This window comes from Haliotis rufescens, unplaced genomic scaffold (assembly GCF_023055435.1).
Source record: "Haliotis rufescens isolate VD_foot unplaced genomic scaffold, xgHalRufe1.0.p SCAF_9, whole genome shotgun sequence".
NCBI lineage: Eukaryota > Metazoa > Mollusca > Gastropoda > Lepetellida > Haliotidae > Haliotis > Haliotis rufescens.
This window is the reverse complement of record NW_025964383.1, coordinates 27,255,420-27,399,598: the sequence shown is the minus strand read 5'-3', so window position 1 is coordinate 27,399,598 and position 144,179 is coordinate 27,255,420. Positions and strand designations below refer to the sequence as shown.

General features: G+C 40.7%; 7 protein-coding genes across 8 annotated transcripts; all 7 read left to right on the top strand.

Moving 5' to 3' along the window:
* The first annotated feature begins 13,944 nt into the window (after positions 1 to 13,944).
* On the top strand, positions 13,945 to 16,553 carry LOC124130027 (ankyrin-3-like). The gene has a single exon (XM_046493362.2). The coding sequence runs from the start codon at positions 14,049 to 14,051 to the stop codon at positions 16,038 to 16,040; it is 1,992 nt and encodes a 663-aa protein (XP_046349318.2). The 5' UTR covers positions 13,945 to 14,048; the 3' UTR covers positions 16,041 to 16,553.
* A 3,556-nt stretch (positions 16,554 to 20,109) lies between these two features.
* Positions 20,110 to 31,241, top strand: LOC125377567 (ankyrin-2-like). Its single transcript, XM_048391469.1, has 3 exons — positions 20,110 to 20,224; positions 24,180 to 24,206; positions 24,939 to 31,241. The coding sequence occupies exons 1-3, from the start codon at positions 20,125 to 20,127 to the stop codon at positions 29,015 to 29,017; spliced, it is 4,206 nt and encodes a 1,401-aa protein (XP_048247426.1). The 5' UTR covers positions 20,110 to 20,124; the 3' UTR covers positions 29,018 to 31,241.
* Positions 31,242 to 42,452: 11,211 nt separating this feature from the next.
* LOC124130013 (monocarboxylate transporter 12-like) lies at positions 42,453 to 56,404 on the top strand. 2 transcript variants are annotated; one of them, XM_046493348.2, is made up of 6 exons: positions 42,453 to 42,603; positions 49,758 to 49,953; positions 51,253 to 51,396; positions 53,957 to 54,823; positions 55,311 to 55,361; positions 55,993 to 56,404. In XM_046493348.2, the coding sequence occupies exons 1-6, from the start codon at positions 42,544 to 42,546 to the stop codon at positions 56,064 to 56,066; spliced, it is 1,392 nt and encodes a 463-aa protein (XP_046349304.2). In that variant the 5' UTR covers positions 42,453 to 42,543; the 3' UTR covers positions 56,067 to 56,404. The 2 variants fall into 2 exon arrangements, with proteins under 2 accessions (XP_046349304.2, XP_046349308.2); XM_046493352.2 differs by lacking the exon at positions 42,453 to 42,603 and adding an exon at positions 42,752 to 42,831.
* Positions 56,405 to 62,578: 6,174 nt separating this feature from the next.
* Positions 62,579 to 78,674, top strand: LOC124130002 (monocarboxylate transporter 5-like). The gene is made up of 6 exons (XM_046493340.2): positions 62,579 to 62,710; positions 69,650 to 69,851; positions 70,500 to 70,643; positions 71,312 to 72,280; positions 72,858 to 72,908; positions 78,014 to 78,674. The coding sequence occupies exons 2-6, from the start codon at positions 69,653 to 69,655 to the stop codon at positions 78,082 to 78,084; spliced, it is 1,434 nt and encodes a 477-aa protein (XP_046349296.2). The 5' UTR covers positions 62,579 to 62,710; positions 69,650 to 69,652; the 3' UTR covers positions 78,085 to 78,674.
* An 11,421-nt stretch (positions 78,675 to 90,095) lies between these two features.
* Positions 90,096 to 97,190, top strand: LOC124129986 (monocarboxylate transporter 14-like). Its single transcript, XM_046493336.2, has 6 exons — positions 90,096 to 90,150; positions 93,057 to 93,260; positions 93,906 to 94,049; positions 94,548 to 95,528; positions 96,616 to 96,666; positions 96,841 to 97,190. Exons 2-6 carry the CDS (start codon positions 93,062 to 93,064, stop codon positions 96,900 to 96,902), a joined length of 1,437 nt encoding a protein of 478 aa, XP_046349292.1. The 5' UTR covers positions 90,096 to 90,150; positions 93,057 to 93,061; the 3' UTR covers positions 96,903 to 97,190.
* Positions 97,191 to 104,577: 7,387 nt separating this feature from the next.
* LOC124130955 (monocarboxylate transporter 12-like) lies at positions 104,578 to 115,808 on the top strand. The gene is made up of 5 exons (XM_046494009.2): positions 104,578 to 105,227; positions 112,005 to 112,148; positions 112,585 to 113,508; positions 113,899 to 113,949; positions 115,097 to 115,808. The coding sequence occupies exons 1-5, from the start codon at positions 105,032 to 105,034 to the stop codon at positions 115,186 to 115,188; spliced, it is 1,407 nt and encodes a 468-aa protein (XP_046349965.2). The 5' UTR covers positions 104,578 to 105,031; the 3' UTR covers positions 115,189 to 115,808.
* Positions 115,809 to 134,887: 19,079 nt separating this feature from the next.
* LOC124130954 (monocarboxylate transporter 12-like) lies at positions 134,888 to 140,293 on the top strand. Its single transcript, XM_048390385.1, has 4 exons — positions 134,888 to 134,900; positions 134,991 to 135,953; positions 136,556 to 136,606; positions 139,528 to 140,293. Exons 1-4 carry the CDS (start codon positions 134,888 to 134,890, stop codon positions 139,587 to 139,589), a joined length of 1,089 nt encoding a protein of 362 aa, XP_048246342.1. The 3' UTR covers positions 139,590 to 140,293.
* The last annotated feature ends 3,886 nt before the right edge of the window (positions 140,294 to 144,179 follow it).

Here is a 144,179-nt window from a genome sequence, read left to right as displayed (position 1 = left end):
ACTTTGGAGGTACAATGGATCGTTCCCTTTCTTCGCGCCAAAAAGCTGTTTGATCAGGGTTACAACATTCAAGGTGTCATTAAAGCTTTCACAATGTTTTTTGGTAGATATAAAGACACACTTGACGCATCAGTGACAACGATGCTGTACTATGCAAATCCCTATTTGGCTTCTGCCATGTGTTCCTGTGGGGTTTGTTTTCAGGTAAACACTTAACTTGCCTTTTCATGTGTTCCTTTTCTTGAATGCCTGGTGTCATCACTATTCAAAAGTGATTTATAAACACATGCTCAGGATATACTCGGAATCCTACAAACGACCGCTTTTAGCAGAGGCTTCTTATCATAATAGAAAGGGCTTTGTCGCTTTTATTTACATGTGCCATTAGGAGAGTTCACAGGATTTTCGGAGCTGATAGCTCCTGTACATCCCTCGACCTACATTCCTTACGCATTACTTATGTCACGGAGAACTCATGTAGAGTGAGTCATTGTTTCAATGAGTCATTGTGTCAGTCTGTCCAGATCTTTTTAGTCTCCTGTCAGAAGCTGGATTCATCACCTTACATCCCAGCTTCCATAATGACTCGCCTGCATACATGGATTGTATATAAAACAATGACACGCGTTTTTACCTTTCGTGTTATATCATGTTAATGTTACATATCTTACGTAAATGTAAACCGATCAGAAGAACAGCAATTGAAGAGAGTAGCTTGAGTGTGGAGGATCCTCCAGTTCTTCCTCGGTCTTGTATTCCAGCCAGGCAGATTTCTGCCAGGGTTTGGTGTACTGGCTTTCCTGACACTATCATACTGAAGATTTCCCATGTCCACTGAGTGTCTTGTTTAATTATGAGACAAACATTATTACATGTTCAAACGTAATAATATATTCACTTGTCTAGAATATTCTGACACAATATTGTCAAATCAGGGAAATATTAGTGGTCCTTCCTTTGTTACTATCAGACAATGCTATAGGTTGTGGACTCGCACGGTTTCAAATCGCTCAGATATTTTAGTTCCACTCCTGCATATGCGAGTGAGTAAACTCAAACCCTTACAAAAGCTAAGTTTGATTTATAAATAATTTGACCGGAGGTAAAGACGTGAATATGAATAATCTCTCTCAAGGTACTTCTTACACTATTACATGAATCTATGAACATTAGTTCTCCTGCTAGGATCTCGAAAACATGTATCAACAACCCAACGTCAACTCATGACATCATACTTTACGTTATTTCTGAATTACCCATTTCTGTACATTTTATTTAAACGATCAAGTAATAACATAACTTAACGAGCTGTAATATTACATGAAGGTATACCATATGCTATCCCAAACACGTCTTGCTTCTATAAAACCAGTTCTGACCCTACCTTACCCTCCAAGTCATTTCGACCCGTTATATGAAAGTGTAAAATGGTAAAATATTCAATGAAAATCATGCATGACATAGCCTTACATGACTTGCAATACACAATGTCATAATGAGCCGGCAATAGTTAAGCCACGTCATGGGGGACTGCTGGGGAGCAACGTGGAACAATGGGTACACAATGACCTGAATCAACCTTGCATAATTTCCTTCAATGCTCTTCGCACAAAATACGAAACAACATCTTGGCAGAGTGTTTACCTGCCTGTTTTGAGACCTGGAAGAGGTTACTGTGGCTAATTCAATCACAGTGATTCATGGTGAATATTGTCAAAACACGATTGCTGAAAAATATCGATTTTCAGTAGTGTTGTTCCATGATTCAGCCCTCAACATATCTACATGTATGTCTTCGAGTATATACCCTTAGGGCTCTAAGCAGAAAGCGGGGCAACTAAAGTACTCACGGAAATAAAAAAAATCCTGGTTTTTCGATCTCAGATTTTAAATAAATGCAGTTAATATACAAAATATATAAATATTCAAACAACTCAATTTATACTAATTGGGGCTTGGCACAAATACAGCGTAACAAAGGTTTTTATGTCTTTTTACACGTAAAAGTGTGTACAAGTATTAACAAAACAGACTATTGTGAAACTGAGCATAACCAGGTGTTAGTAGATCAAGGTGAATTTCCATGACTTATGACACCTTGATGACAGGTGAAAACAAGTGCTTGAAACCCAAGTGCTTGACCTGAATGAAGATTGCACAAATAATAGTTCAACAGTTCCTGGGATTGAAAGATAATTTTCACTTATCCGGTCCATTCCAAACAATCACTTCTCTGAAACGTATCTTCTAGCGTGTGGTTTAATTAAGAGATTTAACGTATACCTCAGATAAATGTTTGTTCTCACAGTTTCGCTGTCTCGGCTTCGTGTATAGGAGGCAAGGGCCCTGAGCTGATGATGAGCCTTACCAGCCTGACTATGCCAGGATCACCCAAACCCTCTTTGCTGCATATATTTATTTTAATCTGTAAAAATATAATAATGATATTGTGGTGTAAGCCATAGAGAAATATACTATAAGTGTGAAATACAACCAGTTCATGACAAAATCTGAACACACAATGCTGTCACGTATATCAAATATGCTAAAGTAATCACGCCATGAAAATTAACGTATTTTCATGGTTGTCATTTTCCGAGAAATGTTTGGCTCGGTTACTGGTATGAAAGAAGTACTGTGACATTACTCAGCATCAGCTCACTAACACACTCACTCTAAACTACAGTACTTCCGAGGAACAGATGCGTGCGAGAAAATATATCAATGTTTGGAAAGACGCCTTTGTTATCTGACCGGAAACGTTTAGTTCCTTGTTTAGTTTAGTTCCTTGTTTAGTTTAGTTCCTTGTCCTACTTACTTCATACACTCAGTCACTTCTGGGCTGCACTGTGAACGACACGAGTTACGGTTTCTTCTTCGTGTCGGTCATTCTATCCGAGGATCCTTTTCTACATGGCGGGTAAGCGTAAACCACATGATGTTGTTCTTCTTTGAAAAGCCAAACGGAAGATAAGGTTTAATTAAATCAAAATGTGAAAGTTCAGTTTAAATCGTTATTTGAACCTGAATTGTCTTTAAATGTTATGACATGCAGACTTCACATATTCACGATTACATCTCGAATTATCTGACATAATGGTTAACATTGCACGACAGCGTTCTACACCGAAACTACTGAGATTGTGTCCTTTCTGTCAAACCTGGGCAGGGGATACATCCCATTTACTGTTTGTTTGTACTGTTTATACTGATTTAATGAAAACATAGATCCAACAGAAATACCTGCGTTTACCAAATTTGTATTCATGTAAATCTCTGTTGAACTCTAGGATGGTAAAACAATTCTTAGATGAGCACTATTTGTTCACTATGCACTGTGTAGGCAAATAGGTTTTTAGTATAGTGATTGGTATTGGTAATCTGCCATGCCATAGAAATGTGAAAATCGGGTGGTCTTTAACTTCTTTTCAGGAGTGAATATAAAAACATTATGTCACCACGAATCGGGCGTCCTCCAGTACAATTGTTACAAATATACATCCCGTGAAGATTCCGGGGTAGAATAGGTCTTCAGCAACCCATGCTTACCGTAAAAGGCGACTAACGGGATCGAGTGGTCAGGCTTGCTGACTTGGTTCATGCATGCCATTGATCCCAATTGCGTGGATCGATGCTCATGATACCAATCACTGGATTGTCTGGTCCAGACTCGATTATTTTACAGACCGCCGTCATATAGCTGGAATATTGCTGAGTGCGGCGTAAAACAACAAACCAACCAACCAACCAACAAATATACATCCCATAACGTGACAACCCGGAAATACCGTCCGCCTGTCTCGATGATTATAATGAGGTTTTGACATACAGGAGGAAATCTGCGGATGATTGATAGTGGTGGTGGGTGGGACATTTGTGTATGTGATGCAAAATGCATTGGTCACACAGCAAAACAAGTCAAAGAATATGACATTAGAAATCATTTGCACACTACCTTACTTACAAAAGAATAGCCAAGTGAGCGTATGTTGTAGCGCGTTGTCTGTCCTTTGTCCAGTTGTCGATGTGTCATTAACTTTAGGTCATCAGCAACCCATGCTGGTTGGAAGAGTGAGTGAGTAAGGTTTTATGCCGCTTTTGGCAATATTCCAGCAATATCACGGCGGGGGACACCAGAAATGGGCTTCACACATTGTACCCATGTCGGGAATCGAACCCGGGTCTTTGGCGCGACGAGCGACCGCTTTAACCACTAGGCTACCCGACCGCCCACCTTGTTGGAAGAGGCGACTATAAGGATCGGGTGGTCAGGCTCACTGACTTGGTTGATGCGTGTCATCGTATCACAAACTAACTAACTAAAAGTTGCTCACAAAATTCCATAACGGTTTTAAACTTACATTAACCCTATGGATGAACATATATTTTTAACTCATATTGAAAATGTATGGCCACTTCACAGCTGTTGTTGCGTTTATCATAATGACATTTGTCAAGCAGCAAAACATTTTGGTCATCTTAACTAGTTTTTCAGTTACCCCTTGGCGTATTAAAAGCAGCCATTGTTTCGTCCGGCGAGGCGAGGGGCTCATAATACTTCGCTGAGGGGCCCCGTTGGGGCCCCGAGGTCGTTAAGAATGTGTCCCCAGCACCCCACTGCTGGTCGTAAAAGGCGACCGAATTGGGCAACCTGTTTCCCGAGGACGGGATTCTGGTGGTTGAGGTCACCTGAACCAGGAACAGTGTTCCATTTTCCTAACCCGCCACTTTGACCCTTACTTCACCTGGACGGGTGCTAGAATGGGCCGGTTCTATCAATCGGCTGGTCATGCCCTACCCTGAGCATGGTCAACTTTGATTTTGAATATATCTACTTATATTCCACAAAGTAATTCTGGAAATCATCAAATTTTGTATGTGTTAATAATCTGCCTGTAGTCCGATGCCTGAAGGCGGTGGCTCATGGGCTAATCTGGCATTATTGACATCCGGGTTCTATTTGTCTTCAGAAAACTGCCAAGGGCGGAACCAGCCTAACTTCATTCTGTTTGACTCTCTTCGCTACCCTCGTCACGATATGGCTGAAATATTGCCGATGTGTCGTAAAGCATTAACTCACTCACTCACTCTTCGCTACCCGTGTCTGTATTGCTCGAGTATAGCATACCTGTAACCCTGGTGTTTGGAGGCGTCCACTGCAGCACCGTCCTTATAGACACTCCATGGTGGGGAGCAGGGGTGTCGAATATCCTTTTTTCATTATGGCTACCCTGCAGATCACTGGTTCTCGACAAAAAAATAACATAAGGCATATTGATACAGATCCTGCAATATCTTCTGATGAGGATTCTGTCCAAAATATTGGCCACGATTTCTGGTTGTTGAGGGGATTGATGGTGACAACATCATCAAAACCAATATGTACCTTTATACGTTTAACCTCACTAAACTTCCTTCCTCAACCAAAGCCGGATATTTCAACATCGGAGTGTATGAGTATATACCAAATCCACTCCGTTGTTAAATGTCAATAATTTGGAAATGGAACACGATCCTGTCATCCCGCCCAAATTTGCTCCCCCTGTCGTAAGACCAATGATAACACTGACTGCACGGATACCATCAAATGTGCAAGCTGCAGCGTTGATCACATGTCCACTTCAAAATCATGCCCATCTTTTGTAACACAACCCAACATCCAGTAAACTACGGTTATAACAAACTCAAAGTGACCACTTATTTTAGTTCGTAATAACCGTAGTTCGTATAAGCATATATACAGCATATATACAACAAATGGCCTTGACTAAACAATAAGTTTGTTATATTGGAAAGTTCGTTATAAGTGTGTTCGTCATAAACGTAGTGCACTGTACACCAATGATATTTCATTTAGAGACGCAAAGAAACTGGTAACAAGGGAATCAACCACGTCCACATTTTCACTGATCTTCTCTGCTGCAATCTCCTCTTCTCTCATCAAGGCTGATAATGGTTGTCAAACAAATCTTAGCTGGTGTGAAAATGTTGTATCAAACTGATGCTGATGACACCAGCACTTGATCTTCATCAGGTTAACAAACTAAACCGCTGCCGGAAACTGTAACGTTGACAGAACCTTCCATTCAACCAGACACTTTTGTACTGTACCGGACTTGAGAACCAATGGAGAAGCAAGGACCCTTAAACATGTTGAGGAGCCTTTGTCATCGAATGTTCCTCTGGAGGTTCATATACCATTTGAACCTCTGGCGATGGAGGTCACACCATCGCTACCATTACAGCGTAGAGGACCTCCCCCTGCTCACTATCTCCAATTGAGCCTCCATGAGTTGATCTCCTAATTTAATACAATGGAATTTTAGAGGACTTCGGAACAATGTTAATGATCTTCAGCTATAGATTCAAGATTTCAAACCATCAGCATTTTGTCTTCAAGAAACCTTCCTCAAAACCACAGATAATTTTGATTTGAGACAGTACGACTCCTACCACTGCTTTGCTCCTATGAGTGATAAAGCAGCTGGAGATTCTTCTGTTATTGTGAGGCAGGGCGTCCTTCACAGTCCTGCTCCTCTCAATACCCCTCTTCAGGCTGCCACAGTACGTGTAACATTGAATAGTGTTTTTACTGTATGTTCTTTGTATGTACCACCATCCTATTCACTTACATAGTCTGATCTTCAGGCACTATATGACCAACTCCCTAAACCACGTGTCACTCATGGGAGATCTGAATGATCATAACCCACTTTGGGGTAGCAATGACACCAATAACAGAGGAAAATTACTTGAGTTTTTTTTCTAAATGAATGATTTGTGCACCCTTAATGATGGTTCTCCCACGTATCTACATCCTGCAACTGGAACTTACTCTTGTCTAGACTTGTCAGTTGTAGATTCTAAGTTACTTAATGAATTTGAATGGTCAGTCCATGATGACCTCTGTGGAAATGACCCTTTCCATACTAATTTAAAATCAACAGGTTGTTATATGAAATCCTTTGTAATAAAAAAACTAAAACCTGAGTTTTTTGTAGATGTTCCCGACCCTATACATCTTTTTCAGACGAACGTACTAAAATAGCTGATGGATGTATTCCGAGTCCTCCTCAAATCCTCTAGGGGCGGTCGGGTAGCCTAGTGGTTAAAGCGTTCGCTCGTCACGCTGAAGACCCGGGTTCGATTCCCGACATGGGTACAATGTGTGAAGCCCATTTCTGGTGTCCCCCGCCGTGATATTGCTGGAATATTGCTAAAAGCGGCGTAAAACCAAACTCACTCACTCACTCACTCCTCAAATCCTCACATACGTATACCAAGGTTTAACAATGATTGCAAACAAGCTAGGACGGCAAGGAAAAAGGCTGAACAATATTTCCGATGCCATCCAATGGTCCATAACCTCAATAAATCCAAAATTGTACATGCTAAAACCAGGCGTAAAATTGTGCATCAAAAATAAATTCACGTACGTCGATGTCCAAGGGATGGAACATGATTCAGAAAATTAAAGGTAAGGGTAATGAATCAAGCATACACCATCTTCAAAATGGTGATCAATTGTTAACTGATCAATCGGATATTGCAAATAGTGAAACCCTACCTAACCATTCCTCCTCGTATAACTATGTACCTAAATTTCAAAGATACCAAAAGCAACATGGCGTGATGCCATTGTTGTTCCCATACTGAAACCAGGATGGGCTCACACTGATCCATCACAGATTAACATGACATGTAGAACCTAATAATTTAATCACAAATATTCAATGTGGATTTCGTAGAAATCGCAGTACCACTGACCATTCGTTAAGATTTGTAAACAAACAACATGCAGTGTCTGTCTTTTTCGATCTAGAAAAAGCATATGCCACTACATGGAAGCACGGTATTTTAAAAGATTTACATGACCGTTATGTTTGCGAGGCCGTTTGCCTCAATTTGTATCCAGGTTTTTTTACTGACAGGCAATTTCAAGTCCGCACGGGTTCTATGTCTGATCGTTATAATCAGGAACAGGGTGTCTCACAGGGCATTATCTTGTCTGTCATCACATTTTTCAGTATTAAGCTTAACAGTTTATGAACAGTTTTAAATTATTCTATTGATGGGTCGCTTTTTGTGGATTTTAATATATCCTGAAAATTCATAAATGGTCATTAGAAAATAAAATGGCTTTAAAATCTATATAAAACTGTATTCATTTTTGTAGTAAATTCAAACCTCACCCAGACACGGAATTAATTTTAGATGACACCTATTAAAGTTGCAAAAAGAAGCTAGTTCGTTTAGGTATAATTTTCAATCATCATTTGATCTTTTTACCCCACATGCCTGAAGGCAATGGACTCATTGAAAGTAGTTTCAAACTCAAAGTGGGGAGGCGATCAGAAAACCCTCCTCCAACTATACAGAACACTTATCCGCTCTCAACTTGATCACGGCTCCATCATTTATGGTGGGGCTTGTACAAGTATTTTGAAATTATCAGATACTACATATCATCTAGGCTTGAGGCTTTGCCTTGGGGCCTTCAGAACTTCACCTCTTCATAGTTTGTGTGTAGCAGCTGATGTGTCATCCCTAATACACCGTCGCATTGGAGTATCTTTACAGTATATATCTAAATTACATTCTAATAACTCGAATCCGGTACATGACTGTGTGTTTAATCCCCTTTACGAAAATCTCTACAATAAAAAATCTATCTGTTCTCCCTCCACTTGGAAAAAGGGATAGATCTGATATTTCTGCTGCTAAAATAAATCTTGATAATATAGGCCCCCCACTCAGCTGTTATCTTCTCTATCATTTGATCTAGGACTATCTCCTCCAGGCTACCAGATAATAGTTCGTGAAAGTGGTAAACGTCTGAGACCTGCATCACTTCGGGCTTTCCTCCCACATTAAGCTGACACGCCGCGATATAACTGGAAAACTGTTAAAAGCGGCGTTAAATCCAACTCACTCACTCACAGCAGAGGACAATGCCATCTTAACAGCTTTACAATATAACAGCAAACAGGCAAATCATATCATATTTTCCGATTCTCCTTCATGACAACATCCATTTTTTTTATCGAAATTATTGAATTATTTAATGAACCTGCTCCTGACCATTACGACTTCGTCTTTTTTTTTTTTTGGGGGGGGGGGGGGGGTGTAAAGGAAATAGAGTTGTTTGACAAGTTTTTATTGTTTTGTATTTTATGATTGGTAGATTAGCAACTGAGATTGTTAGTGTCTGTATCCTCGAAGGGGGTTAGAGTACTGTAGAATTATTGTCCCCCTGAGAGGGTACGTTAGTTCCACAACTTTCAAAGTATATTTAGAACTACCATGTTTATAACCGCAGCATATGTGTCATTTTAATATGTTAGGCTAACTTTGCCAATACTCGCCAACACTTGCATTGAAGGGACGGTGTAAATCCTGCTGGGGTCCATGCAGGTAGCAAATATACTCTTAGTCCCCATGGGCCCCAGTATGGTGATCTCCCTTCAGTGGCTGGCGATCTGAAGCCCGTTTTTATTATGTTACGGTTATGCATGGTGCTACCCGTTTTATGATTCAATACTTTTCAATTATACAATTCAATTATTTTACTGTCCTTCGTTGGCAGTTTTTTAAATATGCGTTTCATTGTATTTATTATGTTTAACCCTTGAGAGTCAACGATATGGCTGAAATATTGCCGATGTGACTTAAAATGTTAATTCACTCACTTGCTCGCTGAGGGGTTTTATTTGGTGACTACAAAAAATTCATATGATTTTGTGTTCCCTCGTAACCGATATTCTGTCCTTTGCATTTGACATTTACGCTTTTACCTTAACTACATCTCCTCTGAAACTGATTTGAGTGAGTGAGTGAGTTAATATTTAACATCGGCAATATCAACCATACATATTTTAGGTCTAAATGAAAATCTGTCATCGATTGACAGTAAAATAACTAGAATATCACTGATTAATATTTAAAACTAGCATGCAGTCATGAAAAAGATATCACTGTATGAAATAATACAATATAAAAAAGGGCTATAGTTCGCCAACAACTGAAGGTAGATCACCATACAATACCTTTTTTTCTACCTGTATTGCTCCAGCAGGATTTACACCATCTCGTCAGTGGCTGGCGATTGTTCGCAATGTTAGTCACAATTAAAATTACAAATAGTCTACTTTAAAAAGAGTAGTAGGCAGAAATATTCCTTGAAAGACATAGGCTTACGATATACTCTCAGGGGGACAATAATTTTACACTACTTCAACCCCTTCTTCTTTTGAAGAAACAATATGATTTTCTATTCTTCTAATTATTAAGGGGCGGTCGGGTAGCCTAGTGGTTAAAGCGTTCGCTCGTCACGCCGAAGACCCGGGTTCGAATCCCGACATGGGTACAATGTGTGAAGCCCATTTCCGGTGTCCCCCGCCGTGATATTGCTGGAATATTGCTAAAAGCGGCGTAAAACCATACTCACTCACTCACTCACTCTAATTATTAAAAAAACTAATTTTACAAAACGTTCAGGAATCATTCTGAGAAGGAACAGGGCACCGGGTTTGACGTAAACCTTGAGCAATTGCTAATGACTGAAAGACGACCCATGCATACATTATCAGCGTATAATGTTCTAGAATCCTTGGCATTACTTAAGGCATTATGTATGCGTCATTGTGTCATCCAGTTATTACCGTGAACAATAAGGTGTGCACAAGGGCCTTGTAATTGCATGCATATTTATATACATAGAAAGTATTTCACAACATCTGGTTGGCGACACTTCTCAGGTTAATGACACAGTTTTATATTACTAATGCAGGGTGGCCCAGTCGTCTGAGGCGCCGCGATTCGCTATGCAGAGTTGCATCCCTTGCGCTCGCCAGAAATCTATGATTGTTGGTTCGAATACCGGTTCGCCCCGATTATGTTTCGAGGTTTGTCAGCACCATACCCGTTCTCGTGGGTTTCACCGAAGTGGTAAACGTCTGAGACCTGCATCACGTCGGACTTTCCTCCCACATTAAGCTGACACGACGCCGTTAAAAGCGGCGGTAAACCCAACTTACTCACTCACTAACAAATTACTACATTTAAGAGTATTCAGACCAATCATTGTGTGTCAATATTCTTCTTCTATTTCAGGTCATACAGTATTTGAAAATATCACCGGTGAGTAATGCCTGGTTAAGAATAAAATAAAGCCAATGCCAAAGAATCGCCAGCCTTGCATATCCAACGAAATTGATTCCATTGGGCGTAAAAGGCGGCGGTACAACATTACCAAACACGTGTTTGTATGACAGTGGATTTCACAATTGTTAGTTATTCTATAAATCAGTCGGTTCAAGAATGATATGTATGAGTGTTTATTTTATGCATTACGTCACATGTAGAGATTCCTATATTTGCACATGTAGCAAGTTAGAGGGATATATAGAAACGGTTCTCTTACAGTGAAACCTCGTTCGTCCTGACCACTTTGATATGAAAATTCCGCTTTTCTAACAATGACTGCCATGTTAGTCTTCATATAGACAAAGGACAGCGTTCCAATGATTCGCTAATCCTGGTAATTGTTAATGCAGTCGGTTTCAGTTGCTTTATTTTGAAATAGAGTGGTGATATATACACAAATAAATGTTAAAAACACTTTTATGTCTGGATATTGGAACCGTTTGCTTTATACTTAAGTCAATATTTTTTTTATATCAGACGCCACAAGAACATTGATACAGTATGAAGATGCAAGGAAGCATGTGTCCACGTTTTATGAAAGATCAGCCCTAAGAATGCTAAGGAAAACTGGGTCTATATTCATTAAGGGCAAATCAGGCTCTGGTAAGTCCAGCCTTGGTCTCAGGTTACTGGCACATATGGAATCAGAAACTAAAAGGACACCTGTTGTAATCACATCTGCCTCTCAGTGGAATATCATTCCTAAGTCTGGAAAGGAAAAGTATATTGTCATGTTGGATGACATATTTGGTTCCAGCAGTATGGTGCAAACACATGTTGATAGATGGCTCGCAAAGTTCAATACGATGTGGCCACTTATAGAAACAGGACATTTATTCATAGTCTTAACATCGAGACCAGAAATTTATGACCAGTGTGCAAAACAAGTAAATACAAATATCCTTATGAAAAGCATTAAATGTATAACTCTCGACAAAGATGAGTTTACGCTGAGAGTGAGTGAGAAGAAAAGATTTTTGAAACTGTATTGTGGGAATTCTAATTTCACCAAGGACGATTTACAGGAGATAGTAGAGAAAAGTGACCCACCACTTGGGTTTCCACAGTGCTGCAGTTTTTTTGCCAGCAGCAGACGAGCACGATTAAATGGTAAACACTTTTTCTTAAAACCTTACGAGTTCATCGCCCAAGAAATAGACATATTGGAAGAGAGCGACCTTTTTGGATACTTTGTATTGCTACTGGTGATGATGCATAATGGTCGACTAGGTTTATGTGAGCTAGACTCCATACGAGCATCAGAGGGTTTTCGTAATGCAGTTCATACTTTGCAAAACATTTGTAAAACATCAGACATGCCGTCACGTATCAACATTAAACAGAAGGCTGAATCACTGTGTGAGGTCTATCTCATTCATTCAAACAAACATTTCCAGTTTTGTCATCAATCCATATTTGATGTTTTATTTCTGAAAATGAGTCAAACAGATCATTCAGTTTGTATGAAGATTTGCCCAGCTCATTTGTTGGTTGAACGCGTGAGGACACAAAACCAACAAAACCTTTCTTCAAACAGTGGTATTTTAGCGATCCCATCCGAGAGCTTTGGTGTTCTAGCTGACAGAATTACTGCACTACTGTTGTCAGACGACTGTGTACATGTTTTTGATCACCCGTCCTTGCGAGAAACATGTTTTGTCCAGTTTTTGTTTCATAAATGGTGTGAAGCTGATGTCATTTCTAAATTGTTCAAAACAACTCTGAATCACGTTATAAAGGTGGAAGTGCTCAATCCATGCAGAGAAGGTCAAACTATTTCATTGTTTGACTGTGATAATCTGCTCTCTTGCATGACGTTGAAAGGAAATACTGAACTTGTGAGTTTATTTCTACCTGTTTCTGAAACGTATTTGAATCCCTCTATGCTCCAACAGGTACTTGCATGTGCAATCTATGGATGCAATCATCGGCTATATGAGATATTGATAGCAATGGGAGTACAAGCCAATGACGATTGTTTTCGGGCAATGTGTGCCATCCATAAGAATGAAGATATGGATATGGTCCAAACTGTTGTATTTTCACCAAATGTGCAATATTTTAAGATGTCAGACTTTACCGACTTGTTCACACTAGCCGTACTGAATCAAAATCAGCAGATGGCAAAATCTCTCTTGCATCCAAACCCAATGCACTTACCAATTTACAGTGAATGTGTGGAAATGCTGTTTGGTGTTTTGGCACAGGGTTATGATTCGCAGAGCAGCACATATGAACTAAATGACAATAGCGAAGAGGCATACACTTCTGTCGTTGAGGAGCTATTGAGAACGAGATGCAAGATCGACCCAGAGTCTCTCTTATATTGTGCAGCAAGTCATGCAACAGCAGCTGCCATGAGGTGTATCTTCAAGGAATACCCCCTTGTCAACGTGAACAAAATGCATCTGGAATACACTCCACTTCAACAGGCACTACTTTTTGGTGGAGTTGAATGTTTGTCTTTGCTTCTAGACCATGGTGCGGAAATATCTGTGACAGAAATGAATTCATATAATACTACAGTATTTCACATGGCAGCAAAAGCAAAACGAAATAGTAAGCAGAAACTTAAGATATTGTTTGCAAGAATTGCCTCAGATCAGAGAACTGAAGGCCTTCACAAAGAATCACACACTGTTCTACAGCAAACGACCAAACGCGAAAACGGCAAAGAACATGCGGAAGATATCCAAACCCACATGCAATTAGCACATTTAGTAAATAGAATGGACATAACCAAAGAGACACCCCTTCATAAGGCAGCATACACTGGCAATGCAGAATCAGTAAAATGCTTGATCAATGCTGGAGCTAGGATAAATGCACAAGACGAATTTGATATGACCCCACTTCACTTGGCCGTGATGAAGGATCATACGGATTGCATCATGTACCTTCTAGAAGCAAATGCCTCTTTGGGGATTACGGAAATGTACGACTCTCTTCCCTTAGCAATGTCTTATGGGAGCAGCATCAGCTCCCTGAAGGCAATTGTTTCAACTGTAAGTAAAAGCTTCAAAGACAATAGGCAACTTAGTGGATTCTTGTTCACAGCTGTTCAAAATAACGAACTGGACAAAGTGAAGCTGCTATGTGATAATGGAGCTGATGTGAATTCAAACTTTGCTGATGGAACTCTATTGCATGAAGCAGTTGAGAAGAGTGATATCGACATGGTGATGTGCTTGTGTGAGAAAGGAGCAAGGGTTGATGCCATTGATTTTGAGGGGTATTCTGTTGTTCACAGGGCAATTAAGTCAGAAATTGAACCCGTTGAAAAGGTGATGTACCTACTTGATGAGAGACATGCACCTGTAAATGTTCAAGAAGGAAGCCATAAACGAACTGCCTTGTTTTCAGCAGTGTTAGCAGGAAATGACGAAATTGTGGAGATTTTGGTAGAACGACAATTCAACCATATGCATACAGACTTCCATGGCCATTCAGTTCTCCACACACTTTGTTTTCAAGAGAATTACAATGGATCTGTTTTCAAAGTGTTGTCAAAATTTGATAATCAGTTTCTAAATATTCAGAATGATAACGGTGAGACTGCACTGCACATACTTGCACGAAACAACGATGCATATGGTATGAAGCTGTTACTTGAGAGAGGTGCTGACCACTCCATTCAAAACAATGAAGGTATGACTCCACTTCATGTTGCTGCATTGGAAAGTGTTGATTGTCTACAGCTCCTGCTCCATTTTAAGGCAGACCGTCACACCAAGGACTCCAAACGCCGTACCGTCCTCCACCACTCTGCGAAAGCAAGGAACACGAGTACCCTTACACTCCTTCTTAAATCAAAATCAGATTTAGATTTAGTAGATGAAGACGGATGGACAGCAGTTCATTGGGCAGCGGAATATGGACGCAAAGACAACATCAAACTTCTGTTAGAAAATGGGGCTGATCTGTATACTCAAGACAATCACGGGAGAACAGCCCTCCATGTCGGATGTGAAGGAATAAATAGCCAAACGGTGGAGTTAGTACTCCAAAAAATGTCAAACGCAAATATACTTGATGAAAGAATGAGATCGCCACTTCATTTTGCTGCAAGAAGGGGATGTGGCGACAATGTAAAATTATTGCTCGACAAAGGGGCAAACCCTTTTGCAAAAGACTTGAAAGGTAGAATTCCACTTCACCTTGCTGTAAAAACCAAGGATAGTATATGTGTAAAGTTGCTGCTCTTTGCAAACTCGGATGTGTGTGCAGTTGATAATAATGGTGACACCCCTCTTCATCTTGTAACAAAAAGGAGTTCCAGTTCCAGTATTGAACTGCTGCTGGAGAACGGTGCCAATTCAAACATTCAGAATAAGAACGGAAATACGGCCCTTCATCTTGCAGCATATAGGGGCATTAACAAATGTGTAAATCTGCTTCTAGAAAACGGTTCAGATTCAAGTGTACAAAACTTCCAAGGCCAAACACCATTACACCTTGTTTCTGAAAAAGGAAATCGTGAGTGTCTTCAACTGTTGTTACATCATGGAAAGTCTGATGTGTGTGCAGTTGATAATAATGGTGACACCCCTCTTCATCTTGTAACAAAAAGGAGTTCCAGTTCCAGTATTGAACTGCTGCTGGAGAACGGTGCCAATTCAAACATTCAGAATAAGGACGGAAGTACGGCCCTTCATCTTGCAGTATACAGGGGTTTTATCAAATGTGTAAAGCTGCTTCTGGAAAACGGTTCAAATCCAAGTGTACCAAACTACCTTGGACAAAGACCATTACAAATTGCTACCAAAATGGGAAAGCGTAAGATCGTTAATCTCTTGTTACAGCATGGCGCCAATGCATCTCCGTGTGATACTTAATGAGAAGTTAATCAAAAGTTAATTTATATTCAAGACGAGAAACATGCACCTGTAAACGCAGTTGACAACCATAGATGAACCGTTTCCAGCTGTTTTGTCAAGAGATTTGGGATCAGTTATTAGAACGACATTACAATGACATTTGAATCATACAGTTGAATATGACACTGTAAACTCTGTATTCCATTTGTTATTGTAGGAGCATTTCTCTTTGAGATGTAATTGCAAGGTAGTTGGGCAGTGATCAGTCGTCAGGAAGTAACTTCATCACACTGGATGAGCTTCCAAGTGAGGATCGCTCATCATCCCTGATTCCCTGCCTAGCCCATCGCGGAAGCTTGTCCACTGTCTCCCATTGGTGAATACATATTATTTTCAATGACCTTTGCCATCACTACTGTATTTTGTGCATCTGGTACTGTCCACTGCCATCATATTATATATTGCCATTGAATATTGTACTACCACTCTATTGTGTACTGCCATTGTAATTTCTGTGCAGCATTTTGTATTGATTTGTAAACCTAATTAATTTTGTAATACAATTGTTAATTGTATACCTTTTGTTGGTTATTAATTCTTTTCACACTTAGTTCTTTTACGTTCAGAATTCTGGGTTAACATTTATAGTTCTGGGTTAACATTTATTGCTTTAATTTGGGAATCGACACGTAACACTTTACCATAAAAAGGTACATAAAGGGGAAATCCCTTACCATTTGAACAGTTATGCCAAGTAGTATAATTAATCGTGTTTAACCTTCAAAGCATTTTAAAAACATATTAATAAAACGTCACTCATAAAACCTCATACACTTTCTATGTTAGTATGCAACTCCTTTAACTAATGAATAAAAACGTGCGCAAATTTGTATTCCCCCTTAATCCTTGTGTGCAGCGACATTCCCTTGATAACACCATATGGTGCTGTGATGTCACGAAAGATGGATACACTGTAGTGATGGTATAGGTTACAGAACGTTGCGACGCTACACCCATTCACTTCTGTCGTAAGTAATACGCGACATGACGTAGACTGGGACCTAATTCACCTTTTCCATGGTATATTACGTCATATGTTTGACGATTTGAATTTTAGTTCATGATTCTCCACTTAACCACTTAAGGCGACAGATTGATGTCAAATATGCCGTTAAAGGACTTCTGATATACAACAAGTGAAAACATGACCATACCAGTAACCGGCCATGACGTTATATGGAACATACTACGTTTCATCACTACAGCCTAATCTGAGAGGAAAGCCGAATTGACGTTTTCAATAGAGCTTGGTGAAACACACTGGGACGGGTTTGGTAGCAACAAACCAATGGTGAATCACAAAGTCGAACTCATAAGTAACAACTCATCGTGTCGTCTAAGGCCAAGGAGCACCAATCCATCGTTTAGTCAACAGAGCAATGTGACGACGCGGTTACAGCAGCGCTAGTGACTGAATTAAACAGTTTAACCACTCGTCGCTTGGGACTCAGGCCGATTTGTCAAAAATGGTGACGTTGCAATCAACTTGCAAGCAGGCACGCAGTCTTTGAGTCAGCTTAGCTCTTTGGGAGGCATTTAGAAGTGGGAGTACGAAGTATGAATAAGCAATATTGTTGAACAACTTATTTATTAAATTACAATTTGGAGCGACGTCTCGGTGTAGGTTCTAACACCGTTATCAAACAAGTGATCACTAACGGTGTTAGAACCTATACTGAAACGTCGCTCCAAATTGTATTCAAGAAGTGTTCATCCATATATTTTATCCTTACGCAGCATAGCTTATTGGCCGAACACTTGAAAACATAAAATAACCAAAAAGCTTGAGGGAAGTTCAGTAATTACGTTTAGACTCACGCGACCCACAGCAAACGGGGCGGTCGGGTAGCCTAGTGGTTTAAGCGTTCGCTCGTCACGCCGAAGACCCGGGTTCGATTCCCGACATGGGTACGTTGTACGAAGCCCATTTCTTGTGTCCCCCGCCGTGATATTGCTGGAATATTGCTAAAAGCGGCGTAAAACCATACTCACTCACTCAGAGCAAACATTCTGAGTATCTGTGTACTCAAGCTTCACAGGAATATATCACATTTGTTTTTGCATCCATTGTTTTTCTTTGCAGAGGAAACCATGAATAGTGGCTCGTCCTTCATCAAAGTTGTCAGGATGCATCGCCAACACTCGCCGTCTTTATTTCTGTATTTTGCAGTGACTATGCACTGTATGGACGTGGATTCTCACATTTCTATTTCTTGTAGTAACTTGTCAACTGTTACGTCTAGGGGCATCATGCGTGAATGATTGACAACAAGCCGACTAGTCCTTGTTTTAGCCCATTAATGCCGAGGATGTGTGCGGTTGGACTTCATACACTGTACCTTGTGAGGATTCATAATAATGTACCAAGTCCTTTTCACATCTAGTCTAAACGCAACAATTATTTGCTGCCATTCTGCATTTAAAAATGAGCCAGAATTATTGAATCCCCACATCAAGAAAAAATTATAGTGTAAATTTAATTTAATAAGAATAGGGGCACAATGAACCTCTTTTCTATCCTAGTTCTGACAATGGTACGAACTACTACTACTACTACTACTACTACTACTACTACTACTACTACTAGTAGTACTACTACTACTACTACTACTACAATATAGTCAAAACCTCAAATACTTATGCTGTACCCGTCCTTTCATATTCTTTTGGTGTTCAGGGTATTGAAAACCCTCACATTTTCAGACAATAGTTCCCCGCACCCTCGCTCTTCCATCAATCGCTTATATTTACCAATCATAATGGGAGGGCGTGGTTTGATTAACGTGGTTGCTCTTTGAGAATTGTATTGTGCACTTTTGCACACATTTATTTTGTCTGATGATCCTCTTGTGAAGCATGTCAAGACACTTGATGAAAACAAGAGATTCCACAGTTTTCTTAAACGAGCCAAGTATGTGAGACATAATCTCAATGTCAGTGTTTATTTTGACATTGGGAGATTTTAGTGCCAGGAATACAGCTTTTCAGACAGTCTGGGAAATGCATAAGGCTGCAGTGTTGGTTAGTGTTTGCATTCTCCGAAGAGTTCTTGGTGGGGTCGACAAGGCAGCGCGTCGTTGGAAAAGTCCCATTCGCTGTCCGGGCTGCGTGTAAAGGTGGCACACTCCATGTGACTCTCATACGCGCCATCTCGATATTTTCTTATTTGATCCGTCTGTCGTCACCAAAATTACATGTTCTGCAGTCATTTAATTTAAGTAGCAGTTGGATATGTTCCTTTTGAGAGGTGGGATATAGTAGCCAACTGGTTAAAATGTTCGCTCAATCTGTGAAGCCCATATTCTGGTCTCCCCTGCTGTGATATTGCTAAAAGCGAAATTCCTCACTCACGTATATGCTCATGTGATCAATGTGGACCGACATAGACATAGCAACGTCACAGTAAACAGAAGAGTTCATATCAAGTACATGACAAGTGTATCAACATCTACAGTGTAATGTCAATTAGCATAAATGCCGGATGTACTTGTGACAGTGTGAAAGGAAGGAAGTATGTACTTCAACCATACCCATGTCCTCATTACTCTTGCCGTGGGAGGAATTTCGAAGCATGATAAAATCTAAAGACTGTCACGTATATCAACCAACTATCCCAAAGGAGATACGTTATGAAAATCGAGGCGACTAACGAGATCGGGTGGGTCAGGCTCGCTGACTTGGTTAATGTATGTCATGTCAAATGCGTGGATCGATGCTCATGATGTCAATCACTTGATTGTCTGGTCAATACTCGAACATTTACAGACCACCGTCATATACTTGGAATATTGTTTAGTCTTGGCGTTAAACGACAAACAAAACACAATCACACATCAACCCAAACCACGACAGATCTAAATATGAATAAGGATGTAAATATCAAACCAAAAAACAGGAACGCACTCACTCTAGATTACAGAACTTCCACGTCAGATATGTATGCGATGATATAGGCCTTTCTCGGGAAGATAGCTTCGCGTCATTGTCATCTGACAGGAAACGCCTTTGAGATTTATGTCCTGTTGACCATTTGACTTCACACATGGTGAACACACTCGGTCACCTGCGTGCTGCACTCTCGACGAGTACAATATCTTCTGGTTGTTGGCCATTCTACTCCAGGATACCTTTCTACATGGCGGGTAAGATTTGTATAGTTAAACATTGGCTGTTGAAGAAAACAAACGACTAATGTGTGTAGAATCGTATTATCACAAGTCTATTACATGCTGTTATTTTACTATAATTTGAGCTTACAATATACTCCGACGCAGATTTAAATGTAGAATGCTCATGATTCGGGAAATGAATTACGTTGTGACAAAGTGATTTAAAACATCATTAATCCATAGCACACGCTTGCTGCAACATAGATATACAGATGTGCAGATATACATAAAAGGATATGTTATCAGGAATCGGGCGTTCTACGCTACATTAGTTACAGATATACTTCTCATAAAGTGAAAACCGGACATACTGGTCTCATGTCATAGTGATGATAACGAAGTTTTGATCAACAGGGGGAACTCTGCGGATGTAGAGGCTTGTGGTGGGTTTAACATTTGTTCATGTGGTGGAAAATCACACAATATACAGTGATGGTCGAATTAGGGATCATCATTATTAGGACACTCAATAATCTGTGTTTCACATTATTATTATTATTATCTTTGCATAATTATTAACACATTAATGTGTCTAGTATCATTTAATATTAACAGGATATGTAACAGTTTATATGATACACCGCGAAATACGTCAACCGGGAGAGAACTTCAAATGGAAAATATAATACTTTGTCCCCTTCAGTTTTCTTTTCTTCAAATGTCATAATCGGCGTTTCATGTAAAACAATAACGTATTTCATATAATTCAATTAATATGTAATTGCCAAGTTTCGGAAATTACTTTTGGCAGATTTCGAACATATACACTTTTAAATGAGAAAGTAAATGTGTTGTTTTCCAGACAACTGACTATTAAATTATATATTTACTTTTTGTAGTAGTAGTAGTAGGAGGAGGAGGAGGAGGAGTTGTGGGAGTAGTAGTAGTAGCAGAAGAAAGTGTAGCAGTTGTAGCAAAAGTAGCAATAGTAACTGGAGTAAGAGTAGCATAAATAGTAGTAGTAGTAGCAGCAGCAGTAGCAATAGCAACAGGAGGAGTACCAGAAGTAAAGGTAGCAGTAGTACCAGTAGTACTTAACATTTGTAGAAGAAACAGTGGAGTACAAGTAGCCGTTACAACATCAGTATCAGCAGTAATATTAGCAGGGGTAGTAGAAGTTGTAGTAGTAGTAGTAGCAGCAGAAGCAGCAGCAGCAGCATTAGAAGTAGTAGTAGTAGTAGTAGTAGTAGTAGAAATAGTAGTAGTACGAGGAACATTAGTAGAGGATATTTAAATTTCAAACCTTCTACTCACCCATCCCACCACTCGAACATCCCCAACCCCCCCACACACACAAGTTTTTTCTGATTTGTTTTCAATTCTATTTAATATATCAGTTGCACAACTATTATACTACTATCTGTTACAATGTATTGATAGATGTGAGTGAGTGAGTGAGTTGAAATTTATAGTCACGTCGGCAGTTTTTCAGCCATATCGAGTTGTACAGGAATAATATATAAATATGGACTATAAAATCTGTCAACAAAGGACAGTCAAATCGCTAGACTATCACAGATATAGATTTAAAACTAGCATGTTACCATAAAAAGTGACAGTTCGGAACAATACATTATAAAATTGGTCTAGAGATCACCAGCAACCAAAGTTAGGCCACCATACTAGGGACCATGGGGACTTACGGTACATCTGCTTCCTGCTTGGTACCCAAGCAGGATTTACACCATCCCTATGGCTACTGGTGATTGTTAGATATTTTAAGCCAAAGTATTTAAAAACAACAAATATTCTACGATTTAAATCCAGGAAAATTAAACATACTTTGAAGAAAGTGGGACTTACGCACCCTCTCAGGGGGACAATTAATTTACGATACTTCAACCCCCTTTGAGGGTACAGCCACTAACAATCACAGTTATAGAATCATTCTACCAAATTAAAAACACATGCTTTTTACAATACATATAATCAAAATTTATCTATAAACTCAAAATCCAAGAATTAAATGAGAACTTTAAAAAGATCCTTCATAGATGAAACCTGGAAATAATTAGCCCTCGTGATGGAAAAATCAATACAGTCAAGCAGGACATGCTTGACTGTGATTCTCTCATCACAAGGGACAGAGAATGGAGGATCTTCACCTTGCAATAAATACTCATACTCATGTGTATGACGCGAATGGCCAATACGACATCGTCGAATCAAATCTGGACTGACAACCCAAGTAAGTGTAACCGATAGTTGGTTTTATTGCATGTAATTTATTAGTACCTACTTGGTTGTCCCACTTCTTCTGCATAAGGTCTTTGATATAGCATCTAATTAAAGGTTTGTAGTCGCTGTATGGTATAAGAAGTGGTGTCACAGATTTGTTGAGAGCTGCCTTTGCTGCAGCATCAGCCATAGTGTTACCCGTGATTCCAACATGACTGGACAACTAGCAAAAGACGATGTTGTATTGGCCAGTAGCAAGGTCATTGTACAATTCTAAAATATCTAAAATGAATGGATGACTTGAAGAGCTCGATATGATTGCCTGTAGACAAGAAAGTGAATCTGAAAAGATGATGAACCGTTTACTGCTAGAATGTTTTTGAATATATTCCAAAGCCGTTAAATGGGCTTTGGCTTCGGCTGTGAAAATTGAGCTGTGGTCAGGTAATCGGGATGATATGGTTTTTGATCCAATGAGAGCAGCACTGGAGACTGTGCTGCCATCCTTGGATCCATCTGTAAAAATGGAACGGTGGGATTCATATTTATGGATTAGAATGTAATTTAGTAATGTATTGTAGTGATAATTTGATACGGCGTTGCTTCAATGACGGTTCATCAGCTTCTGCATATAGGCTGTCAACAGGAGATGTTCGAAAAGCACTCAGACAGAGTCGTAGGCCCTGATGGTTAATCGAATCTAACTTTTGTAAATTGCTCTTACAGGCTCCACCATAAACGATGGAGCCATAATCTAATTTAAAGCGGATCAGAGACCTATACAAGTGGAGGAGGGTTGTCTGATCACCTCCCCACTTTGTATTTGCAACAACTTTCAACAAATCTAAAGCTTTCAGGCATTTAGGTTTAAGATAATTAATATGTGGCTTAAAAGTCAAATGGTGATCGACAATGAGACCCAGGAACTTGGCCTCTTCTACAACCTTAATAGGAGTGCCATGTAAAAATAGCTCTGGATCTTTATGATGCTTGTATTTCCTACAGAAATGAATACAATTGGTCTTAGCTTTGGAAAACTTAAAACCATTTTCGAGACACCATTTTTGGATTTTGTTGAGACAAAGCTGCAACTGTCTCTCGATGGTATGAATATTTTTGCAACGACATGAAATATTAAAATCGTCCACAAAAAGTGAACCATCACTGGAATCATTTAAAACCTTTGACAGACTATCAATCTTTATGCTAAACAGAGTTACAGACAAAATACTGCCTTATGGGACTCCCTCATCCTGATTATTGTATGACACAGCATGCAGTTCTTCCCACTGTATCATATATGCAACATGTTGCAAAATACACATGACACTATGCATGAATGAATGGGTGGGGATGGGGGTTGGAATGGGCGTGCTGGTTGGGGTGTGTGGGATGGGTCTGAAAAGGTCCAAGCAGGCTCACTGTGTCCACGGGCAGCATTACAGCCTTATCAATTAAACCATACATTTTATTAAGACTAATGCGTCCTTTAGGCCCCAAAGAAAGGCTCAGAATCACAGATTCGCCAAAGTGTTTAGCTTAATTAGCACCCTACCCATGTTCATATGTTTCACCACATTGGTTAACGTCTATGACCTGTATCACTCAGGGCTTTTCCTCCCATATCAAGCCGACATGCTGTGATGTGACAGAAATCACATTCAAGGCATCGTCTAACCAAACTCACTCCTACACTAATATTCCTAGATTCAAACGTATTCAGAAAAATAATTTTCTTCTCCTATTTCAGGTAAACCTGTATTTGAAAATATCATTGGTGAGTACGGCATGATTAAGAAAACATCTGTTTGTATGACACCAGATTTGAGTGATGCAGTTCATTTTGTAAATTCAGGCAGCAATTATATGTTAGTATTCAACATTTCAGCATATGTAGAGATTGCTGTGTTTGCACAAGCATTAAGTTAGAGGTATATAGAAACATTTCACAGTGAAAACGCGTTAGTCTGGACCTCATTGATATTAAAACTCCGCTTTTCTAACGATGACTGCCATGAAAGTCTCCATATAGACAAAGGACGCTACTTGATTCGTAAATGCTAACAGTTGATAACGTGGTCGAATCTATTCATTTTACTCGCTTATAAATTGTGGGTTTAATTCGCGGTTCACCCCGATTATGTTTCGAGGTTAGTCAGCACCATACCCGTGCACGTGGGTTTCATCGAATTGGTAAACGTCTGAGGCCTGCATCACTTCAGGCTTTCCTCCCACATTAAGCTGACACGCCTCGACATAACTGGAATACTGTTAAAAGCGGCGTCACTCGCTCGTTAATGCTAACATTTGATAACGTGTTGGAATCTATTCATTTTACTCTCTTATAAATTGTAAAGTAAGTGGTTAAGTATGATTAAACTTGAACGAACATATTAACAGCATCAACACTCATCAGAATCTTGTTTTTCTGTTTAAAGAATGTCTGGATATTGCACCCATTTGAAGGAAGTCCTGTGATTAATATCTCAATGTATGATCTTGCCCTCAGATGCAACAAGGACATTGATACAGTATGAAGATGCAAGGAAACATGTGTCCACGTTTTGTGAAAGATCAGCTCTAAGAATGCTAAAGCAAAAAGGATCTATATTCATTAAGGGCAAATCAGGCTCTGGTAAGTCCAGCCTCGGTCTCAGGTTACTGGCACATATGGAATCAGAAACTAAAAGGACACCTGTTGTAATCACATCTGCCACTCAGTGGAATATCATTCCTAAGTCTGGAAAGGAAAAGTATATTGTCATGTTGGATGACATATTTGGTTCCAGCAGTATGGTGCAAACACATGTTGATAGATGGCTGGCAAAGTTCAATACGATGTGGCCACTTATAGAAACAGGACATTTATTCATAGTCTTAACATCGAGACCAGAAATTTATGACCAGTGTGCAAAACAAGTAAATAAAAATATCCTTATGAAAAGCATCACAAGTATTACTCTCGACAAAGATGAGTTTACGCTGAGAGTGAGTGAGAAGATAAGATTTTTGAAGTTGTATTGTGGGAATTCTAATTTCACCAAGGACGATTTACAGGAGATAGTAGAGAAAAGTGACCCACCACTTGGGTTTCCACAGTGCTGCAGTTTTTTTGCCAGCAGCAGACGAGCACGATCAAATGGTAAACACTTTTTCTTAAAACCTTACGAGTTCATCGCCCAAGAAATAGACATCCTGGAAGAGAGCGACCCTTTTGGGTACTTTGTATTGATACTGGTGATGATGCACAATGGTCGACTAGGTTTATACGAGCTAGACTCCATACGAGAATCAGAGGACTTTTGTAATGCAGTTCATACTTTGCAAAACATTTGTAAGCCATCAGACATGCCGTCACGTATCAACATCAGACAGAAGGCTGAATCACTTTGTGAGGTCTATCTCATTCATTCCAACAAACATTTCCAGTTTTGTCATCAATCCATATTCGATGTTTTATTTCTGAAAATGAGTCAAACAGATCATTCAATTTGTATGAAGATTTGCCCAGCTCATTTGTTGGTTGAACGCGTGAGGACACAAAACCAACAAAACCTTTCTTCAACCAATGGTATTTTAGAGATCCCATCCGGGAGCTTTGGTGTACTAGCTGACAGAATTACTGCACTGCTGTTGTCCGACGACTGTGTACATGTTCTTGATCACCCGTCCTTGCGAGAAACATGTTTTGTCCAGTTTTTGTTTCACAAATGGTGTGAAGCTGATGTCATTTCTAAATTGTTCAAGACAACTCTGAATCACGTTATAAAGGTGGAAGTGCTCAATCCATGCAGAGAAGGTCAAACTATTTCATTGTTTGAATGTGATAATCTGCTCTCTTGCATGACGTTGAAAGGAAATACTGAACTTGTGAGTTTACTTCTACCTGTTTCTGAAACGTATTTGAATCCCTCTATGCTCCAACAGGTACTTGCATGTGCCATCTATGGATGCAATCATCAGCTATATGAGCTATTGATAGCAATGGGAGTACAAGCCCATGACGATTGTTTTCGGGCAATGTGTGCCATCCATAAGAATGAAGATATGGATATGGTCCAAACTGTTGTATTTTCACCAAATGTGCAATATTTTAAGATGTCAGACTTTACCGACTTGTTCACACTAGCCGTACTGAATCAAAATCAGCAGATGGCAAAATCTCTCTTGCATCCAAACCCAATGCACTTACCAATTTACAGTGAATGTGTGGAAATGCTGTTTATTGTTTTGGCACAGGGCTATGATTCGCAGAGCAGTAGACATGAACTAAATGACAATAGCGAAGAAGCATACACTTCTGTCGTTGAGGAACTATTGAGAACGGGATGCAAGATCGACCCAGAGTCTCTCTTATATTGTGCAGCAAGTCATGCAACAGCAGCTGCCATGAGGTGTATCTTCAAGGTATACCCCCTTGTCAACGTGAACAAAATGCATCTGGAATACACTCCACTTCAAAAGGCACTACTTTTTGGTGGAGTTGAATGTTTGTCTTTGCTTCTAGACCATGGTGCGGAAATATCTGTGACAGAAATGAATTCATATAATACTACAGTATTTCACATGGCAGCAAAAGCAAAACGACATAGTAAGCAGAAACTTGAGATAATGTTTGCAAAAATTGGCTCAGATCAAAGAACTGAAGGCCTTCACAAAGAAGCACATACTGTTCTACAGCAAACGACCAAACGCGAAAACGGCAAAGAACATACAAAAGATATCCAACCCCATATGAGATTAGCACACTTAGTAAATAGAATGGACATAACCAAAGAGACACCCCTTCATAAGGCAGCATACACTGGCAATGCAGATTCAGTAAAATGCTTGATCAATGCTGGAGCTAGGATAAATGCACAAGACGAATTTGATATGACCCCACTTCACTTGGCCGTGATGAAGGATCATACGGATTGCATCATGTACCTTCTAGCAGCAAATGCCTCTTTGGGGATTACGGAAATGTACGACTCTCTTCCCTTAGCAATGTCTTATGGGAGCAGCATCAGCACCCTGAAGGCAATTGTTTCAACTGTAAGTAAAAGCTTCAAAGACAATAGGCAACTTAGTGGACACTTGTTGACAGCTGTTCAAAATAACGAACTGGACAAAGTGAAGCTGCTATGTGATAATGGAGCTGATGTGAATTCAAACTTTGCTGATGGAACTCTATTGCATGAAGCAGTTGAGAAGAGTGATATCGACATGGTGATGTGCTTGTGTGAGAAGGGAGCAAGGGTTGATGCCATTGATTTTGAGGGGTATTCTGTTGTTCACAGGGCAATTAAGTCAGAAATTGAACCCGTTGAAAAGGTGATGTACCTTCTTGATGAGCGACATGCACCTGTAAATGTTCAAGAAGGAAGCCATAAACGAACTGCCTTGTTTTCAGCAGTGTTAGCCGGAAATGACGAAATTGTGGAGATTTTGTTAGAACGACAATTCAACCATATGCATACAGGAGTGCATGCTTATTCAGTTCTCCACACACTTTGTCTTCAAAGGAATTACAATGGATCTGTTTTCAAAGTGTTGTCAAAATTTGATAATCAGTTTCTAAATATTCAGACTGATGAGGGTGAGACTGCACTGCACATACTTGCACGAAACAACGATGCATATGGTATGAAGCTGTTACTTGAGAGAGGTGCTGACCACTCCATTCAAAACAATGAAGGTATGACTCCACTTCATGTTGCTGCATTGGAAAGTGTTGATTGTCTACAGCTCCTGCTCCATTTTAAGGCAGACCGTCACACCAAGGACTCCAAACGCCGTACCGTCCTCCACCACTCTGCGAAAGCAAGGAACACGAGAACCCTTACACTCCTTCTTAAATCAAAATCAGATTTAGATTCAGTTGATGAAAACGGATGGACAGCAGTTCATTGGGCAGCGGAATATGGACGCAAAGACAACATCAAACTTCTGTTAGAAAATGGGGCTGATCTGTATACTCAAGACAATCACGGGAGAACAGCCCTCCATGTCGGATGTGAAGGAATAAATAGCCAAACAGTGGAGTTAATACTCCAAAAAATGTCAAACGCAAATATACTTGATGAAAGAATGAGATCACCACTTCATGTTGCTGCAAGAAGGGGATGTGGCGACAATGTAAAGTTATTGCTAGACAAAGGGGCAAACCCATTTGCAAAAGACGTGAAAGGTAGAATTCCACTTCACCTTGCTGTAAAAACCAAGGATAGTATATGTGTAAAGTTGCTGCTCTTTGCAAACTCGGATGTGTGTGCAGTTGATAATAATGGTGACACTCCTCTTCATCTTGTTACAAAAAGGAGTCCCAGTTCCAGTATTGAACTGCTGCTGGAGAATGGTGCCAATTCAAACATTCAGAATAAGAACGGAAATACGGCCCTTCATCTTGCAGTATATAGGGGCATTAACAAATGTGTAAAACTGCTTCTAGGAAACGGTTCAGATTCAAGTGTTCAAAACTACCAAGGCCAAACACCTTTACACCTTGTTTCTAAAAGAGGAAATCGTGAGTGTGTTCAACTTTTGTTACAGCATGGAACCAATGCATCTCTGTGTGACATTAAAGGAAGATCTCCTTTTCATTAGGACATGAAGTCTTCATTTGTAAGATAGTTATATCCTTACTGCTCTGCAGACTCCCATGTGTAATGACAATAATATCTCTGTTTGTCATATCTGTCAACTGTGCAATAAGGTCTTGGAATACTGATGTATTTTATTGATGTGAGATATAAACCTACCGATGTTGTATCATCAAACCATTATAAAAATGGCTTGTTTTAGCAGTGTTGCCAGGAGATGATTGGGTTGAGTTTTAATAATACAGACAGATGAGGGCAAGACGGCTCTGCTCATACCTGCATGAACCGAAATGAAAGTGGAATGATGATGTTTTGTGCTGATCACTCTATTTGTGGCCTAGAGTACACATCCTGTGTGTCCGGAAATGTCCTCACTGGCTACACGTACAGGAAAGGATCCAGTTCAAAGAGATCTTCCTAATGTGTATCAACCTTCGAGAAGTCTTTGTTAACCTGAGTAGTTTCTCTTTGCAGTACCCCTTCAAGTTAAACAACTTAACTTGGCAGATCTTGTTACCACTCTTCTGCGATGATTCTCCCACAACACATCAGACTTGCTCATTCATTAACAGCCTTTAAATCCTGACTAAATCCATGTATTTCAACAAAATTGGCAATTATTTACTGTGTGTTTGTATGCCTCAGAGCATACCCACGTGCGTGAGGCATACCCACAGCGCTTGCTTTACAGGTGGACTCATTATTATCAGTTATATACAGCTTACAATATGTAACTGCGGCAAAGAGGGTTTTGGTGATCCTGGCAAAGTTCGGCCGATTAGGACCATCATCAGCTCAGGGCCCTTGCCCCCTCTACACGCAGCCCAGACAGCGAATGGGACTTCTCCCAGGAAGCGCTGCCTAGTCAAACCCACCCAGAAGTTTTCGAAGAATGTGAAGACTCCCCAACACTGCACAGATTTTCAGAAGGGCTGTATTCCTGACAGTGGACCGGGTACTCTCCCTATGTCTGACAACAGATTGGGAGTTACCAAACCTAAGGCACCGAGAACAATGGGGACAACTTAGTACGTGTGATGCAAGCGTGACATTTTGAAAGCGAGTTTCGCATTTTCGGAAATTCGTTGATAAAAATGTTTTCACTGAATTTATCAAAAGGAACGGTCATGTTTGTTTGCTTAGATAAATCTGAAGCTATATATGGGCCTATTCGCAAGACCTTGATAATTATCCTTTTTTTCATGACGCCCTCCACATGCAGGGTCAAGAGTCAAAACCACAAGCATGGAAAAGACGGTAATAAAAGCATCACGCCATGCCATCATGTCGGTTAAGATACTGTGTTTGTGCCAGACTCATTAAATTCCTTACACAATCTACATTTCATATTTACATTTTGATGCAATATCACACACTGACTGTTTTGAGTGGGACGTGGCTGGTCCTGATCAGCAAAGAGAAGCCTTCTGTTTCACTTTTCAGGGGAGCCGACTTCATCCTAGCAAATGACTCTGCAGGGTTGCTGCTCCATATAACCTCAACGCAGTGATCGTAAAGACAATTTCTCCTTGAAAAACTGTGTCTGTGTCGATTTGATATGGCACTTCGCTTGGTTGACACTCATTTCTGTACCGTCCAGCAGCACAGCACCATCAACAAAATAAACATCGATATTGAGATTGTTCAACATCCTTGGCTAGTCGAAGAAATCTGTTGAATGCCTTGTTTTTTTATTTCTTAGTCCTGATATATAACATAAGGGAAGCAGAAGTCAGGTTGTTAGCCAATCAAATGCATCATGAAATCACTTGTAATTAAGTGATTGATAGACAAATAGAAAACTGGAATTTTAAGAAGGACATAATATATTTTGTATGTTTGTCAATGTTCAGAATCCACAAGGTACTAAGTATTTATATTAAAACTTTTTGATTGGCCAACAAAACAGTTGTTTGGCAAAAACTATGTCAAATGTGCATTTGTTTGTTAATGTGTTTTACATGTCTTTTACAACGACAACCATCTTTTTTTGTGTTACCTCTCCCAGGTAAGCGTTGACGATCGGGGCAGGCAGTTCGTGGAGTAGTAGTAGTAACTATTTCAACGAGAATTGTTATTAAAATATATTCTCTGTGGAATCATTTTTCGTTTTAATTTTAGCTGCTACTGAATAGAAGGTAAAACACACGTATGACGTGCTATGAGACGCATTAAGCAAAACACAAACACAATTTCATGTATCCAAGTGATGGTGTAGCAGGAATAAACTTTTGACACGAATGACTTTAATTCTTTATGTTCTCTCACGAATGTGAGTAACGTAATTAATTAAACAGCTAAGTGAAGATGTACAGCATTTCATCCGCCTCCAGTCATGTGGATGCACATATGCGCATGTGATTCCATATATTCCATTGTCCCTTTGCTGCTTGTGGCGGACGGTGCATATGGAAAAACAACGCCACACACGCACCCTTTCTTGTGAGTGAGTTAATTAAAGTTAACGTCACATCGGCAATATTTCATGACGACCCTACCTTGTGGATCCCATTGATATGAACAGAATCATCATACCTTTGTGTCATTGAAATGCATATGAACTGATGTCCTGTTTGATCCTACTCATGGCCTGATCCCAACCCTGGCGCCCATACTGACCCACACCCTCACACCCACCGCGTCACCCACATAACCATCCCGATAACCACACCCACACACCGACCTACACCACGATCCCAACGCCGACACCAATCTCCCACACCCCCACCCACCCCTATTTTCGTACATAGATTTATTCAATATATGTACATTTATTAATGCAATTGATATACTCACACCCATCACGACATCTACAATCCCATCCCGATATCCAAAAGCACACGACCCGTGAAGATCCGGGGTAGAATATATGGGTCTTCAGCAACCCATCCTTGCCGTGAGAGGCAACTGTGCTTGTTGTAAGAGGCGACTAACAAGATCGGGTGGTCAGGCGCGCTTACTTGCTTGATGCCATCGTATTCCAATTGCGTGGATCGATGCTGTCAATCACTGTCTGGCCCAGACTCGATTATTTACAGACCGCCGTCGTATGGATTTCTATATTGCTGAGTGCGACGTTAAACAACAAACACAGCCACACACCGAACTACTCCACGACAGGTCTAAATATGAATAAGGCTGTATTGGCTAAATAGGGAATATTTCACAGAAAACATAAAACCGATTTCACAGATATTGATCAAGTACATGTAGTTTCTGAACCTTTTGGGTTCAATCATAAATTGCAAAATAGTAATTTCATCATAAGGCATTGGCGTCTTAAGTGTATACACTCCATCGGGGACCTGTGTTATGGTCACGGGTTTGTGCCATTTGGTGAACTTAAGAAAATCTACAAAATTAGAGGTACAATTCTTGATCATTATCAGGTTCTTAGAAATATACCTCAAGAATGGAAAGATTCTGTTAGAAATAATTCTTTGACAGTACATAATCTCAACATATCAGTTGTGGGTTTACTTTGAGCACCAAAAAGAACAAGATTATATTATGATAAACTTATTAGTGTAGTAAAAACACACGTGGCACACACAAGTGGCAACATATCTTTGGTATTGCAATTCCACGGGCACATATTGTTACACAATAGAGTAAGTGTACAAAAGATACTACATTGATTGACTTCCAGGTTAAATTCATCCATAATATTATTTATACAACAAAAAAGAATAGTTAGGAAATGAAATTCGTGGATGATTTAACTTGCGTTGATTCATGTTTATTGGGAATGTGATTGTGTCAAAACATTCAGAATGAAACTAAAAGATAACATTGAATTTAAATATTCAGAAGATGTTATATTGACGACATATACAGCTTTGATTGGCGGAAATAATACCGACCTAAAGAACGACAAAATACTTGATGGTAAAAATTATATTTATGCATGAAGTATTAAAACAAATAAGTTACCACTAGAAACATTTATTAATATATGTGATATATTCAAGACAAAGATTTGGAAATCAGATTTTTTTTACAATTTGAAAGAAGTCTATTAAATGAACTTTCCTGTGCATGTATTGGTGACTTTTGTTATGTACTCCAGAAAACAGCCACTACGAACATGCCCATGTTACTCATACGAACATGAATAAAAGAAAAAAAAGGTATGAATAAATAGACTGGGACCATCTGTATGGTATATAGGGTCATTAGGAGGAGTGGTACTTTAGACAGCGATGAGAGAGAGTGAGTGAGTGAGTTGGGTTTAACGCCGCTTTTAACAGTATTCCAGTTATATCACGGCGTGTCAGCTTAATGTGGGAGGAAAGCCCGAAGTGATGCAGGTCTCAGACGTTTAACACTTCGGTGAAACCCACAAAAACAGGTATGGTAGACAGCAATGAGAAGCCTTGTAATCAGATCTTCATGATCACATGGAATATATTTCACCACATACATACCTCCTTGCTACAGGAGATATATACAATTTACCAAGTCAGCAAAGAAGAAACTGCCTGAACATTGGAGTGACGTCATCAAAGGTTTATAAGTTGCCGGAATACACAGTATTCAGTGAGCACAAATAGATTTACCTGGGAAAAGACTGACATTGCTATTTGCCTTTCATACATTTCCTGACGTAATTGTAAAGGAAATTCATAATTCTCCACCGAGAAGACAATGCTACACACGTACAAACATCCCGCTGACCTCCAGCAAAAGCACTAAGGAACTAGAAAAGCTTATAATTAGATGTCCTGCCCGAATCTTTTTTCCGAAAATGCTTGAAAGCCCGACGGTAAGAATCCATTGTCATTTAGATTCTTGAAAGAGACCTCACATTCTATGTTTCATTATCATTATTATGATGTCTCTTTTTTTGTTATTATTGACGAAAAGACGATGATTCTTTTGATAGTGCTTGCGCATCAATCGAAGTGTGACACATCTAAGTAAATTTTATTACTGTCACTGCTTTCGAATAGATTTTCTTATCTTGATCAATTAGTCGCCATAAACATCAGTGACTGGGTGAGTCTGATGTTACGTCGCTTTTAGCAATATTCCAACAGTATTATGGCAGCAGAAATGGGCTTCATATATATATATATATATATATATATATATATATATATATATATATATATATATTCTTTGTTCCTCCATAGGGGGGTTATAGACATATAAATACAGTATTTAAAAGTGTACGAAAACAGGCATTCTTATGTTAAGTCTATCCCTGCTCAAATGTCAGAACATATAATGTTTCCTCACAAGGTCTACATATGAGAGACCTTTGACTGCAGCTTTGGCAAAGTTCTCTACAGTCTCAGGATTTGCTAGGATCGGGGGCGTACATGCTGGGAGACAGCAAACTAACTTAATTTCCTGCTTGTTGTGGAATGCCACGCTGACCTCCACTGGACCAGTGTCGACTATGCTACAACAGATCGGACTGTAGGATAGAGTACGATGATGGTATATACAAAGAACACGAAGTAAAAACAATATTCACTGTCACATGTACTGCAACAGCGTTATTTTGAGTATTAAGAGGAACAGGACTGTGAATGACGCCCTGCCTCACCATAGGGGAAAAGCAATGGTAAGAATCGTACTGTCATAAATCAAAATTATCTGTTGGTTTAAGGAAATGTTCTTGTAAGCAAAATGCAGATGGTTTTAAATCCTGAAATAATAGTCGAAAATCATTGAATTTGTTCCGAAGTCCTCTACAATTCCATTGGATAAAATTAGGAGAGCTACTTGTAGCTCAACCGGAGATCGTGAGCGGGAGGGAGATCCATTACCATGAAATGGGAGTGAAGGACTGACCTCCATCTCCAAAGGTTCAAACTGATTGTGAACCTTTATAGATGTTGACTGAGTAGAGGCACCTCCAAATGCTGGAGGGCCCTGGCCTTATTTTCAATTGATTTTTTTTTTTGAAGATAAGTGGGCTTCGCTCTGTATTGTTGCAGGGACAATTTCATGTTCAGATGATGGATCTTCTGAGGGTGTTACAAATGTTTCTCTGTGAGGTTGATGTCGAGACTGCAGGCCTTAACAGGAGAAATGTCACTAAATCTACTTAGGGAACCCTAAATTTCTGGGCCGCGTCTCATTCCAGCCCCCTAATCCCAAAACCTAATAAAAAACAATATCAGCCCAAAAAACCAAGCCCTAGCTCGAAAACACCCTCTACTTACTCCAATATCCCAAAGAATAACCAATTACTTAAATGAACACCAAATAAACAATCTTAAACAAAACTGTAAAAAATCAAATATCTTCACCCCAAAACTTAAAACACCCAAAATAGACATAACACAACTAGCACAATAAATAAACAAACCGACTCAATCATAGCAAAAACCACCACACTAGCATACAGACATGAAAATTGGCCAAATTGCTGTCACATTTACACAGACGGATCCTCAGATCCGATCTCCAAACACACAGGTTTCGAAGTCCACATCACACAACCAACTAGAGCCACACAATCCTACCGACTCCCAAACAATCAATCAATATTCACGGCCGAACTGATAGGCATGGACTCAGCCATTCATAATCAACAATCTAAAAAACAACAAACAATCCTAATACTAGAACTTACCGACTCGCTCAGTGGACTACAAGCCCTCCAAGATAAAAACACCAAAAACCGCCCTGAGCTTATTAATCAAATACTAAAAAGCTCAAACGATTTAACTAAGGCAGGCAAACAAATAGTATTCATTTGGATCCCCGCCCAAGTAGGAATATACGGCAAGGGAAACGCCGATAAAGAAGCTAAACTATCCCTTAAAATCCCAGCAATAAGCTTCAACCTACCCATTTCCAATTCAGAAATTATAAGTGTCACCAAACAAAAAATCACCAAAAATGGCAAAACCTATATCTAAACTCAAATAGCCAAAACAAAAAGGTTCTAAAAAAGCCCCTAACCAACCAAAAATTAAACGTCCGTCCAAAAAAATCGACAGAGTAATCACTAAACTCCAAATAGGACATACCAACCTAAATAACCACCTCAAAATAATAAGAAAACACGCAACAGGAACCTGCCCACATTGCAAACAACAAGAAACCCCAGAACACGCACTAATACACTGCACCTACTACCTAACACACCAAACTACACTACAAACCACCCTAAATCTAAATAAGGCTCTTTATATAACATATGTATTTCCATAAAGTGGGGGGATTAGCAAACAAGCAAATTTTGCTTATCTGAATGCCTCTCCCAAACATGATACATATACAAATAGCAATATATTGATAGTGACATGAGAAATAGCAATAGCATATATTGTATAATTAGCATTAAAGGTAAGTATTGTTCTGTAAGTGTTTAATTACTGGATTATCTTCCACGACTACAGTTACATTATTATTTACATATAGCACAACAACATGGCAGTATCATATAGCAAAGCCATCAAAATCTCTAAATCGGCAGGAAAATAGAATAAAACTGTGCACCAATTTCAAAATTTCAAGATTTGTTACTGTCGTTACATTTGAATTACCATTTAGAATTCAATTGAAGTCGTAGCCTTTTACGAAATAATACCTGTTTTGCCTTAATGTACTGTTTAAGGGACACGTAAGAATGAAATGAAGTGCATCTTCAGTATGACAACAACATCTCGGGCTATCGGATATAAATCTGGCAAATTTGTCGGCGTTTAGATCACTGCAGCCAAGACTGAGACGGGAGTGTATAACCTGACACTGTCAGAATCTTGATCCATGATTTGTATCAAAGTATACTAGCCACCTAAAGAAACTGTGCAAAGGGGAAATTATAGATATAAGGGCACACCGTCCATATATGAAATATAGGTTTGAACACAGCAATTATTGGAGACATTCAAAGGCTCATGCACGTGCCGTGCGATATGACGTCATTAATGGGGGCCTCTGGACGTGCATTGTGTTACTGCACGTGCATCCTTTGCAGCTGTACACAGCATGTGCAACTCAAAATTCGCTGTCACTTTGGAAAGCATGATCTGTGGTCATTCAAAAATTCAAAACTTCTCAGGCGCAGACATCACAAGCAAATCATGCCAAGATTGACATCTGACAGCGTCATGAAGCCATTGGAATGATCCGAGCTGGAATGAGGCAACAACAGGTGGCAACACATTTCCAATGCCATCGTAACACGATATCGGCATTGGTGAGGCGTTATCAGAACACAAATGACGTTGCCGACCACCCACGTTCAGAACGTCCCCGAGTAACGACGCCAAGACAGGACAGATGGATTCGAGTTACACATCTCCGACACAGGTTCCAAACGGCAGTAACGACGTCCCAGACAATTCCTGGACTGCGCCGTATCCATCCCAACACTGTCAGTAATCGTTTACGTCAGTACGGGATTCCACCACGACGCCCTGCCATACGTCCCATCCTGACACAAAGTCATCGAGTCAACCGTCTAAGATGGTGTCGAAATCATGTTCGCCAACCTCGAATATGGTGGAGAAATGTTTCCTTTACAGATGAATCGAGGTTCAACATTTCCCACAGTGACGGGCGCCATCGTCTACCGGCGTTTGGGAGAACGTTATGCACGCAACTGTATGTGGAGAGGAATCGTTTTGGAGGTGGCTCTGTGATGATTTGGGGTGGGATAACAGCACGGCACCGAATCCCTTTGGTGGTTGGTCAGGGCAATCTCACCGGTGTTGGCTACAGAGAACAGATTCTGAGGCCTGTGGTCATTCCTTAACTGCAACGTCATGGCCCGGGATTGACATTTCAACAGGACAACGCTCGTCCTCACACGGCTAGGATCGCAATGGATTTCCTTCACCATAACAATGTCATGTTATTGCCATGGCCTGCAAATTCTCCAGATCTCTCCCCACTAGAGCATGTGTGGGATGAAATGGAGCGCCGTCTGCGTCGTCTTCCACATCCTCAAGATAACGTCCGTGACTTGGCACAGGATTTGAGGAGGATATGGCAGGCCATTGCCCAGGCCTTCCATGCCCATTTGGTAGACTCCATGCGTCCCCGATGCACTGCTGTGATTCACGCACAGGGTGGTCATACCCGTTATTGACTTTGTGACTTTGTCGTTTGACCCCCTACTCCATTTTGATCTTCTAACGTCATCGCAGCAGATGTTGTTCAGGTCCCGTTGACATTTTCTTATGGTCCGATCACTCAGCTGCTCCAGCGTCTGCATCATTTTGTTCTTGCTGTGTTGTATTTTAATCCAGAATATATTTTCTCCGTGCACAGTTTATTTTTGTGGCTAGTATATATACCATTCCTATCATTGCTTTTTATACAACTTTTAAAACTTCCTAAGCTACTGGCATTGGTGTATTCAATAGTAGTGAGTTCCAAATATTAACTGTATCTGCAATAAAAGATTTGGCATAATTATTTGATTTACCCTTTGTGGCTTCGAGCTGTGAACAGTTTCTCAAATTATAATCACTTGCATCCGACACTATTTTTGGAACTAAGGATGAGAGCTGGTCAGGTACTACATTGTTAACCATTTTATAAAAAAATATTTAACTTTTGAAAATGCCTTCTTTCTTCTAATGACGTACGATTTGTCTCTTTATAAAGTTTACCGTGACTTTTGCCACGAACAGCCCCACAAATAGTTCTGAGTGCATCTAGATTTAGTTTTTCAAGTAGTAACCGCCTGTTCTTTTGTGCAGTTGTCCCATATGTGGCAACAATAATCAAATATCGGTAATATGAAAGATGTATACATAGTTTCCAGTGTTTTTTTCTATTTAAACGATACTTGAAACTCCTGAGACAGTTAATCATTGGACTGACTTTCTTGACTAGGCTATCAATGTGATCGTTCCACATACAATCTTCTTGGAGAGTAAGTCCTAGATGTTTATGAGAATGAACTTCCTGAACAGTAGTGTTATTCATTTTCAAAACTGGTTTTACATTTGGAAGAATCTTCCGGGGAAATTGGATAGATACTGTTTTATTAGGATTGAAATCGACCTGCCAGTTTTCTGCCCAAGTGGATATTCTACTTTGATCGTAATTCAGACAATGTGCTGCTGTATTCGGGTCATTTACCACGACATATAGGAATGTGTCATCGGCAAACAATCTTATATTACTAACAATATCGTCTATAACGTCGTTTATGAAAATTAGAAACAGTAGCGGTCCTAAAACTGACCCTTGTGGAACTCCGGTCGTAACTGGTCGTAAGTCTGAACTATACCCATTGATAACAACCCGTTGGCATCTTTGTTTTAGGTAGCTTTCAAACCATCTCATTAATTTCCCTTCAAAACCATAGGATTTGAGTTTATGGATAATGCCTTTATGCCAGACTTTATCAAAGGACTTACTAATGTCGCAAAAGACTGCTCTAATTTCTTTGCCTCTATCCAATTCTTTAGCAATCAAATCATATAAGTAAGTCAGCTGGTTAGCGGTAGAATCTCCTGGCATGAAACCTGATTGAAGATTTGTAAGCAAATTATTATCTCTTAAGTAATTAAAAACATATTTGAAAACGCATTTTTCGAATATTTTAGCCACACAACACGTGAGAGCTATAGGTTTATAATTACTACATTCATGAGTGTGGCCTTTCTTATAAATAGGCACAACGGGAGCTTCTTTCCAACTTACCGGAAAGGTAGACTTATCCAGGGATACATTAAACAATTTAGCCAGTGGATATGATATCGCTGAAGCACTTGATTTCAATAATCTATTGCCGATACCGTCGGGCCCTGTTGCTTTAGTTACATTAACAGATAGGAGAACATCGTGAACTTCCTTTGTTGTTAAAATGATAGTAGAGAGCATTTTTTCTGTTTTGAGCTTAATATAAGGGAGAGTTTTATCAGGATATTTAACAGATGTCTGGTCAGAGGAATAATTGTTCATCACATTTGCAATATCTCTTGTATCATCATATAGTAAATCGTGTTAATGGGAGGAAATTTTGTATTACTGGTGCCCCTCAGATATTTTTTAACAAGCCGCCACCATACTTTTTCGTCGTACGCATCATCAATTTTACTATCAATCTTGAGTACATATTTTCTCTTTGCAGTGCGAACATAGGAGATGACACGTTTTTCTTATTTGACGAAATTTAGTCCAGTCAGATTCTAAGTTACGCCTTTTAGCAACCTTATGAATTCTGTTACGTATCCTGATGAGTCGACGTATCTCACTAGTGATCCATAGTGGATCATTAGGTCTATTGTTACACATTTGTTAGGAAAATGATTATTACATACGTCAGTTATTGTCCTGGTAAAACATTCTGCCATAACGTCAGCATTTCTGGATGACAACAAATGATCCCACTTTGTCTCAGTTAAGCTGGGCGGTCGGGTAGCCTAGTGGTTAAAGCGTTCGCTCGTCACGCCGAAGACCCGGGTTCGATTCCCGACATGGGTACAATGTGTGAAGCCCATTTTTGGTGTCCCCCGCCGTGATATTGCTGGAATATTGCTAAAAGCGGCGTAAAACCATACTCACTCACTCACTCACTCAGTTAAGCTATCATTTGGGTCAACCAATATATTGCTTGTAAGTGATCTATTTTGCTCTTACTTTGTCTAAGAATATCTATAATAGTTGGTATATCCAAATCTATTGCATTACATATTGACTGATCTATCAACTCCCAGTAATCCTCGCTTTTATCTGCCCTATAGAATGTCCCTACTACGTATTTACTGGTGTTGCATCTTACCTTTACCCATAATGCCTCGAGTCCATTTACGCACAGATGATCCATGTTTTTAACATATAAATTGTTTTTTACATATACAGCTACACCCCCGCCTCGACTTGGTCGATCTTTTCTAATTGGCAAATGAAAACCTGAAATTGAAAGATCAACAGTAGGTATGCCGTCATGCAGCCAAGTTTCGGTTCAGCAAATAATATCGTATGAATGAAATTCAGTGCAGAGTAGATCTACCTTGTCCTTTAAACTCCTTACATTTAGATGAACAATCTTTAAATTAGCATATTCTACTGGCCCAGGGTTTGGGTGCACATCCCCGCAACACAAGAGAAGTATCACAACTATAATAATAATAATTCTTATTACTTGCCCGTGAAGAGATCACCCGTTTAATAAACATACAGCTTTATTACACATTGTGTAATACCAAAACGCGTGCTTATATACTCTCGGAACACGTTTCACGAACAAATATTGAAAGCTCTCAACATCCCTTGGCTTATTCAACGACATTGCGTGTGGAGTTGATAGATCACTGAGAGGAGCTTATGCACACTCGATGACCCCAGCAACCTTGTTGCTAGGCTGACGTCACATGGCATTGTTTCGCCGATGGATCTTGCATCAAAATTCCACAAATTACGTCATCGGGTATTGTGACGTTTTTGAAAACTTTGAGGTGCAAGGCCCGTTCCACAAGGCGATCGTATTGTAGCGCAACGACAGTCGTTGGCCTAAGTTAAAGTATGTGAGATGCGAAAGTCTTAGCCCTACGATAACTTTGTGAATTCTAAAGGTAGACCCGTTGTATGGTATGAAATTCATACGTTTCAACTTTTGACGTGTTTGAAGTATTATTCTGGTAAACTCATGTCGTGGATCATGTAGGTGTCAGCCTATTCGTACTCAACAGTATAATTCAAAAAACGTTATAAATTGCAAGTAATAAATAAAATACTAAACTCGCTCCCGTGTAAAACCAATTTTATGAAACTCGTGAATAGTTGTGGTATCTGACTCGCTTTCGCTCGTCAGATACCACAACTATTCACTCGTTTCATAAAATTGGTATTACACGGGAGCTCGTTTAGTATTCTATATTTAGCTTATAGATACAACAGGAAGAGAGAAACAGCAATTACTTTGTAAATTTGCAAGATGCCTTGCTATAAAGGCAAGAAACAAAATATCCCACCGCCTTTCTATAATGCACTATATCTACCGGCATTTTTTTTTAACAGAATATATTTGTTTTCTATAGAGGCAGGCCGGGAGGTTACGCGCGAAGTATAAATTTGTAATGCTGCAGTGCACTCTATATAACCAGAAACTGACAACAGAAAGCTAAATGAAAACTACAGAGAGAAAGAATGTCACAACACTCACAAACAAAACACGACAAACACAAAATGAACTTTCGAAACATGAACAAAATCTATATACATCAACCGAAATTGTCGGTTGTAGAATAGTAATAAAAAAACAGATTAATTGGATAACAATAAGAAAGGATAAAATCAAAGTCACCATAGTTTGGTGTAGAGTAAAGAGAAACTACCTGAGAGGGGGAAATAATATAAAATATGTTTTCATAACAGATTGTGTGAACAGAAGTAGTAGATACATTTAATATGAAACAAAAATAGATAGATTAATAACAGTTACGTAATAATATGAATAAACTGAGCTCACGCCTGGGGCAAGTCTAGGTCCTGGCACAGCTGGCTAATTTGCAAGGACTCGGCACGTGCATATGAAATGAACACGCCACAACGATCGAAATTAGCATTCTAACAGGTTGGGATATCCTTCAAATATCAAGGAATATGCACCAAATTAAAGATAAAGGACATGATGGAGCAAATGTTCAGGCGGACCATATCCAGGTAAGTTAAGAGTTAATCTGCTAACAAGACCACAATACTAGAGATTATGCTATACGCTGCGTTTGAAGATATACATGGCCCTTGTTGTTTGATATGGGTTGACGACGCACGTTGCATACATAATTAATCACGCATAGCTGTACCGAGTAAGAAAGCCTAGTGGAGTGCAATAACGACACATACCGAGCAGTAGCCTACTTGTACCAACTGCCATAACGCATAAGCCAGGTGAGTGTCATATAGGTCAACACAATTTTGACCTGTACATTCAAGTACAATAGTAAGAACACAATGTACATCATAATATATCAACGTTGATTTTAAAGGTCACATATCACACGTTCGAGTATAATGGTAGACTCACCGTATACATTGTAATATACAAACGTTGATTTTATATGTCACCATGTCACCATGTCACCATATCACACGTTCGAGTATAATGGTTGACTCACAATCTAAATTGTAATATATCAACGTAGATTTTATAGGTAACATATCACACGTTCGAGTATAATGGTAGACTCACAATATACATTGTAATATACAAACGTTGATTTTATATGTCACCATGCCACCATATCACACGTTCGAGTATGATGGCAAACTCACGATATACATTGTTATATACAAACGTTGATTATTTTATATGTCACCATGTCACCATATCACACGTTCGAGTATAATGGTAGACTCACAATATACATTGTAATATATAAACGTAGATTTTATAGGCAACATATCACACGTTCGAGTTCGATGGTAAACTCACAATATACATTGTAATATATACTAGCCACATAAAGAAACTGTGCACGGAGAAAATATATTCTGGATTGAAATACAACACAGCAAGAACAAAATGATGCAGACGCTGTAGCAGCTGAATGATCGGACCATAAGAAAATGTCAACGGGACCTGAACATCATCTGTTACGATGACGTCAGAATATCAAAATGGAGTAGGTAGTCAAACGACAAAGTCACAAAGTGAATCACAGCAGTGCATCTGCGACGCATAAAGTCTACCAAATGGGCCTGGAAGGCCTGGGGAATGGCCTGCCATAACCTCCTCAAATCCTGTGCCAAGTCACGGACGTTATCTGGAGGATGTGGAAGACGACGCAGACGGCGCTCCATTTCATCCCACACATGCTCTATTGGGGAGAGATCTGGAGAATTTGCAGGCCATGGCAGTAACATGTCATTGTTATGGGGAAGGAAATCCATTGCGACCCGAGCCGTTTGAGGACGAGCGTTGTCCTGTTGAAATGTCAATCCCGGGCCATGACGTTGCAGTAAAGTAATGACCACAGGCCTCAGAATCTGATCTCTGTAGCCAACACCGGTGAGGTTGCCCTGATCAACCACCAAAGGGGTTCGGTGCCGTGCTGTTATCCCACCCCAAATCATCACAGAGCCACCTCCAAAACGATTCCTCTCCACATACAGTTTGCGTGCATAACGTTCTCCCAAACGCCGGTAGACACGTTGGCGCCCGTCACTGTGGGAAATGTTGAACCTCGATTCATCTGTAAAGACAACATTTCTCCACCATATTCGAGGTTGGCGAACATGATTTCGACACCATCTTAGACGGTTGACTCGATGACAGTTTGTCAGGATGGGACGTATGGCAGGGCGTCGTGGTGGAATCCCGTACTGACGTAAACGATTCCTGACAGTGTTGGGATGGATACGGCGCAGTCCAGGAATTGTCTGGGACGTCGTTACTGCCATTTGGAACCTGTGTCGGAGATGTGTAACTCGAATCCATCTGTCCTGTCTTGGCGTCGTTACTCGGGGACGTCCTGAACGTGGGTGGTCGGCAACGTCATTTGTGTTCTGATAACGCCTCACCAATGCCGACATCGTGTTACGATGGCATTGGAAATGTGTTGCCACCCGTTGTTGCCTCATTCCCGCTCGGATCATTCCAATGGCTTCATGACGCTGTCAGATGTCAATCTTGGCATGATTTGCTTGTGATATGCTTGTGTCTGCGCCTGAGAAGTTTTGAATTTTTGAATGACCACAGATCATGCTTTCCAAAGTGACAGCGAATTTTGAGTTGCACATGCTGTGTACAGCTGCACAGGATGCACGTGCAGTAACACATTGCACGTCCATAGGCCCCCATCAATGACGTCATATCGCATGGCACGTGCATGGGCGTTTGAATGTCTCCAATAATTGCTGTGTTCAAACCTATATTTCATATATGGACGGTGTGCCCTTATATCTATATTTTCTCCGTGCACAGTTTCTTTATGTGGCTAGTATAACATATAGGTTTCATAGTGACTGCCTACACGTGTGTGTGGCTGCTTGTACTACTCCGAACTTTAGTTCTTACTAATCCACTGAGATACCGCAGTTTAACATGGATACAGACACTTTATGTTTCCCTAGTTTGATCCCCTTAATGTCGAGAGCCAGCGACAGTAACAACGTTCATTTTCCGTCTTTGATAGGCCAGGAGTACGAACCACCGAGGTTCTACTTTCCAGGAAGATGCTTTATCCACTCAACATCGGACGCGATCCCTTTCAGTTAAGGGTTATGCTACCTATATATTTGACGAAGCCACGTGAAATTATGAACCCAACGCACAAGGTTCAGTTTCAAAGGTCCAGATAAAGGCCGTATAGTTCACATAGACATAGACAAAAGGAGTATACTGCCCACGTATTATGTCTCATATGACTGCGTCAGCCCGGGGAGCGAAAGGTGATGGGTTCGATCACCGGCCGCGTCATACCAAAAAACGTTCAATGATGGTGCCATTCTACACAGGTATAAGATAGCACGACGCCAGTCTAAATATGTTAGCAGTGATATAACTGAAATACTGTTAAAAGCGGCGTTAAACCCAACTCACTCACTCACTCACAAGAGTGAGTGAGTGAGTATGGTTTTATGCCGCTTTTAGCAATATTCCAGCAATATCACGGCGGGGGACACCAGAAATGGGCTTCACACATTGTACCCATGTCGGGAATCGAACCCGGGTCTTCGGCGTGACGAGCGAACGCTTTAACCACCAGGCTACCCGACCGCCCCCACTCACAAGAGCAAGGGGTGAGCTGTGTGACTGATATCTGGCCTTGAGTATAAAACACTCTGAAAACCTGGCTTATGACAACATCTACATCTAACACCTGACGCCAAATCGGACTCCTGTTTCGGACAAAGAGGGGTGTCTGATTTCCCTGGGAATAAATTACCCGACTTTCTAGTATTCGAACAGGTGCATCTGGCCAAGGGACATTTTCGCGTACACCTGGTATCATCACTGTTCTATAGTGATTCATAACACATGTTGATGATAGAGTGGGGTCGTACAATCGACAATACTTTATGCAGAGATTTCTCATGAAAATAGAAAGGGTTTCCGAACTGATCTGACCTGAAGGTACGCTGAACATATTATGGAGAGTAACCGAAAAACCTTGATCGTATCTGAGTAATCGTGTGGTACCTGGTGTCACCGATCTCCCTTCTTGGCCATCCAAATACGTCTCAGTATGTGCACACTGCTTGAAATCTTGCAACAGAATGTCCTATCAAGCAAAGGTGAGTGAGTGAGTGAGTTGGGTTTAACGCCGCTTTTAACAGTATTCCAGTCATATCACGGCGTGTCAGCTTAATGTGGGAGGAAAGCCCGAACTGATGCAGGTCTCAGACGTTTACCACTTCGGTGAAACCCACGACCGGTATGGTGCTGACAAACCTTGAAACATAATCGGGGCGAACCTGGATTCGAACCCACAATCATAGGTTTCTGGCGTGCCCAAGGGACGCAACTCTGCACAGCGAATCTAGACGACTGGCCCACCCGTGTCCTCTTCCCATCAAACAAAGACTACTTTTCCCAAGCAAACTCCAAGCAAGTATCATCACCCCTTCCTTTGATTGCCTAAACATTTGCCTATATACCCCAGCAACCAACTCATAACTTCAAAATAGCCGTTATCGCTTAAAAACTTTGTTTTTCATATATAGGCATTGGACGAAAAAACTACGAAAAATTAACTACAATTAATCAAAATTCAATTTATTTCTTTTACAAAATTGAGAATCAAACGATTTATAAAAAGATCCTTTAGAGAAGTTGAATGGAAATGTTGACACTTGACAAGGCGGAGAAAAAAATGATCGTTTTTACGTCTATTTTACGCTTGAAAAAAATCCTGACAATTTCCTTTTCCGGACGTTCAGCAATTAATGAAGTTATGAGTTGCTAGTGGTCTATAGCCTGGTTTTAATTTATAGGAACTGATCTACTTAAAACATTCTTTGTTTTAGTATTGCATAGGTTTGTTTTGTATCTGAACTGGCTTTCTTCATTCCTTTGAGAAGTGTTTTTAACGGTATACCAGTTGAAACAGTAATTTACTTTAACTATTTGGGTACTTTATTCTCAACCAGATTGTCGTAGACAAATTGTACCCAAATCCTGGTTTGTAAAGCTAGTGAGGCTCTCTTTCCATTGAAGAAACAGTGTTATTAAATTTCTAAATCTGCCTGGAATTTTTTTTTTGTTATATGGAACGGAGGTTTGGTGGTTTCAAGAAAAAAAAGCGACGTTAATGATGTAACAAATGCTATATTTGGGATAACACTTTCTTCGTAAAGTACAGGTTCTAGTACTCTTGGGTGTTGAGTTTGTTTGTTCGTCTGTTTGTTGTTCAACGCCGCACTCAGCAATATTCCAGCTATATGACGGCGGTCTGTAAATAATCGAGTCTGGACCAGACAATCCGGTGATTGACATCCATAGGATGGGATAGGATGACATGCATTGAGCCTGACCACCCGATCCCGTTAGTCGCCTCTTACGACAGCCATAGTCGCATTTTACGGCAAGCATGGGTTGCTGAAGACCTATTCTACCCCTGATCTTCACAGGTCGGGGGTTGAATCCCCTATAGGAGATATTTGCTCATGAGGAAATTAGATCTGGCTGAAAGGGTTACCTGGGCTATATCCGTTAAATATTTCCTGTGTTCTTATGGTTTTTGGTTTGTTTGGTACGGTCAGGATGTTGGTAATATTACAGTTTATTTCTTCGTTTGGGAACAGCTTAAAATATTGTTCTAAGAAGCGTATTTTTGGTAACATGTATAAGTCATTGCATCAACGAATTTATACATCACTATTAAATGATGAATATTATGTAAGCTTCATTAACCTGACGAATGTAAGAAGATATACATATTTACTTAGATTTAAGCATATGCATTTTTTAACATGAGAGGAAAAAGTGTGACATGTAAAGTGTTTGAATCTGGATAAAATAAAAGCGAAATCCATTTCATATTTGAGAGTAGAGCCTCTTATGAGAGTGTATGGACAAATTAACAATGTTGATGAATAAACTAGTGTCCAAAAGAAACGATACCAACTTATTTTCAAAATTGTTTTTTACTAAGTGAATTGTCAAGTATGAAAACATGTCAATTCGTATTGCACATCCCAAACACAGCATAGTCGATAAAAAATACCGGGAACACGTGATCACTACCGTGAAAAAACGTAAATTTCGTGAAAGTGACATTTCCCTCTCTAGCATGTTCTGCACGTGCAGAAAAACTGTTAAAACGGCTGATCAGACACGTTGATATCACAGCAACAAAAAGAACACAAGATATGCCACGTGAGAGAGCCGTTGGAATGGTCCAACAAGGAGCGTCACACGTCGACGTCGCCAGAAGGTTGGGCTGCGCACGCATCACTATCACCAGGTTGATGCAGCGGTTACGTCAGACAGGTCAGACGTCAGACAGGCCCAGGAGTGGAAGACCACGAGTAACCACGCCCCGTGAAGATCGTTACATCCGGGTATTACACCTGAGGAACCGCACCGTAACAGCGACGTCCACGGCGGCTACAGCACTGGGACACAGGATCAGTCGACAGACCGTCTACAGGAGACTACGGCAGTATGGTATCCGGCCACGTCATCCCTACCGCGGACCGCTCCTGACGCCTCGACACCGGAACAACAGACTGATCTGGGCCAGGCGAGTTCGACGTTGGCAACGGCGGGACTGGGCACGTGTTATGTTCTCTGATGAGAGCAGATTCCTCATCTTCAGAAACGATGGACGGCAGCTTGTATACCGACGATTTGGTGAACGTTTGGCGCCTAACTGTATCCAACAGGTCCGGCCGTTTGGAGGTGGAGTGTTAATGGTTTGGGGTGGCATATGTGGTGACGTCAAAACGATGCTTGTCGTAATTCGTGGAAACCTGAATGCACAGCGTTATCTTGATGACATCCTACGGCCTGTTGTGGTGCCCTTTATTCAGCCTCGTGGACTCCTTTTCCAACATGCCAATGCAAGGCCACACACAGCAAGATTGACACAGAACTTCCTTGCCAACGCCAACGTACAGGTTTTGCCATGGCCCGCATGTTCACCGGACATGAATCCCATCGACCACCTCGATCGGCAAATCCGACGTCGCCGTGTGCCTCCAGTCAACGTCCAGGACTTGGAACGATGTCTCCTCGAGGATTGGCAACGCATCACTCCCAACGTCATCAGACGTTTGGCGTCATCAGTCCGTAGGCGTGTTCTGGCATGTATTGATGCTCACGGTGGACATACCCGCTACTGACTTGACTTTGAGACGTGTGGTGTGACATTTCCCGTTGTTTCTGTGATCAGTGCTCTAACGAAATGTTCATTTTTCGACCCCACCCATCTTTAAAGGCTTGTCATATTGGTTGTACAGATTTTATTGAAATGATATTTTTGTACAGATGTTGTGAAAGGATTTCTCAAAAGCATAACACCAATCCTAAACTTCTGCATTGTTTAGTTTCTCTTATGTCGTTGCAAACAGGTGGTATCGTTTCTTTTGGACACTAGTTTATTATAAATAAATTACATTTAGGCCTACTTGTTCACATTTTCTTAGAAACTGAAGCATTAACGCAAGGAAAATATGTGTCAGCAAATGTCTAAAACACATTGTCATTAAAATCAAATGATATAGTGTGAACACTTTAAACGTTTATTTATGTTGCACAAGGACCAATGGCCTACAAAACCGAAATGGAATTGAATTGAATTTAAGAGTGTGATCATTTGTGTAATCGTATGAGCTTTTATTTTTTGTCCTGTTATGTTTTATGCTTGCAGATGCTGTTCACAAGACAAGTGGACCAAGGTTACGCTTGGGTGGCGCTTGCAGCTTCTTTCAGCATCCATTTCACAATTGGACTAATGGCGTACACATTTGGTGTGATCAATATCTCTATCATGGAAGAAATAGAAGATGACATTACAAAAACATCTTGGATTGGTTCTACTCTCTTTGGGACGACTTGCCTCAGTGGTAAGACTGATTCTGCACAACTAAATTCCCACTTTTAAAAGTTCGTTGTCGCAATACAGAAACATATCTCAAAGTGCGACATAACTTGTCCACTGCTGACATAACATTCTACTGAACATGTCACTGGTATTTGACAAAAATAATTCGCTTGTTTGGTTTCTACCATCGGGCACGGGTGGCCCAGTCGTCTAAGGTGCCGCGATTCACTGTGCAGAGTTGCGCCCCTTGGGCACACCAGATACCTAGGATTGTGGGTTCGAATCCCGGTTCGCCCCGATTATGTTTCTAGGTTTGTCAGCACCATACCCGTGCTCGTGGGTTTCACCGAAGTTGTAAACGTCTGAGACCTGCATCACTTCGGGCTTTCCTCTCACATTAAGCTGACACGCCGCGATATAACTGGAATACTGTTAAAAGCGGAGGTAAACCCAGCTCACTCACTCTTTTTCAGGTGAAAAATTGTTTGTTATGGGCGTCATCTGAGGGGCAGGATATTCTCACCTTTTCGCGAACACCTTGTATCATCACTAATAGCGACGCATTAACACGTGCTCAAGATATAGTCGGAATCGTGCAATCGACTCGATTTTACCAGAGATTTCGTGTCAATATGGAAGGAGTATTGCTTTCATTTACACAGATTGTGGGATTATTATCAAACTATCCCTGACTTAGTTCCAAATATATACTCCTTCGCGTAAGCATTTGACATTACTATAATGTTGAACTGATTATATTTTACAACCTGTTATGATTCTATTGATGGTTCAGTCTTCAAATAAACATTACCGAGAATTGAAAATAGGTGACCAAGGCGTCCAAAGCACCGGAATTCTCTGAGCAGAGTTACGTCCCTTTATTGTGCCTGAAACCTATCATCGTGGGCCATGATTGTGTCTTTGATTGACGCCACCATACAATTCTCGTCGGTTTCTCTGAGTGTTAAACGTCTAATACCTGCATCATTTAAAGCTTTTCTTTCCCCCAAATGAAGCCGACCCGCATAGGGCGGAGTGATATGAGTCGATTTCTGTTCAAAGCGGGAAGCCTAGTGGTTAAAGCGTTCGCTCGTCACGCCGTAGACCCGGGTTCGATTCCCGACATGGGTAAAATGTGTGAAGCCCATTTCTGGTGTCTCCCGCCGTGATATGGCTGGAATATTGCTAAAAGCGGCGTAAAATCAAATTCACTCACTCACTGTTCAAAGCGACGCTTAAACAAACGCAAGCATGCACGCAATCAAACATTCACTCACGCACTATCCCGTTACAGGAACTATATTATTCGTGATTTCGACAGGTCCTGTTGCTTGCATGGTTCATCAGAGACTGGGCTCCAGAAATACAGCAATGATTGGTGGGGTGTTGATGTTGATTGGGATGACATTAGCATATTTCTGTCATACAGTATTTGGGTTGTTCATCACGTACGGATTGATTACAGGTAGGAATATAACCACTTCTGAGTCACGTTTTAGTCACCTCAGTTCGGAGGGATTATGGGTTAGAACTGGTCCCCAGCAACCTATGCTGCTCATAAACGCACGATGAATTGCAAAATAACTCGAAATCCAGAAAAGTGTATGAAACATCAATGACCATACTTGACCATGGATACCCTGTACCCAACAAAATCTGAATTTTGTTTAATTGAAGACCCATGACGGATGAAGTTCTTTAAGAAACTATCATGTAATTTTGTATAGAAATGTGTACATGTCACGTAGGGGGACAAACCGTGGAAGGAACAGCGCAAGCACGGTCTGCACGGTCTGCACGTGCTACACAGTGACCGTGTTCATTCAATGACAAGATGCGCTACTCAGCAGATGTTAAACAGTTAATGTTGAATGTGTATGATTTCTTTAGAAGTGAAGCAGAAAGTGCAAAGCCGTGTTATGCAATTAATAAATTCTTGAAACAAGCTTCAAAAGCTCTTGGTATGTCCCCTCAGAAACTTTAAAATGTTGTTAGTCGACGAGATACAAATAGTCAAGCCAAGGAGGTAGGGAATGTGTTAAAACCACGCAAGGTTGATAAATTAGACAGTTTTCCGAGGGATCAAGTCAGGCGTGCAATTGTTAAACTGCACTCAGAAAATAAGTACCTGTCCCTAAGAATTTTGAAGAAACACCTTGAAAGTGACCATGATTTACGTGTTACAAAGTACAAACTATGGCAGCTGTTGCAGACATTTGGTTACAAATACAAAAAGATAACTGGAGAAAATAGAGCTGTGTTGTGTGAACAGTCTGCCATTGTTCGTCTCTAAGAGCATTACCTTCGTACCATCAAGCAGAAACGTGAAGAAGGATATGAGCTCGTCTTCTTAGATGAGACATGGGTTAATGCGTCACACACAGCCAGCAGTCAGTGGGTACCCAGTGGTGACTGTAAGGAGTCTGGTAGAAAGTTACCAATGGGAAAGGGTGAAAGTCTCATAGTTCTCCATGCTGGTTCTGCTAGTCAGGGTTTTCTCCAAGACTGTGACCTCGTCTTTAGAGCCAAGGCCAAAGACAACAGGGATTACCACACAGAAATGAACGGCAATGTATTTCTGGAGTGGGTAAAAGATATATTAGTCCCTGCTTTGCCTACCAAGTCTCTCATTGTCATGGACAATGCACCGTATCATAGTGTGCAGGATCCAGGATGAAAGACTCCAACCTCTAATAACCGTAAAGGAGGCATGGTTACTTGGCTGCAACGGAGGAACCTTTCCTTCTCGAGCGACGAAACCACAGCTCTATGAAATCAGCAAAACTATGAAACCTGACCCCGTGTATAAAGTTGACAGTTACATCAAGGGTCAGGGTCACGCTGTCTTACGACTGCCGCCTTATCACTGCGACCTGAATCCAATCGAGTTGGTATGGGGCATCGTCAAGGGTGACGTTGGACGATCGAACACAACGTTCAAATTACGAGACGTTGAACAACTCGTTAAGGAATCCCTTGGTCGGGTAACAGTAGAAACATGGAGGCGTTGTGTGGCCACAGTCGTTGACGAGATAGAGCCACGTTATTGGTCACGAGATTGACTACGGCCAGCAACATACCAACCTATAATAGTGGCAGTCGGTTCAGGCACCAGCAGTTCCGACGACGAGATCAATGGCATGAGCGAGTCAGATTGCGACTGAAATTTCCCCTACCACAGAACGTGCAGTACATGCGTGCTTGCGCTGTGCCTTCCAGGGTTTGTCCCCCCTACGTGTCATGTACACATTTCTATACAAAATTACATGATAGTTTCTTAAAGAACTTCATCCGCCATGGGTCTTAAAATAAACAAAATTCAGATTTTGTTGGGTACAGGGTATTCATGGTCAAGAACCGTATTGATGTTTCATACACTTTTCTGGATTTCGAGTTATTTTGCAATTCATCGTTCTCATTTGGAGTCAAACGGACTGTAGATGTAGATGTGGCAACCATAAATTAACATTAGAAACTGGCCGCTGGACTGAACTGATAAATGTTGTTTGGGGTGTTCAGTTATTGAAGATGAAACTCATTTTGTGATCGTACGTCCATTGTATTCACAAGAAAGACAGGTAAATGTGCATTATTTAGCATAGTGGATGACCCGTGAAGATCCTGGGAAGAATAGGTCTTCAGCAACCCATGCTTGTCGTAAAAGGCGACTAACAGGATCGGGTGGTCAGGCTCGCTGACTTGGTTGGAGCATGTCATCGTGTCCCAATTTTGTGGATCGATGCTCATGATGTCAATCACTGGATTGTCTGGTTAAGACTAGATTATTTACAGACCGCCGTTATAAAGCTGGAATATTGCTGAGTGCGGCTGTATGCATGAACGTTCAATATATTGATGTTATATATATTAGTTATATAGATTAAAGAACTTGAACTTTACAGGCGACTAAATGGAACGATGGTGACAAATATTACTCAATATTTAAATCGCATGTTGTGTTAAACCAAATGCCCTCGAACAGGCAATGTGGTAGCGTTTTCTATGTTGTCTTGTTATTATAACAGGTGTGGCGTTAGGTATTGCTGCAAATGTAGCTGGGGTAGTCCCGGGACAATACTTTCTCAAACGAAGACCTATTGCTTTTGGAGTATCCATGGCCGGAAGTGGAGCGGGTCTATTTACGGGGCCATTCGCACGGTACCTCCTCGACCAATACCACCTGCACGGTACCCTTCTCATCATGGGCGGTATTGGCTTCAACATGTGCATTGCTGGCGCCTTGTTACGTCCAGTCAGACATCAGGAAACAAATAAACCCATTGCCAGCAAGACAGAAGAAGGAGGTTGCTCACAACAGGATTCAGAAGCGACAACTCTGATGGTACCAGAAGAAGAAGCCAATTCTGTCCAATCATCAGATGTAGGTTCGCCAAAACCAATATGCAAAGTATCCCTTTTGCTTACACGGCTCAGGATCTTCATACAATTAGATTTTGTAATGTACAATGTCAGTGTTTTGCTGTGGTGTTTGGGAGCATCATCTTGTATTATACACCTGCCGAACTACGCTGAATATAAAGGCAGTTCTCCTATTCAGGCCGCAACTCTGCTGACCGCTGCGGGTGCGGGCAGTATCTTCTCAAGAATATTTGTGGGTATTATTTCATCTGACCCAAATATTGACGATGTGATGCTCCAGGTTGGAATAACAGGAGTGACAGGAATATTAGCACTCGTCTTCCCATTATTTCCTCCAAGTTATAATGCACAGCTTGTCTTCAGTTTTTTGTATGGGACATATTGCCATGGTGTATACTCACTTCTTGGACCTATGGCAATACATTTTCATGGATTGCCAAATGCTTCTATTTCGTATGGAATCTTGTGTTTCTTTATTGGAGTTGGACAACTGTTGGGACCCCCTATTGCAAGTAAGTTTGATCACACGTAATAGAGTTCCAAATCTACAGTAAAGAGCACATATGCTCAATTTTAAAGACGTATCACGTGGATTTAACTGTCGGAATCACTGATAATGTGGTAGAATGATGTAATGAGTGAGTGAGTGAGTTGGGTTTAACGCCGCTTTTAAAAGTATTCCAGTCATATCGCGGCGTGTCAGCTTAATGTGGGAGGAAAGCCCAAAGTGATGCAGGTCTCAGACGTTTACCACTTCGGTGAAACCCACGAGCACGGGTATGGTGCTGACAAACATAGAAACATAACCGGGATTCGAACCCACAATCCTAGGTTTCTGGCATGCCCAAGGGACGCAACTCTGCACAGCGAATCGCGGCGCCTGAGACGACCGGGCCACTCGTGCCCCCACCCCTAGCATTGAAACTTGTCTCAATAGCTTGTAGTGAAATTAGTTGAATATAATATCAGATGATTTTATTATATGTTTTCTTCTTTTAGGTCTCTTGTATAAAACAAGTGGGATATATGAATTTACCTACATATTTTCAGGTAAGAACTGGTGACATTCTGCTTCAACGCCTGTATAGGAAATGCAAAGCTCAGGCTGTCAACTTCTCTTTATACTGAACTACATGTAGATATATTCTGTTGTTGGTATGTTCTAACATGTGTTATGAAGACACAATATACCCAATCCTACAGCTTTTCAATATATATATAACTTATAAGCAATGTGTGTAATTAGGTCAGTAATTATTACTATCACAAAATGAAGTAACTTATAAAGGACTTCGTTACATGGTTTACTTTGACGTTGTGCTTGGTTCTTTAGTTGGTTGGTTGGTTTGTTGTTTAACGCCGCACTCAGCAATATTCCAGCTATATGACGGCGGTCTGTAAATAATCGAGTCTGGACCAGACAATCCAGTGATTAATATCATGAGCATCGACCCACGCAATAAGGACCGATGACATGCATCAACCAAGTCAGCGAGCCTGACCACCCGATCCCGTTAGTCGCCTTTTACGACAAGCATAGTCGCCTTTTGCGGCAAGCATGGGTTGCTGAAGACCTATTCTACACCGGAATCTTCACGGGTCTGGTTCTTTAGTATATTTAGATTTAGGTAAACATGTTGTCGGTAGCATCAACAGGACTCATTTGTCTTTTATCTTTCAGGTGTATGTTCTATTCTAAGTTCAATATCAGCTGCATCAACAAGTGTACTTAGACGAAGACGGAGAAGCGACTGAAGTCAAATATATGACGTTTAACATGTGATATTGATTTAACGATTTCATATATATGTATTCCGAATAAAACTTCTTATGAGCATCTAGAACCTCCTATGTAATATATATATTGATATTGATAATACAATATGGATTCATGTGCATTGATATTGTTGGAACCTTCACATATGAAGGTGAGAAAACATAAGCATGTCCTAGATGGAGAAACCTTTGTTATTGAGGCATTAAGGCACTCTGAGACATGATCTTCTCCTGCACTCGTTGTGTGAAATTGACATTAAGGTAAAGGTGAGGTGAAATGGGGTTTAACGTCGCGTCCAAGATTATTGCACTTATATAGCGACGTGCATGCACGTGTGTGTGTGTGTGTGTGTGTGTGTGTGTGTGTGTGTGTGTGTGTGTGTGTGTGTGTGTGTGTGTGTGTGGCTGCTTGTACTAGTCCGGACTGATGCCGATTTATAGTGCTAGCCCACTGAGATACCATGCCGCAGTTTAACATGAATACCCCACTCAGACATAGTAGACTGACTCCGAGCTGACCAGTCCTTGTTTTAGGCCCTTAATACCGAGCGCCAGACAGGGTAACAACAAGTACCATCTTTTAACGTCTTTTGGTATGACGCGGCCGGAGATCGAACCCCGGACCTTCCGCTCTCCGGGCGGGACATTAAGGTTAAATTGTTAGATATAATCACATGAATGTATAATAATATATATTAAATCTATTTTACTTCATATTTACTTTATTTTTATTATATGTGGGTCTTCCAACATCGACATGCCGCAATACCACTTAAATACACTCAGTAATTCTGTTCGAAATCAGCGTCAAACCAGACTCACTCACTCGTTAAACATGCTATGAAGTCATTGCAAAAGATTCACATTTTCTAAAGGTCATGTCCCGCGAACCGGTGTCTGTGTAAAACACCTGAGGGCCAATTTGTTTCTTGAAGCTTTAAAATACCCAAATCATTTATTTGTATTTTCAACATTATAAAACTGACATAATTGTTTAATTGGCGTATGATTAACAACTGACTCAAGCGCGCGTTTGTATATCATATAGCAGCACTCGTCGGTAAAAGTAGTTCGGAGTCTACTCCTGTTGATTTCAAAATCAACTGTTACACTTACAAGATTAGCTATGTACTTTCCATTGTTTTGCCATACTAACGACAGATTGTTTACACACAGTCTAACGGATCCTTTCTATTCATAACATGAATAAGGTCGTCCTGTCAAGCTTCAGGTTTGTACTGATTGACATTCAACAACATCCGCATTGGACAGGGATAGTCATTGAACCGTTCTGCATGTGTTGTGTATTTGTAATAGACCACATATACATCGATAAGTTTAACGGGCGACCTAGTCCTCTAAGGCGTAGCAAAGCGCACTGCAGAGTTACGTCCCTTTCGTGTGCCAGCAGCCGATGATGCAGTTTTAAGTCCATGATTCGCCTTCATTATGAATGTTTGTTCGTCAGCATCATACCCGTGCTCGTGGTAAACGCGTAGAACCTAGAACACGTTTTAACCTTTCTCTCGTATTACCTGACATCCTTGGAATTAACAATTGAAAACAAACTCATATCCCACGATGACTATGTTCCGGCTATTCGGAATGATACAGTAATAGAAGTTAAGATAAAATAGACTATTACATGACAAGAAAAAGAAACCAAGTACAATAATTTATTGCTTATCATAAAGTCGGAATCGAATAATGGACCTTTAGCAGAGCGATCGTATGATCGTGGAGAGAGTTTGTGGTTTGCATCCAGCAGCTTTTATAGACGTTGGAAATTAAATGCGGTCGTATGCATGATTGAGGTAGGATTACCAAAAGCATAATTATGCAAACGAGAATATCATGCCGATTAATTGATGTCCAAGCAAGAGGTTACAGAATGTCTACTACGGTATAATATTCGCGTCATGGTATACTGAATACGGAAGTATACTGTCAAGCGAAAGAAACTATATCAAATCCAATTTATTTTACTTTGAATTCCAACACGAAATGATGTTTTCAAATCATGCAATACCAATCGTAGAATACTCGAGCGCAATTGGTAAGTTCTAAAGTTCACATAACAGTAATTGCATAATAGTGAAATCTCTTCTTGTGGCCATTCAATGATGTCATAGAGGTTTGTTGTTTAACGCCGCACTCAGCAATATTCCAGCTATATGACGGCGGTCTGTAAATAATCGTGTCTGGGCCAGACAATCCAGTGATTAATATCATGAGCATCTATCCACGCATTTGGGATCGATGACATGCATCAACCACGTCAGTGAGCCTGACCACCCGATCCCGTTAGTCGCCTCTTACGACAAACAAAGTCGCCTTTTACGGCAAGCATGGGTTGCTGAAGACGTCCACAAAAACTTGAGTCAGTTGAGCAAATTATGTCGTTGTGACAAATCATTATAACAGCAGCGTTCAATGACCTTTGGAAAATGGAAACAACTTGAGGAACACGCAGTGATAAGGCACTTGCTGACTGTTGTTTGGACTCGGGCTGAAAGTTGTGACCCGAGGTGTACATAGTTGCATTAAAGTTTTCTCGCATGACGCTGAGGTTGCAATAATCACCAGGTTGGTGCCATAATACGTGCAGACATGACAGACAGTGGCGGGCTCACGACAGGCAGACCACGTGCCATACATCCAACGAGGATGTATTCCTTATTTGAGGAACCGGTTCTTGACTGTGGGTCATCACTATGAATTGCCTCAGGACATGCTGCCAGCCACTTCTCTGTATCCAGACGACGGCGCGATGGCAGTGTACGGGCCAATAGTACGTTCAGTCCAACACGCGGTTCGTGTTCCAAAATGACAATCCAAGACCACGTACCTTTGGTCAGTTTGTGCAGGCCAATAACGTCAACGTTTTTCCTTGGCGAGCTCGCTCTCCTCTCGTGACGCACACGTGGGACCACCTTGATCACGACGTAACCCTCATGCAAATAGATATGACTTAATACAGGCACTCGGGGAGGAATGTGGCCGAGTACCGGATGACGAACTCCGCAATACGTCGTCATTCGTCACCACTCGCCCCTTTCCGTAGCCTGCAAGAAGACTCGTCCCCCTATCGATGAATGGTATGTGCGAAAATACGACAAACCAATCAGAATGCGCGTGTGATTTCAAGTTCTTCGTCAAAGAATACCTCAGAAATATTTTGTTATTCAAAATTTACATATGTCTTGCATCTAAAAATATACCCAAGACACAGTTAAATGTGTTCAATCATACAGTATAATTCCACATGTCTCGATGTGCTTTAAATTGCATCTGAAATATATATATAATATATGGGGAAATAAATGTGAACCATTACGCAACGAGTTGACAATTGTTTTAGGTATGCCCGTCTGCGCTAAGACAGAACCCGGTCGCCATGAGAAGGGCACGAGTCGCTATTCGGCTTGTTCCGGAATAACACGAGTTGGGTCACGAATGATACGTCGTGTGCGCGAATGAAGCCGATGGGCTATACACGCGATATTGGGGGTGTTTATGTCACAGTCAAGATTGAAGGTAAGTTTGTTTGTTTGATTGTTGTTAATCGCCGCACTCTATCCCGTTAATTGCCTCTTACGACAAGCATAGTCGCCTTTTATGCCAAGCATGGGTTGTTGAAGACCTATTCTACCCCGGATCTTCACATACAGTAGAGCCAATACTGAGAATCTAGTGTTGGCTCTGAGCGTGAAAAGACACAATTTCTTCCTTTAGCATGACAAAGTATACAAGACTCACTGTGACTATCCCATCCATGTAGATTGACTTTATTCTGAACCACACTGTATTTACAGTGGCTGACAATATGCCCTAATGGTGTTGTCCTCATGGGTCTATATTCGCCAGTACTGTCCTCATGGGTCTATATTCGCCAGTACATTTTAACAAAACGTATTTTACTCTACCTTTTTCATTATTACAAACGCTACATTTGCAAAACTCTCTTGTCTTTGTTTGTCAAGCATCATATAGATGTTGGCGTTGTTTCCACTATTCCATCGTGTATTTAATAAGTACATTCAAGACCTGCATGCCTGCATTCACGAAATATTCATGACGCTAACACAACAGATGCATAGCCATTTTCCGTGGTTGGATAAGTATGTTAGGTGTATATACGTGTGCAGGTGCAGATCCAGGAAAGTGCTGACATAACAAAGCTGCTATTAGGAGCTCAGAGTGGCAATAGGGTGAGAAAAAACATGTGTTATTTTTATCCATCTGTGAGTCATGTTGTGCTCCTGGTTCACACCAGACATGCGTGGGAGATCAAGCGTTGACTTCCTGTGTTTACTGCTCTGACTGAAGGTAAAAGTATGACTGTGTGCGCATGTACCGTGCGAGGGGAACCCTTTATGTTAGTTTATGCACCCGAGCATGAAGTTATACACCAACCCATGTCACCCGAGGGACCGGTGAAGAACGCATTTATCTTACTGCTCACGGTGTATTCCATGCTTGTCTTATGCATTCTGTGGTCCGAGCAGGTAAGAACACAGTTATCCACTTTACTCTTCACATTCATTGAAAAATAGCAGACGACCAAAAACAAGCTTGGACTTATTCGTCGTATATCTAATGCAGTCGAATACGCCGTCGCTTCGTAATGGGAAATGCGGGTATGTCAACCTCCCAATTCACTTTTAACAAGACGAAATGGTAGAAACTGAAACGTTTGTATATAAACCAAGATCATGGTTCGTTTCTCAAAATGTTACAACGGTTGATGCCTATTCATGACGCTATCCGCTATCCTGTGGCATTGCTACAAGCGCCCGACAACACTCAATACTTCTCGTCTTGGAGAAGTACAAAAGGTCATGGGTCTCTACGTACATGTAGCTCAAAAGAGGTACTGTTAACAGAGGTGATGTCAACAACTATAGTTTATGGAATACTGTTAGTATGGAATACTTTAAGGGACATTCTCGCGATCTCGCATTCTCGCGATCTCGACCTTTGGAAACGAGGTAAATATACCCAAAACACGAGAATGCGAGATCGCGAGAACGCGAGATTTGGCCAAAATCTCGCGATCTCGCATTCTCGTGTTTTTGGTACATAGCACTTTTTGTCAAAAGTCGACAACGCGAGAATGCGACATTTGGACATGATGCAAAATCTCGCTATCTCGCCATCTCGACTTGTCAAATTAGGCCACAAAAACACGAAATCGCGAGAACGCGAGAATGCGACATTTCATTTTCTCGCGATCTCGCGATCTCGCGTTCTCGTGTTCTCGCGTTTTAGACGCTGTCCGTGCGCATGCGTAATATCACAAGGTCAAGGCCCATGCGCACGTTAGTAGTCCTTTGGTCATGCTTCTTTCATTCTCTTCATTCTCCAAGTAGCATTTAGCAAAATTATGACTTGAGCTTGAAAATGCTATGTAATTTACATACACAAAGTCTGAGTCATCTCCCGTTGTTACAGTTTCCTATGTACTTTATAATAAAACCCTCAACATGCTCAATATACTTTAACAAAAGAAATTGTGTACATGAATGTCCAATGATAGTGAAAACATTAATGTGTCCGAAAGCTGGAAACAAAACTATTTCCGTCAGTGAGTGAGTAATATTGCTTAAAGCCGCACCAGCAGTACTACAGTTACAGAAATAATCACAAGCCAGTGAGTTTCTCCATGAGGCAATTTTATACACGGCTAGCATATTCACGAAAGGCAAAATTCTCATAGACCAATTTGAAATACAAAATTAATTATCATATTTTCATCCGCTCCAACCTGACTACAAAATATCCCGCTTTACATTATTTTATAGTTAAAATGGATAGAATTATCATTAAACCGCCCGCATGTTATCATAAATGAGCGGGCCACTGTTAAAGAAATAAACGACGAGTGGGAGTACAATAAAACACTGCAGGGAGAATAAACCATGAGGGGCGAGTGTTTTATTGTACAATAAACAACAACCACGAGTCGTTTAATGATTTTATGAGATATCAACATTACTTACAGCCTCTTCAAGGATGTTGATAAAATGTACAAGGTTTAAAAATATTTACCCCTATTTAAGGCGGGTATTTCCCGCATATGCTCACACAATCCTCAGGTCGATTACACGTTAATGGTATATGGCTGCAATAACAATGGAGGTCACACACAAGAAACAAATAATTCTAACTTAACCTGTATGGTGTCACTCTAATTGTAAATCTAGTGTATGAATCTAATGCCAAAAAATACATACTAATGACTAATTTACCTAACAGATGGCCAATTACACAATATCCTGCCGACGACGCCAACGGTATGCGATACCATGTGCTATGACTGGAACATATCAGAGCTTGCATGTACGTTTCCAGTAATGTGATCAGACAATTGCGTGGCAGTGGTTCTGTTTCACGCCCACTTTAAATTCCCCAAAATAATACACAAGAGCAGAGACCATATACCGAAGGACAGGCCCCAGGGCTAATTAGTATCTGTATAACCGTAATGAATTGCATGTAACTCTCCTAGGAGGAATAAAGATGATGATAATGATTATCGCGTGACTGTGCGAGATCTGCGAGATTTGAAGGCTCACGTGCAAGTGCTACGGACTTGATTTCATTCATCTATTTCATCCACGGTAAGTTATGTTACTTTTCTTGATTTTGTAAAGGACGACAATCATAATATATGAGTGATCTGTTAAACTTTTTTTGCTGATAATATCTTCTAAGGGAAACTGAATCACGCACTGTCCCGATGCTCTTCATTGTACACATAGAAAATGGCGGCCCCCTCGAAATCTGGAAAATAGTCATTTTCCGAGTGCATATTAGTCAAGAGAAATGTAATGAAAGTCCTTAGTTACTGGGATGTATTAAACGATCTGTGATTCCTCTCAGTAGCTGTGTAATTTGTTTCGCAGTATGTTTTGGAACTGACCAGAGGAATTTCAGCACACATGGTTTATTCTCATTCCAAAATGTCTCGCATAGATATTTGAAGTCACGCTATACATGTGTAATACAGAAGATGGCCGCTCTTCACAGAAAGCACTTCGCGCCCATTTGACCATGAGCGCGACACATACCGGTAATTTCTATCACCGAAGGCGGTGTATACAGACACCCAAAACACAGTGAGCCACAACGGTGACCTATAAGTAATGTTTGATGTATGGTATTGCCATAAACGAGTCACGAGCAATCACAGTCTGGGCGAACAACCACACGGGCTCGGAATATGACACAGACAAAGCTAACAATGTCCTCGCCCGACCCAAACGAAGAGGGATAAGTAGTGAGACTGACCGACACAATAGTTACCGTACAGGCGGCGCGAAAGATTTGCACCTCATTCGTGGGTGACCTCAATGCAAACCTTCTGAGCAAGAATGTCAAAACTAAAGTGCCAAGAGAGGCAACTCCCAATAATTGGAAACTGGGTGTAGGGCAATACGGTCCCAAACCAAATCAGCAGTGCCCCCCCCCCCCCCCCCCCCCCCAAAAAAAAAAAACCCCACCCCTCGGGAAGAGACGTGCTCTGAAGTTGCAAGATGGCCAAGCATCACCAATCGGATTTCGTTACAAAGGACTAATTGGGGTCGGGACGACCAGCTGTGTATATGCCCGCGCATAAAAATGCGTAGCAGTAGCTCCTTGTGATGATGCATAACTGTGATTATAACTACGTGATCGTGTTTATATGGTAAAGTGTTATAACAAATTGTTGCTATCTCTTAGGCATTAAGGCACAGTCAAATGGGGAAAGACAAGACTGGTCCAGTCGGTTAAGATGCTGTGAGTAGCAGTGCAGAAATTCGCCACGTGATTAAGAACACTATGATACTGGGTTCGAATCTCATATTCCACTTGATTATACTTTTAGGTTTGTCACTTGTGATCGTCTAGTCCACGGTCCATTCTAAAAATAAATTTTCGCTCCAAGACGATTGTAAGTCCCATACTTTATGAGTCTTGCGAAAATCAAAGATCACTTTGACGAATGGGGCTGTGGATCAATTTGGCTGCCCTCATATATCAAGATGATATAAAACAATTTATACTCACACATCTGTCGGTTTCTACCCTTGGCTCGCACTTCCCTTTGAGGGTCGAGTTATAACCTGACTAACAAAGGTCAGTCCGAACCTTACAGAGGAGATACTATACTTTTCTGAGCTGACATTCAGTGCAATATTATTTCCAGTATTGTAGAAACTACTTGACCATGGTCAATAGACAGTGTAGTTATATTCTCCTGAGCAAACGTCTTTCCCATACAACATGTAACCAGTGTAGAAGCTGCTTGATCCTGTTATGTGAACACTGTGAATTTGCCGCTGCTAGTTAAACAAGGCAATTAGTGAGTGTGTGAGTTGGGTTTAACGCCGCTTTTAACAGTATTCCAGTTTTATCTCGGCGTGTCAGCTTAATGTGAGAGTAAAACGACCGAAATGATGCAGGTCTCAGACGTTTACCACTTCGCTGAAACCCACGAGCACGGGTATGGTGCTGACTAACCGTGAAAGAAAGTCGTGGCGAACCGGGATTCGAAGGCGTGTCCTAGTGGCGAACCGGGATTCGAAGGCGTGTCCTAGGGACGCAACTCTGCACAGCGATTCGCAGCGCCTTAGACGAGTTGGTCACATGTGCCCCAAACAAAGTAATTAACCTCTAACTGCCCATAGTCCAGGTATCAGGGATGGCCTGTTATCTTGAATGTCCATGGGTATTTATTCACCCATATCCCTGGTGTAGGTGAGTGTGAGTGTGAGTGTGAGTGAGTGAGTTTGGTTTAACGCCGCTTTTAACTGTATTCCAGTTATATCGAGACGTGTCAGCTTTTATGTGGGAGGAAAGCCCGAAGTGATGCAGGTCTCAGACGTTTACCACTTTGGTGAAACCCACGAGCACGGGTATGGTGCTGACAAACCTAGAAACAGTCGGGGCGAACCGGGATTCGAACCCACAATCATAGGTTCCTGGCGTGCCCAAGGGACGCAACTCTGCACAGCGAATTGCGGTGCCTTAGATGACTGGGCACCCGTCGTTGGTAACTTGTTGGTATGTCATGCATTATTTATCACTTTATACCTCGTTCAATTTATACATGTATTGATGAGTATTTCAAAGTGCAAACATTGATAACGCTCAATTCTTGCATTGATATTAAAGCATGATGTATTGATATTTCAGAATCTGTTTCCTTACGTTTTAGCCTCTAATACTCAAATATTGATAACCTCCACGTACGATAAAAGCTACAAGTTAAAAGATAGCCTGACCATGGAAGGTGAGACCCAGTCAACAGCCGTATAATGATCACATGGCGCCCTAGGAAACGGAAAGCAAACAAAGAGTGTTTAGTTTCACCAGGGCCCATTTGCACAAAGCGATCTTTGCGCTACGACTATTGTAAGCCTATGTCAAAGCATGGGAGTTACGATCATCTTAGCGCTAAGATTGCTTTGTGCAAGTGGGCCCTGGTATAGTTTTGAACAAAGTACTAGGAATTCCGTACATGAACTGAGTTATAAATATATGATTTTGTGTACTGGGCCCACTTACACAAAGCGATCTTAGCGCTAAGATGATCGTAACTCCCATGCTTAAACATAGGCTTACGATAGTCTCCGCGCTAAGATCGCTTTGTGCAAGTGGGCCCAGGTCATTACTCATAATGACCATTCCTTAAGGACAGTAAAACCTTTGAAATGCAGATTAAGTGTTGATAATTCAGCAAACAAGAAATGTGTCGGGGATGTTCAACACTGGAAATGGCATAGGCTAATACAGTGCCAGTTATAGAATAATTAAGGTTGTCCATCATGTTTGGTGTTTTGCAGATATTAACAGGGGGAAAATCAACAAAGTCTGACAAATATTTTATCACGTTCAATTTTATCATAATTATTAAGAATTGGAAATTGTGAAATAAGGGAATATTACAACTAACGACCTCGTTTCATTGCCTTTAGACTGCCAAGGGTCAACCCGATAACGCCTATCGGACAGGACCCGCATCTCTCATGGTGTTGGTCTGGTAGAGTTACGCAAATAAATATAAAACGTTAATATATTTATCATCCATCATTATCAAATCACCTGTTCCACGTATACACTCGGTTCATACTAGCAACTGGTAAACTAGTATTCTTACTAAACTTCACTCATAAACACTTTATCATCAATGTCTCGGTCAAACTAGATCATATAATTCTGTCTAGATTGCGCCACTAAAGTTCGCAATAACAACTTTATCGTCAGTTTAATCAGACAATGATATTATCTGTTGTAGATAGAATAGGTATAAATACGGACGACAGACAGTCACAAATCATTCTGTGGCTGTCTAAAAAACTGACTGTTTATTCACTCAGGTAAGAAACGTTACTATCTTGTACAATGTTAAGTCTTAACTACATCCATTGTAAAGTTGTTGTATTACGTCGTGCACCTTGGAAAATGTATCGCAACTAATGTAGTATGTATCTTGTGTAATGATTGTATATCATGTTCATCTAATGTTGGGGGCACGGTAGGCCCAGTCGTCTAAGGCGCCGCGATTCGCTGTGTAGAGTTGCGTCCCTTGGGCACGCCAGAAACCTATGATTGTTGGTTCGAATCCCGGTTCGCCCAGATTATGTTTTTAGGTTTGTCAGCACCATACCCGTGCTCGTGGGTTTCACCAAAGTTGTAAACGTCTGAGACCTGCATCACTTCAGGCTTTCCTCCCACATTAAGCTGACAAGCCGCGATATAACTTGAATACTGTTAAAAGCTGCGTTAAACCAAACTCACGCACTCACTCATCTAATGTTCTTCACATATATGTACTTCTACAACTGATTGTCAACATGCTCTAATAATTAACTGTAATAATTGATTGTAAACATTTCTATTGTTGACTGATTACATATATATACTAGTATATATAGAGAGATTTTGTGGCTGTCCAATAAACTGACTGTTTATTCACTCCGGTCTTGTGTTGTTGTGTGAGTTGGTACCTCTGCCAAGCGAGCTAATTCTCCTCACTCGTTTTTAACACAGATGTGATTTCCTTCAAAACAAAATCTATGCAACATGTTCTGTTGTGAAACCGTTTTCATGCAACAGAAGAATGATTCAAATATATCCTGTTTCGAAAACGTTTATGGAAGTACATGTATGATATATAATACCCGTAATAGCTAAGTCTTGACCTCAGCCAGTGATGATGACTCATAGGAGTGACCTAACCTCTGTAATAATGAACCGACTTAGAGTACGGCAATGGGGCAATGCTTTTAGGTCGATATCAGCAGTGGCCCAGTAAACACATGCTACTTGGCGCGGTGTGGAAGTATCTTATAGGATACAAAAGATTGGGATTGAATAGGAAAATAAATATTTACACAAATACTTTGCCGTATCATAGGATAAATCCCCGGGTTGGTACATGCATGTTCTATCAATATAAGTGAGAGAAGGGCCAGAAGACATGCTGGCAGAAGACGCGCTGTCGTATCAGACTAAAAGTTCTGGTTTTAAGGAGCCTTTATTTACTCGGTTAACTGATCCTTTAAACCGCTTCAAAAATCTGTGATGTGGCTAGGTTACGTTCTGTTACCTGAGCCCAGAGACCATATAATATATTATATCTATTATATGGTCTCTGCTGAGACTCAAGGTCCCTGTTCGCGTGAAACTGGGTCCATGTGTCGACCACGTGTGAACAGCTATTTTTAGCAACAATGATGGCCGACGAACTGTAATCAGCTGCGAGGCATTTGCTATTCTGGGCCACGTGGGTTACGATAGTGCGTCGCCACTTACAACTATAAGCAAGTGCAAGTATGATAATATGTATGACACTACTTAAAACTAAGCTGTCATGATGGATACATTCGCTCTATGTAGCGATTGTGAATCTGCACAACTGCATTCCGCCTCCGGCCCTGTTTCTCATATTCGTTTTGAGGTGAGGTGAGGTGAGGTGAGGTGAGGTGAGGTGAAATGGGGTTTAACGTCGCGTCCAAGATTATTGCACTTATATAGCGGCGTGCATGCATGTGTGTGTGTTTGTGTGGCTGTTTGTACTAGTCCGGACTGATGCCGATATATAGTGCTAGCTCACTGAGATACCATGCCGCAGTTTAACATGAATACCCAACTCAGACACAGTATACTGACTCCCAGTCCTTGTTTTAGCCCCTTAATGCCGAGCGTCAGGCAGGGTAACAACAAGTAGCATCTTTTAACGTCTTTTGGTATGACGCGGCCGGGGATCGAACCCCGGACCTTCCGCACTCCGGGCGGACGCTCTACCACTAGGCCACGGAGGCGGTCGGATAGATAGTTGAAGGTTAACCGAGGATATGTGAATCAGATACGGCTATGTTTGTCACACGTTAAGAATAAGGATACACAAATAGCATCAGTTTAAATCGCAAACCAAAATTACAAGTTTAGGCGGTAGTATTCGTTTTGAAAGACGCACGTACGATCATAGGATCAACAAATGTGACTTTGTAGCTAAGTTCTGTGCATGAAACTCGAGTAATTGATTTGAATTGATTATTTCGTTGCGGGATTACTTACTGTATTGCGTTGCTGCTAACTGACATTGGGTTAGTCTAGCTCTGTTGATGTGTCCCTTTAGTAACTACAAACCACAAGTGTGACTCGGTATCATTAAAGCGGAATTTGGTTGGGGCCTGCAAGTCCAAGCAAGTCCTTCAGAATCCGTTGTTTAGTCTGATAGACTTGATTATGCATATCAATCTAATATTTCATCATTCACCTGACGAAGAACAATAATAAGTATCCCGGATTCGCTGTGTATGTATGATAAGTTGTTTCACATAATATTCCCTATCATAATGTAATAATTGATAAATGCACTAATGACAAAGAGAGAGTGTATCAGTTCAATACATGGCACAACGTTTTATCTCTGGCTTGGTATGCAATGAATCCGAATAATATTGTCGATGTGCTCATTGTCATCATTTATCCATCGTGTATACCACCACATTTAATGTCCACTCATAAACGTTTATAAAAGCTTCTGGATGAATAAAGCTTGATGACAAGAATGTGACTGAGTGAGTGAGTATGGTTTTACGCCGCTTTTAGCAATATTCCAGCAATATCACGGCGGGGAACACCAGAAATGGGCTTCACACATTGTACCCATGTCGGGAATCGAACCCGTGTCTTCTGCGTGACGAGCGACCGCTTTAACCACTAGGCTACCCGCCCGCCCCGACAAGGAAGAGTTCATTGTACTATTCCCAATATGTCATACGAATATGCATATTAATCATTGAATTTCTCAGATAGTGATGATATGCGATATTCGCGAAAAGGTGAACGTATCCTGTCCAACTGGTGGCACCCATCATAAACACATGCAAAGGCAAGTCAATAGCAATCGAAACCAAACACGAGAGAACATAAAATACAAGTCAAAATAGGGAAATGCATCGGAGATCATTTTTGTCACTGATGCTTCAGATTAGGAATGGTGTCTGTGTCTAATATCATATAAATACTTTAAATAAACTTTTAAGAAAGCATTGTATCTTCTTTAGTTGATGATGGCATCCAGGAAGGACATTGACCAAGGGTACGCCTGGGTGGCCTTGGCATCGGCAGTCTCCATTCAGCTTCTGGCAGGGTTGGTTGCTTTTTCATCAGGAGTAATAAACATCGCAATTATGCAAGAGGTGGAGAACGACATCACAAAATCATCATGGATTGGTTCAACTCTAATTGGCTCTTATACAATACTCGGTGGGTGTAATAGCTTGTTTTCGTTAAGTTTACCAGCTTCGTATGTTTGTATTTTCTTTAATTAACAAGCGTTCGCTCGTCATGCCGAAGACCCGGTTTCGATTCCCCATTTGTGGTGTCCCCCGCCGTGATATTGCTGGAATATTGCTAAAAGCGGCGTAAAACCATACCCACTCACTCTTTTATTAACATAATGTTTGAATTATTCTCTGCTGTATAGTGGGTGAGTTTTTTCTTAATGCTTTAATGCAAATGGTGTGAGTGGCGGATGCTACCGGTAGGGTAGGATATGCTGAACCTTTTTTGTATACAGCGGGTGGCATCACTGATTTTTAGAGATTCATTTATACAACACTTACCGCTATTTATTTTTTGGCCTCAATGGGATCTGTTTCGTCGGATAACCAAAACTGGTAATCCCCAGGCGTCTGAGTTTACATTTAGTTTGAAGCCCCTTTAAACAGTATTTCAGTTTCAAGAAGCTGAATATCGGTGATATAAATGTAATTATATTAAATGCGGCATTACACACATTTGACACACTCACTCACCCCAGTTAAACATATTATCTTAACATGTGCCACTATACACAAAGACAGATAGATAGATTTCAGTTATTTATACTTGTGATATCTTGCTTCCCTTCAGGGCCAATAGCTGGCATGGTTCAACATCGATTTGGTTCTAAACTGACGGCATTGTCCGGCGGTACACTAACACTAGTGGGAATGACTTTGGCATCGTTCTGTCAAACAATAGTTGGACTAGTTATCACATATGGATTCATGGCAGGTACGAAACATTATCAAATAAGTTCTCAGTTCGAATAAGGTTTTATGTCACGAAGGTTTGTCAGAGGAGTATCAAGCCAGGTTTGTCAGGCTGCATTTTATAATTGGGCTTTGATTGAGATGTTCTATCCACTACACCACGAAGATGGTCACAAAGTACATAAGGCTTATACGCCGTGATATTAGTGCAAAAAAAATCACGACTAAAATGCTCACTTTTCATAGTCACAGTATGTCTTTCACACCTCCATGGTCTTGGGTAGAGCCTCCACCCGGAGAATGGAAGGTCCAGGGTTCGATCCCCGGTTGCGTCATACCAAAAGACGTTAAAAAATGGTACTTGTTGTTAACCTGCCTGACGCTCGGCATTAAGGGACTAAAACAAGGACTGGTCGGCTCGGAGTCAGTACACTGGGTCTGAGAGGGGTATTCTTGTTAAACTATGACATGGTATCTCAGTGGGCTGGCACCATAAAATCGGCTAGTACAATCAATCAGTCAATCGTGCAATCAATCAATCAATCAATCAATCACGTGGATGTACGTCGCTATATTACTGCATAACTCTTGGACGTGACGTTTAACCCAGTTTCACCTCACGTAGCCTCTTTCTCGCAGTAGCATCGAGTTACTGTCATGTTCTGTCTGTGTGTGTTTTCTATTCAATAGGGTTTGGGTTGTGCCTTGGTGCAAATGTTGTTGGCGTCATTCCTGGACAATATTTCGAGAAGAAGAGGCCAGCTGCCTACGGATTGTGTATGGTAGGAGGAGGGATGGGTCTGTTTGTAGCTGGCCCACTTGCAAGGTTTCTGCTGGATGAATATAAACTGCATGGAACACTACTCATCATCGGTGCTATTGCATTCAACACGTGTATTGCAGCATCCCTCCTACGTAAACCACCTCTCTCCATCAGAACTATTGTAATTGAGGAACATCACGAAAACGAATCAGTCAAGAATACGCATGCAATGGAGGAAGGTGCAATCCGTCCAAGAAATCTACATCCACTTTGCACTGAGGACGGTACCAACATGATGTCATCTGAACACTTGGAAAATTCTTATGATGATCTAACGCAAACTCCTTTTCTCCAAAAAGCAGACTCTTCAAGCACACCAGTTGAAAAGCAAGCCTCAAAACAGTGTTGTGTTTACACGACATCATGTAGTATGCTGAAGACGACTTGCAACAAATCTTTCCTTCTCTATAACACAACCATCATTTTCTGGTCGTTAGGTGACGCTGCGTGTATATTCCACTTACCAAATTATGCAGAGGTGATGGGGAGTTCTCCAACAGCAGCCTCAAATCTGTTAAGTGCGTTGGGTGCTGGGGGCGTGTTTGCGAGGTTCACTATAGGACTTTTGGCCTCCGACTCCAGCATAGAATTTCCCATGCTCCAAGTGGGTTTCGTTGGCATTACTGGACTGATCACAGCTCTGTTTCCGCTGATGTCGAATACATACCACTGGCAAATTGTTTTTAGTTTCTTTTACGGAGTTTACAGTCATGGTACGAATTCCCTAATGGGTCCCTTCGCTATAGAGCTGACGGGTTTGGCGACCGTTGCTGTTGGATTTGGAGTGGTCTATTTCTCATGTGGAATTGGATACCTGCTCGGTCCTGTAATCGCAAGTAAGTTCTGTATTAGTATGTAGGATGTTGACACGTGGTGAGACGTACATTGAAATGTTGGATGGACGTATGTCATTGAACATGCACGTGAACCATGAATGTTTTGGGGCAAACTTTAAACTACGTATCGATGCCCATCGTTAAAAAATTGCGAGTTCAACTTATGCTATTTGTATGTCCTTATTCCTAATGTGTGACAAACATAGCGTATCTGATTCACATATCCTCGGTTAACCTTCAACCATCTTTCCGACCGCCTCCGTGGTCTAGTGGTAGAGCGTCCGCCAGGAGAGCGGAAGGTCCGGGGTTCGATCCCCGGCCGCGTCATACCAAAAGACGTTAAAATATGGTACTTGTTGTTACCCTGTCTGGCGCTCGGCATTAAGGGGGTAAAACAAGGACTGGTCGGCTCGGAGTCAGTATACTGTGTCTGAGTGGGGTATTCATGGGTTATGATTATAAGCTCTTTTCCTAACATAAGGACATATTCTTAAAGGGAGCTATGTAATCCATACCAGAGATGTCGCTTTATAATTTATGCACACATACCAGGTAATCAGTACAGGCATTTTTTCAGGTTTCATTTACGAAGCTTCTGGGGTCTATGATTACACGTTCATTTTCGCAGGTAAGTCGTGAAATTTCCTTGTTCTGTACCTATATGTTTGTAAAGCGCGGTATGTCATTAATGCATAGCATGCAGATTTAAAACATTTAAAATATTGCATTCTTTGAAATAGTTGATGAATCATTAAATCAGCAACATTTTCTCTCGGTGACCTTTAGCTGTATGATATCTTAACTGAGACTGCTTGGACACACTGCTTGGACAGAACAAGAATAAAACACCCATGTCACCCGAAAGACAACTTAATGATTTACGATTGAATCTACTTGTTTCACGTCACGGAATCTACTTGTTTCACGTCACCCGATTTACGATGGAGTCTACTTGTAATAATACACTTGTCTGTCAAAGGGGACTCAATAATTGGCTATCATCCAAGTCTCTAAGCCTGACTATCCGATACAACCAGGTCGTCTCTTACGGCTATGTTATAGAGAACTGATGACCGATACTGACCCAGTTCCCCACGAGTTGACAAGCTATTTGACCTTTGCCCAGCCCCCACTGACACAGGGTAGATATGAAGCCGGTACATTACATCCAGTTCAACACGGATAGTATACAGGGTAGACATGAAGTAGATGCAACACATCCAGTTCAACACGGATAGTATACAGGGTAGATATGAAGTAGATGCAACACATCCAGTTCAACACGGATAGTATACAGGGTAGATATGAAGTAGACGCAACACATCCAGTTCAACACGGATAGTATACAGGGTAGATATGAAGTAGATGCAACACATCCAGTTCAACACGGATAGTATACAGGGTAGATATGAAGTAGATGCAACACATCCAGTTCAACACGGATAGTATACAGGGTAGATATGAAGTAGATGCAACACATCCAGTTCAACACGGATAGTATACAGGGTAGATATGAAGTAGATGCAACACATCCAGTTCAACACGGATAGTATACAGGGTAGATATGAAGTAGATGCAACACATCCAGTTCAACACGGATAGTATACAGGGTAGATATGAAGTAGATGCAACACATCCAGTTCAACACGGATAGTATACAGGGTAGATATGAAGTAGATGCAACACATCCAGTTCAACACGGATAGTATACAGGGTAGATATGAAGTAGATGCAACACATCCAGTTCAACACGGATAGTATACAGGGTAGATATGAAGAAGATGCAACACATCCAGTTCAACACGGATAGTATACAGGGTAGACATGAAGTAGATTCAACACATCCAGTTCAACACGGATAGTATACAGGGTAGATATGAAGTAGATGCAACACATCCAGTTCAACACGGATAGTATACAGGGTAGACATGAAGTAGATTCAACACATCCAGTTCAACACGGATAGTAAACAGGGTAGATATGAAGTAGATGCAACACATCCAGTTCAACACGGATAGTATACAGGGTAGATACGAAGTAGATGCAACACATCCAGTTCAACACGGATAGTATACAGGGTAGATATGAAGCCGGTACATTACATCCAGTTCAACACGGATAGTATACAGGGTAGACATGAAGTCGATGCAACACATCCAGTTCAACACGGATAGTATACAGGGTAGATATGAAGTAGATTCAACACATCCAGTTCAACACGGATAGTATACAGGGTAGATATGAAGTAGATGCAACACATCCAGTTCAACACGGATAGTATACAGGGTAGATATGAAGTAGATGCAACACACCCAGTTCAACACGGATAGTATACAGGGTAGATATGAAGTAGATGCAACACATCCAGTTCAACACGGATAGTATACAGGGTAGATATGAAGTAGATGCAACACATTCAGTTCAACAAGGATAGTATACAGGGTAGATATGAAGTAGATGCAACACATCCAGTTCAACACGGATAGTATACAGGGTAGATATGAAGTAGATGCAACACATCCAGTTCAACACGGATAGTATACAGGGTAGATATGAAGTAGATGCAACACATTCAGTTCAACAAGGATAGTATACAGGGTAGATATGAAGTAGATGCAACACATCCAGTTCAACACGGATAGTATACAGGGTAGATATGAAGTAGATGCAACACATCCAGTTCAACACGGATAGTATACAGGGTAGATATGAAGTAGATTCAACACATCCAGTTCAACACGGATAGTATACAGGGTAGATATGAAGTAGATGCAACACATCCAGTTTAACACGGATATTATACAGGGTAGATATGAAGTAGATGCAACACATCCAGATCAACACGGATAGTATACAGGGTAGATATGAAGTAGATGCAACACATCCAGTTCAACACGGATAGTATACAGGGTAGATATGAAGTAGATGCAACACATCCAGTTCAACACGGATAGTATACAGGGTAGATATGAAGTAGATTCAACACATCCAGTTCAACACGGATAGTATACAGGGTAGATATGAAGTAGATGCAACACATCCAGTTTAACACGGATATTATACAGGGTAGATATGAAGTAGATTCAACACATCCAGTTCAACACGGATAGTATACAGGGTAGATATGAAGTAGATGCAACACATCCAGTTCAACACGGATAGTATACAGGGTAGATATGAAGTAGATGCAACACATCCAGTTCAACACGGATAGTATACAGGGTAGATATGAAGTAGACGCAACACATCCAGTTCAACACGGATAGTATACAGGGTAGATATGAAGTAGATGCAACACATCCAGTTCAACACGGATAGTATACAGGGTAGATATGAAGTAGATGCAACACATCCAGTTCAACACGGATAGTATACAGGGTAGATATGAAGTAGATGCAACACATCCAGTTCAACACGGATAGTATACAGGGTAGATATGAAGTAGATGCAACACATCCAGTTCAACACGGATAGTATACAGGGTAGATATGAAGTAGATGCAACACATCCAGTTCAACACGGATAGTATACAGGGTAGATATGAAGTAGATGCAACACATCCAGTTCAACACGGATAGTATACAGGGTAGATATGAAGTAGATGCAACACATCCAGTTCAACACGGATAGTATACAGGGTAGATATGAAGTAGATGCAACACATCCAGTTCAACACGGATAGTATACAGGGTAGATATGAAGAAGATGCAACACATCCAGTTCAACACGGATAGTATACAGGGTAGACATGAAGTAGATTCAACACATCCAGTTCAACACGGATAGTATACAGGGTAGATATGAAGTAGATGCAACACATCCAGTTCAACACGGATAGTATACAGGGTAGACATGAAGTAGATTCAACACATCCAGTTCAACACGGATAGTAAACAGGGTAGATATGAAGTAGATGCAACACATCCAGTTCAACACGGATAGTATACAGGGTAGATACGAAGTAGATGCAACACATCCAGTTCAACACGGATAGTATACAGGGTAGATATGAAGCCGGTACATTACATCCAGTTCAACACGGATAGTATACAGGGTAGACATGAAGTAGATGCAACACATCCAGTTCAACACGGATAGTATACAGGGTAGATATGAAGTAGATTCAACACATCCAGTTCAACACGGATAGTATACAGGGTAGATATGAAGTAGATGCAACACATCCAGTTCAACACGGATAGTATACAGGGTAGATATGAAGTAGATGCAACACACCCAGTTCAACACGGATAGTATACAGGGTAGATATGAAGTAGATGCAACACATCCAGTTCAACACGGATAGTATACAGGGTAGATATGAAGTAGATGCAACACATTCAGTTCAACAAGGATAGTATACAGGGTAGATATGAAGTAGATGCAACACATCCAGTTCAACACGGATAGTATACAGGGTAGATATGAAGTAGATGCAACACATCCAGTTCAACACGGATAGTATACAGGGTAGATATGAAGTAGATGCAACACATTCAGTTCAACAAGGATAGTATACAGGGTAGATATGAAGTAGATGCAACACATCCAGTTCAACACGGATAGTATACAGGGTAGATATGAAGTAGATGCAACACATCCAGTTCAACACGGATAGTATACAGGGTAGATATGAAGTAGATTCAACACATCCAGTTCAACACGGATAGTATACAGGGTAGATATGAAGTAGATGCAACACATCCAGTTTAACACGGATATTATACAGGGTAGATATGAAGTAGATGCAACACATCCAGATCAACACTGATGTGCTATTTTGTACGGGAGAGGTCATTGTGTAGGTTTTCGGGCCTATTAACCAATCGCGTTTCTTGTTTAAATAAATGTTGTTAAATTCATATGAGACTATTCCAGGTTGAATAGGAAAAAGATTAAGATTGTTTCACTTTTGTCTGACGATTTATGTTAAAACAAATAACTTCTTGGATATTTAACTCTTCTGAAACGCGAACACCGTCATGATCGCATCGCGCCGTTGACGCGAGAATAGAAAACTTCAAAGTGTATAAAGGTTGTTGCAGCATTTTTACTTGACATACAATTATTCAGTGAACTGCGTAATTTAACAGTGAACCCATTGTTACATCATGTGAATGTTTTTTGGGTAGTAGGGGTTTTGGAACTACATGTTGGTTGGTTGGTTTGTTGTTTTACGCCGCACTCAGCAATATTCCAGCTATATGACGGCGGTCTGTAAATAATCGAGTCTGGACCAGACAATCCAGTGATTAATATCATGAGCATTGATCCACGCAATTGGGATCGATGACATGCATCAACCAAGTCAGCGAGCCTGACCACCCGATTCCGTTAGTTGCCTTTTACGACAAGCATAGTCGCCTTTTACGGCAAGAATGGGTTGCTGAAGACCTATTCTACCCCGGATGTTCATGGGCCGGAACTACATGTAAGTAAGAAAAGATGTCATACAACATTAGATGGTAAGTTAGCCTAAGGGTTAAAGCGATGGTTCTTCAAGCTAATGACACATGTTCCACTTCCCATTTGGGTACGTGTAACATCTAATCACTGTGAAGCTGTTCTGACAATTCTAGTGAAGTAAAATCTCTCAACTCTGAAACTCGCTGTAGTACAAATAATTGGAAGGCGGCTCGTGTTTTGAACACCAGTATCAGTACCAAGCATAAGGACAGGTTGTATAACATAACTATTTGTAAAACGTACGTTCACTTGTTTATTTTGTTTCAGGTGTTTGTTTCCTATTAAGTTCCATATCAACGGCAGCAATAACTGTATGTAGGAAGAGACGAGAATTCTGAGCAAACTTTCATTGTGTCTTCTTGAACAGTACGGATCCTTTGTGACACGAAAGTGTGTTAAATGCTAATTCCTACAGTGTGTATTCAACTCATAGAATCAAAGAAGTGCGTATTGTAATCTTTTGATTGTTTGTTTTTGTTTTTTTGTTTTTGTTTTTGTTTTTTCTTTGGGGTGGTCCCTTCAAAATATTATCTTATATTGTGTTCTGTGGGACAAATGTTGCCAGTGTTAGTGTTACCAATTCCTGAAGGTTAGGGTAACGCGTTCCAGGCTACCAGCAATCTTTTTGAGATTGATCTGTCATGCTCGTTGACATGATTGTGCATGCCATCGCATCCGGACGGATCCGGAGTTTGACAATATACGTAATAACAGTCACTGTTTGGTCTGGTCCAAACCAAAATATTGACAGGCCGCTTTAATAAATCTGTAGTGATTTTGTGTATTCTTGTAACGTCATGGTCGAGGTCAGATCCAGTACTCCAATAACGTTGCGACATTGTGCGCTTAACACGGCCTTAAAAGCTACAACGACGTACACGTACACGAATCTAAGCGTTTCTATGTATGTTTACGATACATACATCGTCTCATCAACCCATCTGTAATTGTCTGAAACTACCTCCGGGGGCACGGGTGGCCCAGTCGTCTAAGGCGCCGCGATTCGGTGTGCAGAGTTGCGTCCCTTGGGCACGCCGGAAACCGATGATTATGGGTTCGAATCCCGGTTCGCCCAATTATGTTTCTAGGTTTGTCAGCACCATACCCGTGCTCGTGGGTTTCACCGAAGTGGTAAACGTCTGAGACCTGCATCACTTCGGGCTTTCCTCCCACATTAAGCTGACACGCCGCGATATAACTGGAATAATGTTAAAAGCGGCGCTAAACCCAACTCACTCACTCACGCAAACCACCTCCGTGGTGTAGTGGATAGAGCGTCTGCCTGGAGAGGGAAATGTCAGTGGTTGAACCCATTGCCACATCATTCTTAACGACGTTACCAGGCGGTTATTGTTACCACGTGTTTACACTGGCATTGTAATCAAGGCAAACGCACAAATATCATTACGATACGTTCCTAATTGTGATGGCAGGGAGAAGTCGGAATATAAATATAGAGTTAAAACAGAAAGGGAGACAGTCTACTTGAAATGTATGAAAACGCGTCATGCAAAACTCAACACCTACTTGTCATGGTCCTCAACAATAAGAACACCTTTAACCACGTTGCCGACCAAGCAACGATCCAAGTTGACGACTTTATTGCCCACCTGAAGACCCGCGATAGAGAAGAGTCCAAAACAGTTCCAACGTCTTCCAGGTAATTTCAGGTAACTCTGTTTTAACATAGCGTATTCCTTAATAACAAATTTTGTCAAAAATACACTTTTGGTAAAAAATAATATTCGTTAAAGAATTATATCAGTGTTTGATACTATATACATCATATAATTTTGTTTAACAATAACAACATTCCACCTGGTACCTCCTACAGGGACGAATGTAACCAGGGTCGCGAGGTATGGGGCCAGATGTGGAACCTCCACAATGCTGACGGGAGGAGAAACGTGAATCACGTGTTGGGGTGGAACAGTAAGATTATGAAGCTATTGGGTACACCTCATCCACATATCTTTAAGATGATCACATTCTTCAAGATGGAACAAAACTGTATCTTCCATTCAACAAGTTAGTATCATACTAACACATATTCTTCCCCTGAAGATAGTCACTGTCCAACGGCACGCAATTGTATACCAACATTCAACCAGGGCACACATAGGCATCACATCCGACAACCAGCCGCTGTATCATACAAGGAACGTCTGGTGTACATTACCACGGTGTTGGTATATGTTATCCAGGTGAACCGCTATTTTTGTCTCTTTGTATCTGGAGGTCACGCGAGAGGTAAGAGGGAACCGTTTGTGCCAAAATTTTATATACAAATAATTACTTTTGACGAGGTCAGTATGGGAAAATAAGTAACCAAGGACCCGCTTCCGAGGGTCCTTGTTTTTTTTTTTGCAGGTTGACCTCGTCAAAAGTAATCATTCGCTTTGTTATACCTATATTCACTTTAAAGGTTATGAATCCTTTAACCAGGTCAATACTGATCATATGACGAGTCAATATTCGAGGGCAGTGTCAGTCACATGATTTTTGGGGCAACATTCCAATGTATATGACGGCGGTCTGTAAATAATCGAGTCTGGACCAGACAATCCTGTGATTGAGTTTCGTCACGTAGTACGGATTAACCAACTGAAAGTATTGCAAGATTCTTGATAGAGGTATAACAAAATACAATACAGAGACGAAATGTTGACCTACGCGTCTATTCTACTTCCTATTAGAAAACATTCAGCACTGCTAAATGCAATACATATTGGTGTGCTTTGCCGTGTCTGCGTCACTTCTCGGTTGAAGTACAACTCCTTCGATTAATAATGTACGCTTCCTTTCGGTATGTGCACACTTTAGCGTGTTGGTTCACGTATATGCAACCGTTACAATATATGTGGTGAGGTGAAATGGGGTTTAACGTCGCGTCCAAGATTATTGCACTTATATAGCGACGTGCATGTACGTGTGTGTGTTTGTGTGGCTGCTTGTACTAGTCCGGACTGATGCCGATTTATAGTGCTAGCACACTGAGATACCACGCCGCAGTTTAACATGAATACCCCACTCAGGCACAGTATACTGACTCCGAGCCGACCAGTCCTTGTTTTAGCCCCTTCATGCCGAGCGCCAGACAGGGTAACAACAAGTGCAATCTTTTAACGTCTTTTGGTATGACGCGGTCGGGGATCGAACCCCGGACCTTCCGCTCTCCGGGCGGACGCTCTACCACTAGACCACAGAGGCGGTCTACAATATATGTAATAACATATAATGCCCCGTGATGATCCGGGCTGGAATTGGTCTTCTGCAAAGTTCCCATGCATGTCGTAAGAGGCGACCAACGGAATAGGGAGATCAGGCTCGGTGACTTGGTTGGTGCATGTCATCGTATCCCAAATGCGTGGATCTATGCTCATAATATCAGTCACTGGAAAGCCAAGACTCGATTATTTTCAGACCATCGTCATATATCTTGAATATTGCTGAGTGCGGCGATAAACAACAAACAAACATGCATAACATATCACGGGACATTGGATGGTTGCCGCACTATCTATTTCAGGAAATTAGTATATAAACTATTGATGTAAATTCACGTCTTGACAATTTCAGGCATGTTGATGTCATTTCACATTACATCTCTGAAAAGGGATATATGCATGACTATAAACAAGAGAAGACTTTTCCGTTTGATCGTTCAAATTACATCTATGATTGTATTTAAACATTCTGTTATAAGGTTAAAAATGCATCTCAAAAACATTAGAAAATGGTAACAAATAAAACCATTATAGCTGCAATGAGGAGTTGCATTAGATATAGTTTGTGACAGAACTTTTAGTTTGAAAGGAACCAATAGATAAAAGACATTTCACATTTATCACAAGTGTATTCTGGACATTTCATAATTATCACTGGATTGGTTCCTGGTTATCATCCATTAGTTAATGAAACAAATTGAGAGTTTCAAGGAATATTTCATTTGGAGCTTCCGGATGCGAGTCACAAAATCAATAGAGAGATGAGCAACCTGGCACGTAGGCTTCTGTATTTGTGTTTATGGTCAGATCTAACTTTTAACGAATCAAAATGAGGTATTGTGACATGTGACAAAGACAGGCCAGGCCCGAACACTATAAAATTATACCTTCAACATTAGGAGAGGAGAGCGCGGTTTGCAATCGATCAAGTCGAATCCTGATCGTTCCAAGTTTTCCCCATTTAGTGACGAGTCTGGCCAGTCTGATCCTGTTCTGTAGTGATAGATGGGCTGAGAGTAAGTAAAACTATGTGAGTATAAAGCTGGTGTTGCATTTCTTTATTATGCGAGTATGAATGCTGATAGAGACAACTTGGAGTAAGCGTCGTTGGACCAATCACTTCTTGACGGAGCCGAGCCGCTGCGGACAAGGCGAGTGGCAAAGTCATGGCGTAATTGACCATGATGACCAGGAACGGCAATACATTTAGTAACTGTAGTAGGGTCGCACTGGACGCCCGAAAGCAGTTACGACAATTCCTTTAACATTGCAATTTAAGAAACTCTTTTCAAAGATCTTTACATATGTTTTATTTCGATAAAAGTGACAAGACCTATTTCCATAATGACAAGAAAGAATTGTGCGATTCCGACCACATTTTATTATATAAAGTATGCGAGTGTGAGTGAGTCAGTCGGGTTAGAACGCAGCGTTGAACAGAGTTCCAGTTATTTTACGGCGTTTCAGCTTAATGTGAATGGAAAGCCCGAAGTGATGCAAGTTTCAGACGTTTACCACTTTGGTGTAACCACGAGCACGGGTACGGTGCTGACAAACCTAGAAACATAATCGTGGCGAACCGGGATTCAAACCCACGATCATAACTTTCTGAGGTGACCATGCGAATTGCAGAACCTCAGGGCCATCTGTGCATAATTGTGTTTTTGAATCAATATCAGATGGTGATTTACCCGTTTTCGCGAGGGTGAAACACAGGAACAAAATTATGGTACAGGCCGAAATAAAGAATTTTATCGGACATCATTTTTGGCACTGATGGTCCGCCACATGTCTACCATAAAAGTTTTGAAAGCATTACTGAGGCCTTTAATGCTGTTATCATGCATGATTAGACACTCTTTGACATGTTCGTAGAAAGAGCATGCGCGATTGCACCTGTGGAATGACATAGAAAACTGGAGCTGCTTGAATTTTGCACAAAGTTAATGCACAAAAATCATGTTTTGTGTCGACTGTGTAACTGTGTTGTGTGGTTAAACTTGTTTATTGTTTAGATGTAAGATGGCTCTGCTGAAGTTATGTATCGCAAATGCTATAATCCGAAACATCCTCATATTCAAATATCAACCCAAGGGTTTGTTAAACTATAGGTTATCGACTATTAAAAAAGAAGGGGAATTCCAAGAACGTGAACAGAACTGGCAAAATATGTTTTATTTAGATACTGATTGGATCATACCAAAGAACGATTTGAAAACGGATTGAAAACTTGCAGGGCCTTAACATTAAAGATAGGTTGATGACAAAGTGTTTGTTTGTTTATTTGTTGCCTAACGCTGCACTCCGCAATATTCAAGCTATATGACGGCGGTCTGTAAATAATCGAGTCTGGACCAGACAATGCAGTGATTGACATCATGAGCATCGATACGCACAATTGGAATCGATGACATGCATCAACCAAGTCAACGAGCCTGACCACCCGATCCCTTTAGTCCCCTCTTACGACGAGCATAGTCGCCTTTTACGGTATGCGTGGGTTGCTGAAGACCTATTCTACCCGGATCTTCACGGGTCGATGCCAAGGTGAGAATGACAGTGTTATAAACTGCAGCATCATGTCGAGGTGTATTTTCAAGTATGTTCAGGGGCGGTCGGGTAGCCTAGTGGTTAGAGCGTTCGCTCGTCACGCCGAAGACCGGGATCGATTCCCGACATGGGTACAATGTGTGAAGCCCATTTCTGGTGTGCCCCGCCGTGATATTGCTGGAATATTGCTAAAAGCGGCGTAAAACCATACTCACTCACTCACACAAGTATGTTCCACACTAGAACACTAGAACCGAATTTATTGCCACATACACTTAGTCTAGTAGCTAAAAGCAATTTTCAATGCTAACCTTGCATTTGAGGTCCCACAGTGTTTTATTGCTGATTTTATAAGTTAAACATATGTAGATCAAGAAACAACTGGATGCCAACTTGGCACCCTTGAGGATTTTAATTAAAATGTGTTTTAAAATATACCCTTGGAATCTCAAGCGCCAGCAGAGGACCGTATGGAGGCAAAATAAGTTATTCGGTAAGTAGCACAAAATTGAGTACTTCCTGTACAGACTGTTTACATTAGTTACTCATTTTCTACCTCATTTTCACAAATAATATGGCACAATGGTAAGTTATTTTTGTTGTCCAACTGATTTATGACATAGACATTGCAGGTTATGCAGAGTAATTGAATGAGAGATAAGTTGGAAAAATAATTCAGATCAAAATGCAAACTAGTGAAGTGTCGTCTGCTAGGCTAAGCATACCAATGCTATCAAAAGCTGCATTAAACTTTATTTTTTGTTGAAATTTATAACAACTTTTTATATATGCATCAATATAATCATGTTTGCAAACAATATGCAAAATATCTCATGGAAATAATGTCTCCATTCACTTGAATTGATAGTTTGATTAAAAACTGTATATACTACTTTCCAAACCACTTATCATACTGCCATAGGGTCTCTATTGACTATGCAAGTAAGGAAGAGATTTAATTTTATTTTTTTCTCTAAACTGATTACTAAAATAAATTGAAAGGGTTTGATTTGTAGATACTGTTTTCTTGTGAACTACTATGTTTGATATCAACCTTCAAAGGACAAGATGTATATGAGCCCTAAAATGATTCAAATGAAATGTTACATAATTTTCATCAAATGCAATATTGATTATTGGTACAGTCTGCACTGGAAATATGTTAAAAAATATATGTATGTCTGTCAGTGGCTGCTATTTCATAATTCAATTTCATATTTATTTGAATTTTAAACTTTTTGAAACATTATAGTTAATATTGTGCTATTCAACTACCTTTCAATATATCATTAATATTTTTGCATATTTTAAGAAAAATAATGGATCCTTTCTTTCTTCAATTTCAGTCGGGGGTTGAATGTTTATTCAAGCTGATTGGCTGTTGTAATAACCCAAATCAGAAGCTGACAGCTAATTCAACTAGTCAACGTATCACATCTATCATTGATGCTAGCAAGACCAGACAGGATGGCCTACATTTACTAATTGAAAAAAATAAATCTTCTTCTGATGTTAATGTATTATTTACCACAAAAACTGTGTTTCTACTTACACATCAAAGACTCACCATAAAATACTTTCAAAATTTTGTTCAGATAAATGCCTGCCAGAACCATCCAAAAAGAGAAGGCGTCGTTCAGTTTCAAGCACTGACTTTAACTTTCTAAAACATTGCTTATTCTGTGGGAACCGATGTGAAATTGAAAAAGACTCTAGAAATCCTGGACGATGGAAGAGATCTCTTCTTTGCAGAACTGCAGATGATGGCCAAAGATCATTCAAGAATATAATTCTAGGGACATGCGATATACGCCAGGAGAGGTGTGGAGATGAAGTTCGACTTAGAGTAGATGGAGCCATAAGTGATCTTCATGCTGCAGATGCAAGATATCATGACAAATGTAGAACAAATTTTATGGCCCCTAAATCTGTACAATTAGCTACTTCAAAACTGAAAGGAACCGAATCAATTTCAGATGAATCACTCTATGTGATCAGATCAATGAATGCTGATCGGAAACAAATTACAAATTCCACAGAAGTATACAATCAGTACCTAGAGAGTGGAGGGGTCATACTTTCAAAAAGACAGTTTATTGAAGAAATATCAAGGTGCTTTGCTGATGAACTGATTATTCTAAGAGGAAATGGAATAGCCAGTATTCTTGTTTTCCGTGAAACTGCCACAGACACCCTTAAGTTGGTTGTTGATGAAACTGAAGATGATGATTTGACTTCTTCCATGAAGAAACTTTCAAAACAAGTAAGAAAGGAAACTAAAGAAATACCACTTTCTAAAGAAGAATACCAGACAAGAATCGACTGCCAAGTTGCTGGGGAGAGTTGTAGCTTCAGGAACTCTTGTGTAACATTCTTCAAGGTGAAGATCATGCACTACCAGTCCTGATGATTGGTAACATGATGACTGGACTACTAAGAAAGCAATGATGCCGAATATGAAAATTGGGCCAATTTTTTCAAATCTTTTTTTTTCAAAACCCTCAAGGGTGCCAAAGTGGCAACCATTAGTTTATTCATATGTAGTGTCTGAACAAATGAAATCATGCAAAAACAACTGTGGGACCTAAATTGCAAGGTCGTGTCAACATTCTGCCGGACTAACTCAGTCGTTATACGTTAACCTTGCTGCATTCATTTGAAAACGCTAATATACCAGTGTAAAATACACTCAATATTGTTCCAATATTTTCTGTAAACATAAGCGTTTTCTGATATAAGTATTAACTAAATATAAATGGAATTAAAATATTCATAAAGGTTCCATTACCTACAGTATATCTACAAGCAATTAAATCCTGTCGACGTTTAGGGGCGGTCGGGTAGCCTAGTGGTTAAAGCGTTCGCTCGTCACGCCGAAGACCCGGGTTCGATTTCCGACAAGGGTACAATGTGTGAAGCTCATTTCTGGTGTCCCCCCGCCGTGATATTGCTGGAGTATTGCTAAAAGCGGCGAAAAACCATACTCACTCACTTGTAGACGTTTATGTGTCAGACTGAACACTTGCAGCTACTACATAGCAAGCTATAGTGATGTAAGGTGGACCTATCCATCAAACCCATCGCGCTCAGTGAATTCTATTTTCCAGAGGCCGCAGTCGTATCGGCGTAGAAGGGCTTCACACGCCATAATTAGGTAAAATCAGTAACATTAACAATCAGCAAATATGGCATGAATTAAAAATACATCCACCGGCCAGCATTACCTACGAGACACGAATATACGTGTTACATCAATAGTTAAAATATACAATATGAAATATACATTAATGCATTAAAACGGGATTAATTGGGTAGTGACATGATATTAAGAAAGTGTGTGACAACGACGCTTATACATTTTTGTTAGTAAAACGGCTAACTTATTACATAGTGAATCATTATTCATTATATGATTAAACTGGTCTGCGGGATTAAGTTGTAGGAAGGTGGGATCTAAACTAGGAATAGAATTAAACAAATTATAACGTAGTTCTAAGTGAAGATCGCAAGTTACAAGGAAGTGTATTTCATCTTCAACACAGTTGGTACAAACCTTGCAGAGTCTATTTACTAAAGGAGTTACAGGTTGTGTGTATCTTCCCAATTCAATCTCTTAAGGCATGGTTCCACAACGGAATTTACCCAAAATACTTCTTTCATATATATCAAGTGAAGCACTGACATACTTCTCTGTATAAAAATCAGTTTTAAATTGTCTATACGTTCTTAGCTTATTACCTTTTACTACATTTCTATCATTCCATAATTCTACAAGCCAGTTATTATAATTAATACACATGAACTACTGTTTTGCAGAATCCAATTCAGCTGAGGATATGTCAAAAACATTTGACACAGGTAAAGCCCAGTTTAAAATAAGTGAATATGTAACATTATACCAGGATTTTCTAAGCGACCACTTATTCACGGGTCTAACAATGATGGACTGCTATGCTCAATGTAAAACGCAAGAATCTGAGAAGCTCAACATGTTGTTTCACGAGAGGGGATGTCCATCCCATATCTCCACGAACTGCCAGTGTGGGAGTCTTTTGACCAACTCAGAGAAAAAAACGACAAGCATTATTAAGGTAGACCACCCAACCACGACTTGCAGATTTTGCAAGTTCATTAACTGTAAAATTAAGATTAAGGTGTTCATGAAACCATAATCCAAGATATGTATAAGCTTCTGTATAATCAATGACATCATCATCCAAATAAAATGTATAATCTGATCTTTATCATGAAGCTTGACAGAAATGAACAACTTTAGTTTTTTTCTATTAACTTTTAATTGCCATGTAGAGCATCAATTTGCCACCCATTCAAGCACACGCTGTAAAAATTGTTCATTAGGTGCTATTAGGGCTATATCATCGGCATATAACATTACATATGGCTCAATCGTAAATACTATATGAGGGAATTTCAAATTAATTGCGGTTCAGATATTCAACATCAAGGTGTTAGCTACCGACACAGTACTAAGATGCACTGAACCGCCGTTGTCAGTTTGCTGAAATACAATTACTGACAAGTCAGGATTTATGTCAACATATGTTACATTCGCTCATTATGAAGGCAACCGACGAATACATACACCAGGAAGTTGATACTGGTATTTAATGTTAAACAGCAATACACTACCAATGAGGCATTAAGCAATGCATAATAAACAACGAACACACCTTCGTACGCATATATTATAGAAAGTAAAACATAAATTGTGGTGATTCATTGTGGTGAATTATGCTATAACATTACATTTGTTGGAGTTCAAAAAGGTCACACATACCTGCTCTTTGATTGCTGAAGTGTGTAAGTATAATCGTATTAGAAAGGTTGTCCCTGTTGTATACAACAAATCTACACAAAAGTCTTCACTGTTGATTTTACGCGGAAGCTTATTACCGTTGACATGGGCCAGGAGTGAGTGAGTATGGTTTTTACGCTGCTTTTAGCAATATTCCAGCAATATCACGGTGGGGTTCACCAGAAATGGGCTTCACACATGATATCCATGTCGGAATTCGAACCCGGGTCTTCGGTGTGACGAGCGAACGCTTTAACCACTAGGCTACCCGACCGCTCCTGAAATGGGCCAGGAAATATGTTAGAATGATAATGTGAAGGTTTTGAGTTTCGTTTATACCATTGGGAAAGTTGACACTGATGATTGTATTTTCAAGTTCTGGTAATGTCAAGTTTGTTTCATGAGAGCCCTTTAACCAATAGCCTCAACTCCGAGACTTCTAAATTCCTCCTCTGTTAACGAGACAACCTCTGTAGGAACAGAGTATAGGAACGATAGACCATAGATCATAGGCGTACGGAAAACGGAAAAGCAAACAAACTATTCCATACCTTGTTGTCCTGGAAGTTCTTTTTAAGACTTGTCAAATTAAGATGATCGAGTATTTCGTCCGTACAGAAAATCAAATTACATTATTTCTTTATCTTTTTACAATAAACTTAATTAAATAATTTTGTTGTTCACTGATTTATGGCTTAACACAATATACGACTAAAGACATAATTTGTTCGGTTAAGTTTCATATATCACCCAATACTATCTTCATACTTTTGCCCTTATATATGACAGGAATCTGCAGCTGTTGTCATATATTCATATAATCTCGTTGAAGATACGTGTATTTCATCGTGTTAGCGTACTGTGCAGGATTCGGGATAATTACATTTCGCTATATCGTGTCTCGATATCACAATGTCGTGTGGTGTTATCGCTTTGTCGCGATATCGCGTGGATATCTCAGGCCGATATGGCGATGGCCCTCATCAGCCACCATAGAAAACCTTAGTTGCTGTTTTGTGAAGTGTACGCGTGAAGCCCATATTTGGTGTCCCCACCGTGATACTGATTGAATATTGCTGAAAGCGGCGTAAAACCATACTCATTCATTCACTTGATCAACAATACAATGAAAAATAAGATTAAGTATAAGTAACAATGGTTGGTTAGTTTGTTGTTTAACGCCGCAATATTCCAACTATATGACGGCGGTCTGTAAATAATCGAGTCTGGACCAGACAATCCAGTGATTAATATCATGAGCATCGATCCACGCAATTGGGATCGATGACATGCATCAACCAAGTCAGCGAGCCTGACCACCTGATCCCTTTAGTCGCCTTTTACGACAAGCATAGTCACCTTTTACGGCAAGCATTGGTTGCTGAAGACCTATTCTACCCAGGAATCTTCACGGGAAGTAACATGTTTACATGAGGGTTGTTTAAACCAGAGGACATGCGCTTAACCCGGTCAAGTCAGGTCAGTGGCCGGTCAATATCACTGTTGTATCTGAAAGCCTAGACTAACATCTAATCTCTGACATGAACATATTTGACAGATAAAACAGTTGTTAAATTATTGTTATGAAATATAATAAAAAGGAGGCCATAGACTCTCATCATTTCCTGATACTGCAATAATCTAGACTTCCCAAATAGTATAGACCTGTATCGCATAGAGGCCGTAATCTATTTATACACAGGCGTCGGTCGATACGACCCAGTTTCAACCAACTGGCTGTGTGCTATGGAGTGACGACACATTCAGCTCTTCCGTGTCTGAACGTGACGATAGTGGAGGTGGGTTGAGAGGTAAGGATCACCATTGTAGAATGCACAATGTAGCTTTAAAGCATACGTATGAGATCGTTGTAGTAGTCATTGTTTTTGCAAATGTATATTGACAATATGCATGATTATTTCTCAATCTATAGCTGATGTTTAGCCTCCATTCGACCACTCAAGATTGGCATGCCTTTATTCTCCAAGGCAATCCACGAGGCATCTGTATTATCAACCTTCTGCATGTGTGTACTGGATGACTCAAATTGGACTCGGCTTAATGCTTTCCTGTCACATGCCTTAGCTTGTGTGTTTGATAGCTAGCCTTTGACTACAACCACACTGTTGTGTAAAATGAATTGAGAAGTATGGCTAGAATATTGCTTAACGCGGTGTTCATTCATTGAAAATTCATTTGCACATTACAAACACATCTTTGGTGGAAGGATTCATATCTTACTGTTTCATGATGATAAAGTTTTAATGTAAAAAATATATCCCAAAAGCTTATTATTGTTAATGAGTTTTCTGAAACACTTCTGAGTTAGACTATGCTCTATCAGTACATCTGCGACTATGCTTGTCGTAAGAGGCGACTAACCGGATCGGGGGGTCAGTCTCGTTGACTTGGTTGATGCATGTCATCGTATCCCAATTGCGTAGATCGATACTCGTGATGTCAGTCACTGGATTGTCTGGTCCAGACGTTATGCCAATCACTGGATTGACTGGTCCAGACTCGCTATTTACAGACCGTCGTCACAAAGCTGGAATTTTGCTGAGTGCAGCGTTAAACAACAACAACAAAAATCAGTACATCTCCATCATTCCACAACCACAGCCTCCCTTCTGTCTCCATCCTCTCGGTAGGCTATATCAGCGTCACCACTTACGCAAATAACTTGCTGTTGAGAGCATTAATTCACAGTGATGTAAATGAGGTAAAAATTTCAAACTCGTTTATGTGGTTGCCCGGGACAACTGAATAAGTGCAAACGTGACGTGACTGATCCGGGGAGGCGTCGTTACACAATATGTCATGATCGGGCCACGGGTACTAATATATGTTAAAAGCAGTCACGAGATGATACTATTTTAGCTGTGATATGCTTTTGAAAGGTTTATATAATATAAAAGAGGAGTACTCATAATTACTGTAATTATTAAGATCTGAAACGAAAGATCGAAAGTGGAAATTACAGTGTCTGCGGGACCTGAAAGTCGGCATTAAATGCGTCTGTCGCTTAAGGTTACATGTAATTTACGGGGTTTTTTTCTTTCTTTTTGTGTGTGTGTGTGTGTAAAAATCAATGTTAATACAGGGAGTCATTCTAGTTTTGTCAACTGCAGTCATTATAGCTGCTAAAACTGGATGAAGAGTGTCTAGATGTGTTTGGATTAAAGCTTCATGCCATTGTATCACCTTGTGCTACCTTCCATGTAGGTCTGTGTTAACCGACTGTATCAGTGCTCATAATAGAGTGCACAGTCACTTTGAACGTTATATTAAATACCGATACTTTCCATCTAAGTGAGTTGAGTGAGTGAGTATGGCTTTACGCCGCTTTTAGCAATATTCCAGCAATATCACGACAGGGGACACCAGAAATGGGCTTCACGCATTGTACCCATGTCGGGAATCGAACCCGGGTCTTCGGCGTGACGAGCGAACGCTTTAACCACTAGGCTACCCGACCGCCCCTCTAAGTGAGTTGACATAATTCCGCTGTGTTTTTTTCGATTTCAAACCCAGCACACCAGGGAATTCTGCATTGATTTTTTTTTATTTTTTTTTTTTTTTTTTTTTACGGAATGAGAATGATGGTACGCCATTAGCTGTTTTTGTCTTGGTAAAGACTCTATGATAATAATAATAATATGTAAAACAACATTTCTAAATGTGTTTTGTTTATTTGTTGTTTAACGGCGCACTCACCACATCATTAATGTAAAACGCTGTGAAAGCTAAATTGATAATTTGATTGAACCTTTAGCTTAAGGTCAATAGTGTGTTCCTTTCAGGAGATATGTACGAAAATCGCACGAATACGATGATGTAAATCATAATGATTTGACATATTGATCACACGTTTATTTCTGCCCATCTCCATAACCAGGAGACGGTATTACTATGATGACATCATCACAACACTCACACAACCATTCCAAAAGACGTTAACATTGCGTTCTATTTATAGAAATACTTCCGGGTTTAGAGTTACCTCCCTTACATCATCATGCAAATAAAAGAGCCAACTACCCACTAGCGTTCACCAAGGTGGTAAACGTCTGAGACATCCAACACTTCGGGCCTTCCTCCCACATTAAGGTGACATGCCGTCATATAACCAAAATACTGTTCAAAGCGGGGTTAAGCTCACCTAACTCACTCACGACCCACTAACGTACACATGCCATTTGAAAATTATGGATGTATGTTTGCTTAAACTGTTTAATTTATGTATCTTCCCACGAATGAAACCTCTTTCACAGAGGTCGCACTGGAAAAGACATTGCGATTAACACTAAGTTTTGTCAGTATTTGATAACCCTGTCTGGTTTGTCTTAATTATAACAATATTATGATATGATGTTACAGTAAATTTATGTTTTGCTATGTTGAAAGATATCACAGACTCTATATGTGTTCATATTAAATATTGTGAGTAAAAGGCGACCATGCTTGTCGCAAGAGGCGACTAACGGGATCGGGTGGTCAGGCTCGCTGACTTGGTTGATGCATGTCATCGTATCCCAATTCCGTGGATCGATGCTCGTGATGTCAATCACTGGATTGTCTGGTCCAGACCCGATTATTTACAGACCGCCGTCATACAGCTGGAATATTGCTGAGTGCGGCGTTAAACAACAAACAAACAAACAAGATATTGTGAATATGTAATGTGAATATGTTATCATGCGTGTCCTTCATGCAGACAGAATGGAAGTCTCAAACCCAAATATAGACCGAGGCTACGCCTGGGTGGTCCTGGCAGCTGCTTTCGCCCTACAGTTCATGGTAGGGCTACTGGCGTACTCTCCGGGCGTCATGAACATCGCCATGTTGGATGAAATTGAAAACGATCTGACGAAGACCTCCTGGGTAGGCTCCATAAACTTTGGGACGTGTACTTTACTAGGTATGTCAATGTCATCAAGATCGATATCCTAACATAAATGTGTCATATTTATTGAAAACTCTCCATCTCGTAACTCTATCCATTTAATATGAGAAAATAGAGAGCTTGTTTTTACATTTTGATATAAACTGATACCCTATAACATTAACCTGATTTACTGGGCTCGGCGGCTCGGGTGGCACAGTCGTCTAAGGCGCCGCGATTCGCTATGCAGAGTTGGGCACGCCAGAAACCTATGATTGTGATTCGAATCCCGGTTCGCCCCGATTATGTTTCGAGGTTTGTCAGCACCATACCCGTGCTCGTGGGTTTCACCGAAGTTGTAAACGTCTAAGACCTGCATCATTTCGGGCTTTCCTCCCACATTAAGCTGACACGCCGTGATATAACTGGAATAATGTTAAAAGCGGCGTTAAACCCAACTCACTCACTCACTCACTCACTGAATTACTCACTGTAGTGAGTGAATGAGTTGGGTTTAATGCCGCCTTTGAAGGTCCTCCATGAAACACATAACCGACACCTTTTCACAATCTTCTCACCAACCTTTGCCTTTCCTTTCCCCAGTTTAGCTAGCACACTTTGACTGACTGCTGGCTACAAGCAGTTCTAAGATACCTGAACGACTTACTGTCAAATTCACAGGTCCCGTCGCTGGCTTAATCCAGGATAAAGTTGGTTCACGTACCACAGCCTTGATCGCTGGCGCTTTGACATTTATTGGAATGACGAGTGCCTCCTTTTGCAAATCTGTATTAGGTCTTGTACTGACCTATGGCTTAATATCAGGTATTGTGACAATTTTGGAAATACTGAGTTAGTTCACTGGTGATTTTATCAGATATGGGTCTAAATGGAAAAAAAACCCATTGATATGAGACGCTTTGCAAAAATGTAGGATCGATTTCCTTTCAAATAATACTTTTTTTCATATTTATTTTTGAAAATGTGACCTATATGTAATGGACGGCGGATCTAATTAGCAATTACGAAAACAATGTCTGCGTTAAAAACGTCTTGGTAATCATAATTGCATTGATAGATATTAATATTATCAGCTATAGTTTCTAAGGTTAACTCAAACCAATGCATCACCCAGGGTAAGGCTGGGAGTTGCAAATGAGCTGGATATATTTTTCAGTTGATGCGTTGTTATTCTTAAAAGGATGCCCTATATTTTATGCAATACTACATGCTATATAGTGAGTGAAAGTAAATCATGTAAACCCCTATTTGTGATTTTGCTTATTGAAATGACATGACACGAACTTTGTTTCTTTTTTGCAGGATTTGGTATGTGTCTTGCTTGTAATGTAGTTGGTGTAGTTGCTGGAAACTACTTTTTAAAGAGGCGAGAGATTGCATTTGGTGTGTGCAGTGCTGGTGGAGGAATGGGTCTTTTTGCTGCCGGGCCTCTTGTGAGATACCTTCTCAGGAACTACAATCTAAGTGGGACCTTGCTTATTCTTGGTGCTGTAGAATTTCACATGTGTGTCACCGGTGTCACTTTCAGGCCATTACGTCATGGACATTCCCAAAGTTTAACTATCTCCACAGAAGAAACACCAACTAACAAGCTCACAGATGAAAATAATACCTCTATGCATGAACTATCCAAAACTGCCATATCCTTATTAATAAAGAAAGCAGAAGTTGATGGCTTAGAGGATACGGAGCATGAAACCACTGACCAACCAATTCATGGTTTAATAACCTTAGGTCATGACAATGTATCGCTTTCTCCATCACTTTACGATCCAGCAAAAGCAGGACTTAAATCACATATATGCAGTGTCTTTATTGTTTTCAGAATATTTAAAGAAATGGCATTTCTTATGTATTGCATCAGCTTGACGCTGTGGACTCTAGCAGAATCTTCGGCTGTATTTCACCTCCCCTATTATACTCAGCTTAAAGGAAGCTCGTCGGATCAGGCTGCAACTGTTTTTACGGCGATGGGATTTGGTAGTGTCATTTCCAGAATAGTTGCAGGAATGATGACTTCAGATTCGAAAATACCATACATTATCATCCAGTTTGGCCTTTTAGGACTTTCTGGGATAATAGTGTTGTTCTTCCCTCTATATTCTCACACGTATAACACACAGTTGGTGTTTGGGATTCTATATGGGACATACAGCCAAGGTATTAATACTCTGATTGGCCCTATTGTCCTAGACTTGGTAACTGTGAAGGATGTTCCAGTGGCGTATGGGTTTGCATTTTTCTTCCAGGGAATTGGATACATATTAGGACCCCCAATAGCAAGTAAGTGGAAGATACTGCTCAGTTCTGATATTTGTTTGTCATGCGCTATTTCCACTGCAACCCACTGTGGCGTTTTAACTGAGATCACGTTGTCACAATAACTACCTTGGTAACAAGATCTCTGTATCATCAACTGCTCGTATTTTGATCCTTATAATGTTGGAGATGGATCTAGATTCTATTCTGTTGGGTTTTCCTAAATGCAAAGTTAAATATAATAACGCTTTATCCATCTTCCCGAGGCAAGGGACTGAACTGACTGAGAAAATCCAGTTTCTACCCTTGTCGACCTATGCTGGAATTATGGAGTAAAAACTGTTACATTTTGGCTGGAACAACGAGTCTATGCATAGACCAATCAAACTTGCGTAGCAAAATCGACGTCCGGTTCATAAAGAACATGGCGACTGCCGTACAGATTTCGGTCAGTTGCAGGATTTGCAGAGCATTTGTACCGCCACCTGGACGTCGGCAGACATTTTCCCAATCTTTTCATTGTTTGATCAAGGAGCTGACATGACATGATAAGACCCGTTTTATAACAATAAAGATCTGGGGGCACGGGTGGCCCACTCGTCTAAGGCGCTGCCATTCGCTGTGAAAAGTTTCGTCCCTTGGGCAGGCCAGAAACCTATGATTGTGGGTTCGAATCCCGATTCGCCCTGATTATCACTTCGGGCTTTCCTCCCTCATTAGGCCGACATGGCCGTGATATAACTGGAATAGTGTAAAAAGCGGCTGTAAACCCAACTCACTCACTCAATAAAGATCTTCGTTAGCGATCAGATCAACTTGACAGGGCGCAGCCATTTTGTTTAAAGCAAATGCAAGTGATATGAGAGGTGGAATCTGATTGGTTAGTAAGAGGGACATAACTCGTAATAGCCATAAGGGATGCTACGACCAAGCCACGAAATTCCAGCCTTGTTCGGCAAGGGTGAAAATGGACACTTTCAGTCAGTTATCTCCCTTGCCCCGTGCGAAGATGAACAGAAGTCTAAATTTAAACATATCCTTTATTCCTTGCCCGTATATTATTGTTTATTTTTCCATAATAACATTCAGAAAACTTCGTTTATATTTTCAGGTTGGATTTATAGGTTAAGTGGAGTGTACGACTATACGTACATTTTTGCAGGTAAGATATTATAATCATTATCTATATATGTGACAAACAGAGAAAATGAAACGATTGATAATTCATACCTCCTCCTTTTACTAAATGAGACTGCATTGCCTAGAATGTATGAAAATGCTGGCGTGACAGCTTGCGTAGACATATATTACATCTATAATTATTTTATCTCATCAGGATCATCCTTGGTATTAAGTGCAATGTCAGCAGCAGCTGTTAGCTTGGCAAAAAGAACGTAATGACAGAGAATGGATGCATAGCCGCTAGATGGAGCAAGTGTAGCGTTAAGGAACCATTGGGACATCAGCATGTGTCTGCGCCATGTGTCCACATCCAGTGAATAAAGTGGCATTTACCTCTGCTGGGAGATGCTTGCAGGAGACGCCTTTGTGACGGATACAATCACCTGATATACAGGAAACTTCGGTTATAACGAACACGCTTATAAAGAACTGACTGATATACCGAACTTACTTTTTAGTCCCGGCCATTTGTTGTAAATATGATGTATATATGCTTATAACGAACTACGGTTATAACGAACACGCTTATAACGAACTGACTGATATAACGAACTTACTTTTTAGTCCCGGCCATTTGTTGTAAATATGCTGTATATATGCTTATAACGAACTACGGTTATAACGAACACGCTTATAACGAACTGACTGATATAACGAACTTACGTTTTAGTCTCGGCCATTTGTTGTAAATATGTTGTATATATTCTTGTAACGAACTACGGTTATAACGAACTAAAATAAGTGGGCCCTTTGAGTTCGTTATAACCGTAGTTTACTGTATATCCCCACATAACATGTTTTTGAGCCTCACCTCTCTTCGAGCCCATAAATACTACGCGCTTAATGACGTAATCAAGGTAGAAACTTCAAAGCTCTCTGAAGACTTCAAAGTGTTCGACACTTATCGCTGAAGTTATGTTACGAATTACGCTACACGACGTAAGATATTCAAGTAATGAAGACATACATCAAAACGTACTGTTTCACTAATTCACATTAGAATCAAACTTGATCTGATGATAATTTTTCATCAGAACAATCGTAAGCACCTATGGTATGTCGGCTACTGTTTGTAAACTTCCTGTCTGTAATGTCACGTGACTGATCACGTTGTGCATCTATTTATAACTTGACTGTCACGGAGGGGCTCGAAATGAGGTGACGGTAACAAGATGGCGCCTGATTGACTCCTCTCGCTTGGCGAGTGATTATCACAATTAAGTTGACAAGATGTGGTCATTTGACTATTCAATTGTAAACAGAAATACATGTTTTTAAAGTTTAGACTTAATCTTAGTGTATTGCGATTTCCTATTGGACAAGTAATGAGAAATACTTTCAGGGGCTCGAAAACACAGTTCGCGACGATATACTACCGACAAAAATTATGAGACCTGGGCCCACTTGCACAAAGCGATCTTAGCGCTAAGATGATCTTAAGTCCCATACTTTAGCATAGGCTTACAATAGTCTTAGCGCTAAGATCGCTTTGTGCAAGTGGGCCCTGATGAAATAATGTGAAGGTGTGATGACGATAAATATGTGCAAAATTAATTTCGGGCGTGCAGGTCATGATCAATATCCGCTGTGCGCACCATGTTGGGCGATACCTGCAAGACACCTTGATGACATATTGTTGATTAACATGACGGGCGTATGGTTGCCCATGGCATTGCCCGCCATTCCGCCACGTTGGCGGGCGCTTGGTCTCAGGCGTACATTCTCAGAATGTCGGAAAATGTTGAATACCTGACCTACATATAAAATAAATATTGCTTGAAGCAGTTGTGTTAACTCTGAGAACCGTTTTGTGACTAAGCTACATGTGTGCTTCGCTACAGAACGAAATTCTACATACAGTCACGTCCCGTTAATCCGACATGGCTGGTTGCATATGATTATGTCGGATTAACGAGTATGTCGGATAAAATAAATTAGGTAGTACCAACGTTCGTCGGTCATATTCACAAAAGGTTTTTCTGACGTGACCTGTAATGGTATGTCCTCGGCGATAGCGAGAAATATATCTGATTTTAATGAGATTGAGGTAATTTAAGCATGTGATTAATCCTGTTTTCTTTATTTAAAGCATTTATTGTTTATTGTTAAGCAAAGTTTATCTCTGCAACTTTGTAATATGCAGCTACCAGGCGCCTCGCCTCGCATCAAAACACTGGCTGTGTACTCGCGGGGAGATGACCACGGAGTACGCTGATCACTGTGTCGGATGAACGAGACTGATTAATGAGTACATACATTTGTCATGCTGAAGAGCATGTTGAACATAGACATACAATTGGAGTATCATCAGAGATGTGGAAATATAGAATGGAATATTAGTGGATTTTGTACATAAAAGACATAAAAACTTGTGGAGCCAACGACGCAATACACGTAAAGCATCATTGGATAGTGCCTAAGTATTAAACGGTAAATAATATATTACCAGCAGCCATTTAGGACTAGCATGTGCTTGTACATATTAGATTGAGCGCTGTAATACGGAAATACTGTTTCAAAAAACCCTTACCTTTCCTCATCAATAATAACCATGAAATAAGAAGTTTAGACATAGATTTAAAAGATTTAAATATTTCTTTTCTTGGAACAAGAGAGGAGAGAGCTGTGAGTTGCTTGGGTTTATTCAAGCAAGTGTGCCTGATATTGAAAACCGTAGGATGTAGATACCCCACATCTGTACTCGTATAACATTCACCTTATCTCTGATGTTGTAAGTGTAACACAAATCTGCCCTATGGCGATAAAGTTGAGTGAGTGAGTGAGTGAGTTTTTACGCCGCTTTTAGCAATATTCCAGCAATATCACGGCGGGGGACACCAGAAATGGGCTTCACACATTGTACCCATGTCGGGATTCGAACCCGGTTCTCGGCGTGACGAGCGAACGCTTTAACCACTAGGCTACCCGACCGCCCCGCGATAAAGTTGACTAGGCGCAGTAGGTGTGAAGAAACTAGTGTCAGTATTGGTGTCAGCTGAATGAAAGTTGATAATAACTAAGGTATGTATGATGGTTCAGATTATACATGTACGCTCGTATATGGATTTAGTGCACAGTTCATTCCATAATAGGGTAACAGTTGGGTATTTTATCAATTCATGCAGCTTAATTGTTATGAAAATAATATGTGTTTATGTGCTTACGTGCATATTCAAATAGCGATATGTATATGTAGTGAAACATATACACACATATACACAGAACAGTAAAGCTATACATTTCTGTGTTGCAAAAATAAATGAGTTTTCCACGAGGTCGACTATGTTGTGCTTTGACAAAGAAAGACGAAAGTATAGCTGATATCTCATGATGCTGCAGGAAGAAAACACTTGGCAAACCAACACCACTTCAGAGATATCAGGGGGTCACGGGTGGCCCAGTCGTCTAAGGCGCCGCAATTCGCTGTGCAGAGTTGCGTCCCTTGGGCACGTCAGAAACCTATGATTGTGGGTTCGAATCCCGGTTCGCACTGATTATGCATTTCACTATCCTAAAAAGGGTATAAAAACATGTGCGTTAACGGGATTCCATATGCATTGTTTAGCATCGTTCAGACAACAACCACTCAGAACAACAACAAAACTACGCAATTATTCAACATTACGAAATGCCACGCCTGTCCGAAAATGGGCGTCTGCGAGCCATTGGTATGCTTGAAGCAGGATCGAGTCAACGTGATGTTGCAAGACAATTTAACGTCCACAGAAACACCATTTGGTGTTTATGGTAACGTTGGCAACAGACGAATGCAGTCAGAGACTATCCTCGGATTGGCAGGCCACGCGTAACCAATAATCGACAAGACAACTGGATTCGACCAACACACCTACGAAATCGATTCCAGCCAGCAACAGTGACTGCAAGAAGCATCCCTGGCCTTCGACGAATATCTTCACAAACCGTACCTCGTCGCCTCAGATGTGCAGTGATTGTCGCCGGAAGACCCACCAGACGTCCCATTTTGACAGGAAACCGCCGTCAATTACAAACTTAATGATACAGTTTAACCTATGATTGGGAGTCCGAATCCGGGTTCGTCCCGAAGTTTGTCTGCACCATACCCGTGCTCATGAGTATTTTTATGAAACAATAAGCAATCTGTGATCGATACGTCAGAGCTAAATTTTGAAACCAGAAAATAACTACACAAGATCAATGAACAGTAAACAAATTACATTGAAACACACTGGGATCAGTTTACAGAACAATGCAACACAATAAAACGTATAAGCATTGGCAGACCTATTCTATTCGTCAATGGACTCACGAATGTCTCGAACTTGTCAGAGTCGAATCTCTTGAATGAGGCACCTGCTCCGGTCCTGCTACAGGAAACAGTTTTGGAATCAGGCAGAAATGTCGGCGAATTCAGATACCTATCCCTTCCGCACTTGTAAAGTAGATACGTCTCACGTCCGACCCTGGAATGAGGTCCTGAATCGCCCTCGTCTCTCACGTGCATAGGTACATCAAACCTTAGAGAACAATATTCTACCCTTTGTACAAATGCATTGGCGTAACTTCCCCGTGTAGTACGATAGTGACCGCCCACATGTTGCAAGTGCTGTAACAGACTTTTCCAGCATAACATTGCTGTACTGCCAAGGCTACCTGTTGCTCCAGACCTTCTTCCAATACCACCCTATAGACAATGCCAGGGATGTGAGAGAGAGACGCCTACGACAGGACCAGAAGAAGCGGGTAACACTTGCTCAGTTGGATCAATCTTTGCTTGAAATTTGAAACAACAGCCCCCAGGCTGTTTTCAATCATCTGGTGTCCTCATTGGGCCGCCACTGCATCGTCTGTATCAATGCAAATAGTGGTCACACCCGATATTGCCATTGTTAATTGCCCCTTTTCTGCGGCGTGTCGCTGTCTCCAGGTATGGGTTTTGTCAATGTATTTGTTATGATAAAGTCTTGATCAGAAGAATAACCAACTATTATGTTGGTATTTTCAATAACACAACATAAACATCACTTTCTATGAACCACAGTTACTTTATTCCGTTAGCATACTTAGCGTGGATATTTCTATTAATGCACAGTTGAAAGTAAGGGCATATCAGTAAATAATGATATTCATCACCCAAATCGTTCACATATTAAACACAATCTGTCATGCTCTGTGTCAAACCACCCTTCTCAATTGGTAATGTATGATTACATGTTCTGAATGTAACAAATGATCTACAAAGCCGATGCGGGAGACTTCAGGTATCCAATTCATTTTGAAGAGCATGTAGATATACATTTATTAGAATCAGTTACATTGGCAGCCCACAGCTGTTCGTCCTCGGTATCTCCAGGGCTCGTATATCGCTAAAACTACACTAACTCTTGGATCCATTCCCGTGGTTCTCGCGATCTTTCCTTTCCATCCAAGATTAAGGCATTACCTGCCTTTATTACGTCTTTTGAAATATTTGTCTAAAGATAAAATTCTGATATTCTATTTAAAATTGTATAAATTAAATAATTCATACCTATCCCTCCTGATCTCATTTCATTAGCATGGTTCCTGTTATTATATATTATACTTAAGTTTGATCAGATATTATTAAGAATTTTTCAAACCATTTTGACCATCAATATTTACCACACCAAGGGAAAATATAGAACTTATTCTGACTTTGATTCAAGGGAGACAACATATTTGTAAAGTGTGACCAGAGTTTTCTCCCTTGGTAAACAAGCCGGCCGAGGCAAACGAGACCACTGTGGAAATGGCAGCTTTGAATTTTTTAAAATTATTTCTGAATTATACAATCAAGGAATTAGATCAGCATAGGACATTACAGAGAGAACAGGTATTCCACTATCAGCTGTGTACCGTGTTTTACAATAATATTGAGAGTGGAGATGGAATTGAGTCAATAAAGGAAGCAGGTAGGCCAAAGCATTTGACTATTGGTGACAGAAGGCGACTTGGCATGTTGGCGTTAAAAACAGACGTATGAGCATAGAAACTATTATGCATGACATGTTTAATATGGGAACAGTTCATGTATCTGAAGAGGCAATAAGAATGCATGCAATGGACTGGCAGAAATCACGACGAATTCCATCACCACTCCTAAAACCATGTTATCTTATGTTCTCAGATAAAAGTTCCATGTATACCTACTAAATCGTACCTGTTAATCAAATACAAAAGAATTCTGGATAATTCAGTTTTTATTTTAGTCCACCCACATGATTTAAAACTGCTCTTAAAATGTGAACATGTTGCTGTTGTCACCGGACCATCCTGTCAGGTGTCATATGATCTATTCTTGTAGTGAGCCTGCAGTAAGTGAGCTGAGTTGGGATTATGCTGTTTTTAACAGTATTCCAGTAAATAATTTGAAAGAAAAGCCCAAAGAGATGCAGGTCACAGACGTTTACCACTTTGGTGAAACCCCCGAGCACGGTTTTGGTGCAGACATACCCAGAAACAAAAATGGGCGAACCTGGATTCGAACCCATGATCATAGGTTTCTGGCGTGTCCAAGGGGCCAAAATGCAGAGCCTTAGACGACTGGGCCACCTGTGACCACGGTTGTACACGAAACACTACCCATATATCCTTTGTGACTGTATTTGAAGCATTTCGTCCCACTTCAACAAAATATCTACAAGCCATATTCTGTATAGTCTGAGCTTCACTGAACATACTAACACCCAAACACCTGGTCCATTAAATAGTACTGAGTGGCCACCGTGGTGTATACGTCAAATAACCTGCCTTCATTGCGCCAGTACTAAAGTCTTGGTGTAGAGCTCTGCTAGCAGTGTGACATAATTCTCGAACAGTCTTCTTCATATCTACATGTAGGTTTTCATTGCGCCATTTCCCCAGATACGCACAGCAGCTTGTCAGAACTACTATCTGCTCACCGCAACTGATGTGACATATTGATCTATTCATAGAGTCTGTGCGGAGAAGGATCACCTTCTTTTTGTCCTTGTTGGTTTCCAACCTCCATCTTGTACGGCATGTACATGGCTCTCTAACATTGTCTGCGGTCTGTCTGCGTCTGGAGCAATGAAAGCGATTTCGTCAGCCTAGAGTGGCAGTGATAATATTACATCACTTATATCTGTGCCAAATCCCAGCTGCTTAACTACCTTCCGCCAGGCCATTCACATACATGGAGTTGGGGATAGCTTGCAGCCTTGCTTCACACCACCATACACTGTAAACGTACTCGTTATAAGTTATTTAAGCGCACTTAATACGTGTCGTCATCATATTGTGAGTGAGTGAATATAGTCTTCCGCCCCTTTTAGCAATATTCAAGCAATATCCACCCCACACGCCAACACCTCCGCACACTTCGAACACGACAAATCATTAGAGTGTGAGTGAGTGAGTATGGTTTTACGCCGCTTTTAGCAATATTCCAGCAATATCGTGGCGGATATACCGGAAATGGGCGTCACACGTTGCACCCATGTGGGGAAAGGAACTCGGGTTTTCGCCGTGAACGCTTTAACCATCCAACCGCCCCTCACAGTATTTTGACTCCAATTCGTAGCAGTCCTGCCATAAACAAGGTCCATTTACAGTGTCAAATGCTATACCGTCTGTCTATTATGTATTTCAATTCAATTTCTATACATTCCAACATGTCTATTCCTTTCTTGTACACTGAAGGCCTATGCCGAGGCCTATACGCTGTGATAGCTGGAGTCAGTAATGCTCATTCAAATTACGACTGCATGAGTGAGCTGCGAATTGTGAATGCAGGAGTTAAAGCGTTTGATACTCGATAACTCCTACAGCTGGAGGACAGCACATGGAGTGTTTGTGTACTGCTCCTGAACCATGACGTCACTGGATCTGTCCACAACATGAATTCAACAGCACGCACAGCACGCAGCAGCATGTTATACACGCAATGTATTCTAACTGTGACAAGCTGCCTCTGTAAGTCTCCGAGGTCAAATGCTAGTAGTATGCTGAGACACGCATTCAACGGTTACGTTAAAAGTGTAACATTCTGAAGATGACGATTGTCAACAGGCATGCTGGAGAGAAGCTCACTCATTGTGTCGACAGGTAATAACATTGACCTTTGGTACATAATTGGTCCTGGATACCATCTGGTTGTTAGAAAGCCGCCTCAATCGTGGTGATAGTAACACAGGCATAAGCTACAATAGGTTATATTCATGTGTTGTGTGATTTACATGGCTATCACGCACAGAGTTTGATTAACTGCGAGTTTGAATATTCTGAAATTACTGTGTACACATCCATTTGTGTGGCTCCCGGTTAAGATTTCGTGTGTGTCAACATTCTTCGTGGAGTCCATTGCTTTCTGTATCCAGTGAAACATGGAGACAGGAGTCGACGTTGACCGTGGGTACGCCTGGGTAGCGCTGGGAGCAGCCCTCAGTATTCAGCTTATAGATGGTATCATCATTTATTCGTCCGGAATATTTAACATTGCTTTGATGGAGGTGGTGGAGAATGACATCACAAAAGTGTCATGGATCGGGTCAACCCTCATCGGCTCCTATACATTACTAGGTAGGTGTTCAACGTTTTCATTCGGTTGTAGTAAGACGGACGATGAACCACAGCCGCCACTATATTGATCGCGACGTGGTGCACCCCCACCCCTACACCCACACCCATCCCCACACGCCCACACACCCACACCGACTAAGGACGCTACACCCGAACACGACCATCATAATGGAATACACTCCCTGCCAGCGGGCTCGAATACCTGCGACACGGAGTAGTCGTAGGACAGCACGTCGACTGATGCGGCGTCCTGACGCAGTTGCTGCCGTTTCATTTCATTTCCTGGCGAACTTTTTGAGCAAATGGAAAGTGCGCAAGTTCCAGTCATCCCAGTGAATAGTCTCTTGAAACTAATAATGTATCAAAATTACAAATGTTGTCACGATTTATAGTTATTATTTTGAAAACCATGAACTAATATGATTGTTTAACAACCGCTATTGTTGAGTAAGTACTGTCCTGTCTTGTACATCCCACCTGGGAGTGCTATTCTTAGTTTGGTTTCATATTCATGGTCATATGACATTATAGACTACTTAAGGATTGACTGTGTATTTGTTTCGGTTCATTGAGGTATGAATCGAAAAACCGATGTGCAAACTGTATGAGTTCGCGTGGTGGATTCTTGCAAAAGTTTTCATTCACACATCTCCACCTGTCAATGTCATCCTTAATTTAAATGCATATTTATTGTGCACTTCGTATAGCATTGGAGACTTGAAGTCTATTCATTAAGTATCCAACCCCAGCTATTAATACTACCTGTAAATTGTAGAATATGTAATAAAAGATTACCAGTTAACCAAGGCAGATGGATCAGATATACTTTTCTCAGGTAAGTTGTAAGACCTGGTGTTAATGAGTTTACTGCCATCTTGAACATGAATAGTGTGCAAAATGTTATAACAAAATACTCCTCCGAAATCCATGGAGTAATATGATTGTTTGACAACCAATGCTGTTGATTTCGTAGACAATCATTTACAGCCATCCTCTTCTCAGTGCTATCATCAGTTGAAGCTTGTATTTATGGTAAGCGTCATATAACATTGTAGACGTGAATGTATTTATCAAGTCTCCCATTTCAGCTGTTTGTAACCGCTATACAATTTAGAACATGTAATAGGGAATTACCTGTTCAGAAGGACACATTGATTAGATATACCTGTGCCAAGCAAATAGTAAGTAAAAATAGTAGTATTTTGATTTGTTTGTTGTTTAAAGCCGCACTCAGCAATATTCCAGCTATATGACGGCGGTCTGTAAATAATAGAGTCTGGACCAGACAATCCAGTTATTGGCATCATGAACATCAGTCCACGCAATTGGAATACGATGACATGGATCAACCAAGTCAGCGAGCCTGACCACCCGATCCCGTTAGTCGGCTCTTACGACTTACTTACTTACTTACTTTGGAGATTTAACGTGCGCTTTCCGACTGATGCGTATTTCGCACACGGGCCCGGCCAGGCCATTTAATGTGTTTCCGAAAGGGGCGAAGGTGGTCTGTGCAACCCAAGAGGGGGGTTTTAGGGGTTGCTTATATAGAATTTGGGAATTTTGAGATTTGGAATAGATGCCGATGGGATTGGGGAGGAGAACTAAGGGAGCTGGGTATGGTGTATGTTTGTTTGTTTATGTGATTTTGATTTGGTGAGTTATTGTGTTTTTAGATGCGTTTTATTAGTTCCGTTTTGATTAAGAATACGCCTAAGGCCTTGAAGTTTTCTAGTTTATTTTGTGGGTTTAGTATTGCTTCTAGAGTTAGAGCCTTGTTTAGATTGAGGGTGGTTTGTAATGCGGTTCGATGTGTTAGGTAGTGTGTGCAGTGGATGAGTGCGTGTTCTGGGGTTTCTGGTTGTTTGCAGTGTGGGCAGTTACCTGTAGTGTGTTTTTAAAAAAAATTTAGGTGGTTATTTAGGTTGGTGTGTCCTGTTTGGAGTTTAGTGATTACTCTGTCGATTTTTTTGGATGGATGGAGAATTTTTGGTTTGGTTAGTGGTTTGCTGAGCACTTTTTTGATTTGGCTATTTGAGTTTAGATATAGGTTATGCCATTTTTTGGTGATTTTTTGCTTGTTTACACTTTTAATTTCAGATTTTGAGATGGGTAAGTTTAAGCTTATTTCTGGGATTTTGAGGGATAGTTTAGCTGCTTTATCGGCGTTTTCATTACCGTATAATCCTACGTGGGCGGGTATCCACAAGAAGGTTACTTGTTTGCCTGCCTTAGTTAGGTCGTTGGAGCTTTTAAGTATTTGATTTATTAATTTAGGTCGGTTTTTGGTATTTTTGTTTTGGAGGGCTTGCAGTCCACTTAGGGAGTCGGTAAGTATTAGGATTTTTTGGTGGTTTTTGGATTGTTGATTATGGAGGGCTGAGGCCATGCCCATTAGTTCTGCCGTGAATATTGATTGGTTGTTTGGGAGTCGGAAGGATTGTGTGGTTTTAGTTGGTTGTGTGGTATGGACTCCGAAACCTGTGTGTTTGGAGGTCGGATCTGAGGATCCGTCCGTGTAAATGTGACACCAATTTGGCCAATTTTCGTGTATGTATGCTAGTGTGGTAGTTTTAGCTATGTTTGGGTCGGTTTGTTTATTTATTTGGCTAGCTAGTGTTGTGTCTATTTTGGGTATTTTAAGTTTAGGGGTGAAGATATTTGATTGTTTGCAGTTTTGTTTAAGATTTTTAATTTGGTGTTCATTTAGGTAGTTTGTTATTCTTTGGGATATTGGGGTAAGTAAGGGGTGTTTACGAGCTAGAGCTTGGTTTTTGGGGCTGATGTTTTGGTTTATTAAGTTTTGGATGAGAGGGTTTGATTGGGACGCGGCCCAGAAATTTAAGCTTAGCTGTTCCCTGCGTAGACTTAGTGGCATTTCTCCTGTTAAGGCCTGAAGTGAGATGTAGGAGGTGCCATGTTGGGTGCGTGTAATTAGTTTGAGAGCCTGATATTGTATTGAGTCAAGTTTTTTAGATAGAGAGTTGTTTAGGGTGTTGTATATGGCGCAGCCGTAGTCTAGTTTAGATCTAATTAGTGATATGTAGAGAGAGAGGAGGGTATCTTTGGATGCTCCCCAGTTAGAGCCAGTTAGGCATCTTAGGGTGTTTAGGTCTTTACTGCATTTAGTTGTTAGGTTTTGGATGTGAGCATCCCAGGTGAGATGTTCATCGAAAATAAGTCCTAAGAATTTGGTTTGTTTTTGAAATTTGATTGTTTGATTGTTTAGCTGGAGGATTGGGGAGGCGGGTTTCATGTTTTTATGTTTGAATACTATTCCTGTTGTTTTTTCTGAGTTAAGGGAGAAGCCCCATTTGTCAGCCCATTGTTGTATTTTATTAAGAGATTTTTGGAGTAAATTTTGGACCATGTTCATGCTTTTAGTGCGGATCCAGATGGCTCCATCATCCGCGAATTTTGATGTGTTTACTTTAGGGGATAGGCCCTCGAATAGATCGTTTATCATTATATTGAAGAGGGTGGGGCTGAGGATACTGCCCTGTGGAGTACCATTTTCTAGGGGACATTGGTCCGATAGAGTTTGGTCTATACCCACGGTTATTTTACGATTGTTTAGGAAGTCCTGGATGTAGTTTATTATCTGACCTTTGAGTCCTATTTTTTTAAGTTTTTGTATTAGCCCATCGTGCCATACCATGTCGAAAGCTTTAGAGAAGTCTAAGAAGATGCCTGTGGTATATTGTTTATTTAGCTGTCCTGTCTTAATATCTTGTTCTAGTCGGGCGAGGTTATCTAGGGTTGAGCGGCCAGGAGTGAAACCGCTTTGATCTGGGTTTATGATGTTATTTTGGGTTAAGTAATGTTGTAATCTATTTTTAGCCATTGATTCCATTACTTTACATAAGTTTGAAGTTAGGGATATTGGTCTATATGAGTTAGCTTGATTAGCTGGTTTATTAGGTTTAGGGATTGGTATGACTAGGGCCTGTTTCCAGGGAGTAGGAACCTGTCCGTTTAGGTAGATGAGATTGTATAGTTTGAGTAGTGCCTGGAGTAGTTTTAGGGGGAGTGTTTTAATTATTTGGTAAGAAGTTAGGTCTAATCCTGGGGCTGTGCCCTTTTTCCTGTTTTGGATTACGTAGAGGAGCTCCTCCATTGTGTAGGGTTGATTTATTTCTAGATTGTTATTGTTTGGTTCTTTTGTGGGTTTGTTTTCTGTTTTAAGTTTATCTTGGAATTTTTTACTGAAGTTGGTGTTACTGCTAACGGCCGAAAAGTGGTTGGCGAGATTATTTGCTTTTTGGGCGGGGTTGGTTGAGTTGTCAATGTTAGGGTTTTTTTTATGTCGTTTTAAGCCTCTGATGGCGTGGATTTTGCGCCAGACCGTTCTGGCATCTGTACGGTTATTTATACCTTCGCAGAATTTTTTCCAGTCTCTACTTTTGGCTATTTGGACTAGTTTTTGAACCTGGTGGTTTAGTTCGTGGGCTATGTTTAAATATTTGTAGTCGCGTTTTGCTTTATTGAAGGCTGATTTACGTTTTCGTCTAGTCTGTTCTATTTCCTCATTCCACCATGGTACCGTCGGTTTGCCTGTCTTAGATGTTTTGAAGGGGATGAAGGTTTTGGCTGCGTTTATTATATAGTCTGTAAGGTTTTTACAATAGGTTTCTGGATCATTATTTTCTATTTCGTTTAAGTTAGCTTCGTTGCAGATATCTTGGAATTGGTCCCAGTTAGCTTTATTGTAATGGAATTTTGGTTCTTGGTTTTCTGTTTGGATTGGTACGTTTGTATTTCCTATGGTTATGTTTATGGGGAAGTGGTCACTACCTAGCGGGACGTCTTGCACTTCCCATTGAGTACTTTGGGCTAGATCTGCGGTGCATATGGTTAGGTCGATAGCCGACATTTTTTGGTTTATCTTATCGTACCTCGTGGGTTGGTTGCTATTAAGGAGTACTAGGTCGTTTGTTTCTATCCATTCGGAGATTAATTTGCCATGATTATCTATTTTATCATCTATGCTCCATGTAGGATGGTGAGCGTTAAAGTCTCCTAGGAATATAGTAGATTTATCGCTTATTTGGAGTAGTTTGTTTAGATCCTCAGGTTGGACTTTTTGTTCCGCCCAGTGGTAAATATTTATGATGTTTATGTTTCGGTTATTTAATGTGATTTTAATGCCGTTGGCTTCTAGGTTTGGCGTGTCTATTTTTATTTCTTCGTAATTTATATCTTCCCTGATAAATATGATTAGTCCTCCTGCGGCTCTTCTTGTTTTCGGTTTAGCTCTGTCAGTTCTAACTGAGTTGTAGTTAGGTAGTGTGAATTTGGATTTTTTTGAGAATTTGGTTTCCTGTATACAAGCAATGTGAGGGCCTTTATTTAGTTTAAATTTAGTTTTTAGTTCATGGCCGTGGGAGGTGAGTCCGTTGGCGTTCCACTGAAAAATATTTAGTCCTTCGAATATTGGGTTCGGGTGATTGGTGATTTATTTTTTATTTTTTATTTTATTCGGTGAGTTCTTTTAGATGGAGGTTAAAGAGGAAGAAGGGAAGATCGGGTAATTTTAGATTGAAAGCTACTTTGTAGAAGGATTTCATGCTAGCTTTTGGTGAGTTTTGACTATGCATGTATGCTAGGAGTAAGGTGAGGTTGTTTAGGTTTAGGGTGTTGGCTGGTTGGGGAGTTTGGTTTGTTTTAGTTGGAGTAGTGTCTATTGTTTCCTCAGTAGTGGAGAATTCTTCGTCATCGGTTAGATTAGGTTTAGCTGATTGAGTTTCCATGGGGGAGGCATGTGATGTGGAGGATTGTGAAGGTGTTTGTGGGATGGGTGTAGCTGATGATTTCTTAGTGTTTGTGTTTTGTTGTTGTGCTTGCTTGTGGGAGAGCGTTGTTACCATATGGGCTGTAGGGTGCTTGGATGAGGGTCGTGTTGTGGTGGTCATTTTGAGGTTTGTTTTGCATGCGGGGGTTGATGTTTTGGCTATGTGAGATGTGGGAGGGTTCGTGGTTTGTTGAGTGGCTACTTGTGTGTGTGAGGTGGGTGCGGTTTCTCGGTAGGGGCCCCAGACAGAGCTGTCGGTTATGGGTGTGGTGTTTGTTTGTGGGATGGTGTTTGGGTGTGGTGTAGGGAGGAGTGGTTTAGATGCAGGTGTAGCAAATTTTTGTGTTTGGCTCTTACGACAAGCATAGTCGCCTTTTATAGCAAGCATGGGTTGCTAAAGACCTAGTCTACCCCGGATCTTCACGGGTCAGTAGTATTTCGAAAACCATCATGTATTATCATTGTCTAATAATCGTGGCTGCTGATTAAGTAGACAATCATGAACACACCTCCACCTATCAGTGTCATCCTTAATTCATATCTGTACTCATGGCACTCTACATATAGCCTCGTTAATGATGTGAAGCTGAAATAAAGTGAGTTCGAGTTCACGAGTACAGTTCAGGGTTTTTGCAATCTGGAAGGTTAGCACCCATTGCTTCCTATGCGTTTCTTTTGTGATCTTGCATTACCTGTGATGCATTGGGAAAGATTTATTGCATTGCTTTTTTCGTTTCTGCACCTGGATTTCAATGAGAACCCTTCAAACCAACCGGGTGTGTTGTGGAACTTACATTTGCAGTGCTTCAGTCTATCAACGTTTTCGATGACGTTTGAACCTTTTTCGGTCAAATCTAATTTTCAATAGCATACTTTATTTTCCGAGACGGTTTACAATGGCGTCATGTTATATGTATGTGTTTGTGTAAACATGTATTTGTATTCTAGAAAAATATTTACATTCGTGTAATATTGTTTTTACCCAGGCCCAGTCGCAGGAATGGTACAGCATAGGTTTGGGTCTAAACTAACAGCACTCGCTGGAGGAATACTGACGTTGTTTGGAATGGCACTGGCTTCTATTTGTCGGACAATCACCGGACTGATATTCACATATGGATTCATTACAGGTAACGTTTCCATCGCATAACATTAATCGTTCTTGAATGTGAATATCTTACAACATAAAGATGACAGGAATTCAAGGATTCTGATTTACTATGTCGTGTATTGTAGTGCTTCAGAATATCTTCATGATGAAACACATTATTTCAATATGTGAATCACTGAATGCCAATGAGTAGTTTGAGCAGGAATCTGTCTTGATCTTGGATTTAGCCATATGTATAATATGTTTTTTTGCACATCAAATAGCACAGTGAGGGGGAAATATATACAATGTTGGGTGGGACCATTTCTTGAAAGCTTATGTGAGGTACGGCAAGGGGATATATTGCGTGCTCCACGCTCCCGCTGAAGGTGTTAGCTTCATTAACTGATCTTCAATAATGACACCATGTTATCCTGTAATGTAACCTGTCGATGCATCATATTACTTTCCCTTAGGTTTAGGATTATGCCTTGGTGCAAACGTGGTGGGCGTGGTACCTGGACAATATTTTAAACGGAGGAGATCAGCTGCCTATGGAGTGTGTATTGCGGGAGGAGCATTGGGTCTCTTTGCAGCTGGTCCTATAGCTAGATATCTCCTTGATGAATACAATCTACGTGGAGCTCTTCTCATTATGGGTGGAATTTCATTCCAAAGATGTATTGCTGCATCGTTATTTCGAAAACCAACTATTTCCAGTAAGAGAAACAGGACAACATCAAAGACGTTCGAACAACGGGATGAGGAAGAACATGGACAACAGAATGATTTAGGTGAAAGTGACCCATTTCATCAACTGGATCAAGTGACCACTGAAGGGATTTCAACATCTCCTTGTCTTTCCGGGAACCGGTCTGAGGAACGTACAGATTATATCGAAGCGAGAAGCGGCAATGTATCATTATTGTGTAAGACTTTCAAACTTGTCACTCAGAAATCGTTTCTTGTGTACAACTGCAGCATCGTGCTCTGGTCATTAGGAGAAGTGTCTGCAGTCTTCCATTTACCAAACTATGTCGAACAAAAAGGAAGTTCCCCTAAAGAAGCCGCTAGTCTCCTTAGCGTAATGGGTGCCGGCGATTTCTTTTCGAGGATTGTCATTGGCTTTCTAGCCTCCGACCCACGTATTGAAATGACCGTTATTCAGGTCGGTCTTGTGGGTGTAGCTGGACTAATCACCATTTTGTTCCCTCTTGTGTCTCATTCATACCGTTGGCAAATAGTCTTCAGTTTCTTCTATGGACTCTACAACCATGTCACAAATGTATTGATGGGCCCCATAGTCATAGAACTGACAGGACTGTCAAATGTTGCGCTTGGTTTTGGAATAGTGTATTTCTTCTGTGGAATCGGATATCTCTCAGGACCAGTCATCGCAAGTAAGTTTTGAACCTACAATACAGATTAGATGCACAGATAATTATCAAACTTGTTGTTTTAATGTAAGATATGCGGGAGTGGTCGGGTAGCCTAATGGTTAAAGCGTTCGCTCGTCACGCTGAAGACCCAGGTTCGATTCTCGACATGGGTACAGTGTGTGAAGCCCATTTCTGGTGTCCCAAGCCATGATATTGCTGGAATATTGCGAAAAGGCGTAGATCCATAATCACATACCCACTCACCCTGGGGACAATGTTTGGAGTCCCGTATACAAATTGGCGATTGTGTATGCATTTGTCACTTAAATGTTCACAAACGAATGAATTCATTACTCTGAGATATTTCTTTTCAATCCCTTGTATGTATTGAATGGCTTTGTGTTTTTTCAGGCTTTATTTACCAGAGTACCGGAATCTATGATTATACGTATGTATTTGCAGGTGAGATATGCTTCAACAGAGAACAATTCTTATAGACACTGATCCGACAGCCGCATTAATTACAATTAGCCCTTTGCCACATTTCCATGATAGCTTTCGAAATAATAAGGTGGTGTAAGGTGAGATGGGGTTTGGAATCACGATCAAGATTATTATACTTCTTTAGCGACACGCATGTGTGCGTGTTTAACATGCATACCCCATTCAGACACAGGATTCTGACAGTCCGTATAGTCCAGTAATGCCGAGCGTCAGGCAGGTATCAGGTCACAACTCATTCGGTGTGACGCGACCGGGGTTCAAACCACCAACCTTCTTTTCTCCAGGCAGACGCCCTGTTTACTACACCATGGAAGCGGTCCGACGTAATAAGGACCCCTCGATACACTAAAATATCAAACTAAATGATCTAAACTGAACACCATCTTTTTGAGTAAAATAAATCGCAAATGTTTTTCCAACTAGCAGACCATTATTCTACAACAAGCAATGTGTATGTATCAGTTTATGTAAAGGCAATATGTTCTTTCGAATTGTTTTTTACTAGTTACTTTACTATGTTTTGTGTTTTTCTATATATTGTACAATGTCGTAAGAGCGATTATGCTTGGGCACGTGACGGAATTCGGTGGTCAGGCTCGCTAACTTAAATTATGCATAATTATCATCGTATGCCAATTATCTGTGAAGACTCGATTATTGGCAGACCGCCGTCATATAACTGGAATATTGATGAATGCGGCGATAAGAAATTTAAACAAACAAATAATATATTTGTACAAATTATGCTAAAGTCAATCGATTTCTTATGATGATGCATCTTATTTAAAAGTATCCGTTTATGCCTGTATTGGGTTGGGTTTTATAGCCGCTTTTAACAGTATTCCAGTCAGATCACGGCGTGTCAGCTTAATGTGGAAGGGAAGCCCGAAGTGATGCGGGTCACAGACGTTTACCACCTTGGTGAAACCGACGAGCTGACAAACTTAGAAACATAATGGGGGTTTCGAAACCACAAACATAGGTGTCTGTCGTACAAAAGGGACGCAACTCTACGCAGGGACAATCGTCCACCCTCCTAAATTTGAATTTGAACTTCAATGGCCACATGAACACTTTTCTAGTTTGTTTTTTCTTCTTGTTGCAGGTACATGTTTGTTTCTAAGCTCGATGACGACAGCTGCAATAAGTGTATTTAGAACAAGAGTAGAATGTGAAAAAGAGTTTGAGGTGAAATAGTAACATGAAGACACATCTATGTTAATGGGGAACCATCAATGACAACAATGTATGCGGGTGTCTTTAATTACTACACTTCCAGGAACATTTTTTTACCTTTATATTTATTCCTGAACATATACTCCTAACAATATAAATGCATAGGTATTATTGATTTGCATATGTGAAATACGTTAGCACATAAACGTCTTTTGAAAAGAACACGTTCCTCAGGTTTTACCCATCTTCCCGAAGCAAGGGAGTTAGCTGACTATAAAAGTCCAGTTTCCACCCTGCCAAACTAGGCTGGTATTATTGAGTTACATTTTGGCTTGACTAACGAGTCTATGCATAGTCCAATCAAAATCGCGCAACGAAATCGAAATCCGGTCCGTAAACTGTCATGAAAATGTCTGTCGATTGCAGGATTTGTAACGCATGTGCTCCGCCAACTCGTGATCAACAGACATTTTCCAAATCTTTTCATGTTTTTAATCAAGGTTCTCGCATGATTGGCTGCACTTCGGGATGTAAGACTCGTTTTATCACAATCTAGATCTTGATTATCAATCAGATCGTTTTGACAGGGCGCCGCCATTTTGTTTGAAGCAAATGCAAGTGACACGAGAGGTGGAATCTGATTGGTCCATGGGAGAGGCATGGAAGGGACATAACTTGTAATAGCCACAGGTGGCGCAACGATCGAGCCCTGGAATTCCTGCCTAGTTCGGCTAGGGTGGAAACTGGACTTTTAAAGTCAGTTAACTCCCTTGCCTCGGAAAGATGGGTTTGACCTAAATACAGTAACTATTCACTGTTCACTCTAGGTGTTCTGCAAAACTGACTTCATTCGGTTCCTCTCTTCACAGACATTTGATTGTGTACTTTGATGCAGTGAGAGAAATTAATATCCTCTCTCTTTTACAAATTCTAGCCCCACAAACACGCCACACACTCAAACATCTAATATTAAATGGTGTTTCCCTTAACGATCCGACCGCCTCCGTGGTCTAGTGGTAGAGCGTCCGCCCGAAGAGCGGAAGGTCCGGGTTCGATCCCCGGCCGCGTCATACCAAAAGACGTTAAAAGATGGTACTTGTTGTTACCCTGTCTGGCGCTCGGCATTAAGGGGCTAAACCAAGGACTGGTCGGCTCGGAGTCAGTATACTGTGTCTGAGTGGGGTATTCATGTTAAACTGCGGCATGGTATAGTACCGGACTAGTACAAGCAGCCACACACACACACACACACACGTACATGCACGTCGCTATATAAGTGCAATAATCTTGGACGCGACGTTAAACCCCATTTCACCTCACCTCACCTTAACGATCCAAAGAAGTATTTGTATATGATGAACCATGTTGACATTGTTCTAAATGAAGAATTCATTGAGGAATATTTTCAATCCACCTTAACTACAAATCTATGTTGTGTATTTGATGATGCCTAGTGATGTCTGAAAGAGACATCTTCAATGCCAATCCATATTGTGTATTGATGAGACCTAGTGATGCCTGAATGAGTCATATGCTGTATATTGATGACAACTAGCGATGTCTGAATGCGACATATTTCAATCAAAACAATACGGGAAACCATTTGAAAACTCCTCATTTGTTCAATATTACAATAATATATGTACAATTTCTTTATCTGCTAAATAACATGTGTTTGGGTGACATAAGATACCAGTATATTATACTATATGTTGTCTTCATTATGCGCGTCTTACCTTCTCTTGTGAAGGTGGGGACTCTGGGTGATTACACAGTTCGCTTGTAAAGGCACACTGTTATTGCCCCCGGTAGGGTTATATTTGAAAACGAGCGAGACTTCGGCGTAAATCCATACATTCATAACATGTGACACAGTTGACTGTATTCCATGATAATTTGCTTTGTGTTCATTGAAATTCCTGCATTCTGATTAGCTGACTTGGTCACGTGTTATTGCATTCATTTCCCAATGTTATAGCATTCATTTCATTTACGCGGATTCATACGTTGCACATCGGTTTTTCTATTCATACCTCAATGGACCGAAACAAATACCCAGTCAATCCTTAAATGATTATCGAAGTTTGTATATAACATATATGAGGTATGGAATATATGTATATTTGTATTAAGTTTAGCGGCAAAGAGAAATTTAATTAATTCATTGGCACGCGCAGTTCATCCAGTTAAACACTGTATATTATGGGGCGGTCGGGTAGCCTAGTGGTTAAAGCGTTCGCTCGTCACGCTGAAGACCCGGGTTCGATTCCCGACATGGGTACAATGTGTGAAGCCCATTTCTGGTGTCCCCCGCCGTGATATTGCTGGAATATTGCTAAAAGCGGCGTAAAACCATACTCACTCATTGTATATTATGAGCCTAGGCCTTTTTACTCAATGAACTGTCTGACTGTCCGATGTTACTGACTAGCTGTGTCATGTTGAATGCTTACCCTTTTCGCTGACACTCAGGTGTTGACGTCTTCATATTTAAAAATCCTACAATGTTGGTGTTATATGTCCACTATTTCTACTGTTACAACATATATTCTCTTTCAGATTGTGTATATCATATATATAACGTTACCAAAAACATCAACTGAACTGTCAACTTACAAAGGGCCATGTGGCCTTAAATAATAATAAGTGCATTTATATTGCGCAGGAATCCATTCACCAAGTGGATGCTCATAGCGCTGCACTATTATTACCCCGGTCAATGGATCAGTTATCACTCGGTTTTCATTCTCAGCTCCCTGGGGATTATATAAGGATCTTGCAACAAAATTCGACAAATTACGTCATGGGGTATTGTGACGTGATTGTAAACTTGCAAGGCCCCGTTCCACAAGGCGATCGTACGGAAGCGCAACGACAGTCGTTGGTCTAAGTTAAAAGTATATGAGTTGCGATAACCTTAACGCTACGATAATTTTGTGGAACGGACGCCTGAATTCTAATGGTGGACCGTTGGATGGTATGTAAACTTGCAAGGCCCCGTTCCACAAGGCGATCGTACGGTAGCGCAACGACAGTCGTTGGTCTAAGTTAAAAGTATATGAGTTGCGATAACCTTAACGCTACGATAATTTTGTGGAACGGACGCCTGAATTCTAATGGTGGACCGTTGGATGGTATTAAATTCATACGTCATGACGTATTTGAAGTATTACTGTGTTAAACTCAGTTGGATTATGACGTGGATCGTGTAGGTGTCAGCCTATTCACACTCAACAGTATAATTCTAAAAACGTTATAAATGGCCAGTTATAAATAAAATACTAAACTCGCTCCCGTGTAAAACCAATTTAATGAAACTCGTGAATAGTTGTGGTATCTGACTCGCTTTCGCTCGTCAGATACCAGAACTTTTCACTCGTTTCATAAAATTGGTATTACACGGGAGCTCGTTTAGTATTCTATATGTATGTAACACAACTCTTTGCACACTAGATAGAGATCCGTGATCGCAGTTAGCTGAAATTACAGGGATTCAAATGGAATGTGTGCTTATATGACTGTTTGCACACTAGAGATCTCTGATCACAGTTAGCTGAAATTACAGCGACAACTGGAATGTGTACTTCATATGTTTTTGGAAAATGTGTTAATTATTCTTAATTAACGAAAGTTTAAATTTGAAAATGTCAGCATAAATCATACATGTGGGTTTCTGCATAATGAATGGTGATGCAATTGAGCTGTATTATTTAAATAATTAGATCATTGTTATAGCACAACCTGCAACTATGTAAATACACGTAAAAGTGACTCACAACATTATTTCCATATTCATAGGAAATGTATGTGACAAGCATTGAAGTCGCCGTACAATTACAGCGATATCAGGTGAGGTGAAATTGGGTTTAACGTCGCGTCCAAGATTATTGCACTTATATAGCGACGTGCATGCACGTGTATGTGTGTGTGTGGCTGCTTGTACTAGTCCGGACTGATGCCGATTTATAGTGCTAGCTCACTGAGATACGATGCCGCAGTTTAACATGAATACCCCACTCAGACACAGTATACTGACTCCGAGCCGACCAGTCCTTGTTTTAGCCCCATAATGCCGAGCGCCAGACAGGGTAACAACAAGTACAATCTTTTAACGTCTTTTTGTATGACGCGGCCCGGGATCGAACCCTGGACCTTCCGCTCTCCGGGCGGACGCTCTACCACAAGACCACAGAGGCGGTCTAGCGATATCAGGAGCATGTGTTCGTGAAACACTATCAAATAGTGATGATACCAGATGTTCGAGATAATGTGAGCGTATCCTGTCCCACCGGTGGTACCCGTTCCAAACACATGCAAAGTCAAGTCAACTGTTCACCTGAGCAGATACGGGAACATATGGTACACGTCCAAATGGTGAATGGTTTCCTGAATCATTTTGGTCCTACAATGTCCTCCTCGTGACTACCATAAATGCTTTGAAAGCCTTTTAAGACCTTGAATTGTGTCGCCCTGATCAAACAAATTGTATGACACACTTTGAAATCGCCGTAGAAGGAGCAAGCTCAATTGTACATGAGCAGTTGTGAAATGAAGACACCAAAGACTGGAGCTACCGGAATTTTGGTCGACATAATTGGTAAGTTGACTGTTTTATGGATAGTTATAATTATGCAACAAATGAGTCTGTTTCACTTGTAGTGCAGTGCAGGTGTATAAATCGTTGAAGGAATTGGCTATTTGACTACCCTGAAACGCTGTCAAATCATCGAGTATATCTGACGTTTTTTTTATTTTAAAGTATTCCTTAAATTATAATTTATTTTTCTTTAAACGGTGCAAACCTTTTTAGCTGATCTATATTCACAGGTAAATCGACCTATGACGTCTCCAGCTTATTGTTAATTCGCCATTTTCATTCAGGAATGTTGATATACTGGTATATATTTTAAATGATTTCCTATTGTACATTACATTTTTAAAAATAAAATGAGTTTTGTCTTTGATCTGTGTGTAATGTATGTGCTATGTACTGAAGCTATGGTTACCCTAATCGATTCTATACTTAATAAATACACGCCAACTGCTGAACGACATCGCATGGAATGAGTCTGTCTCATACAGTGTTTTATACTACCTACCATGCATGTCACATATATGGCTATCACCATCAGGTCAACATATGTAATGTGCTACTTTTGACAACCGGTTCATGATAAAATGAGTGTCACTTACAGGTCCCGCGGTATAGCTAGACTATGGCTGACAGCGACATGAAACAAGAAAGTATTAACATTTTGTACATTGACAATATAATATATAATTATATATAGTGCTGTGGTATCTATATTGTAATACCTGTGCATACATAGTAAATGTGCCCTGTCCTACCATGATAATCATGCACGAGGGTCATACAACAAAACGAAAGTGACTAGGTGTTTTCTGTTGATGAGGTGAAATTGGGTTTAACGTCGCGTCCAAGATTATTGCACTTATATAGCGACGTGCATGCACGTGTGTGTCTGTGGCTGCTTGTACTAGTCCGGACTGATGCCGATTTATAGTGCTAGCTCACTGAGATACAATGCCGCAGTTTAATATGAATACCCCACTCAGACACAGTATACTGACTCCGAGCCGACCAGTCCTTGTTTTAGCCCCTTAATGTCGAGCGCCAGACAGGGTAACAACAAGTACCATCTTTTAACGTCTTTTGGTATGACGCGGCCGGGGATCGAACCCCGCTCTACCACAAGACCACGGAGGCGGCACTTTCTGTTGATGAAAATGGCCAGCGTTATCTACCGCCCTGTCATCAAGTATATCCAACTTAGAGGGCTAACTCAAACAGTCATCCACGTGGACATGTTTCCCTTTCGTACTGTTAAGAAGTGGGCAGCAGAGTTCACAAGAGGATGAGAGAACCTCCCAATATAATTCTAGATTGAAGACCTTCAATTAGGAAAATGTTGACATTAATATAATTGTGTATTATGATATCATTATGGATGAACGACGCCTCACCATACGTCACATAACCAATACAGTGGGTGTCTATCAGGACCGATTTGAGAACATGCTGAAGAATGACCTTTGCAGCCATGACAAAAGTGTCTGCACTCAGTGTTCGATGGCTTCTGACTCCTGATCAGAAAGGTTCCAAATCTCTAGTGAGCTTTTCTTAACAAGCTCATTTTGCTGAACGACTTGTAACTATCAGCTGCAGGCTCAGTAACTGTAAAAGCAGTGGAAACATGACGTCTCCTCCACCAAAGAATGCAAAGCTTGTTCCACCAGCTGGCAATGTGAAGGCTTCGGTTTTCAGGCATTCAAAAGTAATCCTATTGATGGACTACCTTCAGAAAGTAAGGATAAGAATATATGGATGAACAACTTCTTAATTACAATTACAGCGTAGGTTCTAACACCGTTATCAGGCAAGTTATATACAGAGTATAATCCTGTTGTTTATATTACTGGCTTCATTCTTTGTTTATGTCACTGACTTCACCGATGATTGTCGTTACTGCCCTTGTGTGTAAATAACAGGCTTCTCCACTCCAGTATAAACATTGCCCGCTACCTGTATATATACTTGTCAACCATACTCTGTATAACACTTGCTTGATAACGGTGTTAGAACCTACACCGAAACGTCGCTCTTAATTGTAATAAAGAAGTTGTTCATCCATAAATTCTTATCCTTACTTAGTACTCCAACTTCTAAATGCCTATCAAAGAAGTAACGTTCAGAAAGGTCAGACCATGAATTACCAATAATATACTAATCTTACGCCTGCAATTGCGTGATACCATCAAGGTTAAACATCATGGACATTCACTAAATCCAACAGAACAGTACCTGTGCACATAACTGCATGGCTGCAATGCATTACAGTGGCTTTGAACCCATGGAACGGTCTCCGTTTTCACCAAAATTGGCACGCTCAGATTTCAACCTTTTCTCAATCTTGAAGAAGAAAGTGTCTATGCAAATGATGACGACGTCATTTCTGCTGTGGACGACGTTTCACAACACCATGGGGAAGCCTTATACAACCATTAGATCCAAGCACCCCAGCTTTGTTGTGAGAACGTCTAGATACCGTAGTGGGAAATGTGGATAAATACTTAGAAACCAACTCTATCAACGCCCAAAACTTTTCAGCCACCCGTCGGACTTTTCTATGAGGACACTAGTGACCCAGTTGTTTGAGGCGCCGAAAATTACTGTGCAGAGTTGCTGTCCCTAGGCGTGCAAAGCATTTCTGGTTCACATTGATGCTTCTATTTGTCAGCACCGTACCCATGCTTGTGGGTTTCATCTTAGTGGTAAACGTATAAGACCCGCATCGCCATGGGCACTCCTTCCACATCACCCTCATACATTTTAACTGGACATTCTATTCAAAGCGGCATTAAACCAGACTCACCCACCACCCACTTTTCTATGAAGTGGAGACGCGGAGGACGGACATAGGCAGCTATACACCCAAGTCACTCACTCACACTACGTGTAGTTAGAACGCAGCTCATGGTTACATATCTAGTTAATGCCTAAGACAGCCAACGGTAGATACTAAAACCACTCTACCACTCTGAAAGATTTTGAAATAAGTTTTACACCTCTCGTGGCAAAACCCAAGCAACTATCACAGCGTGTGCTGTACAGAACAACAGAAATGTGCTTTACAATTTCTAAACATATCAGGAATCGAACACTGGCCTTTAGCGTTACGAGCGGAGGCTCGAACCACTAGGCTACAACAAGGGCTGAAACTCTGGGAACTGTGCTGCATGCTGTAAAGTATATTATGTTACTTTGTCTCTGTTAAACTCTTCTTATGTTAAAGCTATATCTGTATTATATGTGCCTGTCCTACGTTTATATTCAAACTATGTGAGGGGGGGCACGGGTGGCCCAGTCGTCTAAGGCGCCGCGATTCGCTGTGCAGAGCTGCGTCCCTTAGGCACGTCAGAAACCTATGATTCTTGGTTTGAATCCCGGTTCGTCCCGATTATGTTTGTAGGTTTGTCAGCACCATACCCGTGCTCGTGGGTTTCACCAAAGTGGTAAACGTCTGAGACCTGCATCACTTCGGGCTTCCCTCATACATTAAGCTGACACGCCGTGATATAACTGGAATAATGTTAAAAGCGTCGTTACACCCAACTGTTACACCCGGTATCTTCTGTGCATGGTAATTTGCTTTCAGTATTCCCTACAGTAGTTTACATTTGCCAATGCTGTATGGACGTGATGAGTATGTCAAAACATAGTAACATTAGTAACAAGTTTGCTCAATATACTGAACAAAGGATCATGAATAACGTTTTTTGTTCAGCATACATGAACCGTTCAATGCAACGTGATTAACATAGTGATGAATAAATACCTGCCGGTAATCTCATGTGAGTTCAGAAACAAAACAATGGGAATATGGCTTCGCCTATTATTTGGCTATGAAATAATACTGTTAGGCTAACACCTAGCCTATGGGTGAGTGAGTTAGGTTTAGCGCCGCTTTTAACATTATTCCAGTTATATCGCGGCGTGTCAGCTTAATGTGGGAGGAAAGCCCGAAGTGATGTAGGTCTCAGACGTTTACCACTTCGGTGAAACCCACGAGCACGGGTATTGTGCTGACAAACCTAGAAACATAATCGGGGCGAACCGGGATTCGAACCCACAATCATAGACCTAGCCTATGACATGAACATATTTTTACAGATAAAACTAAATAATTGTTATAACATTTTATACAAAGGAGCCCAATTATTTTTATTTTATTTTCACGCACTGCGGTAATGTAGACTTGCCAGATATTATAGACTTGCATAGGCTGTATTGGATATATTTGTTTTAGGGCCTGTATGATAGACTATGATACTGTGGGAAATTAATTTATATACGTATTCATGAACTCGATAACACAACGAATTGTGTTTGCAAGCTGTTAGTTCAGATACCAATCTGTTGGTTAATATGCGCTTTGTCATATTCACGTTCTGTTGATGTAACGCCACAAAAGGCCGAGAATATATGTCATGGTAAAATATACACCCGGTATATACTGTCAATTTACAAAGCCGCTGATTTAACATTAGTCGTTGAACTAGACAGTGATGACATCGACATTATGTTTTCTTTTGTACAGTCATGGTGGAAATTCGGGACTGGTAAAAATATTATCAGCTACTCGTATCGAGTGATGGAATATATATACATTGGATTTACAAAATGATTTAATTTGAAATTATTGTCTGGGTGTATTTGGTCACTTTTATGATTACTCGTACGTCGTCACTTGCTGGTATAAGTTCATCAATACACTTAAGATCTCACACTTTAATGCGGTTCTGTAAACTGTGATCTACCGACCCCCTGCAAATGCCGGGGCCATCTAATTTTACTGACAGAGAGCTCCTTTTTTAAATATGTAAATCTCACTTCACCAACAGGCAATACATGTCGATTAAAGCAGCCGCTATAGATGGTTACCTTGGTGAAACCCAGGAAGAAGTGACAAATCAAGGATTATAATCAGATTGAATCAAGAAACTCGCGTCCATGACCTTGAGATTCCGGTCCCAGCTCACGGGCCGCGTCATGTGACCAAGATTTTGACAGAGATTGTTGGATCTTTCCATCCCGAGTACAAAGTTTGATATCTATCAAGTCCTTATTGCATTACTAATTGTTCACAAAATGACAATGGACAGGCGGCTTCTCGGAGTCGTGAGTCAGCGAACCTGCTTTATCGCCGTCAGAGCGTTAACTGCTGACAAACGCCGAGCTTTCAGCATTTCACTATCAGTCAATTGCAAGCCAGCGTGAGGCTGCCACGAGATGTTCACCTGTATTGTACTGTACGTTGTAAGCCTGTATTATATCAAGTAGCATACATCCAGCTTACGGTCAGGGACTTTTTTTGTGACAAGGTCGAACGCGGACCGCATGACTGCGTTCGATATTGAGAGATCTACCAGGCTTTTGGCGGGGCAGTGGAAATCGCGGAATGGCGAGGAGACACTCGGCATATAAGGGCATTTAGAATAATGTCCTCGTGACTAGGAATGGCAGGATTGGTGGGATTGACAGGAAATGCAGGTGAGAGCACTGTATCAACTAAAAATAACCTTGTTGTAGACAAATGTGGTGTTCAAAATGAATTACACTTTGTCCTTTAAAAACAGATTACAGAAGTCGGTTATTGATAATTCCTTAAATGAGCTTCGCATCTAAAATGGTAAATCCCTAATTGACATTTAATTATATTCATATGGCCAACGACTACCTGCAGTATAGCTGGTCGGGCTGGTATGAATATCCCGTCATTGTATGCAATTTAAGAATTATTAACAATTAATTCAATGTAAATAATTTTATTATGGTGTACTTCGTTGTTATGAAAATATTTATTCCACTTCCATTTTGTATAACTCAGTACGTACTAAAGAGAACGGCATCTGTTCCGTTTTCGCCTTGCTACACACGCTCATGATTAGTTATACATGAAATATCGGTAGGATATTTATACCGGCACGACCATTGTACAGCTGGTTTTCGACATATGGAGGTATTGCATGTCAGTTGTATATTATCATATATTCATATATAGTATCTCCGAATCATAAATGTCACTCATCGATTTATAGACTCTCAGGTCAAATACAGGTCATGCATACAGCTGTGGTATTATACTTCCATTGAACGTCGAAATAAATGTTCAACTCAAAATGCACCTTTTCATCACCAGTTGAGCTTGAGGTGTTTGATAGTGACTTGTATGTAGAATGTGAGCCTACTTGATACACAGTCTACAGATAAATCTTTCACAGCAGTCCTTTCCTCGTCTATCTGTTCAACAGCAAAGCAATAAACACCAAATGTTTCCACATGAAATTTAATTATATTTTTAATTAATATGTACATAACGAAACATGAAGGAGCTTAACCCTTGCAACCTCGCAATAAAGGTAGAATTGCTGATTGCGTCGACGATATAAAGTATTCAAAACACGTATATATTTGTTGTAATAAGCTTTACAGTTTAGGTTAAATGTTTACCTTACACTGAAGTATCATACTGGATAACGGACACCCTCATACTGATAGCGGGGGCACGGGTGGCTTAGTCGTCTGCCGCGTTTCGCTTTGCAGAGTTGCTTCCGTTGGATATACCAGAAACCTATGATTGTGGGTTCGAATCCCGGTTCACCCCAATTATGTTTCTAGGTTTGTCAGCACCATACCCGTGCTTGTGGGTTTCACCGAAGTGGTAAACGTCTGAGACCTGCATCACTTCGGGCTTTCCGCCCACATTAATTATATAAGCTGACACGCCGTGATATGACTGGAATACTGTTAAAAGCGGTGTTAACCCTAACTCAGCCACTCACTCATACTTATAGAAAGAGAGTCAGTTGTGTTAAACGCTGCTTAACAGTATTTAAGTTATGTAATGTCCTGTCAGCTTGATGTGGAAGGAAAGTGCCTCAATTCAAGTGATGGATGTCTTTACACTTCAGTGAAACCCAGCAACACTGAACACTACTTACCACGCCACACAACACTGAACACTACTTTCCACGCAACACAACACTGAACACTACTTTCCACGCCACACAACACTGAACACTACTTTCCACGTCACATATCACTGAACACTACTTTCCACGCCACACAACACTGAACACTACTTTCCACGCCAGATAACACTGAGCAATACTTTCCACGTCACACAACACTGAACACTACTTTCCACGTCACACAAGACTGAACACTACTTTCCACGCCAGATAACACTGAACACTACTTTCCACGTCACACAACACTGAACACTACTTTCCACGTCACACAACACTGAACACTACTTTCCGAGCCACACAACACTGAACACTACTTTCCACGTCACATAACACTGAACACTACTTTCCACGCCACACAACACTGAACACTACTTTCCACGTCACATAACACTGAACACTACTTCCCACGCCACACAACACTGAACACTACTTTCCACGCCAGATAACACTGAGCAATACTTTCCACGTCACACAACACTGAACACTACTTTCCACGTCACACAACACTACTTTCCACGTCACACAACACAGAACACTAGTTTCCGCGTCACATAACACAGAACACTACTTTCCACGCCACACAACACTGAACACTACTTTCCACGTCACATAATGATACACCTGGAAACATAATCAGGACGAATCCGAATTCGATTCCACGGCCACAGGTCTCCGGTATTGGTCTGTGAAACATGAACAGTGTACCAACGTCACGCTGAATCACTTTCATACAAACTTCTCCAGAAGATTGCTGAACCAAGCAGGCCTGACTAGCACCCACACCATCCAGATGCTGTCTCCACTTCGATGAGCAGGCCATGTAGCTCGCATGCCAGGCCACCGGCTGCCCAAAAGACAATTCTACGGAGATGAGTCATGGAGGTCGGAAGAAACGCCCCAAAGACACTCTCAAAACATCCATGAAAACGTTAGACATCAACCCTGAGACATGGGAACAAACTGCTATGGATCGAGCAAGATGGCGCTGCTCCAACCACAGAGGCGACCAGTCATGTGACGAAAGGAGGACAGCTGCAGAACAACAAAAGAGACAGGCAAAGAAAGCCCGCGTCAGCAATCAAGAGGACGCCCCCCACATTCCCTGTCCAAGAGGTCACCGCACATTCCGTGGACAGATCAATTTGATCAGCGGGCTGCGTAGTCCTGCACCATGACCGTGGAATATATTTATTTTATGAAAAAAAATGATCTAGAAATGTATACAAAAGCAAGTCTAGCCAGCCCAAGCTAGATCTGAAATCAGCATAGGGAATTTTATTTATATTTAGAGTCAAGTGGTTAAAGCGTTTTCCTACATGGGCACAATGTGTGAAGTCCATTTCTGGTGTCCGCCGCCGTGATATTGCTTGAATATTGCTAAAAGCGGCGTAGAACCACAAAAACTCTCTCTCACTCACTCACTCACTCATCCCCGGGACCATATCGACTTAGCTAAATGATATATTCCGAAGTCCTCAAAACCTCCTTCCACGTTGTCAATAAATGCAAGCACCAAACTCATTTTATGAAGCACTTAAATATGGCGATAATTTCAAGTGTTCGCGAAAAGGTGACCATATCCTGCCCCTGTTGGTCGACATGGCAGGCTCTAGTGGTGTAACGATACATCGAACTATCGATTGATTGCGATTGCTTGTTTCACGATAGTACACTATCGATTGCAACTTGAAACAATCGATACTATTGGCGATAGTTTGTCTAACTATCGATAGTTTCGATTGTTAATTTGTTTGGTACATTTACTTTCTTAAAAAACAATTAAAGACTTTGACAGTTTGTATAGTCAAATACTTCAATCACATTCATTCACATTGGTGCTAAAACACTGCAGTAACCTCAGACTTTACCAGTTACATGAAGTGAAATTTATTATTAACATGTTTTTGAATTCAACTATTGTCACGATATATTAGGTAATGTCATCTAGATGGTATTATGGTGGCAAGGGTGTCCCAGTCGTCTAAGGCGCCGCGATTCGCTGTGCAGAGTTGCGTCCCTTGGGCACGCCAGAAACCTATGACTGTGGGTTCGAATCCCGGTTCGTCCCGATTATGTTTGTAGGTTTGTCAGCACCATACCCGTGCTCCTTGGTTTCACCGAAGTGGTAAACGTCTGAGACCTGCATCACTTCGGGCTTTATCAAGCTGACACGCCGCGATATAACTTGAATACTGTTAAAGCTGCGTTAAACCCACATATGCATTAACGAGTCATTTATATTATAACTTAATGCATGATAGTTTTGAAATGCTTCACTTCGGCTCAGTTCACCAGTTTATACAGATGACAGAACACTGAATGTGAATGTTCTAAATGTTGTGTGTTGTGTATAGGCGGGATCGTTGTGCAACAGGACTCAGTTGCCGTAATCTGGAGATTGAAAGAGGCAGATACACTAACACGCCTGCCGACCAGAGAATATGTAAATTATGTAACCTAAATAAGATAGAAGATGAACAACTCTTCCTTTTGTACTATCCAAATTATCAGATTGAATGGCAGATACTTCTTCGAACACTAGACTTACAAAACTGCCAAAATGATAATAAAATCTAAGCAAATATCCTAAACCCCTGTCCTGAAATAGCAAAATTTGTTCCACAAATCATCTCCGACATGTCTATTAAAAGAACCTCTCTTATAGACAACATCTAGATATGACCTTATGATTATTATGTCTTATCAATTCAGTATCTGCATCATTAAAGTACACGCTGCCAGCCACCTCATGATATATGGAAATAATATGCAATATTTATATATGTAATCATGTATATTATGTATAGATACCTTTCATGTTGATAGTTATATTTATCATATAATGGGTAGGTTTCTCGGCAGGATAAAGCCAACGGATAAAAACGATATCCGTTGGGGTCATATGCGGATAGAGATGCAAATATCAAAGGTCAAGTAGGGACTACTTTTACTGTTTATTAACAAACATGGCGTCGCCCTCGTCATTCGGCGATCGATTCAGAATTAACCATCGGGAATCTGGATAAACTACAGGGATAATTGCTATCATTATCAAAAGAACAGTCTAATACACTGAAAATCAGTGTCTAACTGTGACGTAACTAAGGCATTTTATAAGTTTTGGCAAGTTTGGAGATATATATTTCGAAACAATTTTGCGAGGGCACGAGGCCTAGCCAAGCGGGATCAGTAGCCATATGCATATCTGTGCTTGTAGACCTCTGCGGCTTGAAACCTTCTTCACAAATTAAAATAGTTGGATTTGGCCGAAATATGTTTGAATTATTACCTTGTTCCGTTTTGTCCCTGTGTGTACATCTGACTACACTTCTTACGTTATGACAGGACAGACCCACTGTCAACAAAGGTCTGACCGTGGCCGTGACGTTTCATAGACTAGGGTTAGATTAGCTTCCCTTTGACAAAGGGCAGTTACTCTAGCGGACAGTCCGATGGATTGCCGCGAAAGGCAATTAAAAACAATTGTTGTTTTGCGTACATGTTGCTTCGCCACTGTATAAGAAACAGATTTCAGCTGGAACTATATTGGCTACTGTCACTGTCCGACTGACACATCACTTACCCTGTGACGTAATAAATATTAATGAGCGCATTCCAGGAAAACTCGCAATGTTTCGGTAATGTTTGTGAGAGAGGGAAAGCGATTTTGAAGCACAGAATTAAAAAATGACATTATATGATAAAGAGGTTATCACGCTTGTGTGTTTGGGGATGGTAAATATCCTGTATTAGGAATAAACACTATGTATTTAGCTCGCTAAGGCTCGCTAAATACAATGTTTATTCCTAATGCAGGATATTTACCATCCCCAAACACACTCGCGCGATAACCTCTATTTATTCCCATGTGAAGATAGTTTGTACCCTGCCCAACGAGGGTGTTCTGTACGATAAAAAAAATTCTTGATTCTTGGTCAGAATTTGAGAACACTCAATGTATTTTAATGTAACGAATCAGAAGAATGTATAATGCCACTAAATATGGCTGTGTTCTGCAGGTTGTGTTTTGTTTTGTGCATAGGCGAGATCGTTGTTCAAAAGGACATGCCACCCTATGTGTAACACAATATCCGCTGTACCGGTTGACTGGCTCATACCAAAAGATGACACGTGTTGTTACCCTGCGCTCGCCATTTAGGGGATAAAACTGGACTGGTCGGCTCGGAGTCAGTATACTGTGGCTGAGTGGGGTATTCATGTTACACTGCGGCATGGTATCTCAGTGGGCTAGCACCATAAAATCGGCATCAATCCGGACTAGTAAACGTGCACGTGCATGAACGTCGCTACATAAATACAATAATCTTAAACCCGACGTTAAACCCAATTTCGCCCCGCCTCACTGGCTAGTTAATTGGTCAGCATTTCGCAAAAGTTAAATTCCCAATAATAGCGGAACCGATGGAGGAACTTTGGGAAAATGTTATTTCTGTTTACTGTAAACTTATTCTGGGATCTTATTCCTGTACAATCGATCCCTGAGGATGACATTCTAGTGGGACTGCCTCCGTGGTCTGGTGGTAGAGCGTCCGCCCGGAGAGCGGAAGGTCCGGAGTTCGATCCCCGGCCGCGTCATACCAAAAGACGTTTAAATATGGTACTTGTTGTTACCCTGTCTGGCGCTCGGCATTAAGGGGCTAAAACAAGGACTGGTCGGCTCGGAGTCAGTATACTGTGTCTGAGTGGGGTATTCATGTTAAACTGCGGCATGGTATCTCAGTGAGCTAGCACTATAAATCGGCATCAGTCCGGACTAGTACAAGCAGCCACACAAACACACACACGTGCATGCACGTCGCATATAAGGGCAATAATCTTGGATGCGACGTTAAACCCAATTTCATCTCACCTCACCTCATTCTAGTGTATGCATTGTTTCTATTTACAGGCTACGACTCCCGGGTTCGGTGAACGATGGCACGCAGGAAGGACGTCGACCATGGGTACGCCTGGGTGGCGTTAGGAGCAGCGCTCAGCATTCAACTTTTAGTGGCGCTTGTTGTATTTTCATCAGGAGTCATTAACGTGGCTATCATGCAGGAGGTCGAAAACGACATCACCAAAGCATCATGGATTGGTTCAACTCTAAGTGGCACATTCACGCTTTTAGGTAGGACTTTCACTTGGTTCAGATTTGATCTATTGATGTATCAACCATTTACTAATTAATAAAAGCGATAAAACCATTTCTAAAACCATAAGACAATAACAGTATATGAACTCATTGTAAGATTCCGACTATATCAGGGGCATGTGTTTATAAATCACGGTCAAATAGTGATGAAACCAGGTGTTCGCGAAAAGGTGAGCGTATCCTACCCCATCGTAGGTACCCGTCACAAATGCATGCAAAGGAAAGACAATTGTTCGCCAGTGAAAACAAGGGAACATATGGCACAAGTCAAAATAATGAATTGCATTGGACACGTGAGCCCAAAAGGTTGATGTGCAATGTATCGTGAAATATATTAAATTATGACGGAGCCAAACGTGAATGTGCACACATTTACATGATTACGTCAATATTTGCGTCTTTTCGGTAGTTAACTTTTCACAAAATCTGTCGCGGACGTTATTTTCTTCCATGCAAATTAATATATTCTATCTGGGCAACCAATTGCTAAGGGTCGAGTTCAGGTTCATTTCCTTAAGTTAGTTATGGCCACACGTTGATGTTTGTTTGTTTGTTTGTTTGTTTAACGCCGCACTCAGCAATATTCCAGCTATATGACGGCGGTCTGTAAATGATCGAGTCTGGACCAGACAGTTCAGTGATTGACATCATGAGCATCGACCCACGCAATTGGGATAGGATGACATGCATCACCCAAGTCAGCGAACCTGACCACCCGATCCCGTTGGTCGCCTCTTACAAGCATAGTCGGCTTTTACGGCAAGCATTGGTTGCTGAAGACCTATCCTACCCCGGATCCTATCGGGTCCACACGTGGATGTGAATTCGCATTCACTTACATGCAAATAGTACGCCTTTTCTTGTTTTTTGTGTGTTTATGAACTGTTTTCTCTCGGGAATTGACTTAGTATATATAGGACAATAGATATTCGCAACAAAATCGCTCAGACAACCAACTGTCACTATTTCGGCTTCATGAAAAATGTTTCACCATTCACACATGTTCTTCATGCAGGTCCAGTGTCTGGTGTCGTTCAACATCGTGTTGGTTCCAAACTGACTGCATTTGCTGGTGCAACTCTGGTATTACTAGGCATGACACTTGCTTCGTTTTGTTGGACATTAACTGGACTGTTGGTTACTTATGGATTTATTTCAGGTAAGCGTCAGCGTTTTAATATTCCTTTCAAATTATATACATATCGCCACCTCATTTGAATCGAACTCTTGGTATCGTAAGAAAGTATTATCGCTCTTAGAGACGATATGAAATATGAGAATTTCATTGTTAATTATAACATGATATTAAATTGAACAATTAAAATCGAGTTTTACTATTCGTGTCTCTTGTGTCTACAAATCAAGAGGGCTGTGGGCACGGGTGGCCCAGTCGTCTTAGGCGCCGCAATTCGCTGAGCACGCCAGAAACCTATGATTGTGGGTTGGAATCCCGGTTCACCCCAATTATGTTTCTAGGTTTCTCAGCACCATATCCGTGCTCGTGGGTTTCACCGAGGTGGTAAACGTCTGGGACCTGCATCACTTCGGGCTTTCCCCCCACATTAAGCTGACACGCTGTGATATAACTGGATTACTGTTAAAAGCGGCGTTAAACCCAACTCAGTCACTCACTACAAATCAAGAACCTGAATGTGTCCTTTGGCAATATGATACTGTCCATACTGACATGTTCATGAATGTCTCTGATTGTGAACAGTACCATTTTGTAGAATGCTTCAGTGGCATGTAAATAATCAAATCTTGACCAGACAATCCAGTGAGTATTATTATGAACAAAGCTCCTCGCCGTCGGGCTACGATTGCTGTGCAGTCAACCAAGTCACCGAACCTGACATGCAGACCGACCATATGTCGCCTCTTATGTCGCTGAGGATGCAATTGTAACTCGGTACCCCAAGGGGAATGCATCGTGAGATATCAGTAATAATGACCGCCTGTGTCATGTTGTCATCCTGATCATAATCATATGTCACAATGACACGTGATCAAGACTATCCTCAAGTCTGACCAAAGTACGCCATCCATTATCGCCTCATTTCATACAACTCCAGGTTGGAATTTTTTCCCAGCAACCTGTCCTAACCGTAAGAGGAGACGGGATCGGGTGGTCAGGCTCGCTGACTTAGTTGATTACCTGTCATCGTGACCCGTGAAGATCCGGGGTAGAATAGGTCTTCAGCAACCCATGCTTGCCGTAAAAGGCGACTATGCTTATCGTAAGAGGCGACAAACGCGATCGGGTGGTCAGGTTCGCTGACCTTGTTGATGCATGTCATCGATCCAAATTGCGTGGATCGATGCTCATGATATTAATTTCTGGAATGTTTGGTCCAGACTCGATTATTTACAGACCGCCGTCATATAGCTGGAATATTGCTGAGTGCGGCGTTAACCAACAAACCAACCAACCAACCATCCTATGTCACAACAGGATCACCGATCACGTTTCGTCTGTCACATATACAAGCTTTCCCCAATGAAGCTATTAACGGCACCCTGGTGCTTTTCATGTATACTAGCATGGTCCCTAGTATGGTGACCACCCTTCAGTGCCTGACGATCTCTAACCCATTTTCATATTGTGTTGTTAACTAATACTTTCTGCTTTTAAGTAATCTGAACTAGTTTTAAATCGAATCTGTGATATTCTAGTTATTGTTCTGTACATCGTTGACAACTTTTAGTTAGTCTAAATATATGTATTATAAATGTACAACTTCTCGTCACGATATGGCTGAAATACTGCCGTTGTGACGTTAAATATTAACTCACTCAGTCATAATACTAGGTTTTCGTGCAAGAAGTATGGAATGTCTTGATTGTTGTCAATATTATCTCTCCCGTTGGATGCAAGTGGAGAACACGTTGACGTCACCCAAAATATGTTGTGAGATTTGACTAAGATATGCATGGGATGATTACATGTGATCTTGCTGATTCTGTTTCAACCTTAACCTGACGGCGTGCACCGTTGCTCGTGTTATCAACCACATGTCTAAACAGCGTAAGGTTGATTAATTCTATCCATGGCTAGAATATTGTACTGTAACGTTAATTCGTTACTTACTGTTTGGTCTTGTGCCTTTGATTTTAGGCTTGGGACTATCACTGTGTGGAAACGTGGTGGGCGTGGTCCCAGGGCACTACTTCGAGAAGAGGAGGTCAGCTGCCTACGGCGTGTGCATGGCAGGTGGCGCTCTGGGTCTCTTTATAGCTGGCCCACTTACACGATACCTTCTCGACCATTATGACCTGCATGGAACTTTGTTGATAATCGGGGCCATTTCATTCCATATTTGTATTGCAGCATCTTTACTGCGAAAACCAACCCCAACCTCCAACACATCTTTCACAGTCGAAAGCAACAACGAAGAGGATGCATCAGCGGAAGAAGGATCCATTGAAGTTTCAGGGGTTGACAGTCAACCATTTCAGAGCAGTGATGCTACTGAAGCTGGTGTAAACCATATTACAAATACCCAAACAGAGGAAACAGCCATTCCATTCCTCGTAGAAGACATCACACCTCCATGTACACCAGAAAGTGAGGAATCCCAATGCCAGTGTTGTAATACACGACTTTTGTTCGGCGTTATACAGATAGTCACTCAAAAAGCTTTCCTTATGTATAACTTTGCAATCTTATTCTGGTCGTTAGGTGATGCCGCGTGTGTATTACATCTTCCGAACTATACGGAAGTTAAAGGCAGTACACCAAGACAGGCAGCAAGTCTGTTAAGTGCAATGGGTGCTGGTGGCGTGTTCACGAGGGTAGTCATCGGACTCATGGCTTCCGACTCCAGCACAGAATACACTGTGCTCCAGCTCGGAATTGTGGGTATTACGGGACTCATTACGATCCTGTTTCCTCTATATTCCAGTACATATCACTGGCAAATCGTGTTTGGATTCTTATATGGCTTGTACAGCCACGGAACAAATTCATTAATAGGTCCATTAACGATACAGCTGACCAGTTTGTCAAATGTTGCCATTGGTTTTGGTATAGTGTATTTCTCCTGTGGAATTGGATATCTCTTGGGACCAGTCATTGCAAGTAAGTTTGAAAGACCATTTGACATTTTTTGAAAAGAATGAATTTAGCTCCGTTTCAAGCATAACATTGGGTATTTCGTGTCCTTTGTATTTTTATATGTTGATCATAACACGACACAGAGATTCCATGTCAGAATGTTCGTTGGTGCCTGATGTTTGAAGAACCGTTTTAACCTGGGATCAGGGAGTAGCAGGGGACAGTTCGTGCTGTTCACAACTGGTTGACCCCCAATGATATACGAGCAGTGATATACGTTGAATACTAGTTTTCCTGAATGTGGTGTGAAAAAGAACAAAACCTTAACGTGCATTGGCATGTTTATCTCGTGTCGAATGAGTCTGTCACCAACAATAAACTGCAGGGCAAACGAAAGTATACGTCTATGTTTGATGGTGGCTAACAATGACAATGTTTAGTGATGTATTTGACATGGGTGCTATAGTTATGTTGTTGGCTCTAGGTTTGCAGTGGGAACTGTTTTCCGTCCAGTAACAGTTTGATAACGTTGATAATATGTTTAATCAAATCCAAATTGCAAGTGTATTTTACATAATATATGCTTCGATTAATGTATGTTTCATTGTGTTTATATATTATTTCAGGTTTTATATATGACGTTACGAAGGAATATGATTATACGTTCATCTTCGCGGGTAAGATTTCCAATTAAATATACATATATATACAAATCGATTCTATTTATGTGTGGGTTATTGGCACGAGAAAGCTTATATTCTTTCCCGGTTTAAAATTTCAGTTATGTCAATTACCATTTATGGGAAATACGGAATCTGTGAATCAGAAATAGAAAAGGTTCACGCATGACCTTTCCCTGGGACTTTACCATCTGCCAATGGGAGGCACGTGACGCTGTGCATAAGTGAGTCCCTTTGGCTTGTCAGAAATCATGCGCTATAACCATCTGCAAATGATACCTCACAGTAGTTACAAGCTGGAGAAGTGCGTCAGTACCTTCACATAACACGCAATATTGTCAGGGACAAATACTCCGTGCACGTGTCAGGGATCAATACGGATTGGTATCATATCGCCTGCACTCCTACACTTTGCTTACAGTTTTATATCAAGTTATGGTCTGATAGTCACGAGTTATGGTCTGATAGCCACAAGTTATGGCCTGATAGTCACAAGTTATTATCTACCCTTTTTGAAGAATGCACTGGATCATTTTGTATTCAGCAAGAAGACTGCTCGCTGTAAAGGTTGACTAGTCTGGCATATGTAGGTCCGGATTCAATAGGCAGCAGGATACATCTGGTCATGCGTTAAGCAGTGGATCACATAAACCTGAAGCTATAAACTTTGGCATGTGTAGAAGGTACCACCCATGCAGATAGTGTCAGAGGCAAAGAGAATGTCCAGCATCTCTGTTGTGGTAAACATGAGTGTCGACACATAGGAACTGACGTCTGTCTTGGGTCTCCTCCCAGGAATCTTCCAAACTGAAATCTGAGAGGGTCTTTGGTAATGGAGGTAGAACCTTTCTGAGATGTCGGTAAAGTCCTGACTTCATGCTAACAAAGGGAGCGACGGTGGCAGCTGAAGGAGCATCGAGTGTTGATACTTCGTCCTGATAGATTTGAATGGGTGTTATGTCTTCCTTCACACGTTGCCTATGTCTGCTGATGAGTCGCAGCTGTTCTTCACGCTCAACCGATGGGTGACTGATCGGAAACTGGGGAGACATGTTCCCCAATGGTATTTAGTCGACCTTTGCATCCACCAAGGACACACTTCCAATGGACAGCCAGTTGACGCAGGACGTCAAAGCCGTCACGAAGGACCTGTTGACCACCACGCTGTGATGTTATGTATCCAACGCGCTGAAGGTTCGCCATAGTGAAATGAAATAAATGCAGATGGGCCCTTATTTTATACCCATCTTTTTGAGAACATTAATTGAGAATTAAACGAATTACATGAAAACAACATCTTTTTCTGTAGATACGCATCAAATGGTGTTTTAATAATACGCTACTCAGTTGTTAATCTTAAGAAAAGCTGTTCACCCGACTGTCCTTATCAACCATAATACAGTCATTGACTGTGTGTTCATAGGCAGATCATTAATCTTTTGTGCAGTGAGATGTAAACTCAGTGCAACGTGTTTAAGGACCAATACTCCGTGCAAGTGTCAGGGATCAATACTCCGTGCAAGTGTCATGGATCAATACTCCGTGTAAGTGTCAAGAACAAATACTCAGTGCAACGTGTTTAAGGACCAATACTCCGTGCAAGTGTCAGGGATCAATACTCCGTGCAAGTGTCAGGGATCAATACTCCGTGCAAGTGTCAAGAACAAATACTCCGTGAAACGTGTTAAGGACCAATACTCCGTGCAAGTGTCAGGGATCAATACTCCGTGCAAGTGTCATGGATCAATACTCCGTGCAAGTGTCAAGAACAAATACTCAGTGCAACGTGTTTAAGGAGCAATACTCCGTGCAAGTGTCAGGGATCAATACTCCGTGCAAGTGTCATGGATCAATACTACGTGCAAGTGTCAAGAACAAAAACTCAGTGCAACGTGTTTAAGGAGCAATACTCCGTGCAAGTGTCAGGGACCAATACTCCGTGCAAGTGTCAGGAACAAATACTCCGTGCAAGTGTCAGGGATCAATACTCCGTGCAAGTGTCAGGGACCAATACTCCGTGCAAGTGTCAAGAACAAATACTCCGTGCAAGTGTCAAGGATCAATACTCCGTGCAAGTGTCAGGGATCAATACTCCGTGCAAGTGTCATGGATCAATACTCCGTGTAAGTGTCAGGAACAAATACTCCGTGCAAGTGTCAGGGATCAATACTCCGTGCAAGTGTCAGGGACCAATACTCCGTGCAAGTGTCAAGAACAAATACTCCGTGCAAGTGTCAAGGAGCAATACTCCGTGCAAGTGTCAGGGATCAATACTCCGTGCAAGTGTCATGGATCAATACTCCGTGCAAGTGTCAAGAACAAAAACTCAGTGCAACGTGTTTAAGGAGCAATACTCCGTGCAAGTGTCAGGGACCAATACTCCGTGCAAGTGTCAGGAACAAATACTCCGTGCAAGTGTCAGGGATCAATACTCCGTGCAAGTGTCAGGGATCGATACTCCGTGCAAGTGACAAGGACCAATACTCCGTGCAAGTGTCAGGGACCAATACTCCGTGCAAGTGACAGGGACCAATATTCTATGCAAGTGTTAAAGATAAAAAAATCTTTGCAAGTGTTAGGGAACAATACTCTGTGCAAAGTGTCAGGGACCAATACAATGTGCAAATGTCAGGGACCAATACTCCGTGCAAGTGTTAAGGATAGAAAACCTTTGCAAGTGTTAGGGAACAATACTCCGTGCAAGGGATCGATACGTGGAAGACACTTTTCTTCGGATCTGTCTTATATTTGGGCGAAGGGAAATGCAACTAGTAATTAATGCGAATATTCGTCATCCTACACTGATGCAAATGCGAATATGAAGTACTTATTCTTGCCATGTTACACAATCTACAATTACCAGTATTGTTGCATTAGCTTATAACATACCATATAGTAATACTTATCTAATTTTTCAGGTATATGTTTCATGTCCAGTTCCATGTCGGCAGCAGGAATAAGTCTATTCCGAAAGAGGTGATTCGAACGACAACATTACACCGTTGGATACAGCTTTGTGAATGAAGACCTCATTTACATTATCTAACAGTACTGCCACATGCCGTCGAAGTTACACACTTCGATTACACATGTTTTATGTTGCTACCAGTAGGGCGCAGGCCTACACTATCTCGGGTTCTTACACAAATGCTTTTAGAGATATGTATACAACTATTGATGCCAATGCCTTATATACATATATATAAACGTCGTTAAACTAGCATAAGAAATATAATTTATTATAGATTACTTATGTAAAATGTCATTGTAATCTGGCCGCGTCTACGCTCAACTGCCCCTGTATTTATCTCAGTGGGCGACGTGTAAATGCGTACGTCCATCCACTGTTACACAAGTACGTTGCAACAGTGGTGAGCTGTATTGGAAATGATATGGCTGATGTGCTGTCAAAATGTCATTTTATCAAAGCGACGTTTCGGTACAGTGCATCTTTATTAAACAAGTGATCTTAAAGTGGCATTGAGAAGCTGCAGAATCTAGTAACACAATGTTTCTTAATATCTAGTGGTGTACGCCAGGGATGTATATTAAGTCCAGTTTTGTTTATTTTCTTCATGAATGAGCTCGTCATGATGGTGTGTTTGTCACACAAGATATTATAGATTTAATGTCACTTCTATTTGCTGATGCTATTATAATGGGTTTTTTTATAATATGTTAAGGTCTACAGAAACAATTGAATGCCTGACATTCTTTTTGCAACAGATAGGGAACGGAAGTTAATTTGTCAAACAAATGTAATTGTTTTAAGAAATGGAGGTATCGTTGCCAAAAATGAAAAAAATGGGCATATAGTAATATCGCCTTAAACATTGTTACTGATGATAAATATTTAGGCTTTACGTTACCGTCTAAACTATTATGTGCAAACAAGTAGTGACTCAAGCATCAAAATCATTTATACCTATCTAGATTTTTTTCAAGCAAAATAGATGTATCCTTTTCTACAATTTGTGCTATATTTGAGGGCAAAATATCTTGTTAAACGAAGCAGAAATATGGGGCACAATGTATAATAGCGATTTTGAAAAATTACATTCTTCTTACTTCAAACGCTTTTTAATGGTTGGAGAATATGCTTCCTATACAGGTATTTTAGGTGAGGATGTGATCGCATAGATATCCTTGCCAATGTTATAAAACTACTGGAAGTATGTTAGTATGTTAGTATGTGATAAGTATGAACATCTTAGGGAAAAGTTTATTCCAAAGTTTAACAATATGCATAACATCAAGATGTTACGTAATGGCCAGCCTTATTAATTCTTACAAATTCTGCTATTGTAAGTTCACTAGCCATATTGTTGAAACATATATTCTCTGTCAGAAAGTCGGGCTTTCCTCCCACATTAAGCGAGCACGTCGTGATATAACTGGAATACTGTCAAAAGCGGCGATAAACTCAACTCCCTCACTCGCTCACTTACTGTCAGATAGTTTTCATAAGTCATGTTTATCACGGGACTAAACAAATGCAACTGAAATGTCATTTGTACAATGGGCCATGTGGCCTCAATTACCGAAAGAAATGTATGTCTGCCTGCAAGAATCTATTAATACACAGTTGACATATGGGCGTGGCATTTGAGAAGCTATTTAGAATCAATGAAGATAACAACGACGTATGGATCTTAAAGTGGTATTTGAGGAGCTCTTTAGAATCAGTGAAGACAACAATGACGCATGGATCTTATTGTGGTATTTGAGAAGCTATTTGAATCAGTGAAGACAACAATGACGTACATGTATGGATCGTATAGTGGTATTTGAGAAGCTATTTAGAATCAGTGAAGACAACAATGACGCATGGATCTTATTGTGGTATTTTAGAAGCTATTCAGAATCAATGAAGACAACAATGACGTATGGATCTTATTGTGGTATTTGAGGAGCTTTTTAGAATCAATGAAGACAACAATGACGTACATGTATGGATCGTATAGTGGTATTTGAGAAGCTATTTAGAATCAGTGAAGACAACAATGACGCATGGATCTTATTGTGGTATTCTAGAAGCTATTTAGAATCAATGAAGACATCAATGACGTATGGATCTTATAGTGGTATTTGAGAAGCTATTTAGAATCAGTGAAGACAATAATGACGTACATGTATGGATCGTATAGTGGTATTTGAGAAGCTATTTAGAATCAGTGAAGACAACAATGACGCATGGATCTTATTGTGGTATTCTAGAAGCTATTTAGAATCAATGAAGACATCAATGACGTATGGATCTTATAGTGGTATTTGAGAAGCTATTTAGAATCAGTGAAGACAATAATGACGTACATGTATGGATCGTATAGTGGTATTTGAGAAGCTATTTAGAATCAGACAACAATGACCTTTGGATCTTATGGTGGTATTTAAGAAGCTGAAGAATCAAGGATGAGAGAGTTGACTGATAGATCTTTACATGACAAATGAGAGGCTCAACTAAACGTCCCACCGAAAGTTGAAATCCATGTGACTTGAAGACCCTGTTTACAGTCTACATGATTTGTATGTACCGCATGGACATGTGTGAATGTTTTCACTGCCAACTGTGTATATTAACCTAATATTAATATACATGTCGGCGTTTTGAGTGCTCGAACACTTTGAAACACTCTAGGTAATGTAGACAGTGGCCGATTACTTGTGAGTTGCGTTTTGACGACACTAAACATTCATTGCTCCTCTCAAGCTGATGAAAACAACGGAACACTTGACGTTTGTTTGTGAAGAAAAATTAACCTCGCCAAAGTTAACTTCAGGGTAGCAGGTTTTGTTTACAATTTTCACCTAAACCAAACTGACTGGTTGTAGACATACGCATGGCACATTTTGTTTACCACATTTATCACATCAAGGATCATAACGAGAGTCAGTCTGGGATTCGAACCCACGGTCAGCGGACAAAGGCATGCAACTCGACCTGCTGAGACATAGGCCAGTATGCCTTCTCTGCTGCCACGGATTAGTTTTGCTTTATATATACGGGTAGATTTGTACAATCGCCAAATTACAGGTGATTAATATAGGTCATTAATAGAGAGAGAGAGCCAACTATACTTGTAATAAACGAGACAGCCCGGCTATACTGGTCATAATGAGATAGCCCGGCTATACTTGTCATAAATGAGACAGCCCGGCTATACAGGTCATAAATGAGACAGCGAGGCTATACAGGTCATGAATGAGACAGCGAGGCTATACTGTCATAAATGAGACAGCCCGGCTATACTGGTCATTGAGACAGCCCGGCTATACTGGTCATGAATGAGACAGCGAGGCTATACTGGTCATAAATGAGACAGCCCGGCTATACTGGTCATAAATGATGTAACCCGGCTATACATGTCATAAATGAGACAGCGAGGCTATACTGGTCATGAATGATGTAGCCCGGCTATACTGGTCATTAATGAGACAGCGAGGCTATACTGGTCATAAATGAGACAGCGAGGCTATACAGGTCATGAATGATGTAGCCCGGCTATACAGGTCATAAATGAGACAGCGAGGCTACACTGGTCATGAATGAGACAGGGAGGCTATACTGGTCATAAATGAGACAGCCCGGCTATACTGGTCATAAATAAGACAGCGAGGCTATACAGGTCATGAAAGAGACAGCCCGGCTATACAGGTCATAAATAAGACAGCGAGGCAATACAGGTCATGAATGAGACAGCCCGGCTATACTGGTCATAAAAAGAGAGTGCCCATTTGTCGATACTAGTCACAAAGGACAGAGCCCCGATAAACTGGTCATAAAAGATACGGCCTGGCTATACTGGTTATAATGGAGAGTGCACCATAATTCAAGCCTAGTTCGGCAAGGTTGGAATCTGATAGTAAGTAAACTACCTTGCCTCAGGAAGATGTCCCCTGCTATACTTGTGATCAAGGAGAGTTCCCAAACACACTGACGAGATCAGAGAGGGCTACCTCCCTGTTTTCAATAGTGGGAAAGTGGTCCAAATAAGAAAATAATATGCATGGTATCGTTTTAAGGGTTAAATATGCAAGTGCTCTTAATCTTTATCTATTCATTTCACATTCGTGAATTTTCGTGCGACGTACACATAAACTACTGGCTGGGGAACAATGGTCGCATTCTTTTGGAGACGTATTAATATCACGATTTACAGTATATGTCACAAAGAAAATTATGTTAATGGCGTACCTTCGGCTGGGCGCGTTGTGCTACCGATACGAGCCTATGTGTCAGTATGTCAGTAAGCAGAGACAGATACAAAACTGCTTTGAATGGTGTGGTCTTACATTTCATCTTAAAGCATTGTTCGCCTGCAAGATCGCGACTGTCCTCTTTGTCAAGACGTTCTGTAGTACAGGCAATCTAAGGCAAAACAAGGGTCAACCTAGGACAAATTGCAAAAGTAATGTAACTATGTTTATTTTGAAGTTAAAAATATATATTATGTTATATAATTAATATAGAAGAATATAATCAGTGGATCATATTTTGTTTGAAGGTCAAACACATGCCCTCTCTGCTAAAATTGTCCACTGCAGCGGTTTTAATTTCAGTGATACACGT

What these genes read in the sequence shown, in the direction of transcription:
- LOC124130954 (XM_048390385.1), top strand. An exon ending in CTTGGGACCAGTCATTGCAA is followed by an intron (nt 135,954 to 136,555) that starts GTAAGTTTGAAA and finishes ATATTATTTCAG; the next exon opens with GTTTTATATATGACGTTACG. An exon ending in TTATACGTTCATCTTCGCGG is followed by an intron (nt 136,607 to 139,527) that starts GTAAGATTTCCA and finishes CTAATTTTTCAG; the next exon opens with GTATATGTTTCATGTCCAGT.
- LOC125377567 (XM_048391469.1), top strand. Translation starts at nt 20,125, where the DNA reads ATGGTGAACACACTCGGTCACCTGCGTGCTGCACTCTCGACGAGTACA. An exon ending in GATACCTTTCTACATGGCGG is followed by an intron (nt 20,225 to 24,179) that starts GTAAGATTTGTA and finishes CTCCTATTTCAG; the next exon opens with GTAAACCTGTATTTGAAAAT. An exon ending in TGTATTTGAAAATATCATTG is followed by an intron (nt 24,207 to 24,938) that starts GTGAGTACGGCA and finishes TCTTGCCCTCAG; the next exon opens with ATGCAACAAGGACATTGATA.
- LOC124129986 (XM_046493336.2), top strand. Translation starts at nt 93,062, where the DNA reads ATGGAAGTCTCAAACCCAAATATAGACCGAGGCTACGCCTGGGTGGTC. An exon ending in GACCTATGGCTTAATATCAG is followed by an intron (nt 94,050 to 94,547) that starts GTATTGTGACAA and finishes TCTTTTTTGCAG; the next exon opens with GATTTGGTATGTGTCTTGCT. An exon ending in CTATACGTACATTTTTGCAG is followed by an intron (nt 96,667 to 96,840) that starts GTAAGATATTAT and finishes TTATCTCATCAG; the next exon opens with GATCATCCTTGGTATTAAGT.
- LOC124130955 (XM_046494009.2), top strand. Translation starts at nt 105,032, where the DNA reads ATGGAGACAGGAGTCGACGTTGACCGTGGGTACGCCTGGGTAGCGCTG. An exon ending in CTCAGGACCAGTCATCGCAA is followed by an intron (nt 113,509 to 113,898) that starts GTAAGTTTTGAA and finishes GTGTTTTTTCAG; the next exon opens with GCTTTATTTACCAGAGTACC. An exon ending in TTATACGTATGTATTTGCAG is followed by an intron (nt 113,950 to 115,096) that starts GTGAGATATGCT and finishes TTCTTGTTGCAG; the next exon opens with GTACATGTTTGTTTCTAAGC.
- LOC124130013 (XM_046493348.2), top strand. Translation starts at nt 42,544, where the DNA reads ATGCACCAAATTAAAGATAAAGGACATGATGGAGCAAATGTTCAGGCG. An exon ending in TTCAGGCGGACCATATCCAG is followed by an intron (nt 42,604 to 49,757) that starts GTAAGTTAAGAG and finishes TTATGCTTGCAG; the next exon opens with ATGCTGTTCACAAGACAAGT. An exon ending in ATTTACCTACATATTTTCAG is followed by an intron (nt 55,362 to 55,992) that starts GTAAGAACTGGT and finishes TTTATCTTTCAG; the next exon opens with GTGTATGTTCTATTCTAAGT.
- LOC124130027 (XM_046493362.2), top strand. Translation starts at nt 14,049, where the DNA reads ATGACCCCACTTCACTTGGCCGTGATGAAGGATCATACGGATTGCATC.
- LOC124130002 (XM_046493340.2), top strand. Translation starts at nt 69,653, where the DNA reads ATGATGGCATCCAGGAAGGACATTGACCAAGGGTACGCCTGGGTGGCC. An exon ending in GCTCGGTCCTGTAATCGCAA is followed by an intron (nt 72,281 to 72,857) that starts GTAAGTTCTGTA and finishes GCATTTTTTCAG; the next exon opens with GTTTCATTTACGAAGCTTCT. An exon ending in TTACACGTTCATTTTCGCAG is followed by an intron (nt 72,909 to 78,013) that starts GTAAGTCGTGAA and finishes ATTTTGTTTCAG; the next exon opens with GTGTTTGTTTCCTATTAAGT.